The sequence below is a fragment of the Cryptomeria japonica genome, chromosome 5, assembly GCF_030272615.1.
Source record: "Cryptomeria japonica chromosome 5, Sugi_1.0, whole genome shotgun sequence".
Lineage (NCBI taxonomy): Eukaryota > Viridiplantae > Streptophyta > Pinopsida > Cupressales > Cupressaceae > Cryptomeria > Cryptomeria japonica.
The window spans coordinates 476,810,667-476,954,845 of NC_081409.1; the positions used below are offsets into that span (position 1 = coordinate 476,810,667).

General features: G+C 36.5%; 1 protein-coding gene across 2 annotated transcripts; it reads right to left on the reverse strand.

The window, feature by feature from the left end:
• Positions 1 to 3,920: 3,920 nt before the first annotated feature.
• Positions 3,921 to 99,434, reverse strand: LOC131049830 (protein C2-DOMAIN ABA-RELATED 3). Of its 2 annotated transcripts, XM_057983916.1 has the most exons (4): positions 99,293 to 99,434; positions 99,098 to 99,208; positions 44,584 to 44,679; positions 3,921 to 4,555 (listed from the first exon to the last, which is right to left on the reverse strand). In XM_057983916.1, exons 2-4 carry the CDS (start codon positions 99,206 to 99,208, stop codon positions 4,265 to 4,267), a joined length of 498 nt encoding a protein of 165 aa, XP_057839899.1. In that variant the 5' UTR covers positions 99,293 to 99,434; the 3' UTR covers positions 3,921 to 4,264. The 2 variants fall into 2 exon arrangements, with proteins under 2 accessions (XP_057839899.1, XP_057839907.1); XM_057983924.1 differs by lacking the exon at positions 44,584 to 44,679.
• Between the last annotated feature and the right edge of the window lie 44,745 nt (positions 99,435 to 144,179).

The following is a 144,179-nucleotide window of genomic DNA, read 5'->3' on the forward strand; positions in this document are numbered from 1 at the left end:
ATGACTACTTCCTGTGTTGCAGAAGTTGTTCATCTTCTTGGATACTAATTTTCTTGAAATCAGATCTCAAGTCAATCATTTCAGACTTGGTGGGTTGTTGGTGTACTCTTTTTCGAACTTCACAATCTCCTGGCAGGACGGGTTTATGGTCTCAGATGAGAAGAATGGCGAGTTGGGGTAATTGGTATCTGTGTATGGGAAGTGTTCAAGCTCTAACTAGTGGTTATTCTTATGTCCTCTCCTCTACTTATGATTGGGACAGAGTACCTTCGCTTTCTATGGTTCATCATTCTGAGGTGCTTGGAGTGGGAACTATAAGTGATTTCAAAAGTCTCCATGGTTGTATCAAAATAATTCAATTGAGGCCTAGTAGATTCATGTGGAATTATGAGAATGAGTTTGTTGAGCTCCTGCAAAGGATTGTTTTCCTCATCGCAAGGAGATTTGGAGAAGTCACCTTTACAGTCATGGCTCTGTTTGACACCTTGGGGAGATATGTTGTGGAGTTTGATTGTGAGTTGAGTTGACTTATTTTCCTATTGCCTAGGCTTGTGATAGACGGGGGCATTGTTGATATTGATTACTCTGAGCTTTATGGGCATGAGATGCTGCATGATATTGATTTCAGTCCTTAAAGGTTTTTCAGTCTAAGCATCATGCATGGTAACATTTTGGAGATACAAGGGAGGTTAGTGCAGTTGTGGTGTGATGTTTTCACTAATATGATCAGAGTGGCGCAACATCAACATGGTGGGTTCTTCCCGAGACGAACATGGGACCCTGTGATTGTACTTGTTTTGGTGTGGATCAATCTAAAATTCTCTGGAGTTGTGGTGGCATTGCTTGAGGACAAGCAATTTTGTAAAGGGCAGACGGTAATGTCCCCTTTTCCGCTCTAGTTTGTTTTGGGGATTGTTGGCCAATTCTGAGACTCGTTGATTAGTCAGAAACAGAAATTAGGGTTTCCAACTTTTGTGGAGGTTTGCGGGAGACGTTTGATGATTGACAAGTTCGAATTCTACAATTCAGATTGTGAATTCTTTCTAGGTTTTTAGAGAGCTTCGCGATGGTGTGACATGCAACTGAATCTGAAGACTTTTCCAAACTTACTATTTTTAGTAAGTGGGGGTGACGACAGCTTACTTTTCTGGGTTTTTCTGGATTTTCAAAGAGTCTCGCGATGGTGTGACATGTAAACGAATCAGAACACTTTTCCGTACTTACTACTTTTAGTAAGTTGTGATGGCTACTCAATATGTGGTTAAATTGCATTTGGACACACTTACTATTTTTAGCAGTATGCTATATTTAGTAAGTGACAATTGCTTCTTGATTTGTGCCCTAACGGAGTTTGGAGACACTATTTTTAGAGTTCTGAGTTGAGCCAATGCAACACAGGCTATTTATGGCAATCCAGCTTGGCATGATGATCCAAAGATTCACTTCTATTTTCAGCAGGCTAGTTCAAATGGCTATTTCCAACAGGTCAATTGAGCAATTTGTCTTCTAGCATTCTTGGAGCTTATTTTAGGCGATTTTTGCTTGGGGAAAAATATTTTACAAGTGATGCCTTAGAAAGAAAAATGTTAATTTTATGAAAATAATTCACTTCATTTCCTTAGATGCCATATGTTAATTTTATGAAAATAATTCACTTCATTTCCTTGGATGCCATATCTCACTTTATAAATATTTCATAGAGTATATTTGCTACCTTGAGGGGGTTGATTTGAAGAATTAAGAATTATTTTTTTACTTATGTTGGGTTGGACGTCCCTGTTGAGGTATTTTTTCATTAAAATTATATCCTAGCAATTGACTTAATATTTGTCTATATGGGGCGGCCACTAAAGGGAGAAAATACTTTGGTTCTAAATGAAATATTATTATCCCTTGGGCGATTTGTGGAAAAGGAGAAATGGAATGAAATGAGTGCAAATTATAAGAGATTTGAATGTGGATGTTTAATCCCATATTGGAGAGAAAGGAAGTTTGACTTGATGAGAAAGCTATAAATATGCACCTTGGCCCTCATTTTTAGGACCCAAGAACAATTTTATAATGAAATGTTGTTGAAATACAAAGTGATAGCTTCGGGGAACACTTACCTCCTAGCCATAGCTTGATTTCTTGCTTGCAATACAGCAACTAGTCAAGCCAGAGACTGCTCTTCATTTAGAGGACTGGATTGAAAATAATGTTGCAGATTTATGTATTAGATTTTTTATTTTTGGGAGTGTTGTAGTGTGTTTCTAGGTTGTTTTCCAGTGTAGCTAAAGTGTGTTTTCGCTCATAGCTCCTTTTGTGTGTGCCAACTCGTTCCGAGGTTTGCTAGATCAATTCCTATGCCATGGGCAATTCATCTTGTAAGATTTTGTTGAATATTTCGGAGTATGGGATTTTATATTGCAAGTCGTACTTTTCAGCTGTAAACGTTTTTGTTGGAGGTGTTTGGGGTTGTGTGTTATGTTGATTGTGTTTTGTTGGAGTCATTTCCTCAATGTTGCCTTAATCGCTTTATTCCTAGGGTCTTCGAAGTGTGTTTAGAGATAAGTTGGGTGTGTTGGGAGTGATTTAGAAGTGTTGGTGAGGATTTTCATGTTGTTGGTCTGTATTTCCAGCCTACTATTCATTCATATCAGATTCAGTTTTGGGGGGTTGAAGCTGGTTTTTCAAGTGTGAGTCTATTGGTGTAGAGTGAAGAGTCTTGGTAATAAGTTGCAGCTGTTAGTTTGAGTTTTGGCATTTGAATATCCATGATGAATCATATTGTAATGCTGGTTAGTAGTACTAACAGCAATTTATTTGAACTCTCTTAGTCCCACTGCATAAGTGGAAGAGGTTGGCCTTGCCCCCTGGTTTGGATAGTGATTCTAGTAATTTTATAATCCATGTTTGCATTGTAAAGCTGATTAGTAGTACTAACAGCTATATACTTGGATGGTTGCTCTTTGTCCCACTGCATAAGTGGAAGAGGCTAGTTTGTCGTCTTCTTATCTATTGTAACACTGTCCTCCCGCTGAATAAGCGATTGTTGATTGTAATCTCATTTTCAGTCTTGTCGTTGAATAAGCGGTTGAGTTGATTGTAATCTCATTTTCAGTCTTGTCGCTGAATAAACGGTAGAGTTGATTGCTAATTCATTTCTAGTCCTCCCGTTGCATAAGCGGTAAAGTGATTGTTCTTCAATTTCTTGCATCATCCTTGGTTGGTTTACCGCCAAGTGATTCTTCATATTCTCCATATCCTGTTGAAAAGTGGAAGGGGTTGGCTTGCCGCCCAAGCATTGTATTATTTCCAGTTATTTGAAGCTAACAATCCCCTCAACACTGTATGCTCTCACCTTCCTATATTGGGCACTTGGTGATCAAAAAGTGGAAGGGTTACAATTTCAGCATTATTATATCTTGATTTCCTAACCTTAACAGGTTCTTGTTGTGATTGTAACTGGAAATAAATTGAAAAAAATTGTGGGGATATTACATAGGAGGAGCGTGGCAACACAAAGGATGTATAAATCAGGAACAATCAGCAACAGTGGTAAGAAATTCATCACAATCCTTTTCCTTCAAATCTTATTAGCAAATCAATTTCTGGTCGTCTATGTCTGAGTACTAGTCTAAAAGTTAGATGAAACAGTTATCGAGTGGTTGCTCTGTAATTTTATCAGAACTTCAAGAGGTTGTACAGATCAAACCAAAATTCAATATTTCAAGTTGCATTACGCTTGTTATAGATAGTTCTTTTCCTCTGAAACAGTAGATCCATTTTCATCTTTTCAGTCAGATTAAGTCTTTTGCAGGGACACTCAATTTTTTTTTCTCATGACTACTTATCAGGTATGCTTGTACAGACGCTGGTTTCATCACAATACTGCAAGACTGGCATGGATACATGTGATCCTATTGAACCAGGTAAAATATCTAGGACAATTTTCTCTCATATAAAATAAACTATTAGAAATTAAACTTAGGCATAATTATCTTTGCAAATAGAATTAAAGTAAACAATCTTCAGCTTGTTAAATTCCTAAAGGTTGTTTACGTATCCCTTAGACAACCATTTGCAATTCAGTTGTGGCGTGCAACTGCAAAAGGATTTGTTCTGTGTATTTACGCATCTTATATCCCTACAACAGCATCAACACCCTGAGCTAACTAAAGTGATTAGAGTACAAAGATGGTGTTTGGCCTGTACAATAAATATATGACAGCTTGATCTATTTACTTATACGCTGCAGTTGATATAACTTGCTTTCTTGTCTTTATGTAGCTTGAGGAAGATCAATCCATCTGATCTCCACTTCTAGTTCCCCACTCTCCACATTCTGAAGCCTCAAACATAAATCCTGAATTGTCTGTCCACTAACATGCCGAATGCAACTATCTTTCCCAAGACAGTTGTCCTTGGATGCCACCAATCTGCGCAATTCAGTATCAGAGTTAACACTCTGTGGATTGTTTCTCATATTTACAGACGTGACCAGAGGTTGCAGATCAATTTCAGCATCTCCCATCTTGTCATCTTTGCTCAATGTGTCCTTATCTAGTACTTGCTGGATAAAAAAAAGTCAAATTTTCTATATCAATAAATTTATTGATTCATTGAAAAGCCAAATTACCCAGTCCAGTTATACAGCCTGGGAAAATAATATCATGTCAGGAATCTTAAAATAATTTTTTTTATACTAGCTCAAAATGGAAAAAAATCATCAGGCGTAAAACCGAGGAGACTCAGTTTTAATAATATTTGTTTTGTGTTGAGTCGAAGAAAGTTTGGAATAGTTTCACAAATAACATCATTCCCTGTGAAAACTATGAAAATAAAAATATACACAGTACGAGTGACACCAATATATTTTATAGAATGTCACAATATAATTGATTTTGATGAGTTTAAGAAAAAAATTATTTTACCATAAAAAAAAGGGGCTTAATCAAAAAAAAGAGTTCCCCTTGATCAGATTTTGTTTTGGCTCTCATCATTTAAAAAAAGAAAATTAAAAATACATCTAGCTATTTGGAGAGTTATTGGTTTGTGTCATTATACTATACAATAAAAATCATCAAGCTTACTCCATTAAGATCTGACACTATCTGATCGTTAATAACAACAATCATTTTTCTATCATCATCAATATAAATTGCCCTTCAAAAAAGACAAGTTGTGTCCATGCAAACAACCAATATTCATCCTAATTTTATGCTTCTTTTAGTTGGAAAATAACAATGGTGCTGCTTTATAGAAATACTGGGAATAAGCTATTGTCCCCACAAGTACTTCGACCACACAAATGTATGATTTATGTATTCATAATGTGAATAGATATTGACATTTTGTTGAAGTCGCAAGTAAAGCTTACAAGAGATAAATTTGTTCTATAGAAAAAATCAATTTCCTCCCAACTGAATACACAAAAGAAACACAGATGACATCCTCGACAAATTAGTACAGCTATGAAATATCCCACCCTTATCCTGCCCTGTTTTTTTCTGATTGCTGGGCTGAATTTTTTGAGTTTCTTTGTGAGCGCTTTGGTTTGGTTTTAATGAGTTTTCAATGCGTAGATGTTTTTGCCATGATATGAAGCAATTATAGAAACATTTAACATAAGAAATAACAACAAATATAGGGACTGGAATTAAAATCAGAAGTCTGATATAGTTCTGAACAGCAAAATTTTCGCATTGAATTCAATGAGTTTCAATACAATGTCATAACCGATTGTTGCCTTCAACATTATGATGCATAAAATGCCAATCAACAAGGTATGGATGCTAATTATAAATCTGATTTCTATGGCAGACCTGAAACAAGGATGAGGCTGTCCCAAATGTCTTAAATAGCTCCTTAAATCACCTCCGAAGGTTAGCGCTAGGTCTCCAAGGTAAGTGTTCAAACCCTTGCTTAACAATGCAATTCTATTAAGCCCTTGCTCAAACAAATCCAACCCCTTCTGAATTGAAGTCTGATATAAATTTTGCCAAGTTTAAAACACAAATCTGAATGTTGACAAATGCCAACAATCATATAAAACCCTTCCAAAACATAGCAGTCACCTCCAAACCCTAACCGTCCAAGCTATTATGAAAATATAACAAAGAAGCTTCCAAATCTGAAGCAATATGCTATGTTGGACGTCCCCATAAATTCTGCATATAGACAATGAATTTTGACAATGAATTCTATAAGGAATTTGACTTTGACTCTCAATTTAAAACAAATTTGCCATAAGAACTCTACTAGTTCTTATATGTTAAGGTTCTATAATGGATATGTGCATGTTTTATCCATGTTTTCACATGAATATTTAAAATTTTCCTATGTATTTTAATTTTCTCTACTTTTATATAGCCATCCCCTTTGCTGTCCCCTAGCCGTCCCCAAAATTGGCAAAAAAAATCACCGTCCCGGAAACGCGTACCCCCGTCCCCGGCCGTCCCCGTCCCGGAAACTAGGGGTAACATAGGCAATATGTCTTCCACCTGGCAATATACTTCATCCAAACCCCTAGAAAACCAAACTGAAATTGACCTAGCACTGGAGAACATCACATCTTCAAAACTTCACAAATTTCAAAAGAACTTGTTTGTCAAAACCTCCAGAGAGATTTCCAGTAGAAACCTCCAACAATTTGATAATAAAGCACAATGGCGATTATCAAAGCGCAATTGCGAATACTAGATGAATCCACACCAAAGATGGATTTGGATTTGGATTTCTGTCCAAACCACCATTTCTTGTAAATGAAAGCTAAAGCTCTCAAGCTTTTCAAAGAAAAATAAAATAAGCCAAGTATATGCAAATGAGCTCCAAATGAGCCCTTTTATAATTCTTCAAGGAAGCTTCCGACTAACCCATTTAATTTTCCCTCTCTTTTAATTTTCATATTTACTTGCAATTGGAAATAATAATAAAGTGACCCCTTATATAATTTTTAACTAGTATAAAGTCACTTTATGAATTAATTTTAATATTCACCTTATATCTCTCTATATTGGTGCCCCCTTTATGGCTTTTATTTAATCACTTTATGCGATTAATATATTTAACTCTTTTAAACCCTTATAACCCCTTCTCATAAAGTCATTTATGCCACCATCCCCCTGCGTTCCCAAACTTAGGCCCCAAGTACCCTTGTCCCCGAGACTCGTCCCCCAAAGGAAATGTGCCAAACCCCGTGGAACTATACCTTTTAGCATGTCACCATTTAAATATTTTCGTGCTCTTTCTAATGAGCTATAATACTGAGATGCCCAATAAATTATTTTAATTAAAATGGCAACCTTAGTGAAATTAATTAAATATAGCTCTAAATTACACTCAAATAGAGACAATGGTCGAAATGTATCAGAATCGAAAATTGACTGCATAGGAGTGATCTCAATAATGGAAGATGATAAACGGACCGAGCCGGGTAACTTACTAAAAATAGATGCTGCCTCCAAGAATCTTAGAGACCAAACTGGGAGCCAAAAATAACATTTGAAATAGTACAACTCCACTAAACCATCTAAGCTCACTAGTAATATCAAATTACCCCTCTAAATAGGCTAACACAAACCTAGAAAGTCAGCACCATCTGGTTTCTTTGATAATAGTCATGATGTTGAAGACCACGATGCTTGAAGCCTATCATCTCCTTTGAAAGTTTGTGCATCATTTTCATGACTTTGCTCTTGAAATCCAAAGATCAAGAGAGTGAAGCGAATGTCATCTCCACATGTGTTGTATGTGCATGACTTGACATTGGTGTAAGTAGGGCAGCTTGTAGCTAGTTGGGCGTAACTTGGGGATACACCTAAAGGTATATCGCGACAGCAAGCTTCAAAGCAATTTTACCTATTTGAATAAAATTGTGCTCAACTCATGCTACCAAGTTGAATGCCTCTTAAAGCATCATCCCAATAATGTCCTAAATCATCATACCTCTATTTGGTTTTATTACATAGATATAGAACAAAAATGCAATACCATCAAGAGCTCTAGTTTCAACAACGATTTGTTCCCATGTCCAACTAAAACACTTATCGAACATCTTTGCTTGGTCATCATAAACTGCTCAAATAAAAAGAGGCTATCACTCTAGACTCCTTGAAGCATCCTGAAATGCAAGTCCAATAGTATCCTAGTCAAGAACAAATCCAAGGGTTGGACTTTAGAACCAATCTAAGGCCTTACTCTTGAATGACTTAACCTACAAGTAACCTAAATGCTACATCATGCTCTGTAATATGATCCAATGTGAACACATTTGGCACATCTTCAACGTGCTCCTATGCTAGAACCAAAGCCATTCCCTATAGAAGAGGACATCTTTAAGGTTGAAATAGAAAGATCATTCCATTGATTTATAATTTTATTACAGGCAAACTTCCAAAGCTCCATGAAACAAAAGATTTGTTTCTCTACCTATGTCACGTTCTATCAATGTTGTTTGTACTTGTGCAAACGTAAGGCAAAAGAGAACCTATTCTTGTTCTCACGCGTGGTGGAAGTAGCACACAAGAAGATCCCACTCTTCACTGATTTCTTTCTTGGACCCTTATTAACTACACATTTTTTTGCATGCTATTTTGATAGAAAGGAGTTGCCAAGTGATTGGAGTGCTTCAAAACACCACTAAAGGCTTCACCAACACATTGAAGGAAATAAAAATTACACTACGCACAATCTCGTTGTCATATCTCGACTTTTACTTTGTGAAATATAATATTTACTGGTAAATGTGAATAATTATTTGATACTTTTATTTTGTGTAACATAATATTTAGTGGTAAACTAAGTCACAAGGTTAGAATTTGAGTTTGAGTTCGACAACAATGAAATTCGGATGAAGTTCGGCAAGGATAAAATTCAAAAAAAAATTCAATATGAAATTCGCCTAATAAATTTAAATTAAAAAATTATATAAATAATAAATCTATTAAATTGTCAAATAATTTAACAATGTTAAAAAAATTTGAAATTAAATTATACTTCAAAATAAAATAGTCAAATTAATAAAATAACATTATATTAAATTTAGAATTAATATAAATATTTTACATTTATTAAATTAAAATTATTAAAAATATACAATATTATAAGATTTGAATACATTATAATAAGTTTAAAATTTGTAACATTGATATGTTCATAGTTTTAATTTAAATTATACTTTAAAATAAAATAGTCAAATTAATAATATTAATTATATTAAATTTAGAATTAATATAAATATTTTACATTTATTAAATTAAAATTATTAAAAATAAACAATATTATAAGATTTGAATACATTATAATAAGTTTAAAATTTTGTAACATTGATATATTCAAAATTTTAATTTTAATTTACTAATATATAAATTATAATCCCCCTTTCTCCTCCGCGTTCTGAGTTGATGCTTTCAACGATTAAATGTTCGTTTGACCCTGCCCTTTTGATCTGTTCAACTTGGCAATGAATCGAGTGATGGCAAAGGTGTGCACTACACATGCCCTGGTTATTCATTTAACCGAGCTTTTGCCAACATTCCCATCATGCTCAATAACAAAATCAATGGACTCCAATACGCAAAACATTCACAACAAACCATGGTTTTGTTTGCTGAATTTTGAACTTCATACATGAAGTTCGGCGAACCCTGTGACTTAGGTGGTAAATATGAATATTTATTTGATGTGATTTAATCATGCATATTTACATTATGAATTTAACTATTAATCATAGATGCAATGATGATGCAATATATGTAATTTTGTTTTGTTATGACTTATAGATTAAGCTATTGATGACAAATCGAGTGCAAGTGTGTGCAAGTAATGTCGAAGGCGAGAACATAGTTGAAGTAGATGTGTCTAGCTTCTTGGAGAAAATAGTTGAGGTAGATGTGTCTAGCTTCTTGGTTGTAAGTGCTATGAGGGAGTCAATGCACACACCACGTAGTCATTCATATAGTTGCATTAAGTTTTGATGGTGTTGCATGATCTATAAAGTCAAAAAGTAAATTGATAAACTAATGTGTCAGTGATATATTAGTAGTTAATAAAAAATTGTATTATTTGAAAACCATATTGTTTATCTAATTAGAAATGATCAAATAAATATAAAATTTAAGTATATAAAATATACATATTTATCTTCATATATATAGATATATTATTTTATTACTAATACAGAAATTACATATTTTATTTAAAAGTTCTCCAATAATATAATTATTATTTTAAACATTTTATATATACTTTTATTAAAAAAAAAAGGAAACTTAAATAATCATCATATTTTAATCATATTAAATAAACTAAAATAATCATCATAATTTAATTATATTAAATAAACTAAAATAACAATCATATTTTAATTATATTAAATAAAATAAAATAGAATCTCTTAAAACTTAAAAAGTAAGATAAGGATACGTGCCCTAAGAGAAGACTTAATATCTCTTTTAAAAGAAAAGTCTAAGAAAGTAGAAAAGCCTACGTGGGGCTCTCATAAAGAGATTAAATTCATTTTTAAGACCAAAAAAAAGAGAATTTAGATAATAACCATTCAAAAAAATATGAGCAGTTTGCTCTGATGTGAAAAATATTATAGAAAGATATAGATTTGGGGAACGGATCTGAAGGAAGGGAGGATAATTTTTCACGCAGAATAGATTGTGGAATGTTTTGAAGGAGGAACTACTCTGCAGATTTAACTTGTCAACAATAGAGGGATCAACACATTTTATCATATAAGATTTTATTGATAAGGTATTTTCTATGATTAATTTCATCTACGAAACCAAATTTCACTTTTATTGCTAGAAACATTGAAATCTGAAAATTTATTACTGTAATTGTTTTAACTGTGTGAACATAAAATAATTTAATAATTGTGTGTAGATAATTGTAGAATTTACATGCAATTATGGATGTAACCTATAAAGACAAATGATATAAAAATAAAATAAAACATTTGTTAATTGTCAGATTTTATATATATATATATATATATCATGTTTTCAGAGATAAAATCTGATTGACAAAAGAATACATAGTTAATTTATATGTATGTATACATATAACTCATACTTAATATCTTGAAAATGTTCAAATGATTGTAACCCTCTTTCCTATGTCTGAAATTTCTTGATTTTACTATTATATAAAAGCATGCATGAATACGGTTAGGAAGCATTAAAAGAAATATAAGTGCTGAAATGAAAAGTGCATAAACAATCATGTTAACGTAATGATGTGCATAGATCTGAAAATTGTATGGAAAAGAATCAAGCATGTATTTAGAATTTGCATGTAGAATTGAATAGTTTTGTCGCATAAAAGAAATATGCATTTGCATAAATTATTACATGGATACCTGTTAGGAATGAATGCAATTGAAACATTATTGCATAAAATAAAGAATAGACATGTATGATGTGTTATTTACCATGCATGTGTGTTTGGGAAAGCATATCTTCCGAGATAGGGTGCTGAATGTGGATTTACAAAGGAAAAGAGGTTCACATTTCTATTAAATGTACTTTGGTCAAAGTCCGGGGTTCATTGGGATAGATGAACATTGCCTAGCAAAACTTAATTAATAAAGTCCTCTACCACATGTTCACATGGCACATTCGAGTTAGGAGTTTCATGTATATCAGGCTTGCACCAAGATTCCCTCCTGCTACTTATCTCCAAGTTGCTAGGCACTTCGAGAAGGGTCGGTGGTTCTTCGTGTCAAAGAGAACTACAAGGAAGCTAAGGCTTCATGGTTGGGCGGAAAAACACCTTAACTACGTTCTCATCCCTCGATCAGCAAAAGACCAAGAGGTTTAATGGCGATCAAAGGCTCTTCATTTTATATCATTGATATGTATCATGTACTATTTACTTATTGTACTTGTACTTGGGAATGGAAAGATTGATTCCATTATATGCATGTAAAATGAATCTTTGTACTCTCTTATGTAAAGGTACTAGTACTTGGATCTATATAAATACATGGACTAACGATAAGATATCGTTTAATTATACTTGAATTTTATTTCATTTTCAAATAACAAATTTTGTGCTATTAATTATATGGAGAAAATCAGTAAGGAAAATGTGATCCTTACATTTTGGTATCACAGCTCTAGGTTAAACACTAGGGCCTTGTCCACTGTGCTAAAGAGTAACTCTTGTTGTAGGACAAATTAGCTTACCACTATGGACAATAGACACACAAATCACAGTGGTTCAAGCAATGGTCTGAATGAAAGGATGGATCAAATACTTGACCCTCTGAACCAACAGGGTGCTTGCATGGAAAACTTAAGAGCAAGAGATTTATGGAATTCACGAGGGTCAAAATCAAAATCAAAATCCTAGGCATGAAGAACAAAATCAAAGAGCTGAGAACCAAAGAGAGAATAACCAGGGTAGAATCACAAATAAATTGGGAAAAGACCTCAAAAAGGTCACCCCACCCAAGTGTGACGAAGCAAAGTCATGGATTATCGAGATGGAAAAATATTTTGAATTCCACAATCTTTTTGATGAAACTAAGTCAATTTGGGCAGCTTATCAACTTACTGGTGAAGTGGCCACGTGGTGGGATAATGAGAAAGCCAAGAAGAAATTATTGCCAAGAGAGGTCACATGGGAGTGTTTCCTCCAACTCTTTAGGAAACGGTGGTTGCCCCAACTTTTTTTCAACAGGAAAATGACAGAGTTTCAAAATTTTACTCAAGGTGGTTTGATAGTCACATGGTATTCAAAAAGGTTCTCCAATCTTCTCAAATAAGTTCCTCAATACCAGCTCAATGAGCGTTTCCGTATTCAAAAGTTTATTTTGGGGTTACGACCTCATATAGGAGCAAAGGTAGACATCCACAATCCTAAGACTATGGTCAAGACAAGGGTGAAGGTAGATACAATGGGAACCAAAAAAGAGCAAACAATAACAGGAACAACTTTAACAATGAGAAGTCCAATGAGCAGAGGGCACCACAAGGTGGATGTTAGGTGTGTGGAGGCGAACACTATGCCAACACTTCCCCTCAACGAGAAGGAAGACAGAAGGGACATAATTGGCAAGAGCCACCTCAACATCAAATTCATGTTGCAGTTGATAGTAGGCAAGCTGAATTCCAGGCCTCACCCATCCAACTTTCGAGGAAACTCTATGGCCATATTGTTTCCATATTAATAGATACTAGAGCAACACAATGTTTCATAGATCCTAAAATAGTATCAAAATTACCAGTTAGACCAAGATACATGTTAAATTCTTGGTCAGTTCAATATGGAAATCGAGCAGAGAAGAGGGTAGACTTATGTCTCTTTTGCAGTGAGTTTAAAGCTTTTGAGCTTCCAGACCCAAGTAAATCTCTATGTTTCACCCTTGGGATCCTATGATATCATCTTAGGAATCAATTGGTTAACTGAGCATAAATCCATAGTCAATTGTGAAGATAAGGTGATTCATTGTCTAGATGATTATGGGAATCCCATTGAGATCCATGTTATTCAAAGACCACTTGAACTCAGACAAATCTCAGCCATGCAGCTTAAAAAGGCTCAAAGGAAGGGATGCTCAATCTATGTTGTGCAAGTTAGTGACCTCAATGTTTCAAAACCAGTATAGATGACCATCCTATCCTCAAGGAATTCTGAGATGTATTTCCAGAAGATCTCATAGAATTACCGCCAAAGAGAATTTAATTTCTCCATTGATCTTCTACCTAGAACTAAACCACAGTCCAAGGCTCCATGCTGGATGACCACCACAGAGTTATATGAGCTAAAGGTACAACTATAGGAACTCTTGAATAAAGGATTCATAAGGCCTAGTGTGTCACCATGGGGTGCTCCTGTTATTTTTGTAAAGAAAAAGGATGGTACCATGCATCTATGTATCAATTATTGGATGCTTAACAAGGTTACTATTAAAAATAGGTACCCCCTTCCGAAGATTGAAGAACTTTTTGATCAAATGAAAGGGGCTACTATCTTCTCCAAGATGGATCTCAGATTCAGGATACCATCAATTGAGAATCAAGGAGGAGGCTATTCCAAAAACAGCTTTTAGAACTCAGTATGGACACTATGGATTTACAGTGTTACCATTCGAGTTAACCAATGCACCTGCAGCATTCGTGAATCTCAAGAATAGTGTCTTTCAAGATTGTTTAGATGATTTTGTATTAATCTTTCTTGATGACATCTTGATCTATTCAAAATTTGTGGAAGAACATGATAGACACATAAAGATAGTGTTGCAGCACTTAAGAGAGCGTAAATTATTCGGTAAGCTATCCAAATGCACTTTCTATCAAGACAAGGTACAATATTTGGGTCATGTAATATCAGCAAAGGGAATTGTAGTGGACCCTCAGAAAATCAAGGCAATTGTGGATTGGCCTACACCTCAAAATGTGTCAGAAGTTCGAAGCTTTATGGGTCTTGTTGGGTATTACCAAAAATTTGTAGGAGGATTCTCTAGAATCTCAGCACCAATCACTTCACTTTAGAAGAAAGGAAAAAAGTTTGAGTGGACTAAAGAGTGTGAGCAAGCCTTCCAATTATTGAAGGAAAAGCTCACTACTACTCCCATCCTAATTATACCAAATCCAAATGGACAGTTCATTGTAATAACTAATGCTTCAGGAGACGGAATAGGTGGAGTATTAATGGAGAATGGGCAAATTGTAGCTTATGAATCTAGGAAATTGAAGCCATATGAACTCAATTACACACCTCATGATTTGGTACTAGCTGCTACTGTTCATGCATTGCAAATGTGGAGGCATTACCTATTGACTTGTGGACTCGCCACGGACTCGCGAGTCCATAGGAGCCACGAGTCGACTCGCCAAGGACTCATGAGGTGGGTCCTGGCGAGTCCATATGAAAGACTCGCGAGTCTTTCGCAAGGATTCGCGCGAGTCTTTTGCTCGGACTCGCGAGTCTTTCATATGGACTCGCGCAGCCCAGTTTTTATGCCAAATAACCAATAAAACTCATTTTTGTTTTATTTTTTCACCTCATTTGGCATTTTTGATTGGTTATAGCAGGTTTGTAGGGTTTGAAGGAGGAGAGGGAAGAAGATAAAACCAGCAAAAGAGATCTAGGTAAGGATTTTTTCTCTGTTTTTTTTTCATTTGAATCATTTCCATGTTTGAAAATCCAAAAAATCTTGAAAGACAAGGGGATATGCTGCCAAAAAAATTTCTATTTCTTTTCCTAAGTTATTTCCTCATATTTTTTTCTTTTTTTTGAATGCTATTTTTCCCAAATGATTCATTGTCATTTTTTTTGTTGATTTTCCACAAAACCCTACTGATTTTTTTTTTTTTTCATGTTAAATAAGCAATGGCAAGTTCAACTCCAAGGGCAACCCCAAGGTCAGGAAGACAAAGAGATAAAGCATGGACATATGGGATTCCAGGAAGCAAAAAGGGGGAGGTCACTTGCATCGAATGTACAAAATGGATGACGGGTGGAATCGATAGATTAAAATACCACCTTGCACAAATACCTGGATATGGTGTGGAGGGATGCACCAAATCAACTCCTGAGATTATTAGAGAAATGAAGGTCATTCTTGCTGAGAATGATATGCAAAAGGAAGAAAGGCAAAAACAAAAGAAGCCATGGCAACTGCAATGAATCCCACATTGTCCACTTCGGGTCCCATTGGTCACACTCGTGGTCGTCAGCCACTTTCATCTTTTGGTGACAATGAGGGTGAGGCTAGCGGCACTCCTGTTAGATCAGACCCTAATTTTTTTGTACCACGCAATGTTCCAGGTGCACAACCTTCACTTGAAGGTACACAATGGAATAGAGAGAAGCATGAACAAGCAAGGATAGCAGCTTCAAACTTTTGGTTTTACAATAATCTATCTTGCAATGCAACAAACAATGTGTATTGGGAAGGTTTGGTTAATGCATTAACAGTTGCGGGTAAGGGGTTTAAGGCCCCAACAGGTCATGACTTCAGTGGGCCATTGCTAGAGAAAGCTGTAAAAAATACACAAGTTGTGGTTGATGATCAGGAAAGGTATTGGAAGAGAAAAGGATGCAGCATTTTATCTGATGGATGGACAAATGGACGGAATAGGACTCTTCTCAACTTCTTGGTGGCTTCAAATGGTGCCATGGTATTCCTAAAGTCTATTGATGCTTCAAATGAAATAAAAAATGTAGAGACTCTGTGTAATCTGTTGGATTGGGTGGTTCGAGAAGTTGGAGTTGAGAATGTTGTCCAAATTATCACGAACAACGCAGTTGCATATGTATCTGCAGGTAGAATGCTTATGGAGAGGCATCCTACGATTACATGGAGTCCTTGTGTTGCACATTGCTTGGACTTGATGCTAGAGGACATTGGGAAGATTGGATGGGTGAAAAAGGTCGTTGAAGATGCAAGAAGTGTCACCAAATTCATCTAAAACCATACAGGTGCTTGCTTTGATGAGAAAAAACACAAATAGCAAGGACCTTGTGCGACCTGGAGTGACACGATTTGCTAGCCACTTCATCACTTTGCAGAGCATTCTTAGTGCCATTCCTCATCTTAAGAAGATGTTTGTGTCTGATGCGTGGTTGGGGTCTGCATACTCCAAAAGACTTGAAGCAGAGAAGATTGTGAGCATTGTTTTTGATGAAGGGTTCACCAAAAGTGGAGAGAGTTGACTATGGTAAGTAACAAACACAAAAGTAAACTTTATACAATCTTGTCTATTTGCTGATTTTATTTTTTAGGGGTTAATTTTGTACTAATTTAAAATTTGTTTTCATTTTTTTAGGTGACAGAACCTTTGGTAAGGGTTCTTTGTATGGTGGATGGAGAGGGCATGCCAATGGGTTTCATTTATGAGGTCATGGATAGGGTCAACGAGGCCATTTCACATTACTATTGTGGAAATACAAGAAAATGTGAAATCCTTTGGCGCATCATTGATCGTAGGTGGACAAACCAACTCCACCAACCGATACATGCCTTCGCCTACTTTTTGAACCCGAAATTCTACTTCTCTGATTCATTTAGGGTTGATGAGGAGGTCATGGCAGGTGTTATTGCATGCATTGATAACATGGTACCTGATCCTGAGTTGAGAGACAAGGTTCTTGATGAGTTGGAGGTGAGATTTGACATTTGCAATTGCTCTATCTTTATTTATGAATTCGGAAATGTTCATTATTGAATTTGAGTTTGACACTTTGACTATCTATTTATGAATTTGGAAATGTTCATTGTCCAAGATCTACAAGAGTGCAGTGGGGAGACTCTTCTCATTACAACTAGCAATTGATAGGAAAGGAAAACAACAACCAGGTAAAAAATTTAGTAACTTAGTTCAATATTGCAAGAAAAAAACTACAAACTTGATTGTTACATTTTTTTCTCAATTCTAATATTTCTAAATGTTTTTTGTACATTTATGGTGGGAGAATTATGGTGCTGGCACGCCTAATCTTTAAAAGATAGCCGTCTATGTTTTGTCTCAGCCATGCAATGCTTCTGGGTGTGAACGAAATTGGAGTGTATTTGAGAGCATTCACACAAAGAAGAGAAATAGATTGACACAAAAACGGCTCAATGATCTAGTCTTCGTTCGGTACAACCTTCACCTTCGAGTTAGACAGGTGGAGGGTGTTTCACATGAGGCCATTGACTTGGATGAAATTGATCCATATGGTGATTGGACCGTGAATGAAGAAAATGATGGTGACGATGTCCTCCTTACCGAAGAAGAAATTGCAGAAATAGAGAGAGGAGCAGCACAAGATGCAGAAGGAGCAAGATTGGATGAAGATGAGGACGAAGATGAGGACGAGGATGAGGACTTTGACTTTGAAGAAGAATCATCTCACCATTTAGATACCACAACACCCACTGCTACTACTTCTAGCTCAAGGCCTGAAAAATTGAGCTATATTAGGAGAAATACAAAGAGGAAGATGTAGTCTTCTCTTTGGTTTGTTCATTGTTGTTTTTCACATTTGGAGTTGGACATATCATTATATGTAATTTTGTGAACATTTATAAACTTATGCTGCTATTATACATTTTAGAGTTGAAACTACGAGTATGAATGATGAAATTTCAAATATTGCGTGTTTGTAGATCATATGACGTGTAATGTTTCAATTATGGCTCTTATGTTCTCTAAATGCATTAATTTCTTTATGCTTTTTTTGTAAAACTACGGTTTTTTTTTTGCCAAGTCTTTCACGAGTCTTTCACGAATCCGAGTCCGAGTCCAAATTTTTGGTTTGTCGAGTCTATGGCAAGTCTGAGTTTTAAAACTTTGGGGAAAACCTTTTGAGTTAAAAACAGACCATTTGGGACTTAAGTACACTTCACTCAACCCAATCTTAATGCAAAACAGAGGAGATGGCTAGAATTTCTTAGTGAGTATGACTTTGGAATTGAATATATAAAAGGGAAACAAAACAGAGTAGCCAACACCCACAGTAGGAGAAGGCATCTAGCGGTCATAACCATCACTAAATCTAGTCTAAGACAACAAGTTATTCAACAACTACCAAGGGATGAGCATTATGATAGAGTGAAGCAAGCTTTAGAGAAGGAACCTTTAGACCCTCGTTTTGAAGGGTATGTGTTGGAGTCTGATGGCTTATTAAGATACCAAGGGAGGATGTATATTCCTGATTCTAGAGATCTAAGAAAGTTAATTATTGAAGAGATACACAATACACCATATTTAGGTTGCCCTAGAGTGACCAAGATGGTTGCAGAATTGAAGTCCTTATACTTTTGGCCAAAGCTCAAGAAAGATGGATCATACCATTTGTGGCACGATGTTTGGAATGCCAGCGAGTTAAAGCTGAGCATATGCATCCAGCAAAACTTTTATTTCCGCACAACATACCAGAGTACAAATGGCAAGTAATTGGCATCAACTTCATACAAGGGTTGCCAATGTTTAAGAATAAACATGATTGCATCTTAGTAGTTCTGGATAAGTTGACAATAGTAGCACATTTTATTCCAGGATATCTCAAGGATGGATCATGGATCCTAGCCAAGAAGTTTGTTCAAGAAATTATTTGCTTGCATGGAGTGCCTGAAACCATCATATCTGATAGAGATGCACGTTTCACTTCAAGATTTTGGACAACACTGAACACAGCACTAGGAACAAAGTTGAATTTCAGCTCATCTTACCATCCTCAAACTGATGGGCAAACTGAGAGGGCGAATCAAGTGGTTTAAGATCTCCTTAGAATGTATTGTATGGACCAACAATATAAATGGGAGGAATATCTACCATTGGTGGAATTCACCTACAATATCTCTTACCATACATCCTTAGGAATGGCACCATTTGAGGTTCTTTATGGGCAGAAGTGTTGCACACCTACCAGTTGGGATAGGATAGAGGATAGGATTGTGATTGGCCTGGACATGCTTAGAGAGATGGATGATCAAATGAGACTAATCAAAGAGAGACTGAAGGAGACAGTGGATAGACAAAAGAGCTACACAGATAAACATAGATCTTTTAAACAATTCTCAATGGGAGATAAAGTTTTCTTGAGGGTTAGACCTCACAAAATTTTCATTTCTTTTGAAAAATATTCCAAGTTGGCACCGAGATATGTGGGTCCATTTGTTGTATTGGAAGTGATTAACCCAGTTGCATATAGACTAGCTTTGCCTCCTGCTCTTACTCAACTCTGCGATGTTTTCCATGTTTCTTTGCTTAAACAATATCATCCAATTATAGCTTATGTACCTGATTGGCGTGCATTGTAGGTTCACGACCCAGGGGTGGTGCTAGTGGGGCCCATCAGCATCCTTGATAGACGCAACATTAAATTGCGTAATAAGGATCATACTTAGTATAAGGTCCAATGGGACCAGTATTCTATGGGTAGTGCCACATGGGAGAGTGTCGATGAGATGGATCGCTCTTTTCGACATTTGACTATTTAGTTGGGTTCTTTGTTTGTTGTGATGCACTACTTTCTGTTTACATGCTGAGATATTTAAGTTTTATGTATAGTGATGTTATGTTGTGTGAAATACTTGTTGGGTGTGATGTTGTAGATGCATCAGTATGATACTTATGTGTTTGGTGTTTGATTAAATAAGACATCAAGACAATGTCTCTTCCTAGAGCGCAAGGATGTCATATCTTGACTTTTACTTTGTGAAATATAATATTTAGAGGTAAATGTGAATAATTCTTTGATGTGATTTCATTATGCATATTTGCGTTATGAATTTAATTATTAATCACAGATGCAATGATGATGCAATATATGTAATTTTGTTTTGTTATGATTTATGGATTAAGCTACTGATGACAAATTGAGTGCAAGTGTGTGCAGGTAATGTCAAAAGTGAGAACATAGTTGAGGTAGACGTGTCTAGCTTCTTGGATGTAAGTGGTATGAGGGAGTTGACGCACACACCACGTAGTCATTCATATAGTTGCATTAAGTTTTGATGTTGTTGCATGATCTATGAAGTCAAAAAGTTAAGTTGATAAACTTAATGGTTATGATAGTTTAATATATTGTTTAATTTTAAATGTGTCATTTATGTATTAGTGTTTAGTAAAAAATTGTATTATTTGGAAACCATATGGTTTATCAATAAAGCAATAGCTGCAAAAAATCGCGATCATACCCGATTAATCCTGAATCCTGGAGCTAGCCGATTTATTCCCCGAAAAAATCGTAATAGATGAAAAAATCGTTGACCAAGTGTTGACCCAATTTTCAAAGCTTTTTTGCATTTAAATCATGTTAAAATAATGTTAAAAACCCCAAAAATGGCAAAAAAGTGAAAAAAAACATTGTAAAAACTTGCAAAACCCTCGAAAAACGCATGAAATTACTGAATTGCTTAGAAATAGGGTTGGTCTAAGACAAAATCAGAGTCAATGTGGAATCAATGTTGAAAAAGTTTGTTATTTTGTCCATTTTCGGGGGGTTCGTCATTCCCCACACTTGTTCAAACTCACGAGCTCAACAACCCAACAAAGGTACAAAGCCCACGAGATCAATGGCCCAGTAGGGGTTTGAACCTTGGTGGCTACCTCACCAATGGAGTTTTTCTACCACAACACTAAACGTTCAAAGACATATTTCATATATGTAGATATAGATATATGATTTTTAATTTATAATTGATATAGTTAATTTTTGCTCAAACAAAGACATACAATTCATTATGTGAGCAATATATCTAAAGTGCTCCACAAAATAAATCTAAATGACAACAAACAAGCTTACATAGTTGTAATAAAAGAGCCTCCAACACACAATCATTAAAATTTGTCTCTACCTAAAATAGTAGTTGCAAGCTAGGTATTGCCAAAACCAGTGGCTTGCTAATATCTTTTACTTCAGCTAAACAAATGCCTTTTGTTGAATTCTATCACATATAAAAGACTTACCAATTGCCACCAGGGAATATAAAGCATTGCAACTATGGAATATGATTTGATAAGCTTTCTCAAATATTGAACTAACCCTAGAAAACTCCTTGCCTCAATCACAATGAAAGTCTTGGATCACTTCAAAATGGCTTCCACTTTACTAAAGTCCTAACGATTGTTGGATCTTTGTCTAATAAATTTTGATCTCAGCTACTTCATAGACTTAGCTAATCTTTGATTTCAGACTTAGACAACTATTTGGTGTATTTGGCGACTGCCCTTTTAAAAAGTTAAATGAATATTTGCCTATGTAATCAGCAATATGAAAACAACAAAAATCTATTTTCTAAAATTCATGGGTTAAACTCCTTGTCTCAATCACAATGAAAGTCTTGGATCACTTCAAAATGGCTTCCACTTTTACTAAATTCCTAGCAATAGTTGGATCTCTGTCTGATAAATTTTGATCTTAGCTACTTCATAGACTTAGCTAATACCCCTAGAAAACTCCTTGCCTCAATCACAATGAAAGTCTTGGATCACTTCAAAATGGCTTCCACTTTTACTAAATTCCACTTTTACTAAATTCCTAACAATAGTTGGATCTCAGGCTGATAAATTTTGATCTTAGCTACTTCATAGACTTAGCTAATCTTTGATCTCGGACTTAGACAACTATTTGGTGTATTTGGTGACTGCCCTTTTAAAAAGTTAAATGAATATTTGCCTATGTAATCAGCAATATGAATATAAACAACAAAATCTATTTTCTACAATTCATGGGTTACTCTATTTTATTTACTCTCTATATCTCTATGCTATGGAAATACCCTTAATTTAAAATAAATAAAAAAGTAGTTTGTGTCTATTTTTCTACAAATTTTTACGATTTTTTAAAATTCAATTTCTTACCCATTTTTTCAAAATATCTTATACTTTTGGTTTGCCGATTTTTTCCCAAAATAATTTTTGTTACTATGATAAAAAGCATTGTAATTGTGGAATATGATTTGATAAGCTTTCTAAAATATTGAATTAACCCTACAAAACTCCTTGCCTCAATCACAATGAAATTCTTGGATCACTTCAAAATGACTTTTACTTTTACTATTTGTCTGTTAACTTTTGATCTCAATTACTTCATAGACTTAGTTAATACTTAGACAACTATTTGGTGTATTTGGTGACTGCCCTCTTAAAAAGTTAACTGATTATTTGCCTAAGTAATCAGTAATATGAATATAAACAACAAAAAATTATTTTCTACAATTCATAGGTTAAACTCTATTTTATTTGCTCTTTATATCTCTATGCTATGGAAATGCCCTGGAATTATTTAAAAAATAGTTTTTGTCTCTTTTTCTACAATTTTTAATGTTTTTTTTTTAAATCCGATTTTTTGCCGATTTTTTCAAAAAATCTTATACTTTTGGTTTGCCGATTTTTTCCCTAAACGATTTTTGCTACTATGGTTTATCTAATTAGAAATGATAAAATAAATATATAATTTAAGTATATAAAATATACATATTTATCCTCATATATATAAATATATTATTTTACTACTAATACGGAAATTAAATATTTTATTTAAAAGTTTTCCAATAATATTATTATTTACAAATTAAATATTTATTATTTTAAACATCTTATAAATACTTTTATTTTGAAAAAAGCTAAAATAATCATCATATTTTATTCATATTAAATAAACTGAAATAATCATAATAATTTAATTATATTAAATAAACTAAAAAAATAATCATATTATAATTATATTGAATAAAATAAAATAGAATCTCTTAAAACTTAAAAAGTAAGATAAGGATACATGGCTTCAGGGATGACTTATCTCTTTTAAAAGATAAGTCTAAGAAAGTAGAAAAGCCTACGTGGGGCTCATAAGGAGATTAAATTCATTTTTAAGACCAAAAAAAAGAGAATTTAGTTAATAAGCATTCAGAAATATATAAAAAGCTTACTCTGAAGTGAAAATTATTACAGAATGGTATAGATTTGGGGAACAGATCGTGAAGGAAGGGAGGATATTTTTTCACGCAGAATAGATTGTGGAATGTTTTGAAGGAGGAGTCACTCTGCAGATTTAACTTGTCAACAATAGAGCGATCGACTCGTTTTATCATTTAAGATTTTATTGATAAGGTACTCTCTATGATTAATTTCATCTACGAAACCGAATCTCACTTTTATTGCTGGATACATTGAAATCTGAAAATTTATTACTGTTGTTATTGTTTTAACTGTGTGAACATAGAATACATTCATAATTGTGTGTAGATGATTGTAGAATTTACATGCAATTATGGATGTAACATATGAAGACAAATGATATAAAAATAAAATAAACATTTGTTAATTGTCAGATTATATTGAGTCAAATGAACTCAAATCAGATTAGATAAATAAATTTATCCAAAATACTAATATGTTTATATATATGTAAATATTTATATACAAATCATGTTTTCAGAGATAAAATCTGATTGGCGGAAGAATACATAGTTAATTTATATGTATGTATGTGTATGTGTACATATAACTCATACTTAATATCTTAAATATGTTCAAATGATTGTAACCCTCTTTCCTATGTCTGAAATTTCTTGATTTTACTATGTATGAATACAGTTAGGAAACATTAAAAGAAATATAGAGTTGAAATGAGAAGTGCATAAACAATCATGTTAAGGTAATGATGTGCATAGATCTGAAAATTGTATGGAAAAGAATCAAGCATCCATGTAGAATTAAATAGTTTTGTCGCATGAAAGAAATATGCATTTGCATGAGTTATTACATGGATACCTATTAGGAATGAATGCATTTGAAATGAGAAGTCTGTAGAATTAAATAGTTTTGTCGCATGAAAGAAATATGCATTTGCATGAGTTATTACATGGATACCTGTTAGGAATGAATGCATTTGAAACATTATTACATAAAATGAAGAATAGGAATGTATGATGTGTTATTTACTATGCATGTGTGTTTAGGAAAGCTTATCTTTCGAGATAGGGTGCCGAATGTGGATTTGCAGAGGATTTGAACCTTTTTTGGGGTTCATGTTTATATTAAATGTACTTTGGCCAAAGTCAAGGGTTCATTGGGATAGATGAACATTGCCTAGCAAAACTTAATTAATAAAGTCCTCTGCCACATCCTGATTGTTCACATAGCACATTCGAGTTAGGAGCTGCATGTATATCAGGCTTGCACCGAGATTCCCTCCTGCTACTTATCTCCAGGTTGTTAGGCACTTCAAGCAGGGTCAGCAGTTCTCCATGTCAAGTACTCCTCCAGGGAAGCTAAGGTTTCATGGTTGGGCAGAAAAATGCCTCAACTACATTCTCGTCCATCAATCAGTAGAAGACCAGGAGGTTAATGGCAATCAAAGGCTCTTCATTTTATATCATTGATATGTATCATGTATTATTTACTTATTGTACTTGTACTTGGTAATGGAAAGATCGATTCCATTATATGTATGTAAGATGAATCTTTTTACTCTCGTATGTAAAGGTACTAGTACCTGGATTTGTATAAATATATGGATTAATGATAAGATATCATTTAATTATACTTGAATTTTATTTCATTTTCAAATAATGAATTTTGTGCTATTAATTATATGGAGAAAATTAGTAAGGAAAATATGAGCCTTACACTAGTTTTGTAAGTGCAAGCAGCTCAAGAAAGATCACTATGTAAAGATGGCAGAGCACCCAACTTTGAGAGCAAACTATTTAGCAATAATTCAGCAATATAGTACCGATGGGAAGACCAAGTTGAGTCCCATCAAATGTGCCCAAAACTTTTGAGATTTTTAAATCAGCCCACCCTCTTTGAGAAGCCTTGTGACCAAGCAAGGGGATGATCCCAAAGGGTAAATATTGAGTCTCCTATTGAGGAGCATGAATCTTCTCAACCTACAAACAAGGTTAAGATCTTGGGGAGTCCACATGAAGAATGTGTAGTCCTACATTGATTGCCTAATCAACAAGGAGATGAGCCTACTATGTTGATCTTGGAAAACCCCAACAATAGAAACCTTCAACAAAACATTTAAATTAAGATCAAAGGAATCTCCAAAGAAGGCCAATTACTTTTCCATTCTACTCTAGTGCTAATCTACTCATATGCTAACAGTGCCAAAGAAAAGGGTTAGAAAGAGTTCCAATTTTTGAAGGAGGTAAGGATCAGAGAAACAAAATAGAAAAGAAGCTATGGACCAAAGAGAAAGTTTCAATTTGACTCTTCTTTCAATGTTCAACCTTCTATCTACATTCAAACACTTGTGTGGTCGGGGATGATTCAACATATCTTTATGGTTTAACATACAAAATGAATGCATTCAATCATATGAAATTGGAAATTAAGCAAGCACCATTCTCATGAAAACATTAAACCTACAAAATCAGAGGATCATAAGTAGGCACTAAATACAAGAACACTTCGAGCCAAGGGCACTCTCCAAGACAAGGTGTTGCAAAACAAAGACATAGATATGGTTCCATTAAACAAGTAAAAGATCATTTACAAGTGAGCTGAGCTCATATTTATATACAATGGTGCCCTTTGCAATAATTGGGGCCATATAATTTGAGAAAGAAGGAAAGAAAAGAGTGGGAGAGAAAAATATATAGAAGAGAGGAAGATCAACCTAATGATCGGCTGCAAATAATTGGAAAATAAGCACAAAAGCCTAACCTCAAGTAGTCATGCTGCTCATTATTTTCTTATTGAGAATCCCACTCACTAATGATAGTGTGCCTTTGAAATTTGAGCCACTATCTTGAAGAGGCAACTAAAAAATGTTGTACAAAGCTCATGGAATCCATAGGTTGTAAATGATTGTTGTTATGGTTGAAAATTCTTTGGCATGAGCAAATGAACTAGACTTGAGCAATGAGTGCTCAAAACTATACTAGAAAGTCACAAAAAAGTAGAAGAGACTTCGGAGTGCAAGAGTGGAATATGATGTTGAGTGTATCAAAACTATGTTAGGAGAAATCTGCTTAAAGAGTAACTTGTGTCCTTTGAAGGTGAGTGGTGGTGGAGCTTGCTTGTGTGTTGCGCCCACTTGGAAAAGTCAATCCACTTTGTTGAAATGAAAGATCAACAGTTGGGAGGGTTTACTTTGACAACAATTCTTACAACCTTCAAAATATATGTGTTGCTTGTAAGAGCCAACTTTAAGGCAAAGATGCACAAGCAAAACCACCTTTATTCAAGCCTCGTGAGCAGAACTATTTTCATTGAAAATTTAGAAAGTCCCACAGAAAGCAAAATTCAATAAGGGGTTAAATTTTATTATGAGGTGCAAAAAGTACACAACAGTGATGCTTTTCTTTTTCTTGAATATACTCATTTAAACTTTGTTTCAATTTGTAGCTCATCGTTGTTTCCTTAAGTCTTCTGCTATAGTCATTATATTGCTTTGTTTCACGAGGGTTGGACTCATTTTTTGCTTGTTCAACTATAGCTGTGACCTCAAATGATTGATTTTCTTTGTTGTTAGAGGTTTGTATCTCTTGGGATGGGAATAATACGGAAAAATATCAATGTTTAAGAAAGATCCTACACTGCAATGAGATAATTTCATGATCAAATGGAAGTTCCTATTCTATTCCTTCCCTGTCTAGCATTGATCTATCAAGAAGAAGCATGCCTAAGTCAATGTTGACACAAATTATTGCAAAACTTAGCATACCTAGATTCTTGGTGAAGTCTAATGTGATGATGAACCCTCTACTGGCAGCTCCTATCTTCCTTAGAGAACACTCTTTCCAATATTTAATCGGAAGAATTGAGAACCTAACACACACAAGGACTATGCTTAGAAGATCTTTGGTTCAGTTGAAGATAAGTTTCATTAAAAGTCTAGAATCCTATATTCATAGACCATGTTCATGCTTGAAAAGTGTCATCTCCTTCATTCTTAGAGAAGAGAAGAGCCATGAAATACCCTAGGGATTAATTAAAATATAAACTAACCCCGACAATTCCTAGTTCTCTTGAACCCATCCATATATTCAGTCTTTGATCTTGGAGTATACCCCATGTATTTGTGGGTCACTTCATGAAGAAGCCAACACCTGTTTTACAATTTATCCTTGGAAAAAAAAACTCTTGGAGCAGTTTCTAGCTAAAGATAACAACCATTTTCCTTCTTGGTGATTAAGATGACCCTTGAGATAGTCATGTAAGCATGGTATTGAAGGTAGTGCTGAAGCTTCTCCATGAAGATATGAGTTGCTTCATTGGGAATCACACATCTGAAATTGTGATTTGGGCTGCATGAGAGAAGGTTCAAAGAGGAGGCCAAAATGCTTCTAAAGGGCATGTCTTGGTGGTCAATTAGCATTGAGCTAGTTGGTTGTAATCATTAATTTATCTTGGTGTGGAGGTACGTAAGGCATATATCTTTCACCATTCCTCGGGGCTTTTTTTTGTTCATATAGCTCATAAGTTTCAATTCTAGATCTACGGTTTTATTATGATTTCTTTTAATTAGTTTTAGCTTTGAATAAAGGAAGCCATTCCTATGCTATATCTTCACAAGAGAATAAGATCTACCTGAAATGAAGGGGCTCTAGTCCCATTAACCGCTTTGTTTCCTACCAGATCAGACCTTGGGTGGACCAAATTTCAGGAGTAATACACTTTCTATATGTGATATTTTATACTATTGGATGTGTCTATGCTCATATCTCAATTAATATCAAGCTTGAAATGTGTTGGCACTATTGTTCTTCAGTCCTAGGGATAGATACTACTTAATGATAAGAGAATGACATAGCTACTTAGATGCTCATGCCCTGACCCTCAATACTCACTCGTCTCCCCTCTCAAAAACGTGTCCTCATCTTGGTGATTCATATGGGGACATCTCCAAAAATTAGAAGACTTCAAAAAAAGTTTATCTGCATCTCTATACATCTCCTACAAGCATCCCTAAAAAATAGAAGCCTCTTGTAGAGATTTCTCAAAGATATCACATAAATTACATTGAATTTTCCTAAAGTTTATATGTTGTTGACAATAGCTAAAAGAACTAATGACTAAAAGACTTGTAATTTTCTATTCTTCTGAATAAAAAATTAAAAAAAAATTGTAACAAAAAATTTTCTTATCGAGTCGCAAAGAGGAAATAGTATGAAGAAAACACATAATAAGGCATAAGATGTGTGCATGCATTGAAGTTAAATATAGTCATCTCCATGGATCCTCTACCATATTCTAAAAATAATGGTATTCCCTCCTTAGCCTCTATTTGCAATCTTTGGGTGATTATGATTTACAATTTAAATGTTTACATCTTGGTGATGATTATCAAATCTTTGCTTGTGTCAACATCTATTATATGTTTTCCAAAGTTTCAAGGACGTCAAGATGGGTTTCAAGGATGAGGGGACCATGGTCCAAATTTGAGGAGAGTGGGGAGGGGGAGATTAGTGCAAATATGATATGGTACTTGAAAAATTAGTTATAAGAAAATGTATAAAAAATAGCAATTGAAACTATTACCTAATATATATAATGCATTGAAAATGTTGAATATCATTATATTATATATTCAAATTTTCAATATGATGATTGCAGAAATATTTGGCCAATGCTTCAATGGTCTAATCTAAGACTCTAATTATAATTGCAAAAGGTCACGAAAAACTCCTCGTCGTTGGAATTTTTCTGAATAAAAAATTTTTAAAAAATTGTAACAAAAATTTCTTATAGAGTCCCAAAGAGGAAATAGTATGAAGAAAACACATAATAAGGCATAAGATGTGTGCATGCATTTGTAAAGCGGAAAATCGCGATCGAACCCTAGTTGCTCTCCCCTCTTCCAACTCCGAGGAGAGAGAAGGGAGATCACTAGGGTTGATGGTTTTCACTTAAGGGAGAGACTTTACATTCAAAAGAGGGGTTGAAACCCACAAGATCCAATCCCACACAATGCAAGATTGGATGCTAAATGAGTTTCAAGGGTTAAGACAGCAAGGCTACCCTCTTTTGTAAAGAATGTTGATAGAAGAATTAAGCTAAGAATGCATAGAAAGTGAGAAAGATTCGCTTATAAACTGAGATAGGGATATAGGATGAAGCTGCGGACCTGGAATTAGCTGTAAAATGTCGATACGGCGCTGTCCTGCAAATTTGAGCAAAAGTTGACGGGACGATGGCGCCCGGCGTGCACACGGTCCTCTGAAAAATCCGCGAAACGAAGGGGGATCTGTTCGTCTCTGCACAAGGATTCCAGATCTTCAATTTCAGCCGCGTACCTACAACCTACACACAGAAAAGCGAAGACGATTGGGGGGTTAGGGATTAGGGGTTTGCCTTTAGGTCAAACCCCGGTTTTGGAATTAACCAAGAAATGAGAAATTGCTGTAAATGTAAATGTATGTAATGTAAAACAAGTACTAATACCTTGTTGTAAGGATGTTTGTATCCTTATGTGCGAAGGTATAGATGTTGTTGTTTGTTGTATGTTGTATGTAGCATGTAGTAAGTGATCTCCTCTTCAATGGTTGAATCCTTGTCTTGAATGCAACACTTAGCCTTGAATGGAGACTTGGAATGAATGCTTGAATGCTTGAATGCTTGAGTATAGTTTCCACGCTTGTACACATATGTCCTCCTTCTATTTCCTCTACCCCAAATGGGAGAGAAAAATGGAGTTTATATAATTGTCATTTAGGGCTGATAGACTGATTTTCCCGACCTTAGGCCGACCAGGAAAGATAATTTTCCAATTTGCAAACATAAAGACCCAAAGTCCAAAAGAGACCAGGCCCAAAATAGGACCCAGGGACCAGGGCGCTGGGCGCCATGGTCCTGGGGGACCAGGGCGCTGGGCGCTCTGGTCCCACCTCCCGGGACAGCAGGGTGCAAAGGAGGTTCAGGCCAGGGTGCAAGAAAATGCAGTTTTTGGTGTCGTGAGCAAGTTTCGGGGTCTCCATTCAGGTTTAGTGTTGCGTCGCCATCGTGAAGACCCAAATGCAGTCGAAATTGCAAGTGTCGCAATTTTAGGACGCTACATTTAGCCCCCACTTTAGCGGGAGTATAGGCGTATGCTCATACTTCCGGTAAAGTACAAGGAAACAACGTTGAAAGACTTTCACCACGTCAAGGAGGCAAGATACACCAAGCCCCCAATGGACTAAGGATCTTACGACTTCGATTGACAAAGTAAAAGGGAAGATCACAAGGGAGAACCATGACTGTCAGTAGTAAGGTTCCCTCACTATGAGTCATGCAAGAAAGATATCAAAAATTTTCCAGGCAAAGCTAAGTTCGCCAAGAAATTTTTAAGTATCTTGAAAAGATATGAACGGGATGTATGCCCCCCTACGTTAAAGCGATCACACACGCCTCACCGGGGGTGATTGCTTTAAGGTAGTGATACATATAAGAATGAGAAGGGAAAGGAGCACGTTATCGCAAGGATTTAGCCCCCAAGTGTGAGATAAGCCCAAGGATAATAGACACAAAACACAAAGCACAAGGTGACTTCGCTTTCCTCGGGGTCAGTATGCTGTATGATAATTCATGTATATCATATATATGTATGCATAATTGTTCTTCATTCCCCAATCAAGGAAGGTCACCTAGAAGAAGGGAACACATGTGTCTTTTGAGTCAACATGAGAGAGATCGAGAGATCTCAATGCTTTGCATCGTCCTCAAGTAGACAACACTAAGGACAACAAATAGAAGAATGAGAATAACACATAGAAGAAGTGACAAAAGAGAGGAGGAGAGAGTCTGCTATGCTAATGAACTAGTCTAGCACGTCATCTACCCCCCGATCTTGCTGATCAATGTTTCGGGAAGGTAGGGAACACGCTAGAGGAGGAACATCCAACACAGCAGATGGAGCTATCACAAGATCCAAACAAGGGCTATGTTCATGTCCCAAGCCACAGTGTTCTTGTCTAGGAGCTAGGATAAGTGCTTTAGAAAATTCGTTAGATAGATGGTTATCAATATCAACAAGTTCATATTCACTATCAGAAGCAAGAGGAGTAACATGTTCATCATGAATAACATTTTCATCTATATCATCATCAAGATTTATAAAAATAGGATCTTTAACTCGCACCGGATCAAGACCATCATGCATCTTATGTTTAGGAGATTTCGGCTCAATCGTCGGTTGAGGAGAAAATGGAATAATGCTTGTTGAAGGTGTTTTTGGGGATTGCAAAGTTTGAAAAGCAGCTGCCTGAGCTCTAAGACGACGCTTTCGTCGGCGTTCACGTGCAGAACGATTTCGTCTAGTCTTAGTAGGAAGTTGCGAAGATTGAGGAGGAGGAATGTTCTCATCCTTATCACTTGGGTGTTTAGGTTGTCGTCTCTTAGGTTGAATAATAGGAGAAGAGGAAGGTCTCTTCTCTCCATAAGAGGAAGGAGGAGGAACTGCTCCATATAAAGGAGGAATATTTGGTTTAGGAAGGAGACCAAGTCCATCATGACGAGGAGGTATAGGTCTACTCTTGGGAAGTTTATTAGATATAGGCATAGTCACATCCATAGGGATGGGTTGGGAATCTTCTTGAGGAAAGACATTAGTTTTATCTTTCAAAGGAAGAACTTCCTTCTCAAGAATGATAGGAATGTCAAGTTTGGGTGTTCTAGGTTCGCTTAGAGATAGGATCATATCTTTTTTCCACTTTTGATAAGATTTGAAAAGATGATCACTTCGCGGTGGAAGAGATTGGAATTGTTTAGGCCAAAAGCAATCAATAGGAACACTAGAAGTTCTTTCAGCAGGTTTAAAGAGACTATGATTGACAGTAACAACTTCACCATTATGGGGAAATTTCAAACACTTGTGGATAGGAGAAGCAATAGCTTTCATGGAAGATAGCCAAGGATAGCCAAGCTTCACACGAAATTGTTCGGATGATGGAATAATAGCAAAGTCCACATCAAGAGATTTGTTATGGACCTCAATAGGTAATGTAATAGAACCAATTGCAGGAGAAGAAAATGCATCAAATAATTTCACAATCACATCTGTTTTGTCATAGATCACTTGATTCAATTGCAAAGTAAAAAGAAATTCTTCAGTAATAACATTAACCATGCAAGAAGGATCAATAAGCACTCCACGGCAAGGTGTATTCTTGACTTTTGCAACTATATATAAAGGACCATCAGGTGCCCTGATAGTTTCGCTGGAATCAAATGTGATGGAAGGTTCTTTAGGGATTTTCTGCTGCTCTACAAAGTTAATCACATTCGGAGTCATAGATACGAGATCATCAGGTGAGACAGAGGAATCAGTAGTATCAATCGCATTAGAGGTATGAGAAGGCAATGGATCAGTAAAAATCTGAAGATTTTGGTTAGGAGGAGCTACAGATGTGTTGCCTTTATCATTCACTCCAGAAACAGAGATAGTATTATTATCAATCAAATCTTGAATTTTCCCCTTTAAAGCAAAACATTTTTCAGTATCATGCCCAGGTTGACGATGAAATTGACAAAAAGATTTGTTATCAAAATAAGGTGAATTAATCTTTGCAGGATCAATTTGCCTTATAGGAGGAAGAGTAAGCACATTTTGTTCCAATAACTTATTCATAATACTATGCAATGATTCATTCAAAGGAGTAAACTTTCTTTCTCTCTTGAAAAACTTAGAAATAGGAGACACACCTGATGCTGCATTCACATTGTTGTTGATGATGTTTTCATTGAATTTAATGGACTCTCTATTCGGTTTAAACTTCCCAAATGGTTGTTGACTACTATCACCCTTATCACTCGGAGCCATAGGATGTGATTGTTCCATTTGACTCACAGTCAGTTGATAATTGTGAAGAGTTGCGCACAACTGTTGGAAAGAAGTAAACTCAGAAAACAGGAGTTTTTCTCTAATGTCTTTTTGTAAATTAGAAATAAAGATTCTTTGAATATCATTGTCAGGCACTGGAAAGGAAATTTGAGCATACAAATGCTTATATCTACCAATGAAATCAGTCACTTTTTCTTTAACACCTTGTTTACAATGCATTAAATCAATCAAAGTAACTTTAGGACTTATATTGTTTTGAAATTGTTGAATAAAAGCATTTGCAAGTTGTTCGAAAGAAGTAATAGAATAGGAAGGCAACGAGCAATACCATTGTAGGGCTTTGTCTCTTAATGTTCTAGTAAACAGTTTTGCAAGCAATCTTTGGTCATAAGCAAAATCAGTACATATTGTTTGAAAGGTCTTAACATGTGTTAGAGGATCACCCTTACCATTATAAAGCTCCAAATGCGGAATTTCAACATGTTTAGGGGGGATAGCTCGAACAATGTCAAGAGAAAGTGGGCTCGCAACGTCAAATGTGGGCACACTAAACTTAGATTGATTCATAGAGGCAATTTGTTGCTGTAAAGAAGAGACAGTTTGTGCAAGATTGTTAATGGTTGCTTCAGTCGAAGAGTTCATATTAGACGTGTTAGATTGTGATGGAGGTGTTATGTTATTGAAAGAAGGTAGAGAGTAAGGTGGTGGGACACTATGATAGTTAGTCATAGGAGATGATTGGACAGGAGGAACACTACAAGGAGGAATGGAATGGTTGAATGAATTGCCCCCTTGTGTCATGTTCATTTGTGGAGATGTAATAGGAACACTCACTGAAGGAATGAATGAAGAAGTTGGATTGAATGAAGGAAGAGGGTTAATTGAAGAAGAAGGATTGCCCCCATGACTAGTGATCATAGGAGGAATGTCTTGTGTTGAAGTAGTCATTATGTTTGATGTAAAAGTAGGTATACTTGCAATAGGAGTCGTCAAAGGAATAGAATGATTGTCTTGAGTAGGAGGTTGTGTATAACCTAAGGTTTCGGCACAACTCTTCATAGGCATCACATTTGAATCCACAATGTGTGCAATACCACGCAAAATATGAATTCCATTCTTATCACTTTGAAGCATACGTTTTAGACCCTCAATTAAAGGAAGAGCTTGACTATCACGGTATTCTTGAGACATCCATTGTCGAAAATCGTCAAATTGGTTATCCAATTTTGAAAGTTGTTCTACAGAAACCTCATGGAGAGCTTCTTCATCATTAAGAGGATTAGAGGAATTACCCATGTCCTCGTTAAAAAGACCATTCAAATTAGGTTCCATCTCCTCAGTAATTAAACCTTGGAAGGACTTAATTCTAAGGCTTCGTCTAACGGGAATAGTGTAGGTAGGGCTTATTGTTGTAAAACTCATGCACTAAAGAAAGAGAGAAGATTTTGAATTTTAAAGGTAGCAAATTTCAGTAAAACCAGCCAATCTTCCAGATTTAAGCTGTTGAATACAATCAGGACAATCTCCCGAAATTTCGGAAAAAATGTCCGGGACCGTGGCGCTCGGAGTGCACACGGTCCTCGCAACTTTTTTCGAAATTTGCAGGGATGAAAGTTATGATGATTTTACAGCTAACCTGAAAAAATTGAGTGATTTTACGATCTGTAGATAGGCCAAATTAAAGTTGCAATCTCAAAATTGAACCCTACCAAAATTGTCGAAAAATACAAAATTTGAATTTTAAAAAAGAGAGGGAAACTGAAATTTTGAATTTTATGATTTTAGAGGGAATACCAAAAGCAATGTAAGTTTTGAAATTTGAAAGTTGACTCAATTTCACGCAAAATTCAATTCTGAAAGCGGAAATCAAAGTTGTTGTAATTAAGCACTTAATTTCAAAAGTCACAAATTGCAAAAATTTGAATAAATCACTGAAATTTCGAATGAATGTTAACACACTTTTCAGATTTAGGACTGTAAGAAACACAATTTTGACACAAATTTCAATTTCAACAATTTTTGAATAATTAGAAGCCTCAATCCAAGCAATCACTAGACCAACTTTGACTGTAATTTTGAAGGTGTTATAATTGATAAAATCGGCCAAAATTCTGGATTTTAGCAGGAAAATACAGTAAGATCTCGCTCCCGAAATTTCGGAAAAAATGTCGGGGACGATGGCGCTCGTAGTGCACACGGTCCTCGCAACTTTTTTCCAAATTTTCAGGGATGAAAGATATTGTGATTTTATTGCGGAATCCAAAGTTACAGCCGATTTGGAGATGTTTTGATTAGTGAAATTATCAGTCAAAGGTTGAATCAAGAGGGTTTCAAAAATTAGGGTTTTGACACTTAACCACTTAATTTTCAAAATCAAAGCACAAATATGAATTGATAATTTGTAATAGAAGGGCAGATCTGAAACAAGCATCAACAATTAAACATTTCACAAGTTTAATTAATTAAAAAGAAAATTTAGGGTTTTTATGCAATTAACCTCTAAAATTTTGCAAAAGATCAAACATGGAAATGTAATCAAGGAATCCAATTTTCAGATCTAACTATGAATAATCAGAAAGGATGTTCACGTCGGGTTCACCAAAATGTAAAGCGGAAAATCGCGATCGAACCCTAGTTGCTCTCCCCTCTTCCAACTCCGAGGAGAGAGAAGGGAGATCACTAGGGTTGATGGTTTTCACTTAAGGGAGAGACTTTACATTCAAAAGAGGGGTTGAAACCCACAAGATCCAATCCCACACAATGCAAGATTGGATGCTAAATGAGTTTCAAGGGTTAAGACAGCAAGGCTACCCTCTTTTGTAAAGAATGTTGATAGAAGAATTAAGCTAAGAATGCATAGAAAGTGAGAAAGATTCGCTTATAAACTGAGATAGGGATATAGGATGAAGCTGCGGACCTGGAATTAGCTGTAAAATGTCGATACGGCGCTGTCCTGCAAATTTGAGCAAAAGTTGACGGGACGATGGCGCCCGGCGTGCACACGGTCCTCCGAAAAATCCGCGAAACGAAGGGGGATCTGTTCGTCTCTGCACAAGGATTCTAGATCTTCAATTTCAGCCGCGTACCTGCAACCTACACACAGAAAAGCGAAGACGATTGGGGGGTTAGGGATTAGGGGTTTGCCTTTAGGTCAAACCCCGGTTTTGGAATTAACCAAGAAATGAGAAATTGCTGTAAATGTAAATGTATGTAATGTAAAACAAGTACTAATACCTTGTTGTAAGGATGTTTGTATCCTTATGTGCGAAGGTATAGACGTTGATGTTTGTTGTATGTTGTATGTAGCATGTAGTAAGTGATCTCCTCTTCAATGGTTGAATCCTTGTCTTGAATGCAACACTTAGCCTTGAATGGAGACTTGGAATGAATGCTTGAATGCTTGAATGCTTGAGTATAGTTTCCACGCTTGTACACATATGTCCTCCTTCTATTTCCTCTACCCCAAATGGGAGAGAAAAATGGAGTTTATATACTTGTCATTTAGGGCTGATAGACTGATTTTCCCGACCTTAGGCCGACCAGGAAAGATAATTTTCCAATTTGCAAACATAAAGACCCGAAGTCCAAAAGAGACCAGGCCCAAAAGAGGACCCAGGGACCAGGGCGCTGGGCGCCATGGTCCTGGGGGACCAGGGCGCTGGGCGCCATGGTCCTGGGGGACCAGGGCGCTGGGCGCTCTGGTCCCACCTCCCGGGACAGCAGGGTGCAAAGGAGGTTCAGGCCAGAGTGCAAGAAAATGCAGTTTTTGGTGTCGTGAGCAAGTTTCGGGGTCTCCATTCAGGTTTAGTGTTGCGTCGCCATCGTGAAGACCCAAATGCAGTCGAAATTGCAAGTGTCGCAATTTTAGGACGCTACAGCATTGAAGTTAAATATAGTCATCTCCATGGATCCTCTACATGTACTAAAAATAATGGTATTCCTGTTAGAATCAGGGATCACTGAGAGGGGGGGCTGAATCAATGATCTGTCGGAAATCAAATTCACAACCTTATTCTCTATCCACCGGTTAGCAATATATAACAGTAAAGAACATAAGCAAGCAATAGATAAACCACAGATCCACAACACCGGAATTTTTATGTGGAAACCCGGAAAGGGAAAAACCACGGTGGGGCTGGAACCCACAATATTCATATACAATGGCCATGAGTACATAAATATTACATAGATGGGGAATGCACATGCATTCAGGCTCACTGCCTAGAGCTCACTGCTCAATGACAATGACCCGGAAGCCTACAACATTCAGGGAAGTCTCACTAACTTACAATTTAATTACAATGAGGAAAAACAGTTAAAGAACTCTGAAATAGCATCTAACAATGCAAGAATGAGTTCCGGTTAAGCACAAGATCTCTGACTGTACTCGCTCTGCAATATGCTCTGTTTCTGTCTCAGTCAGCTACCGGATCACCTAGGAATCAAATGCGCACCTGAAACTGCGCTCAATCGCACCAAAACGGATCTCCAAAACAGTAGTACACCGAAAACCAATCACCAATTCAATCTTATATATCCGGTCATATCAAAAATAATCTCCTCCAAGTCGGCTATCAAAAATGTAACGTGTAGCTTCAAGTCGGCTTCAATCTCTAACAAGACATAGCACCGGAACAAAGCAGTTTTCCAGCATGCTTCACCAACGTCGGCCTCATCATTTTCACCTCAAACTTAGTCACCGCAATCATCGGAAATCTTACCGGACCAAAACTGCACTAGAATAATCCTGATTTTCCGGTTAACTGGCTACCGGTTAACTCCTACTTCCGGATAAGAGGAATCACGACCACCGGATCGAATCTCCAAGAAGAGTTGCCATCAATGACAACCCTCAATCATGAATCAAGCATTGGAAATCACCAGATGAGTGTCAACTGCCAACAGTTCCCTCCTTAGCCTCTATTTGCAATCTTTGGGTGATTATGATTTACAATTTAAATGTTTATATCTTGTGATGATTATCAAATCTTTGCTTGTGTTAACATCTATAATATGTTTTACAAAGTTTCAAGGATGTCAAGATGGGTTTCAAGGATGAGGGGACCATGGCCCAAATTTGAGGAGAGTGGAGAGGGGGGGGGGGGATTAGTGCAAATATGATATGGTACTTGAAAAATTAGTTATAAGAAAATGTATAAAAAATAGCAATTGAAACTATAAACTAATATATACAATGCATTGAAAATGTTGAATATCATTATATTATATATTCAAATTTTCAATATGATGATTGCAAAAATATTTGGCCAATGCTTCAATGGTCTAATCTAAGACTCTAATTATAATTGCAAAAGGTCACGAAAAACTCCTCATCGTTGGAATTTTTGGATTATCTTGCTCAATCTTCTCCAAACAAAACCAACCAGCCCTATTTGTGTTGCATCATTATTAGTCTATGATGGCTCCTCTAGCTCTACATGTCTCTCACTTCTAGACTCTTCATGTCCATAGGCATGTTATGGTAAATTAGAAGCAAAGAATTATGTACAGACACAAGCTTATATACCCTTCTTGAGGTAGGCCTATTCCTCTTATAAGAATGGATGAAGTTTTATGTAAACTAGTTCCTCTCAATACCAAGAAACCTAGGAAACAAGAACAAAAGAAAAATAGCTAGTGTGATTGTCAATGAAAGGAGCACATGCATAGTTCACCATACTAATGGGTTCTCCTATGCCATAGTCTCCTATCTACCTTTGCCTCTTTTGGATATCTCCTAAGTGTGGCAAATTTGGTCCACACATGACGAATGGTGTTGGCATCCTCAACATTATACATCTTTTGAATTTCCTTCATGAAGCTTGCCTTCATCTCCAAATCTATCACAAGAGAAACTATGCAATCCTTTGCATGTACCACTTTGGGTTTATTGCATAGGCAACTATGTCCAAGGAACTATTGAGCTTCTCCCACATCCACTAAATGATAGGTAATTTAAGTAATAAAATGCAAGGTCAAATCTTTCACTTCTACAAAGGCATTCATTTGACCAAGCATGTTGTCAATGCACACATGCACCTCTCCAAGTTTTGGGGCATTCAAGTCCCTATATTTGATCATTGTAAAATCAAGATATATGATGGAGACAACGTATTTAGCATCAACCAAAAAATTTCATCACCTCCTTCATTCTCTTCCCCTACTCTAACTTAGAATCATGCCACCAATTTCATTACTAAGTCATGACCATTAGCTTCAAGCGCTCTTACAACTTATGCATCCTCTCCAAGAGTCTCTACTAGTTTGAGAAATTTCTACTTGGAGAAAGTCTACGATAGCGAAAACTAGAGATAGGATAGAGAAGAAAGTATGAGACATATCTAATCATTGTGAAAACTAGAGATATGATGGAGAATGTATTTAGAAACAATGCAAAAATTGTCACCCTTCACGGCCTCCTTCACCCTCTTCCCGTACTCTATCTTGGAATCATGCCACCAATTCCATTCCTTTGTCAAGATCATTAGTTACGATGGCTCCTACAACTCAAGCATACTCTCTAAGAGGATGAAGCATGAGACATAACTTGTCTACATTGGTTTGAGAAATTACTCCTTGGAGGAGGTCTAGAATAGTGTATGTGATGTGTGGTGATCATACATAAACATTTGTATATCTCTTGCATCAACAACTACCTATTTGATCCATTTTAATCCCATGTCCTTGAGGACATTATTCATGGCATGCACACAAGGAGTCATTATGTACACTACCTCAACCAAATTCCCTACTGCTCTACACACATAGGCCACATTTGTTATGACATTCACCACATTCTCATGGCTAACCTTCTCAACAACATTTCTGAGGATGTGAAATTGATGTTTTGCATCCGTACACTACCATGAACAATAAACAACCCTAAGGAAGCATGGGTCATCCATACAAATCACCATAATATTGATGAGTGGACAACACCTGATGTCTATCCACCCATCCATGACAACATTGACTCCATTGGGGACCCACATAGCCTTCATTTTCCCTATAGGAATGTTAATCTTGGAATAGTTCTTATCCAAGACTATGGTCCTCAATTTTGTCTCCCCCCACGGCACATATGAAGACATTGCTCTTACAATCTTAGCCACAAGCTCCATATAATAAAGAGACCGAGTAAAATGGAATGGAATGCCATTGGCAAAGAAGAATTTGCAAATGGCATCATCTACCTCATCTTTTATTGGAACGTTGAGCAGCTCTACCATGAGCTTGGAAGAACTCGTCACCCTAAGTTTCCCAATTATAACAGCCCCAAAATTTGTTTATTTTGTTTCGCAATAGAAAATGATAGCATAAACTTATATTTATGAGAACATACTTTCCTTATTAAACTAATAGAAAAATCAGCATACATTCATCTGCTGTTGCAACTGAACATGATAGGAATTCAAAGCCATATAACAATGCACTATATAGACAATGTTTTACAAACAACCATAATGAGAAATATCATAAAATTAGAGATAGAAATGAATGTTACAGGTCTGAAATATCAAATACCACAAGCTACAGGTCTGTTGTTCACAACTTGCTGGATAAGCCATGGCTGAATTCAGAGATCACTACTTGTTGCTCATATGAAACCCAAACCACTGTAGAAAAATTCATCCATTGTTGTAGCTGGCTTCATTCAACACCACTTGAACTCCTAAGAGATGAAGTAACACTCACCAAAGCAATCCAAACAACAAAACTCAGATTTTTTAGTGCTTGTTCTAACTGTACAGCACCTTCAAAACCCATTCAAACCCCTTGCGATCACAAAAATCACATCAGAAAACCCTTCCAATAAAATAATAACGGCAAAAACCCTATGTTTGAAAACTCCAATCTAATAGCCTAGCAAAGGCAGAACTAACCCAGGTTTATAAGCTTGTTCCAGCTCCTTTTTTAAAGTCAAAAATATGGTTCAATAGGGCATTGCTTAAAAGCCTCAGTTGCATGGCCAACATAGAGAATACCTGAACACCTCCAAAAGACCGCAAAATCTCTGCCAAAAACACCAAAAAGAAAACCCACAAACTTGCAATCAAAATACCTTGAATATTTTCATTCTTTTTGAAACCCAGATCTACAACTATGAAAGCAAATGTGTCCTAAGGTAGAAACACAGCCAAACCAGTTAAAGAGGATCTTTCACCACTGAAACTAGTGCTTTGACAAGGGTTTTTGTCCTCAATCAACTTCAAAAAAACTTCTCTGTTCACTCCAGCAGCATTCTGTTATGTGTACAAATTTTGAATGAGAGAAATGACTCAAAACTCGAATGTATAGATTTTGGAGTGAAATAGGTTCTTTAAAATTCAATATTTTATTTTCCCTCTAAAAACCCTTCAATCTGTTTTAAAAACTTAAGTCCCCACCAAATCACCTAGGTGTCCAACTATGGAACAAAAAGTACATTTTTAATATTTAAACACCAAAGTGAATAATAAAGCATCACCTTATTACTTTAGTGCAAATATTTAAATACTATCAATCAACTTACAAAAACTCGCCAAGACACTAGAAACAGAAAAGCAACCACACCAGAACACTACTGATGCAGAAAAATGATGACTCATGCCAAAACAAGTGTTGACTGTAAATAGCAATGTTCTCCAAAAGCCCAAGAAAAAAACGCAGAAAAACCCAAAAAGATCGATGCTAGATGAGCACTTACTATAAGTAGCAATGTTCTCTGAGAACTAAGAACAAACCCAAAGAAACCCAAAACATTGGTGCCAAAATGAGCACTCACTATAAATAGCGATGTTTTCTAAGGACTAAGGAGAACAAACCTAGAACATTGGTGCCAAAACAAGAACTTACTATAAATAGCAATGTTCTCCAAAGACTAAGTACAAGCCTAGAAAAACCCAAAATGTTGGTGTCAAAACAAGCACTTACTATAAATAGCAACATTCTCCAAGGACTAAGGAGAACAAATCTAGAAAAACCCAGAATGCTACAAAGAGCATTGTCACCAATTAGAGTACCAACAGAACTCTTAAGTTCCAAACTATAACTAGATACCAAGAAAACCCTAAATTGAGCTCTTCAAGAGTGCTAGAACTCTCCCATCTCACTAGGAAACCTTTTGGAAAAACCTGAAAACTCACCAATGCTCACAGAACAGTATAGCGTAAAAATGGGGACATTACATTCCTTTTAGGATCTACTACACTAGATAGGTAAAGAGGAACTTGTGTCACTACCCATGCGTATTAGGAAGTGCCATTTCGAATAGGAGGTGATACTTGTTGTGTCCATCCCCACCACCAACCGAGTTTTGTATCTCTCCCCATTGTCTCAGTGACAATTGTTTACATGTTTCAACACCCTTGATAGGGATGGGAGAAAATCCACATTAACTCTAGCAATGCTACCGTAGAACTCTAAGCTACAAAAATGGCATTTCCATAGCCATATCCCCACTCAATTAGTACAGTTGTTCATTGGCAACTTGGTAGGAAATTGTTTTAAAGGGTCCTTTACCAAAAGTACCCTTCGTAAATATTTCCAACACTTTCACTCTAATTTTGAATTCTAGGGTTAGGGTTTTGAGCCTCATGGTCACTCATGTTATCAAAACTCACAATGACACTGCAAGAAATTAAATTAATTGTTTAACTTCACTACCTAAACTTAGTGGTAAATAAAAAGGCTCAAGAAACAAGAATTCTACTTTTGATTTTTAATTCAAGTCACACAAAACATAGGCAAAGGATACATAAACATTGGCATCCTTGTTCCTTAACTTTCATCAAACAAGGATTTCACTTTTGTTTTTCTTACTTCAAATCGCATGAAACATAGAAGCAAATGATACACAAAAGATGAAATCCAAATCTAATTATTAATTAGAAATTTTGATATTTAAAAGAGAAATTAAAAAACCAAACATTAGATACTAATAGTTCAATGCTTAGAATTTAAACTTTAAAGTTTAAAAAATTAAAATTAGGAATTCTTTTTTGTTTTATTTTTGTTTTCTTACTTCAAATCACCCAATGCACGCAAGTAGAAGATACACAAAAAATAAATGAAAATCAGCTATTCATTATGCAATTTTGCAGATAAACATTTAAAAATAAATAAAGTTAAAATCTGAAATACTATATAGTTCAAAGAACGTTTAACTAGTTCTAAAACAACTATTTTAATACCCTAAATATAAAAACAGCAGTTAAACAACCCTAAACTAAACATGCAATAGCTTAATTATTTTCTAAACCCTACAAATAATTTGCAGAGACGATTCTAAGAATATATTGAATATTTAAATAGAAACCGAAAAAATAACATAGGACTTAACAATGAGAATGCAAAAACCAAATATGAATTTGTGAAGACTTGACCTTAAAGGCTTGATGAAGACAATTCAAGTCTTCCTCTTCCTCTCGCTCTTGCTCAATGCAATGATAAAGTGTTGATGGTGATTTCATTGAGAGTGGGCATGTATATTTACAGTTTTATTTTACAGTTTGGGTGTAGGTGCATTAACACGTTAGGGTTAGGGTTAGTGAATTAGACATTTTTTATGTTTTTTGAATTGACTTTTAAGTTGATCAGGTTGTGGGGGCTTCCGTCCCCGAGACAATCAAAAGACTTCTGAAGTCCTTTGGCTGCATTGGGGAAACCAGGGTGTCCCCTAGAATTCCCCAACAAGGGGGAACATCCCAAAGACATCTCCTACTTTTGCAGGGCGTCATGGAAATGTCCCCACCCTATTGGTGGCACTAGGGAGGCAGCAGCAAGAGCTTTTCCCTCCGTTTCATCCCTATGGCATTTTGAGTGTGTGCCTATGGAACATTACATCTATTTCACCACTTTAAAATATTATTTTTTGAACTTTCAAGCATTTAGTATTTTGCATTCTCAAAAGGTGCATATCCATCATATAATTATTTTTTCTAAATTTAAAGTTTTTTGTATGAATATCTTTTATCTTTGCCCTCTCCAAGTACCCATCTCCAACTTTCTTGAAAAGGGCATACTTGGATGCATCCCTATCTCCCATACCAAGAGCAGTCTCCTAGTAACTATGAAGAAAGCCTATTGGGATTGTTGTTCTAAACAACTTTCCATATCAGGACATCCAATAACTATTGACATTCCTGACAGTTGTGAAAGAATCATGGACTTTTCCTTTCCTAAGAGGTTATAAAATAAAGGACTAACATAACAATAACAATCAATTAAATTTAATAAACAAAAGAAACAAAAAATTCTAGGTTATACACGCCTCAGAGCTTGTCCTTGTGAGATATCTCAGAAATTGGAATAAAAACCCAAACTTGAATAGTTAAATTTTAAACTAAAATATGGTGCTTATTGTGATGACATGGTCAAATAAAATAAAGAACTTACCAATTTAAGTGGTGGGGTGGATTTTGGAATGGCAAGTGTCAACTCTTCATCCCAAACTGGATTGAGATTTTTCCTGACTACTCTTGTCTTAACCATCTGAAACGAGATTAATGTAGTTTGAGTTAGAGCAATTTCTTGGATAACTTTTGCTTCTCAAAATACAAGCTAACACATCAAAATTCCAAAAGACACTCAAATAATTGTCATTAAGTAACAAAGGAAGGGGGCAGTAATATAAGTGTATTCTTTTACTGACATGCTAAAGTACGGTTTGAAGTATCATGCAAATCAATAAATGCAATCATAAAGTGACAAGCTCCCAACAACTAATCTCCAAAATCTGAGCACACAAATTGTTGGAGGAAAAACTTTAATGTTACCGGTTAACGACTTTTGTTTACAATATAAAAGAGCATTTCTAAATGATCCACAAAAACCATGAATCATTTTTGGGTAAATAATACTACATTTGATCTTCCAACTTCTGCCTTAATAACAGTTCTCTCAACCTACGGGATAATGTTGTTTCCGGTTTCTATCCTGTGAAATATGCTTTTTGTGTTAAACTGGACCAAAAAACAGATGGAGGTGAATGGAATTTCCAGGCAAATTTCGACATAATACAAACCTACTTGATATGTCTTCAAAACCAAAAGATATTATCTACACATGATAATGCATTTCCCCCATGCATTAAAGAGGTAGTGGATGAGAAAATCTACCAGTTTACTGAATTAAAGAAAAATAACACCTTTCTAAATCTAAGGAGTTTTATTCCTAAAGTATACAACCAACAATCTTCAATGTCAAATGTCACCCTTATTTTCAAAAGTGACAGAAGCCATGGGGACTTCCTATGGTTCTGAGAAGTATTGTTCAAGTCACTGTGTCTTTTGAAATGTTGGTTTTCTTGTTTGAAGGAAGATCCCTGAGCTTTCTAGTGTCCTACATGAGGGGGATAATTTGGCTCCCTTTGGTTCTTCTTCATCCTACCAAGAGGAAATTATATGAGACAAGTCGAAGAATATGGATGAAATTCAGAAGATGACTGTCAGAGGAAAGCAACAGCAATCAATTCATCGACATCTGCAAGGAAATTGTTCAAAAGCAGCCAGAGGTATCCATGCATGCAAATTACAGAAGGAGAAGCTGAATGACAATATATTAGACCATCCATACAAAGCTTTAACATGCATACTTTTGGTCCCTCCACACTCAATCAAAACTCTTGTCTGAGTGAACAAAGAAGAAATGGGAACCCCAAAGGCAAATTACAAAATTGAGATCTCCATCAGAATTTATTCAACAATGACCTTTGCAAATGAGAATGATCAAGATGAAATCTTTTATGGAAGACAACAATCATTAGAAATGCAGACCTTTTCATGAGATAATACCTTCCCAAAAGAAGTGATTCTTTATGGGGGAGGATAGGTATGAGCAAATCTTCTATAGTATCTTGTTGGACTCAAAAATCCTCTTTTCTTAGGGTCCGTCTTAACACCTTTAAATGACATTAGATGTTCAGAGTATTCTACTTCTTCCACCCTAACAACACATTTGGATTGTTTTCCGCAGATTTTATTGTCTTCCAATTCATTAAAAATAGGACAATGAAACTTGTCTTTATGAGTGATCTTGTTTAGATTCTGGTAATGTGAGCACATTCTCCATTGATCATAATTTTTGTCAAGCATGAGCATAGGGGATAAATAAGAACTTTTATTGGGATGAACAATGCTTTTTGATATTAATTTAATGTCATGATTATGGTCTCCAATTAGAGGTGCAAATTTGGATTCTTGAAATACTTGTTGATGGTGTTGAAAAAACACTTTAATTTTTGGTTGATCTTGAGTGATCATATCTTGTCCTGTTATTAAAAGTAATTGTGCCCCTATATTGCTAGAACCTTTCTTGATTAATTTCTCCATCCTATGGGAACTAATGATTTGACTCGGTGGTGATGTTATTCCCATGTATCCTCAAAGCCATGGGTAAGTCTTGAAAATTGAAAGATATTGTTCCTAATTGTTTAAGCCATTGCACACCCAAAACTACATACACTCTCCTAATAGGGATAGCGAGCATTTTTGCATCTAGTTGATAATTTCTCATTGAGAGTTGTATATGATGTCATGTACCACCACAAGGTAGTTGTTTCCCATCAGCTATCATGACTTGAAAAACAAAGACTAGATACAAAAAAAATTGGGCTCATTTGCTAATAACCTTCTATCAATAAATTTATGTTGTACTGCCAGTACCATATAACACTTTCACATTTTTCTTTTTTATATTGCTGATTACTTTGTGTGCTTGTGGTGCATTTGTTCCATTCAATGCATATAGGGAGATAGTAGTGCGTTCTTTTTCCTTAGAAATCTCATTCTTAAGTTTTATATTTGGTTTTTTTTGCAGGTACCTCTCCCTCTTCTTCAACCTCATTCTTTTTCTCATTGCTAGAACACTTATGACTCCTTGACCATTTTCTATCACAATTCAAACATAGGCCTTTTCTCTTTTCTCTATCTCTTGTTGAGGAGAGCGATTACTAATTTCTCTTAGGTCAAAGAATTTCTCCATGATTTTGCTAGTAGGATTAGTCGCATTTTTGTCAATTACTCTCATGGTTTCACCTTTGGAGGTGTTTTGTTTCTAAATATATAATGCTTGTTGCATAGCTTTCCTAATTGTACAAGGTTCCAACAAATGAACATCATGTTGAATTTGGTCCTTAGGTCCATTGTTGTATAATTGTAGCCTCTGGTAAGGTGCCACCTTGGGAGTTCAAAGTGTCAATCTCAAATGCTCAACATTATATTCAGTTGTAGTTCTTAATTGTTTTAAATTTGTTAGTTGGGTAAAATAGCTTCCAATGTATGGTTGCTCAAAGAACATTGCTAATACTTTACTAAATTCTTGCCAATTGAACATTTGTCCTTGTATGTCAGTCATCTTCCATTGGTACCATTGGTAGGGTCCTAATTTGAATTATAGTAAGGCTATGTAAACCATGACATTATTTGGTATGTTGTGAAGTTTAAATTGTTGTTCTATGAGGCTTATCAATGAAATTACATTTCTACCATCAAATTTATGAATGTTTATTCTTGGTGAGTATAATTGTTTATTGAACACACCCAGATGCTAAGAGGAATGGGGGGAGTGGGGGGGAAGAGGGGGAAAGGGTGGGGTGAATCAGCATACACAAAAATTCATTCATTCATTGATCCTTAAGACATTGAATCTAGATTTACAGGAGTAAAGAATAGAACAAAGCATGCACCACACAAAGAAACCAGAATTTTTACATGGAAAACCCAATGAGGAAACCACCACAGTGAGGATCATCTCACAATATATATATAAACAATTGTTACAATATTTGTTATAGGCACACTGCCAAGGAGACTCACTACCACCTATACTTGCAGGCTAAGGCGTGCTGCCCTAAGGCAAGATACAAGGACTTGTGGACTAAAGATCACTTCTTCAGAGAAAGATACAATAACATAACTGTCACAACTTTACAATGAACAATACTGGTTGAACTGTTGTAGAAGAAGCATCTCAAATGCTGGTATTGCAGTCCTCTTTGAAGCTCAAATCTGATTCTATCGGACTGACTCTACACACTTCATAAACTTCTCTTCAAAGCAAATCCTTGCACCATATAATCACTAATCTCATAGTCACACAATTTGCAAATGATTTGTTCCTTATATATACCCTTTGCTACATCCAAAAACTTTATTAGGTCAGCTAGATAGGACCCAATAAGAAAATCGTGTGAAAAGGCATAGGTCAACCCCAAAACACAATATAACTTCACCAAAATAGGTTGCAGATCAACCTAGCACATGTCGGCCTCAACAACATAATAACGCATCATCAAAACATGTTCCAACTCAAACGGTATAGGTCCAGACCAACCATAATCACAAGAACATATCGGGTCAGCCACATATATCATAATTACATCTTAAAGACAGATCTCTGGCACAACTATCCTTCAAAACATAATGTGGACCACCAAATACGACATGTAGCCCAGCAAAAAACATCCTCCATTCATCTCCTAGGGTAACTAACCACTGGAAGTCAATATACAAGTAGTAGATCACTAAACTATGAAGCACTATGTAATCCCTATAGACTATGAAACAACAGTAAGTAATAAATCTTTCACCAATTCACCAAAGGATCTGAAAACCCTATCATAGGTCCAAGACACTATCCATATCATATTCTCAAATCGGCACTATCACAACTGTCCGTGTGGGAGAATACGAAGCATTCTTCCATATGACCTAAAATTGTACTTTTGACAAACAGAGACCGAAGGATCAAATATTCATAATGTATTTTGTAGGTGATCTAATCAGCTGAAAACTTGATATCATGCACAAAACCCATCACCAAAACAAATTCCAAATCTGCACAACAAATTGATGCAATGCCAAATGAAACTGAACACTTAGACAAATTTCCTTCATTTGTCGAATATAAACTAAACCAACATAATCACAAAGTCTTCTCCAAAGCAAGTAAACTCAACACAAGTTCCTTCAACATGAACATATGATAAACCATAAGAATCTACAACATCACATACCATTGACTCTGAATAGATATGCAATCAGTTCTGTTAAGCCTCCAGAAGTGACTACTACACCAAAGAACAACATGTCACCATATCTCCAACATACTGCCATCTAAAATACGGTCATCTGAAAGACCGCCTTCAATCATCTCATATACACATCATGTTGTCATTTGATATATCGGAAATCATAGCACATCCATTTCTATCCAAACTAAGTGGCAATACATAATGCCAGACGTCAATGTTGACATCAATGACAACATACATTGCCAACATCTATCACTCAAATCATAAAGTCTCCAAAAATCTCCCCCTTTGTCATTGATGGCAACACTATGTACATATCTGCAAAAATTTGTTCATTCTCTCACTCAAATCAGTCTCCAACAATCTCCCCCTTTGTCATTGATGGCAACACTATGTACATATCTGCAAAAATCTATATATACTCCCCCTTTGACATCAAGGACAAAGGGCAACTTATTTACATTGGTCAAAACGGAACTATATATTATCCCCCTAAGTATGTGCACATATTTCAAAATTCTCCCCCTTGAATGGAGAGTCCTCAAAACTGATACAAACAACTTCATCAAAAATGTAACCAAAAATCTACTATACCTTCACAGCACCTTTGAAAGGTAGGATACCTTTATATTATACCTTCAGAATAGCATGAGTAGTTTCCCAAGTAGCTAAGGCTGAAGAAAGAATTATGTTCTGACACTCGAATTGTAAAAATAGATCTCTTGCTACCCCAATATCATCTAACTCCATCTTTTGTTCTACTTGCACTACATCACTTAAAATTGCAGATAATGCTGCCGACCTCAAATCAACAATCTCTCTCAATAAACCAAATTATTTCTTTATCTAATTCCTTTGTTCTTGAAACAAATCCAACTACACATGTAATTGACCAATCTATAACAAGAGGGAGCCATCCACATCTTTCTCTAGGTCATATGCACCATTCATCTGAAAAACCTGCAACTCAATTGAGTCCATTTGTTCTTTTATGTTCTTTGTGGAATCCAACCATTTTAAACAGTATTTATATAGGTCTGCAACTTCATCAACACTGGTTTTAAACTTCTTTAGATTATCTTGTAGCAAGGTGAGTATGGGTACACCTATCAAAAACCTTTGCCTTCCTTTGTCATTCAATCTCCTTAATGCCTCTTATTCTACCTTTTTCTTCATATTGGCTGAATGATCTTTAAAAGAATCCATTAATAACTTCAATTTTTGCTCTAGATCCAAAGATATGTCAATGTCTACCTCCGGTAATCCATCATGGATTAACTTTACTGCATCTTCAATAAGACTAGATTTCTTCACATGAACTTGCATGTACTCTTTTCTAGCCGATGAGCTCAATAAATCACTTAGCTGAAATTTTTGAAAAGGAGAAATCGTAGACAGATCAATCTATCGCTCTTGTGTAGGAACCTTCAACAGTTGCAGAGTCACAACTAGCTCAAACTGCACTTGTGGACTTAATAGGTCTTTGAAAGAATCCATAGCATCAACACTTTGATCACTAGATGAAGCCTCTTGCTTCTTGTTTGACTCTGCGATAGCATCTTGGGCTTTCTCAACAAGTGTATCTTCTCTTCTTCACCAACCCCTGTTGTATTCTTCTTTTTTTCTCCTCCGGCATTCTTTTCCTTTTCTACTTATTTTCTTTATCTTAAATATTTCCTTTTTCTCTGGCACCAACATTTTCTTCCTTTTTCTTTACTTCAACATTCTCTATTCCAATGTTCTCCTCAGCATCAAACACATCTACAATCTTTGTGTCCTCCGAAATATTCTTCAACTTGTCTTGTATTCTCTAAAATGGGAACATTCCTCTCATTTCCTTTCTCTATCTCCTCTACATCAAGATCCTTAAGTGCAATATCATCTAAACCAGTATCCTTTTTTGTCATTGCACCTCCTTCCTTCAATTCCCTTAGAATTTTGGTAGTGAGTTCCTCAATCTCTCTTAGCACCTCATCTTTAGCATCTCTAGTCATGCTCATAAGAGTATTAACCCTCTATTTCATTCTTAGTTTGTGTGCCTTTCTTCGAGTTAATAGAGCAATATCTTCCTTAAACAAAGTATCACCGTATTGTTTGATGGCTTGTCTTTTCATCTTTGATTAAGCTCCACTACATCACTCTTTTTATTAGAACATCCACAAGGCACTTTGGAAGTTGATCTTTGACATTGCTCAAAGTATAATTATGCTTCATCATGTACATAATAATGGCTTTTCGATAACAACCTAATTGTACATAGGTATATCCGAATACGGTTCAGCAATTCTTTGCAATGCACCATGACACTCTATAGCATTAAATATAGTGTTTAGATCATAAAAATCATCCTCATCTAACTCTGAGGTAGCCTTCCTTGACTTCTTAGTTTCTCTTTTTCCTTTGTCTATCTTATTAGAACTTGCTCTATAGTTCTCTTTTCTCTTCTTCTTAGCTCAAAATCCTTCATCTACTCTTCCTCATTTTCATCACTATCATCCTCAATATTCACAATTTTTGTCTTCTCTTTTTGCCTTCTGTTTGCTTCTTCCTTACTGTGGAAGTCTTTGATTACTTTGAAATGTTAGTGCTTGTTCTTTTTCCGCTCTGAGTAGTTGCTATGAGAGATGTAGGCAATGTTGCAGAGGCAGCAACAACAGCATCTCTGCTAAATCTTTTCCATCCTGATTGTGATAGTGTAGCAGCAGGCACACCAAGTCTCTCCTTCAAATCATCTTTCATCTACTTTCTTCTTTTCAAGTTTCTCATCCACCCTTTTTCTAATCAATTTGTTTGTAATCTCATCATAAGTATCGAATCTTTCTTCATCTGGATCAACTGGCTTCTAAAGTAACAAATCAGCATAGGCGACCCATTCAAGTCCGGACAACTCATATGGCAATTTAGGGACCTAACCTATACTCGGCTCAACAACCTCTATGTAGCAATTATCCTTGTCTACCATAAAAGTAATCACTTCTTTATATGCTTCAACTACATCTCTCAGTATCTAATATCTTTGCTCATTTCATCTTGAAAATTCATGATAAAGCCCCAATGTGCAGTATTGCTTTCTTTCATATTAGGATAGTTGAGCATATGTCTCCTAATTTGAGATGCAACAAAAACATCTCTTTCCCAAACAACATTTTGTCTATTAGGCAGCTCTCTCAAGAAATAAAACATTAAAGATATGATAAGTGAACCATATTGAAAAAGGATATTTTGATTATTTTGTCTTCCTCAAGTTCTCCAAAAATTGGAGTTTCAATAACTCACACAAATCAAAGTCCTTTCTCTCTTTCACCATCTGGCAAGCAATGTGAATAGCAGTGGTAGATGGAGTACCCTCTTTGTTAGTGAAATAAATTCTGTAAGCAATCCCCATTGCTGCATACCTTACTCCAAGGTCTCTGATGTCATCAATTGTACGAGCCCAATTGTTAAACTGCACACTGGTAAGCCTAATGACTTCATCATTCTTCACAGTCTTTAGGGTTGGAACATCTCTAGTATCGCACAAACATGTAACATCTCTAATTGCCTTTTTCGTGATCATATAGGTTTTATCAAGCCACATAAATTCTGCTCAAAACAATCCATACCATCTCCTCTCCGAACCAAGGAAAATTGCTCCATACATACAATTTCTTCTCTTGCAAGACGACATATTTAGGTTTCAACATGAACCGACTAATCTAAGAAACGATAGCTAAGGTATGCACAAGATCACATTGCAATTTCTTCTTCACTCCTGAGCTCTTCAAACACTTGTATGCATGGAATGAGGTCAAGAAATGACCAAGTATGCCTTATATGCCATTTTCACCTACCCTCAAATGTTACATCCCCCTTGCGCCCTAAATATTTTGATGATGTTTATACACTGATACTTGTTGCTTAATATTGTTGAATGGTGATTCGCAATACACATGTTAATGATTGGTTCTAATCATTATAGCATATGAGTTAATTTATTATCAATGTATGCAAATGTAAATGTTATGCTAAGATTTTGGACTAAATACATGATTTTGACCTAGTGGATGCAGCAAAGTCGTCATCCTCCAAGAAGGGAGGGAAAGTATCATCAAGAATGGGAGGTAATAGAAGAAAGATCTAATGCCATCTGGAAACCTTAATCCGTAAGTGTCAGAAAGCATTTAAACTCCTTAAAAAAAGGTTAACCATGACACCAATATTAAAAGTGTCAGATCCTGATGGACATTTTATGGTGGTAATTGATGCATCAAAGAAAGCGGAGTCCTAATGCAAAATGGGCAGGTTATAGCCTATGAATCCCAAAAACTCAAAAATTATGAACGGAACTATGGACCACATGATTTGGAGCTCGCTGCAATAGTGCATGCCTTAAAAATGTGACGTCATTATTTATCAGGTAAACTTGTTGAGCTCTGATCTGATCACCAGGGGCTGAAATACATTTTCACCCAGCCCAATCTAAATGCACGACAAAGACGATGGTTGGAATTAATCTTCAACTATGACTTTGAGATTAGCTAGATCAAAGGGAAGAAAACTCAGGTGGCAAATGCCTTGAGCCGTCGACGTCACATAAATGTCGTAACTACAGTATATATAGATTTCAAGAACTGCGTGCTTCAAAAATTAGAGGGTGATAGATATTACCAGTAGGTAAAACAACCCCTCCAACTTAATCCTCCAGATCCAAGATATGAGGATTTCCAAATTGAAACTGATGGGATGTTGAGGTATCAAGGTAAAATGTATGTGCTTGATCCCCCCAAATTAAGAAACTTAGTGTGGAAAGAGGTGCACTCAACACCATACTCCGGACATCCAGGAATTACTAAACTCCTAGCTGATATTAAACCCTTGTACTTCTGGAAAGGAATGAAAAAAGATGCTGCAAGGTTTGTGGCTAGTTGTTTAGAATGCCAAAGGGTTAAAGCAGAGCATCAACACCCCGTAGGTTTGTTGCAGCCCAATGCAGTTCTCGATTGGAAATGGTAGATAATCAGTATGAACTTCGTCCAAGGATTGCCTATGTCTAGGAATAAGCATAATGCCATTTTGGTGGTGGTTGATAGACTTACCAAGGTAGCCCACTTCATACTACGAAACCTAATAAATTGGGTGCCCACTATTGCCTACAAGTTTGTACAGGAAATATTTAGATTGCATGGAGTACCTGAAAAGATTATATCAGATAGGGATGCCAAAATGACATCCACGTTCTGGCAAACCTTGTTTGCAGCCCTAAGTACTCAATTAAACATTAGCTCCACTTATCATCTAGAGACAGATGGCCAAACAGAAAGGCTCAATCAAGTGCTAGAGGATCTTCTAAGAATGTATTGCATGGACCAGCAATGCAAGTTGGAAGATTATCTTCCCTTAGTCAAGTTTGCTTATAACAACTCCTATCACTCATCTATAAAGATGGAACCATTTGAGGCACTATATGGAAGGAGTTGTAGAACTCCTATTAGCTGGGATAAGCTGGAAGATAGGATAACCTTCGGTCCAAAAATGCTCTCAGAAATGGAAGAGCAAGTAAAGCTGATCTAGAAAAAGGTTAGCAGAAGCTAACAATCGGTAGAAAAGCTATGCAAATGCAAAGCAAACTCCCAGACAATTTGAAGTGGGAGAGAAAGTACTTCTACGGGTCAAACCCCACAAAAGTGCCATTAAATTTGGAAAATCATCCACACTTGCACCTTGATATGTAGGACCATTTGAGGTCCTGGAAATCATCAACCCAATCATTTATAGAATTTGTTTACCACCAACTCTCACCCGGTTGCGTTGCATGATGTGTTTCATGTTTCTTATATTAAAAAGTACATATCTAATTTTGCACATATAATCGATTGGAACTCCTTGCGGGTACAAGACACAAGGGTGGTGATGATCGAGCCAGTCAAGGTGCTCGAGGTACATAAACGTCGCTTACGTAACAGAGAAGTCACTCAGTGCCAATGGGACCAGTACTCTGATGATAGTGCCACCTGGGAGGACTACAATGAAATCCACCAAAGATTCCCATATTTGTTTAATATTTATAACAAATGAACTTATTTTATTATGGTTGGATAAACAATGTTGAACTTCATGTTTTCTTTTATGATACTTAAAATCATCGAGGACGATCATTCGCAAGGGGAAGGATATGTTACATCTCACTTGTGCCCTAAATATTTTGATGATGTTTATACACTGATACTCGTTGCTTAATATTGTTGGATGGCGATTCGCACTACACATGTTAATGATTTGGTTCTAATCCTTATGACATATGAGTTAATTTTTATCAATGTATGCAAATGTTAATGTTATGCTAAGATTTCAAACTAACTACATGATTTTGACCTAGTGGATGCAGGAAAGTCGTCATCCTCTGAGAAGGGAGGGAAAGTACCATCAAGAACGGGAGGTAACAGAAGAAGGATCTAATACCATCTAGAAACCCTAATCTGTAAGTTAAGACGTTTGAGATGAGTAGTGTTTGGTAGCTTTAGCTCAGTGCCCATCCAGGTAAACCCTATTAGTCAGTCTAAGTGGATAGGATTGTTTTATCCTCGTCATAGGTTACGTTTTTTCCTTTTAAGTAAACTATTTATTTAAAACAATCAAACAAATAATTAAGACCTTTTTATTTTATCTCTATATGTTTCTTACGACAAAAGGAATAGCTTCATGAACACGTGTAAATATTATTAAAATATTATTTCACACACACACATGTGTGTGTGTATTCCTATTGTATGCGTACCTATATATAGATATACATATATATACTTATATATGTAAGTAAAGGCTTTTAATCTTTTCACATATAAACAATAGGTGTGGCCTTATAGACCTTGTTCCACGTTAAGTTCAAATAATATCAAGGCTTACCACTTTGGAATAAGTTTATAAGAGCAAAATAATGTAGCCATCGGCTCATAGCTCATGAAGATGATTTTAGTTGCACACTTGAAATTTTATTGAGCTTATGGTCACCGCCTTCACACAATGAAGGAACGGGAATATAGCAGCATGGTTAGAATTCAATGAAATGAAACCTAAATTACCTTGAAACGTTTTGGAAATGCATATAACTATTTTCATTTAATCATTAAGAAAGAAGTTTGGAATCCGTAAGTTATATGTGGAGAAGAGAATTATTTTAAAGACTACAGGTTTTCTTTTTAAAGAACTTTCAATAAGAATATCAATTTTCACAGTAACTTGGAGCTTATGCTTCAATGGTAATCATACTAAGCGAGCTTTGCCATAGCCGTAGTCAGCTGAGAAAGAAGTTGGACATAGCTCACCATACTGGAAAGAAGAACTCTTGCATTCCACTCAGCCAACGTCATCTCTAGGTCATGTTACCTGGTTTTTGAGCTATGTGAAAGGAATTCTTTTTTTTGTTAAGCATTACAATACAAAAAGAGATGTTTCCTTCCTCTTATTTGAAATGCATTTTACTTTGCTTTTACAAAAGTTCAATGAAGTGGACAGTAATAAAGAAACGATATATGAATTTAGAACATTATGACATAGCCAGCAAGTCACTGTCTACCTAATGAAACGTATATATATATATATATATATATATATATATGGAACTAATAAGAGTTTAAGAGTATGAATTGTCACCCTAGCTAAATAGGAATAATACTGTGGTGAAAAATGATGAGAACCTTGATCATCCAAGGCTGAAAGAACATTACGGCTTTTAGAGAAAACCATTAACATAGACAAATATACCACTGTAAAATGAAAAACTCAGAAAACCGAAATACTACTGTTGAATGCTTAGGCTCATGGTAGAAAATTGAATAGTAATGAAGGTTAAATCGGCATGAAACTCAACTGCAAATATCAGTTAATAGAGGCCAATTAACTGAGACTGCTGCAGAGTTATTAAAACCTAACTATTGTGATTAAAGATTGTTTAAATCTGATAAGGAATATGTGGCATATGGTATCAAATAATACAACATTACCATTAACCGAAGGGTATCATACCTGTGAGCTTGAGCGAGCAAGATACTAGCTCATGAGTACAGGCATGAATCCTGCATAAAAATAATCTTAGTAATTTGTCAAATGGAAGGATAAATCATAAGGGTGAATCTCACCACAAGTTTGTTTGATCAGCATGTTTAACCTGAGTCCATACATGTAAGTAAGCCCATTAAGCCTCCAAAGAGTTAGTATGCAGTTATCCTAAGAAGACAAACATGATGGCTTGGAAACCTTCATAGGTTTAATTCTAGCGGAATAGGGTGATGAAGAATGACTGCATGCATTGACATGTTGCAAACTCATAAATCCTTTGGCCAAGGTGATGCTACAAACTGTAAGCGTCAGTCAGTTCTTTTGATCCAAATATAGAACCTAGTCAGAGGTTATACTAGTTAGGAGTAGCCTATGGTGTGTGATCGACTAGGGATTGTGTAGGGTCAAGCACCAGTCTCCGATGGCATTAGAACCAACTTCTTTTACTTGCCTGCAACGGGACGGGCCTTTCCAATTGGAAGTGGCACGAGGGACTAGTAAGTTTGTGGTTGGGCGGAAAAGCACCCAGATGATACTTTCCCTCTTCCAACATTGTAAAGATCATCTAAAGTTTGGGATGAATTCCAATAAGCTATAAACACTAAACCTCTCTTAAATATTTGCTTATGTTGTACTATGTTATGTTTATGCAATTGATCTTATGCAAATGTTTTATATCTTTTCTAGTTTAATTTCCTTCTTTCTATTTAAAAAAAAACAGGGTTATGGTCAGTAGTATTTCATTTAAGGACTTGAAGAGCCCTTGAAAGGTTGGATTAAAACTTTTGATCCACCCACCTCAACTGAAGCAATCAAGAAATCAAGGAGTATGGAGTTGGCTGCTCCTAAAACTAAATTTCAGTCCAAGCCTTTTCCTTTCCAAAAGGATAAAAAGAAGTTTTCAAATCAGACCAAGAAATTTCCCTCTCGGATGGAAGATGAGCTACGCCAAGAGCTCCAAAGGAAAAATTTGTGCTTTTCTTGCAGTGAACCTTGGGCCCCGGAACATAAGTGTCATGGGAAAGGCAATTTACATCAAATGGAGTCCTATTCAGCTGATGGATCAGATTCAGAAATCTCCGAACAGCAAACTGAAATTGAGGACAGCGAGTATGAAGAGGCTCCTAAAGAGCCTGAAAGTGAACAAGATGATAGAGGTAAGGTTGCTCAACTCTCGAGCCTTCACAAGAATGAGTCCTTTAGAGTTAGGGGAGTGTTGGGAGAGCACCGTGTCATAGCTCTTATTGATACGGGAGCAACTCGTAACTTCATTGATGAAAGAATTGTTGCTAAGAGAGGGCTAGTGACCGAAGAAGTTGAAGGATTCAAAGTCATGGTAGCTGATGGCTCCACCATATCATGCAATCGAATGATTTCCAACATGTCTTTGAAGTTGGGAAATCATGAGATTCGAGATGACTTCTTTGTGGTGCGCATAGGAGGGACTGATGATGCAGTCCTTGGCATTCAGTGGCTAAGATCTCTTGGTGAGATCACTCTAAATGTGCAAACCATGGAATTGAAATTCATGTCCGATGGGAAGAGGGTAGTGTTGCGAGGAATGTCTAATGGTGGTCTCAGAATTGTATCACTGGAGAGGATGGAGCGGCACTGAAGAGGATGGAGCGGCTGATCCACCATGATCAAGTGGAATGGGCAGCAGAGTGTTTGATAATGCCATCAAGTCCACTTGAAGACAAGGGAAGCTACTCTGCAGACATTCAAGCATTAATCACAAAAAAGAGTAAGGTTTTTGGGAATCTACCTCTTGGTAGACCTCCAAAGTGCATGATTATGCTATCTAATTCACTTGAAGAGAAAAGAAGTTATCCCGATGACATTCAAGCTTTGATTACAAAAAGGAGTAAGGTGTTTGAAAATCCACCTCCTGGTAGACCTCCCGAGCGAGGTACTGAACACATCATTGAGTTAGAAGAAGGAACTAAGCCTTTTATAACTACTCCTTCTCGGTACCCAAAGAAGCAGAAGGATGAGATTGAGAAGCTATTAAGGAGCTTCTTGACATGGGATACATTAGGCCAAGCAAGAGCCCTTTTGCTTCGGTTGTAGTTTTGGTTAAGAAGAAGGATGGGACCATGCGCATGTGCGTGGATTACCGAGCACTCAATCAGAAAACCATCAAAAATTGGTACCCTATTTCGAGGATAGATGAGCTCATTGATGAGCTACATGGTGTTGTGTTCTTCTCAAAGATTGACCTCAGATTAGGCTACCATCAAATCAGAATGAGGGCATCAGATGTTGAGAAGACTGCTTTTCGATGCCACTTTGGGCATTTTGAATTTTTAGTCATGCCTTTTGGTTTGACCAATGCTCCTGCCACATTCCAGTCTTGCATGAATAAGATCTTCCAGAAGCAGTTAAGGAAGTTTGTGCTCATATTTTTTGATGACATCCTCATCTTCAGCAAGTCTTGGAAGGAGCACTTGCAACACTTGGATGAAGTGCTCAGTATACTGGAATCCGAATCCTTGTTTGCTAACGAGTCCAAATGTGAATTTGGGATGAAAGAACTACTCTATCTTGGTCACATTATCAGTGCAGAGGGTGTGAAGGTTGATCCTGAAAAGATAAGGGCTATCATTGATTGGCCTCCACCTGAAAACATAGCACATTTGAAGGGATTTTTGGGTCTATGTGGTTTCTATCGGAGGTTTGTGAAGGGTTACTCTCAGTTGGCTGCCCCCCTCATGGATCTCACTAGAAAAGGAGCCTTTGAATGGTCAGAAAAGGCACAAGCGGTGTTTGATCAGTTTAAGGAGATTATGAGCTCGTGCCCTGTTTTGGTTTTAACGGATTTCACCAAGCCCTTCGAGCTACAATGTGATGCATCAGGAGATGGTGTTGGTGCAGTTCTCATGCAAGACAAGCATCCTATTGCCTTTGAAAGCAAGAAGTTGAGAGGAGCTGGAAGGTTATATTACACATATGACAAAGAAATGCTTGCCATAATGCATGCTCTTGTGAAGTTTAGGCAGTATCTCATGGAGAGTAAGTTTGTTGTTAAGACTGATCATAACAGTCTTAAGCACTTCATGCACCAGAGGGACTTGAATGACACCAAATGGGTGAGTAAGCTACAGGCTTACGACTTTGACATTGAGTGTGTCAAGGGGAGGAATATCATTGTGGCCGATGCTTTGTCTCGAAGACCCTACTTGAGCTCTTTGTGTGAGCTTACTGCAAATTGGAGGGACTTGTTGCTTGCTGATTATGCCAAAAATCAGTTTGCAACCAGCATCATTGAGGGTACTTTTCATGATGAAAAGTACAAATTGGTTGGTGAGTTGATTTTATACAAGGGAAGGATCTTCATTGTGCCTGAATCTAAGCTCAAGGAGAAGATTTTGCAGACCTTCCATGACATTCCTCTTGCTGGTCACCAAGGTTATTTCAAGACATACAGGTAGGATCCGAGAAAGATTTTCTTGGAAAGGATTGAAAAATGATGTCTTGAGCTACATCAAGGAGTGTCATACATGCCAAAAGAACAAGGATGAGAATACTTTACTGGCTGGTTTGTTACAACCTTTGCCCATTCCCAGTCAGAAATGGGAAAGTATATCCATTTATTTCATCACAAGGTTGCCACGGGCCATGGGGAAGGATTGTATATATGTTGTGGTGGACATATTGACCAAGTTTGCTCACTTTTTTGCCATCACCAGCTCATTTACAGCAGCTCAAGTTGCTGATGTGTTCTTTCCAGAGGTGTTCAGATTGCATGGATTGTCGAAGAACATTGTAAGTGATGGGGACAGCAAGTTCCTAAGTACCTTTTGGTAGGAGATCTTCGGATTATGTGGTACTGTGCTCACTCCAAGCACAAGTTATCACGCACAGACTGATGGGCAAACTGAAATTGTGAATAAGTGGTTGGAAGGCTATCTCAAAAATTATGTCTAGAAGCAGCAGAACGCTTGAGTGAGATGGCTTCACCTAGGGGAGTGTTGTTACAACTCCTATCACATGTCCATCAGAATGTCACCATTCATGGCACTATATGGTTATGAAGCTCCTAGCTTCGCTGATTTGATATTTGGTGATAGCAAAACCGCTCAAGCGAAGGATATGATGCAGCAGAGTCAGGATATTTTAAAGTCTTTGAGGGACAATCTCCAGCATGCACAGAATCAGCAGAAGTTGTATGCTGATCAGCAGCAGATTAAGCGCACCTTTTGTTAAGTTTATGGTGCTCGATTTTCCACGGGCAATGACTCAATCATTGTTGCCCTCCCAACCATAGATGATAAATGCTTATCATCTCCCCCAAGCACTGCTTATACTCCATAAATCAGATTGTGTTATATCTTCTTGAGAGAGAAAGATGCATTCTTCCTTTATACCAATTAGAGGTGCCTCTTCACCAAGGGACACCACTCTTCCAAGATGGCCCCAATAATTATATATTATCACAAATATTATATTATTACAATAAATATAATTATATTATATTATCACAATATAATATAATTGTCACAATAATAATATAATAATTATATTATCAATATAATTACTATATTATCAATAATTATCAATATAATTATTATATCACAATAATTATATTATCACAACCTTTATGTTGTCTATGTCGGCCTGAAGGAATCACTCCCTCTTAGCCGATTAGGCCGATTAGGCCACTTACATATTTGTCTTCCTCAAGCTGGAATTTATGACCAACGTTGTCAATCTTCAACACTCCCTCTCAGCTAGGGAGGATACTTCCAGCTACACAAGACATATCACCTCATCGTGATGACAACCACACAATGACTATACTCATGAGCAAGAAGAAAGCTTATCACCTCATTGTGATATCACATCACCTCGTCGTGATGTTTGACCACAATGGCTACATACATATGTGGAAAGGAAAGATATCACCTCACGTGATATCAACCATTATGGCTTATCCATAGATATCACTTCACGTAATATCCATCATTATGGTTTATTCATAGATATCACCTCACGTGATATCAACCATTATGGCATATCCATAGACATCACCTCATGTGATATCCACCATTATGGTTTATCCATAGATATCACCTCACGTGATATCAACCATTATTGTGAGATCGTCACCTCACAATGATATTCACCATGGCTCATCCAGAGGTTAAACACACAAGTACAAAAAGAAAAATCATCACAGACTCTCTCACGTGATGTTGTCATGGCATCACACACGACATCCTCCATGAACAATATCAGAGGGTGGAGATAAGGGCTTTCACCTCAAGTCTCTCTCAAAGAGAAATGCATTAAGGTACAATATAGTAGATTAATGATGTTCAGACTCTATCTCAACTAGGGCTTCATTCTCCACCATACCAAGCTTGTCTCGAAAGTACACAAACTTTTATCCTAGAGAGAGGCTTGGTGATTATGTCTGTTGTCTGTTCATCAGTGCTAATGTATCTCAACTGAATAGCATTCCTTTCCACCATGTCTCTAACATAGTGATACTTGATCTCCACATGTTTTGACCTATCATGAAATGCAAGGTTGGAGTCTGCATCACTCCAAGCTCACCAAGTATCATGAAACTCCATCCCATGAATCATAGTCCTCCGACTGCTATAATTTCTTGATCACTAGAGAAACCATCTTGACATGGTCTACTCCCTCTAAACCAATATGACCAAGATCCTTGGAGTCAACTGAAGCAGATCCTTAAGTTGCTCCCTCTGTAGCTGAAAAAGTCAAGCTCCCTCTGAAGCTCTAAGTACATGCATCAACCTCTTGACCTCCGCGTCCAAGGTTGCCTCCGATGAATTTGCCAAACTCCCTCTAAATGTTAATTCCTCCTCTTCGAAGAAACTTCTTCAGCAACCAACTCAATCTCATTGCAGCAATTATCAAGGTCTTCCTTCCTTGAATGCAATCTCCATCCTGAAAGCATTTAGAGAGATTAATAATGGTCCAAGACTATCTCGAAGGGAAATATCAATGCTGGAATCATACATGGTTTGCTTTAGCATGAATTAATAACTATACGAAAAATTCATGAACATTATTCAACCATGAAAACTTATCTCTTATTTGATGGATCTCAATGGCTGAACTGTGTGTTACTCCGTCAGTACTTCCTTGACCACAAGAATGGGAACTAGTGCACTTGAGAGCCCATTCAATAAATCTTTGTACCTTTGCAGCAGCCTCAACACCTCATCACCATTGCACTTTTGAAGGCGCTCTTGCAACTTTTGGGCCATGAGGGTGACTACGTCTGCCAAGCTCATCGTACAATTCCGGCAAGCTACAAGCTTCTGTTGGGTACTTAAAAACCAGATAGAATCCAGAGCGATATACAAGGCATCATTCAACCTCAGGGTGTCTGCTAAAGGAACTTGACTTTCTGTAAGAGCCCAATCATATGAACATACGACACTCTCAACAATCGGCCTAGCATGGCTTTATCTTGCCAGAAAGACTTAAGAACATTTGGTGGTGATTCATATATGTATCGCCCTCTTGAACTGAACAATGTCTACTTTGTTCTTGCAGTCTCACTCTTTCAGAAAATGAGCGGCTCGATGTGCTATAATCATGCTCCATCTCTCCAAAACGTAAACCTCCATCACGAAAGCGTCCTTTTGTTGGCTATTGAGTAAGAATTTGAAAAGGTCCACGGCCACGAGAATGGATCTTGACATTCACCATATGCTTTAAATGTTGGTAATATGTAGGACCTAGAAAAGTCATCGCACTCAACTTTCTACCAGTGTGTCCATTATACATTGTCTCAAAACCTCTCATCTGGTATCCATATTTATGAAGTGCCTTGTTGATGTTGTCAATAGTGACATCAGTGAAAGGTGTTGCATCTCCTTCTTTGCACAATTCGCACTACACCATCAAATCATCGGGGTTGTACGGCATTTTACACTTGCAGTATACGACCACCTTGTCGAGAGTAAAAGCGTCGGTGGCGGCCTTGTACTTGAAGCAACAGAAATAATCTTCCGCGCCCACGCTGTCAAGTTTTGTGTAATTCTTGAAAGAATGAACGACCCTTCGATGGTGTCAACAACCTGCGTATCATAATGGTCGGACAAGAAGAGCTCCTTCACACCGTGAAATGGCCGTCGATCACCGATAGATTCCTCCGGCCTGAAATACCATCGCACACGAACCCTAACATGACCGTTGCTATGCGCTTTGCTTTCAATCTTCTCCACTTGCGCTACGTATGGGGTGTTATCCGGATTCTGAGCGCGCATGAGCATGGTATCTCCCACTTCGACGAACTTGCCATTTCCCTTGATAGTCCAATAATCCAAAACTTCCTTTTTAGCCTTCGTCATTGTTGCGATTCGGACGTGGGACCTCAAAAAGAAAAAACAATATAATGAAGTTCTCCAGCTAATTCTACGTGTAGTTGTTTCAAGTGAGTAGATATGCTACTACGTGATTTCCATGCTACGGCGACCAGGCTGAATTCTTGTCTGATGTCTATATCAAGATGGTCAATTTCCTTTAATGATTGATTCTTTGTTCTCTTCCGTTAGATGTTGCTACTGTATCAGGGCCTTTCCCGGGTTTCGTACCCGCTTTGATACCATGTTAAGTTTATGGTGCTCGATTTTCCACGAGCAATGACTCAATCATTGTTGCCCTCCCAACCATAGATGATAAATGCTTATCATCTCCCCCGAGCACTACTTATACTCCATAAATCAGATTGTGTGTTATATCTCTTGAGAGAGGAAGATGCATTTTTCCTTTATACCAATCAGAGGTGCCTCTTCACCAAGGGACACCACTCTTCCAAAATGGCCACAATAATTATATATTATCACAAATATTATAGTATTACAATAAATATAATTATATTATATTATCACAATATAATATAATTATTCCAATATTATCACAATAATAATATAATAATTATATTATCAATATAATTACTATATTATCAATAATTATCAATATAATTATTATATCACAATAATTATATTATTGTTAATATTATTTCAGGATTGCTCCTAGGCGGCATTTTGGTCAAGTGGCAGCGACTTCTTTTGATTTTCCGCCCGTTTTCCCGTTCGTCAGCATGCATGCCAAGTGGTGTCTCGGCATTGTCCTGAGTTGCTCGCTTTTCTCGCTCAAAGTTGAGAGAACGCGGAGCTGCCGCGTGGCTCAAGTCTTTTCCTCGGTGTATGCTTCTCGGCCCCACCATCCATTGTGTAAAGGTGGTGACACTTGGTGTCCCCGAGTTGCACGATCCGGTTCTCTTTTCGCGCTCGACTTCGGGTCTCCCCCGAGTCACCGCGTGTCTTCCATGGTGGTTCGTGAACCAGAATGCGGTTTGCATCGTGATTTTCATGTTGGGCAGGTGCAGGGGTCGCCATGACGCGATTGGGATAACAACTTCGAAGGCCATTTCGCTGGGCAACGTCCGCAGAGTGCCACACTAGGAGTTTCCTGTCAGAAGCGGTTGCTAGGATGTGGCTAATGCTGCGTACTGTTGGTTAAGAGTCGGGGGCTCTATATATGCTTTCTTTTTCCTGCTTTTAGGGGGTTCAGACTTTAGAGAGATTTTTAGACTTTGGCTCATTGAAGAGGCCTTTATGTTAATTAAATTTGGTGAATGATAGACATGTCAGATTGTGCCTATGGCCTTTGTGATTGTTTTATTTGAAGCTTAATATACTAACTTCTGTGCTGTTTTCAAATTCGCTAACTTCTATGATATTTGCTGAGAGACACCACGGATTAAACTATGTTTTGAGACTTGTTATCTATTGGATGAATAGTGAATGATATTTTATGTCGAATGAGTTTTTATTGAATTACTCTCTCAAATGGTTTTGAACATGTAGGTTGTTGAATGAGCTTTAAAGCCGCATGTATATGGGTTTTATATGCTGTTAATGCTTTTCCAAAATATTTTGGCGTATCACCTAAGTAGTATAGATCGTTTGTTTTAAGTTTTCTTCTTCCCCTTTTCTCCCCCCAATTGTATGAAGAGTCAGCTTCTCAAACCCGGAGGTCATTCAGTGAGTTTCGCACAAAAGGTCCCCCATCACTGAATTTCCCATAAGGCTGTTAGCGTTTAAGGCAAAATTAATAGTCAACAATTATTACAACCTTTATGTTCTTTATGTCGGCCTGAAGGAATCACTCCCTCTTAGCCGATTAGGCCGATTAGACCACTTACATATTTGTCTTCCTAAGGCGGGAAGTGATGACCAACGCTGTCGATCTTCAACACCTTTGAGGTGGGTGACATGGTTTACTTGAGGCTCCAACCTTACAGACAATCTACTCTCAAGAAGAGTGGAGTTGAGAAATTGAAGCCACGTTTCTACGGGCCTTTCAGGGTCAACAAGAGAATTGGTGAAGTGGCGTATGAGTTGGAACTTTCGGCGAGAAGCAGGATTCATAATGTATTTCATGTGTCTCGCCTTAAGAAGGCTCTTGGACATAATGTTGTAGCTTCAGCAGAGTTGCCTCCACTTGATGAGGAGGGAGAGTTGGTTTTGATTCCCGAAGCTATTATTGACTTCAAGGAGCGTTCTTTGAGAAGAAGGGTGATCAAGGAATACTTGATTAAATGGAAGAACTTACCTGTTGAAGATGCTACTTGGGAAAATGAGGAGATTCTATAGCATCCGGGTTTGTGATTGCTTGTGGACAAGCAATCTTGGGGAGGAAGGATTGTAATGTCCCCTTCTCAGTAAGGAGTAATCAGTGGTCCATTGGCCTATTCTGGAGACCCGTAGGCTGATTGGAATGAGGAATTAGGGTTTCCTATTTTTGTGGAGCTTTGCGTGATCCAATTGATGCTTATCTGGCAGGGCTTCTGCAATTCCGATTGAGGATTCCTTCTGGGTTTTTCAAGAGCTTCACGGTGGTATAACATGCATTTTGTTCCGGAGTGATTTCTGAACTTACTATTTTTAGTAAGTTGGTGGCAGCTGACTGGATTTTGAGGTTTTTCTGGGTTTTTCGAGCTCTCTCACAAGGTTCGACGAGCATGTCTTTCGGAGATGTTTTCAAGACTTACTATTTTTAGTAAGTATCAGTTCAGGCAAAGCTATTTGTGGCAGTCTTGAGCAGAGTTCCAATCCAGTCCAGAATTAGTATTTTCTACGCTCCAGTTCACATGGTTGATTTGGCAGTGATCAGTGGGCAATTTATAATTGATTAATTAAATATTATCACTTTATTCTAAAGTTTAATATTTAATTATTTCACTGATTGTTTTTGGAGGAACGACTTAGGAAGGAAATATAATATCATTTATCCTAAGTTATGTTTTATTTCCCAAGTCAGAAAAAGGGCATCCAAATTGAATATATTTCATGTATCTAATATTCTAATGTTGCAAGTGTGGACCTTGGGAAATGTGCGACTAGGCTTACCTAGGAAAGTGGACGCCATGTTTGGAAGGGACATGAAATGAAATGAAGTGAATTTCAAATGAGCTTGGGCGCCATTTGCATTTGAATTTCAGATGGAGAAATCTATAAATACAAGGATGGGCTCCTCATTTGATCATCTTGGAGAAATTATATCGTTATGCTGCCGAAATGGTGAGTGAACTTGAGCTTCAGAGTTGTGGCTCCAAAGTTTTGCCAGTTTCTTACTTGAGACATAGTACCTAGTTGAGTGGTGGAACGTTGGTGAAGTTTTCAGTGTGCATTTTCAGATTTTCAGTGTATGGTGTGGTTTTCAATGTTGCTGGTTTGGTGTGGCTAAGGCGAAGATTTGATCATATCTCCCTACCTGTGCGACCCATCATTCTGGGTATTGACTTGATGGAAGCATATCAGGAAGATGATCATTCTCCTGTTTTGGCATGTGTTTTGGTGTTCAATCTAATTTTTGGTTGCAAGTCGATTTTTTGATGCTGGTCGTACCATTCTTTGGCTGCCTAGGGTTGCGTGCAAGTTGTTGGTGGTGTTCGCAATGCAAGTTTGAGGTTCTTGTTGCCTCGTCTGCATCTTAGCTTTCATTTGCTTATATTCTTGTGTCATTTAGTGAATTTTTAGGCGAGTTATGAGCATAACAGTGATTTTGGTAGTGGTTGTTTTCTGCATGTTATGCGTATAGTAGAATTGTTTTTTTCAGTTTAGTGATCAATGGTGTGTTATTTCTCTATGGGTGTGTTTGAGTTTGCTAAGTGTGTTAAGCTTGGAAGTATTCATCAATATTGGATAGTATAATCTCTCTATTCTATGCATTGTATCTCTTTATTGTAAGGCTGGATAGTAGTACTAACAGCCATTTCTGTATTGTAAAGCAAACTCCCGCTGAAAAGTGGAAGAGGTCGGCTTGCCGCCTACATTTGGCTCTGTAATACTGTCCTCCCATTGTATAAGCGGTAGAGTTGATTTTGTAATTTCTTTGTTGTCCTCCCGCTGAATAAGTGGTGGAGTTGATAGTGAATTTCAATTCTAGTCCTCCCGCTGCATAAGCGGTAGAGTGATTGTTCTTCAGTTTCTTGCATCATCCTTGGCTGGTTTACCACCAAGAGATTTTAATATTCTCCATATCCCGCTAAAAAGTGGAAGGGGTTGGCTTGCCGCCCATTATTGTAATAAGCATTTTCAGAAGTTTGCATCTAACGATCCCCTACCGCCATATGCTCTTACCCTCCCAGCTTGGGCTCTCGGTGATCAAAAGTTGTAGGGTTCCTTTCAGCTGGTTTAGATTTCATTATTCTAACCCTAACGGGTGTTGGTGTGCTTGTAAAACTGTTAAAAATCAAAAAAAAATTGTTGGGGATACTACAGAAACCCATTGTCTGTTGGAGATATCACTCAGGTGTCTCACTTTGTGCTCCAAATTCATACTGTTAGTTATCCAATCCAATTGTAAGTTTTGTGGCTACAATTGAATATTTTCCTGTTGTTAATCATCTGAAAATTTAAAGGCAATATCCATATGTAATTTTCAAGTCTTTGTTCTAAATTGTTATTATATGATTTACATTGGAATTGTTGCAATTTATTGAATGAATAGAAATCAGTTGCATGCAAATTGTTTGTTAGAATTTTTGTGATTCATTTGGTAAAAAATCTAGAACAAATATCCATAGGGGGATATTTCAGTGGTATCAGAGCTCGTTTTCCTGCCAGCCTGTGAGGTCTCATGAATGATAGATGAGACAAATTTGCAGAAAGTTAGTTAACAAATTTAGTAGTGTATCTACATGGAGATTTTATATTTTCAGATTTGAGAAATGAGAACTATTTATGCTATCGCTGGGTCAATAGTGGAGAATTGTTATTGTGGCTTCGTGGCATCTATATTTCGATTATTATTGTAAGTCGTAAGTTTAAAGATCTAGCCGCAGTCTAATGTTGAGATATTCAAATGTCAAATATTCTCATATGATGGCCGTAACTTGTCTTTGCGATTGAGAATGTTTGTGAAGTCGTGGCTCTAATATATCTTGCGGGTGACTCTATTGTACCTAATGTTTGGTACTACATATTATTCAAGCCATCTTCATATCGAGGAGTATGAATTTTAAAGGAATCGGTGATATATATTAATAATCACAGGGTGTATCTTCGGCACAGCTACGGAATGGTGTGAGTGGAGCTTGGTCTTTGTCGACGGATTACCTTGGCATTGGAAGAGATTATCGCTAGTCCTCTGCGAGATTCAATCCACTACCACAAATTAGGAAGAGTCGATTGCACTGGTGCCAGCATCATCCTCTATAGACGCAGCCTTCAGGAGTCGAAATGAGGGAAGCTCTATGCATAGAAATGAGCTGACAAATATTGGTGGTATATAAGGAGCTTGAATTGCTCACTTGATTAAGAAGTTACAGGCATCTTGCACAAACTATCTAGTGTGACCTTTTGGGTGAACTCTGAGTCGGAATATTAATAAATTGGTCTATCAATTTCAAGTATTCTGGGTAATAGTTTATTTAGAATTCTATTCTAAATGACAAGTTAATGTATTTGACTGCGGTAAATATCAAGAGACTCTTTGCCATGAGTTAGAAGGGACGTTTTTTCAAGAACATAACCGTTTTTTCCAAGATTGGGCTTACCTGTGACACGTGGAAAAAAAAGGATTGGGTTTTGGTCCAATGTGTTGTACTTACTTCATGGTTCAAGAATGCAGTGTGACGGCAGTTTTGAGGATCTGCAAACTTGAGTATTTTGTCCATTTTTCCTGGCTCAAAGTCGGTGCTAGTAGCGATGTGGCTATTTTATTATTGGCGAGAAGTATATGAACCATGGTTTTTTATTATCGCAAGATTTCTAAATTACCTTGGGGATCGACTTATATTCAAAAAAAATAAAAGCTCCGTATAAGCCGACAACATTCATGCCGTGGAAGCCAAATACCACACTATTTTGGGTTGTCGCCTCATCAATGCATTTCTAAGGATCTCTAGAGTTTCTATATTCAATGCTTTGGGGGTCATAGTAAACTAGAAGTTGGTTGGATTACTATTCACATATTGAAGGCATCCGCTACGAGTGTGAGGATCTTTTTGGTTGGATATTGAAGGAATCGATTGATAAACTATAGTTGGTGTAGAGTAATATTAGGGACGGGATATAATGATAGAGCCCCAGCTGTAATTACGATTCAATGTGGAGAAGGATGCCAAGGCTGTGAAGGTGTGAACTGGAAGAGTATTGTTTGCAAACCTCTCCAAATATTGAGGGAATCGATTAGTGAGTCAAAGAGATATAGACCGCCGAGGTCTCACAGACAGTCACAGTTTATCCTCAAACTGTTGCATAAGAGGGATATAGAATTGGCTGGTGAGTTTGATGTCAACCTCAAGCCAGGCATGAGGGTTATACAATTGGCAGAGGACGTTACAGTGTTACTGTTTGTAAAGTAAAGGCTGTGTGAGCAGACTGGGCAGTGTATGATGGATCTAATAATAGAAGTGATGTTGGATTATATCTGCAATAAAATATACAGGTGCTGAAAATTTATTGAAAATCTTGTGGACTGTTAATGTTGTGAATGTAAACGTCTAGCTACAGTTGGAGACATATCCTTGTTCTTTCATTGCATATATTTGTAATGTAGTGCATAGCAAGGCAATATCTGCAAACTATTGTTTCATTATCAATCCATAAAGAATCTATCAATTCTATGTTTGAACAAGTACAAGATATCCCTGTCTTAGTAGTGTGAACAGTGTTTGATGAAATTTCTTAAGTTGAGAAAGTGAAAAATTAGTGCACAACAGGGTAGATTAAGCAAGGGCTCTTACAGAGAGACGGAGTTGTTGAATCATCATTCATAGCTACTGTTCAGTTCCTTTCTTCCCAGGTAGTGATACCTATTAGTGGATATTGTTGATAGCCTTGGTGAAGCTAAATGATTTAGTGTTGGATTCATTCTTGTTGGAGACTGATTGAGAATTGGGTGCCGGAATTTAGACAAATATCCAGTTATCGAAGGGTGTTGAATACCTCCAAATTGGCATATTTCTTCCAATACTGAGTAGTGTTATCAAAATGAAGCAATAGAAGACAAGAAACCTTCTAGGTGTTGAAAAATTGGTGGCCAAATAGGGGAGGATCTTACATATGTTTTGTTTGAGTATTTTCCTGAGCATCATATAATGACTGAATAGTGTGCCACAGAATTTGTGAAATTCACAAGGTTTATCTCAGAAAACAAAATGAAGACAATGGCAGATCAGAAAAGTGATTTTTTCTCAAAAGAATTTAATGACACATTTAATGGTGAACAGCTAAGGGACTTGCAGAAAGAAAAGGAAATAGGAAATGAGCTCTATGTGCCTGGATTACAATTGGAGTCCATGAAATTCCTTGATGGTGTCCTCTTTAAGTTGGAAGAATTAGATTCATATTTGTCCAAAGTAGACCAGTCAGATTGGAGGCTCTTGAACTGGTCTTTGCAGCCTTCAATGCTTGCTTTGGTCAAGCACGAGTTTATGGAACATCCATATGAAGAGGTGAGACTCACAGTTGCTTCTTGTCACAGTGAGATCATAAGGATAACAGCTCCTATAGCACCATATAATGATGACATACTGAAGAAGGTCCTACAACTGATTTTGAAGGGTCTACATGGGTTGCATGATGTCAAAGCCCCTACTTTTGGTAAGAGGGCTAAAAGTTTAGAAATTATGGCAAGGACTAGATCATTCATCCTTATGTTGGATCTTCAATGTGAGGAGATGATTCTTCAAATGTTTCATTGCTGAAATTAGGAAATGTCATCTAGATAAGGTGAAGACAAATATGTTCGACATCATGCCCATGATCCTAGATGGAAATGATGATGTTTGTAAGTAGTTGCGGTCTGATTTGTTAGACATTTGGAGAAGAGAACTGCATGTTTCAACTGCAGCCTACGATCTTACAAGAAGTTTGGTTGAACAAAAAATTGAGAAATTGAAGGAAGTATTGACTAAAGAGGAGCTTAGTTCATTGGGTTTTCAGATTTCAGGATCTCCAAAAAAAGCAGGAACCAAATGAGAAGAGAGCAGATTTGCTTCACATGTCATGAGGCTTGGACACTTGATCACGTTTGTAGAAATAATAAGGAAAGAAATTTATCACAACAAAGTGGAGATGAGGACAAAGTTATAGATGAGGAGGGAATCATGACTCACAAGGAGCAGGATAAAACTACAGATTTGAATACACCTGATACTGTGCATGATAAGAGAGGGATAATGACTTCCAATCAGCTAAGGTTGATATTAAGGAGGACGAGTCAATCACTACAGGTGAGTGGTATTCAAAACTCCTAATTGGTGATTTGCAAATTACTATTGATAAAACTAGTGGAGAACTCCTTTGGTGACTACATATAAAATCATAATGTTGTTCCATTACTACTTCATGAAGAGTGCATGAAATCATCTAGAGAATCAATTAAGTATGATAGTGATAATGCTTCCACAATTGAGAACAAATTAGGAAATTTAATGTGTGACAGCCCATGCTCCTTAGAGGAATTTGAATTTAAGGCTTTAGCATTGCAAGATTTGAAGGACAAATTTTTAGTCACAGAGGAGAAGATCTCACAAATACATTGAAGATCTTATTTGGAAAACTCAAATTGATGAGAGGCAAAAAGGAACTGCATGTGGAGTTACCAATGCTCAACTGCACACAATCAAAGAAGTATTTGAAAAGATGAAATCAGATTACTTGCAGCTATTAATAGATACGGATTTGGCTACCATATTTGCAGAAGACAGGGAAAGAGAGCTGGATGAGCTTTGTCTACAGCTGAGTATGACTCAATACTCATTCTACAAGGCTAAAAATCGGACTTCTATTGCAGCCACTCACAAGGTCGATGGGTTCAATCCTAAAACCGAGGAGATCATACAGATTGTTGAAGGAATCAATACCCTTTGTCATAATGAAAGTAAGCATAATATTTCCACCTTTCTCTATTCTGATGAAGCACATTATATTAATGAAGATCAGAATGACCAGCAAGAAGACCCATTCATGAATTTTGGTGACCAATTTTTCTATGATGCCTCAATATGCCACAATGAATTAGCCGTTACAACGGATTCTAGAGGCAGATTTCAGAATTGTCTTTGTCATGGAACAAAAATGATTAATAATCTCCCTATGTTGGAAGAAGTTGGGCATGAGGAGATTCTCAAGCAAGACAAAGATAGAGAGGACTATGTTAGTTCAAACAGCAGTTTGCTGATTGGTATTGTTAAACATAAGGAGATTGATATGCTCTATGTAAGTAATCTTGGTAAGAAGCGCCACTTGCTTCAAGAAATAATTGCTATGAATGAAGCTGTAATTATGAATCCTTTTCCTTCAATAGTTTTTTCAGTGAAGTTGGGAGCTGATAGCATAAGGGTGAGTGCTCAATATAGTCATTTTCGTATTTGGGAAGTGAGCATGGACAAGTTGTTACCAGCAGATGACAAGAAATGCATTCCTGAAGTTGTTAAAAATCAGATTTGCAATTTTAATAGTGTTGATACCATTTGTTGCAACAGGCTTGCAAACTGATTATGTGATAATAGGCTTCAAGACTTTAGTTTTGAGTCTTTACAGAGTAGAGCAGTGCAAGCATGATGGGTATGCGTCCAGTAGATGTGAGCATCAGCCTCTACAAAAAAAAGGGAGTACTCATTGAAAAATAAATTGAATGAATGATTCGATAATTCGATGATTACATTGAACGATATACACACGTATATATAGAGGTTACAAGACGATGTTCTATAATTAGAACATAACGTTGAAGTAAAGATTAAAGAGCTAAATGCTAAATTAGGCGTGAAAGCTAAATTAAGCGTGAAAGCCAAATTAAGCTTAAAAGCTAAATAAAGCTTAAAAGCTAATTAACTAAAAAGCTAAATGAGTCGACAACTAAAAATAGAAGATGACCATTATAGAAGATATTAAAATTATTTTAACACTCATCAGCGTGATTGCATTGTGAGGAGTATATATCATTTCACTTTCAGCCTACAAATTGATGAGTTGTGTATGTTTAGGATGCCAAATGGGAAGAGATTGAATGAGTGGTATAAAAAGAATCATATTTCGTCATGGTATGAGATGTCCACTTCTTTGGAGGGAGGATTCGCAGCTTGCGGGATTGTCAGTTTATATATTTTAGATGGTTGTTATGCTGGGTTACAGAGAGGAGAAATAAAGAATGAGTTGACTTCTCCAGGTAATGAGGGCAATAGATTTCAGACTTGGCCATGGGATCCTGGAAACATATGCAGTTTGGTTTGCTCTTTGTGGATTGTTCAGCGGTTAGCAAAATTGGACAAGGATGCCGAGTTCAATTGTATCATGCAGATACATCACAAGAATGTTGAAACATTTTTCAGATTTGTTTGGGATCCTGGTATTGCTTGAGGACAAGCAATTTCCAAGGAAGGAGGACTGTAATGTCTTCTTTTTGGGACATTAGAAAATCAATTAATAATTAAGTTTAAGTTGTCAAAACATAATTTATTAAAGCAGATTAAAGTGACTTTTATGTCAACATCAAATTATAAAACAAAGTCACTTTATTATTAAAGGGGGATTCCAAGAGACAGACAAAGGTTATGCAAAGAGTCACAGGGATGTGCTTTTTAAGAGCATGGAGAGGCTCATTTTGGGATGCTTGGTTTATGCTTGGTTATTGTTCTCTCTTGGAGAGTTCTGGGAAGCTTTGGCTTTCAGCAGGTTTGAGGACGGAAACCCTCGAGTTGGGAGGCAATGGACGGAAACCCATTGTTTGTTAGAGATATCACTTAGGTGTCTCACTTTGTGCTCCAAATTCATATTGCTGGTTATCCAATCCGACTGTAAGTTTTGTGGCTATGGATATTTTCCTGTTGTTAATCATCTGAAAATTTAAAGGCAAATCCATATGTAATTTTCAGGTCTTTGTTCTAAACTGTTATTATATGATTTACATTGGAATTGTTGCAAGTTATTGAATGAATAGAAATCAGTTGCAAGTTATTGAATGAATAGAAATCGGTTGCATCCAAATTGTTTGTTAGAATTTCTACTAGTTCGATCCTCTTAATCTGCCTTCTCAATGCTGTAAAAATGCAAAAATTTCGCATAAAAACAATTGTGTTATGCAAATTTGTGTTTTTGATCGGATGTCGTTTTGTATGGAGAATAGTCGTCTCCACCCTGGGGTACAGATCCATTGCATGCATTACTTTCCTCATTCGTTCCATCCGATTTCTTTGCCCATTGTTCCTTCATCTTCTTTTCTTGCTCAACATCAATCTTCTTCTGTGAGACAAAAAACCTAACATTCTTGCCTCTACAAAATCTAGCAATGTGTCCAAGTTTATTGCAATTGTAACATGTAGGACCACTTTGCGAACCATTTCCATTCCTCCTTGTACCAAATCTACATTCAACAGCTTTATGTCCCAAATTGTTGCATGTATAACAATAACCATTGAAAGATTGAACATTGTTTTATTTCATGAAACCATTCCTCATCGTCCTACTTATGCAATCATTAGCTTTATGACCATATTTGTTGCAAGAAAAGCACTAACCACTAAATGGTTGAGGTCTTGAAGACCTATATGAGTTTTGCTTCATCTTGTTTCTACATTTTACAACTTTATGTCCAAATTTATTACAAGAGAAACAATTTCCATTAAAGAATTGAGAATACTAGTTTGAGCAACTTGATTAGGTGCTATCCTTCTGAAGTTCTTTTTACCCCTGACTTCGGTGAAGTTACTCATGTCACCTTTTGTCTTCTTGGATTCATCTTGCACCTTCTCCTTCCCTTCATCAGTCTTAGATTAATATCCTTGTTCAAAGCCAAGACCACCCTTATCCTTAGGCGTTTTCTACACTAAGCACTTCACTGAGAATTTCACTACTACCTTTGATTTTCAATTCCTTCTCAATTTGTTCTTTTGCATCCTTCAACTCCTTTCTTAAGGCGACAATTTCTTCCTCAAGCTTTGTGTATTCGGTAGACTTGTTGTGTAGTTCGGATTCAAGGCTATTAGTAGTCTTCTTCCCTTCTTCAATTTAAATCTTTAGATTGATGATATCATCCTTTGCCTTCTTAAGCTCATCATCACATGTCTCGTTTCCTTCCTTGCTTTCATTGTTTTCTGCAATCTGAATCTTTAGCCTAACAATCAGCCATTCTGCTTTTGTAAGCTTGTCCTGATATTTTCTACATTTAGTTCTAACATCGCACAAATCATTAAGAGAAAATTTGAGTTCTCCTTCGAGATCTATTTCTCCATTAGTAGGATCAACATCCCATCCTTCAAGCTCCATGGCATCAAAATCTGTATCCAAACCAAACTTCTTATTCAGGCCTGCTTTGGACCCCATGTGTTCAAATGCAAGATCTACCTCAGTTGTTAAATTGTAGCTTCAGGAACCTTTCTCTGATACCAATTGTTGAATACACCCCAGATGTTGGGGGGGCTGAATCAGCATACACAAAAATTCATTCATTCATTCATTCATTCATTCATTCTTAAGACATTGAATTCAGACTTGTAGAAGTAAAGAACAAAACAAAGCACACACCACGGAAAGACACCAAAATTTTTATGTGCAAAAACCCGATGCCACAATGAGGATCAACTCACAATATATATAAACAACTCTTACAATATATGTTTTAGGCACACTGCCACCTGGACTTGCAAGCTAAGGCGCACTACCCTAGGGCAAGATACAAGGACTTGCAAACTAAAGACCACTTCTTCAAGGCAAGATACAATAACATAACTATCACAACTTCACAATGAACAATACTGGTTGAATTGCTATAGAAGAAGCATCTCAAATGCTAGTATTGCAATCCTCTTTGAAGCTCAAATTTGATTCTATCATACTGACTTTGCGCACTTCATATACTTATCTTCAAAGCAGACCCTTCCACAATATAATCACTAATCTCACAATTACACAATTCACAAATGATTTGTTCTTTATATATACCCTTTGCTCCAAAAACTTCTATTAGGTTGGCCAAATAGGACCCAATAAGTGAAACATGTGACAAGAAATAGGCCAGCCCCAAAACACAATATAACTTCACCAAATAGGTTGCAGATCAACCCAACACATGTCAGCCTCAACAACATAATACACATCATCAAAACGTATTCCAACTCAAAAGGAATAGGTTCGGGCCAATCGTAATCATAGGAACATACCAGTTCACCCAAATATATCATAATTGCATCTTAAAAGACAGATCTTTGGCACAACTATCCTTCAAAACAAAATGCGGGCCACTAAAAAGGACATGAGGCCCAACAACAAACATCCTCCATTCATCTCCCAAGGTAACTGACCACTAGAAGTCAATATACAAGTAGTAGATCATTAAACTGTCAAGCACTCTGTAACACCTATAGACTGTGAAACAACCATAAGTAATAAATCTTTCAGAAACTCACCAAAGGACTCGAAAACCCTGTCATAGGTCCAAGACACTATCCATATCACGTTCGCAAATCCGCACTATCACAACTATCCATGCATGAGAATGTGGAGCATTCTTCCATATGACATGAAATTGTACTTCTGACAAATTGAGACCGAAGGATCAAACATTCATAACTTATTCTGTAGGTGATCAAATCAGCTGAAAACTTGATATCATGCACAAAACCAGTCACCAAAAAACAAATTCCAAATCCGCACAACAAACTGATGCAATGCGGAGCAAATTACTAACCCGCAAACACAAGTAAAATCACTACCTCAACAATCAAACAAATTTTCCTTCAATTGTCGAATGAAACTGAACTAACACAACCACAAAATCTTCTCCAAAGCAAGTAAACTCAACACAAGTATCTTCAACATAAACATATGATAATCCATAAGAATCTACTACATCACATACCATTGACTCCACACAAATATGTAATCAACTATTAAGCCCTGGAAGTGACTACTGCACCAAAGAACAACCTATCGCCATATCTCCAACATACTACCATCTAAAATACTATCATCTAAAAGACCACCTTCCATCATCTCATATACACATCATTCTGTCATTCGATATATCGGAAATCATAGCACATCCATTTATGTCCAAACTAAGTGACAATACATATTGCCTGATATTAGTATTGAATGACAATATACATTGCCAACATCTCTCAATCAGATCAACAAGTCTCCAACATTGTTGACCTGAAAAGGTTCTCCTAGCTGTACCCACCTTGCTGGTTTTGTTGGGACTTTAATTCTAATAACAATTCCTTCTTAAACCTATCTAAACCCCCATTTAAGGATTTTACAAATGGGTCAAACAATTTATCTTTAATGAAATGTATCATTGTTTCATGTCCTTGTGGAATTATTTCCTCAAGTTTAGGTAGTGGAAATAAAATGATTCCTTAGATTTTGTATGTGTAGAAAGGTCCTCTAATCCTAAAGATGACATGACTTTAATTATGTTTTTATTCTAAGATTTATTAAGGTAGTAAAGTATTTGGTATGAAAGAATTTGATATTTATGTTTGGACCAAACTTTGAGCACTAAACTTTGACAAGATCATCATTTGGAAGCCTAAATTCCCTATTTGGTCCTTTCTTTGATGCCTAAACATTTTGGAGATTTTTGAGGTACTAATTATGTCAACTTTTAGTCCTTGTAATCAAAGTCTAGGGGAGTCCTATAATTTGTAGCACCTTGAACGATAACATCTAGATATGATTTGAAAATGTAATGTCCCCTTTTGGGAATTTCCTTTATTTTATCCTAAAACAACCATTCCAACTTAAGGTGAGAAGTGTAATACAAAATACCCAAACTGAAGACATTTTATTATGATATTTAACTTAAAATTTTAAGAATAGTTCAAAGGATAGGACTTATCTTGATAACTTTCTCTGATCTGTATACTTGATATTCATATATCTCAATGTTATACCATACAGCTGCTTAACTGAACCCTCAGATTAGAGTCATAATAAGATAGACTCTTCACAACTTATGCCATAGTTCTCTTCTCAAATTTTGCTATAATCACCTTCTCAAATTTTGCTATAATCACCTTCTCAAATTGGTCATAAGCCTACCAGAAAAAACTCTTCTCAATCTGCAATCATTCCTTCTCGAATCTGATATAAGTCTGATCACAAATCTGTCACAATATAATTACAATCTCTCTCTATCACTCTTAACATTCTATTACCTGCATCCTCATATTTGTTCGCAGGTCTGATGTGATCTTCTTAGATACCTCTTCCCTCTCAATCGATTCTTGCCTTATGAATAAATGTCTTCCACATACCCCTTCACGAGAGGTAGTATCTCTTGAAAGAGATATCCTTTCTAATGGACACAACCTTTGGCCAATTCTTGTAAACAATTCTTATTAACTTAATAAAAGTCGTGCCTTTCATCTCATGTCTATTATATGAATCGCTGGCTTTAATCAATGATTCTTAACAAATCTTTAAGCACTGCCTTTACAAACATAAGCGCTATCACTAACATGACCAACTTCTGCCTTGAATTCTTTAATGAATGTATAACTACTATTTTATGGGTCGCAGCAACTTTGACTCTAATCACTGTTTTATATTATTAGGAAAGTTGGTCATTATCGCAGGTTTAGTGTTTATTTACACTAACTATTAGTTTTCCTCATCACTGTTATTATACATCGTTGTCTTTAATAATTGTATTAATACCTCGTGGACGAATCATATCTCATCAGAATCCCAATCTTATCTTTGGCGCTGCTTTATTTGTGTGATACTGATACAAATTGTTAATTTTATATGGTGGCTGATATTAATCATATAATGCGTTGCTTTTAATATTACTTATATATCCATATATTGCTGTCTATGATCGCTGTCCATGTTTTGTTGTTGAACGCTGTCATGGGAGTCTATAAAGTGATTGTCTTTGTATTATTTCTATTTCTTAATGAAAATGGAACAATACGAAAATAGCTTCAAAACCTCTAATGGTGGAGTTGAACACTCCCGATAATTAGCTGCCTCCGTATTTGCAATGATTGTCTAAGTTTTTTCTTTGCCGATTATCTATATAAAGTCGTACACATTTAATTGTTGTTTGTTCTTAGTTTATGATTAATGTGAATTATTTCCAAGTCCATTCCTTCAAACAAGTCGCTGCTTTAGATTGCTGAATAGTTGTCAAACCAAGAGCCTTCCTTGTTGTCGACTGTGGGTCTCTCTTCTTTTCGACATAGCAAAGAGTTAGAGATCTTCCACTAGGACTATGAAGTCATAGTGGGATGGTGTGGCAGAGAATGTTGCATCTAGCACAATCATTTCTGTTTTTTAAGATTGTGGTGGAGTTAGTATTTATATTTATATGTTGTCTTCGTAGCTATAATCTTCATCATTCATAGAGACATTTAACAAGACTATCTTTATTGTTTTCTTTTTCATATATTTACTTTTGGGTAATGAATATATCTCTGTCCCTTAATAATTGTTGCTCATTCAGTCACAACTAAATTGTATTTCTCCCCTCTTCACTTCTGCTTGATATTCATCATTAATAGACTTGGTCATTCTTAATACATCGTCATCAAACCATTTGGTTTCAATTGCATCAACTTCATTATAAAGATAATACAAGGAGCTTTCTCAATATCAACAATACTTGATGAGGTCCAGTTTGGGAACATCACAGAAAGTAACATTGTTGACCTTCTTGATTGTAAGAAGCCACCCACATTGCTAGAAATTTTTTGCACTTTTCCTTTCCACCTCCCAGTGGTTTAGTATTCGAGCATAATGTCAAACAGTTTGCCTAAAGGTGAATATGGAAGGTTTCTGTTGTAGTTCTGAATATTGCCGTGATTACAATGACTTCTTTTAACATCCACATTACTTAAAATTCCATTTAAGCAATAACAAAATGGTGCAAGTGTTGTTTAACTGATCATAATATTTTTTCATTGAACTTCCTTACCAAACAAGAATATAAAAGACCAAGTCTGCTGTTCTGATAATACAATACAATTGCAGAAATATAAACCTGATCTAAAAGACAATTAAACAGGGGCCAATACAAGCACAGTAACTTCTGACCTGTTACTAGTGAGATTCCTTAAGTTTCGATAATAGAATAATAGATGCCTAGTAACTGATCTTCCACATAGAGAATGGGCTTCCAACTATAGCAGATGGATAAGCAACCCCTTACACCAAGAAAAGGCTTCCCCTGGACATTCAACATTGGCACCCAAGTAATTATTTGCAGACAACCCCTGATTTTGCTCAGCATAGAAAATCAAAACCTGTAGAAGATGAAGCAATGCCAGTATAGGCTCACTCGACTCCCCTCCAGCTCCACCAAGTGTCCATAAAGAAAAGGCGTCTAACAGAATGGAAGTTTAGCGCACTGTGATGGGTGATCTTTTGCAGTTGATGTCGGTATCATGGGGAGCTCCCAATACTTGCTTTATGTTTGTAATGAGAGTTTATTGACATCTTTCGTTCTATTGACAAGGGATGTTTATCTTCATGCTTTTGAAGAAGTTGACAACCTATTGTTATGGAGGACTCTTGGAGTCTTCAGTTAAGTTGCTAGTTATGATTTATCGGTTTACACGGATCATACTTGGTTATAAGGATGTGGTCAGCTTATTGCCGTGCTTAATTGAGCTATGGTTATGAGATGATCACAACATCATAATGAGTTCCTAGATTCTATGTTGGTTTTGCAATGGAAGCTTTGACAATGGTTTGTAGTATTCTACTAGATGAGTGTTGTGATGATTTTGCCTTATGAGCTTCTGTTTACCATAGCATTGAAATTGAAGTTTGGTGGGGCATGAGATGATTGATTGGACACCTATATCACATTTGGGTGAGGCTAGATCTCTGCTTTTGGACATTATGTGTTAAATGATGACTCACAAAATGAGGTTTCAACAAAAAGACCAAGAAGCCTACACCTACAGCTGGAAGTGAGTTCAACATGAACAAATTTAGGAAATTATTGTGCTTCATTAGCAAAACAATCTCATACCCCACTTTTGGTCCAATCAGCAGAGAATGATCTGATAGGTAATGACCACCTAGATTTCAAATGAATTATTTGTTTGTGTCTCTTCTTCTCATGTGTTTTGAGTCTTGAGCTTGAGCTGTTGATGTTAGTTCTAAGGACTTGTTTTGAGAAGTAGATGCATGGTTATAGTTGTAGTTATCTCCTTATGTTTGATCTTGAGCAACAATTTCAGTTTCGAAGTGACTATGTTTTGAAGAGTACTAGAGATGGTTAGTGGCTTTGGTCATATTCCCTTGTAGGAATGGCTGTTTGATCTTCCTTTGCTTTAAGAGGCTTACATCTATTGCTGCTATGATTGGCATTGGATTGGATTGTTAGATGCTGACTGCTTTTTTGTTTGGGAAATTAGGAGATCTTGCTTATCTCAGATTGAACATATGTTGGTGTTGGCAGAAGGACATGGTTTGATTTGCAAGTTTTCTCTCTATGGTTTGTTGTGTATCCCAGAGGATTGGTTCATTTCATGTTGGATTTGAGACTTGTGCAAAGCAGATCATTTACTCTAATTGTACTTCATTGAGCTCTTTACATTTCGTCTTATATGTGATGTGAAGGACATAAGCTATGGTGATAAGGGGAGAATTTTGTAGCAGTTTTGTTTGCAAGATTGCAGATTGGAGTGTGTTCTTTGACACTATGTGATAGAGGGTTAAGACACATCCTCCATGCGAGTGTCATTGGTGGTTTCTTTAGATGTTTTGGTCATTTTTCAGACTCAACACTGCCCACGCAGAGAAAGTCCTAAGGAGGTGTGTGTCATCAGACTATGGTACAAAGGTCTTCAAGATTTTTGCATGTCAATGTGTCCGTTACTGTTGGAGACAAACTTTGTACAGGACAGTGAATATACAAGGACTTGTAATTATGGATTCAGTTGGTTATGTTGATAGCAGAAGGTGTACCTGTGATGTGTGTACCCTATTTTTGAGGTATGGTTAGTTGGATGGGTTAGCGATGTCATGCTCCCGATTTGATACCCCATAATCAGCGAATCACATTCCTTAATCAGCAGATCCAAATAATGAAATTGTCTTACAAAGTAAGACTTCGCAATTTCATAAATCGAGCTTTATTATTTAATCACCTAACTTATTTTATTGGGCTTGCTAGATATTAAACAAGTATCCAGACTTCCTCCCAAGAGGTGCAATGAGCTTGTTCATAAACTATTAATTTGTTAACAGGGATTAAGTGAAGCAGTTCAGATGTGGTCAAACATGGCATCTCTAACCAAAGGTGGAATATGAAGAGGCAGCGGTCAGTTATATGAAGGTGTCTCTTCACAACCAGCATGACTGTAGAGAAAGGGCATGATTCTCCAGCGTAGAAGAAGAGGTATAAGAGATCATTCTAACATCCAAGAAAAACAGTCAAAGGAATGAGATTTGGCATTCTATAAGATATTGAAATACACAGCAGTTTGACTGAATACTATAGTTTGGTATGAGATTTCTGTGTATGACATGGTAAATACTGTAGATAGCATATTATTTGTATCTACTAACTACTGATTAATGATTTGCTGTTCCTTATCTCTAATTATTATGTGTAAAACACATGCATAATACTGGATTTCTTTATATGTTCTGCATGATTATTAAAGTCAGCCATGGTAGAGGAAATGAGGGATTACATGAGGGGTACGACGATGGGGTACTCTTCTAGGTACGTTACCTCATGGTGGTGACCAAATGGTCCCATGAGGCCAAGGAGGTACAAAGGGTACTGCCTTTGGGCTCAGAAGAGATGGGCTTCCAGGGCACCCTGTTGTGAATACACATCATCCCTCTATCATGCTGAATTAACACACCAAGAAGTCCAATCATAGGAAGTGGGAGATAGATGGCAAGATGAGGGGGAACAGTTGTGGGACACCTCACTAGGTACACCATCTCATATGGATGGCACGGGCCACATGAGGCAAAGAGGGATAGTATATCCGCTCTTGGGCCTAGGGTAGAGGATCCAAGACACCCTATTGAAGTCACCTTATCCTAGCTCTCCTATTGTTGAGCTTCCTCAAACATACTTAAGATATCTTATGATTAAATTGATATGTCTGCTATATGCTTAATGTTTCTTAATTAAGAAGAACTGTTTTATGAATTATTGTTGTAAATGGTTCCTAACCTGTTTTGCAGGTTTTCAATCAGGTGAAAGATATTTCTAATCCTGCTCTTGCTCATTGAGTAATTGTGATTTAAGGCTAAATTAGGGCATTCCCAAATAGGGGACATTACAAGCAACATGTTGTAAGTGCTATTTCAGCTATTGTTGAGTATTTCGCAGATACATGGTCCTATTCTAGAGGAGATGGACTTCGATGTATGTGTTTGGGTTGAAACACAACTTTTGGAGTGTGAACTTGGCTTTGGTTTCCTATCTTTCATGTTTGGGCATGATGGAGGATGAGAGTGTTGTAGTCAAGATAGTTCTCATCACTTAAATAGATGTTGCGGATGCTTGATTCAGCTTGTGAGCACATAGAAATCAGTTGATGCAACATGGTTATACCCCTCAGTAGTTAGTTCACCATAATTAGTGTTATGTTTTTCTCTTGGAAGTTATATGACAAGTGGGAGAACGTTGAGATTAGGTGTGCCATACACCTTGCAAGTCCTAATGGTTGGATTATTTGATTACGTATTATTTTATGTGTCCTCATGAAACAAGACATCCCACTTTATGCCTAGCCATTATGACATGCATAATTCATTTTTAGTTTGGTATTTATGTGTGTAAATGTATTTGTAAAAGAATATCTTGTCATGAAGCATCTGTAAAAGCATCTATGACAAAGATATGGTGGAAGAGATATTATGATGCATATGAGCATGATTAAGAAAGAGATTACAAAGTGGATTAGAAATCTTGAGCCACTTATGACACATGTTAAGACATGTCATAGAGCATCTTTTTAAATGTGATAAATGACAACTAATAGTGTGTGTGTCATATGGATTTTTACCATGGTACTTTGGGACCTCATTCAGGCCCATGGTAATATCTTACGGTGACTTTTTGGGCCTCAATAAGTCTAAATATTAAGAGATTGAGATGGAAACATTAGGGAGGAGTTTTTCCAAATTTATGCTACTGAATTTTTGCCAAAGGAAGAGGTTGTTGATCTCCAAGAAGGCAAGAAATTGATATTGTACTGAAATAAGTTCAAGAAGGCAAGAAATTGATATTGTACTGAAATAAGTTCATTGTTGGTGAATAATACATTGGTTCAGTGCTTTGGAGGCTGGGTTTTCTCCGAAAGGATTTTCCTAAGGTATATTTTAGTGTCATTCTCTTTCTTCTTGTTGATTTATCTTCTATCTCTATCATTCTTTCTTTTATAAATGTTGTGTACATGCTAGAATTCTTCTGAAATTCTTGCAGATCTGAATAATGTGTTATTCTTCTCAAAAGAATAAAGTGGAAATTGCCTGCAACGCTTAATAATTATGAAGATCTAATTTGGTTGATAACGATTTTGTGGGTACTTTTCCTAACGCATTTAGTGTAGAGATCCCATGTGCCTTACCTCCTTTTTGATTGATTGTAACACTTCATAGGAGAGTATCTCCTATTATAATTAAGTTATTAACATGTAAGATTTGAGGGGAAACATTGTCTCAAGTTTTAGGAAGTTCTAACTGGTTACCTTTTAGTCAATTAGGGTGATGAAGAAAGAAGGGATGACATATGCAGCTCCTTATACAGTCTAAGAATTGTTGTTTAAACCCAAATTGCACCAAAATCTTAAGTAAACTCCAATCACATCTATTAAATCTTTTTACATATCTAGTTTAATAAAGATTCTTGGCCCTTTTTTCTTGTTTGGTGGATTGCATATAGAACAAAGGTTGATTGCATTTCTAAAATGATTTTATGAATTAGGATCTTCTTGATGTGTTTTTTAGGCACCATCGAACACAAAATAAAATACCAAGGTATCTTATCCTCTCTTGAGCAAAGTCCTCCCAAATGCTAAACCATGTGATCCAATGGAAGACTCCAAGGTTCCTAATGTTGGGTCACGACTTGTGGATAAGCACAGTTGGTTGATGTGATTGTTGGTAATCCAAGGGGACTTACATTGAATACTTGAATGCTTGAATTGCTGGAACTTAGATTATCAGATATTGCAATCTTGTGATGCTTTCTTTCCTAAACTAACTTGAATTGAAAAAAAAGGACAAAAAGGGAAAGGATTTAGGAATTCTATTCTAAGGCCTAGAATGCAAGACAAGGGTGAATGATTCGATGGAATCCTACTGGGCAAGGTCTCACCATCAAGTTGAACAATCTGACACAAGCTCGGTGCAATCATTTAAGGTATAGTTCAAAGATGTTCAAATCATTACCATCAAACATTGATTACCATTCAAGTTAATGCATAAACAATGGATGTATAGCATTGAAGTTAAGCTCATATAATTTCAATTGACCACGTGTTGTGACCATTTCACACATCGCCCCATCGCAAATGGGGACCCCCTCTTTTTGCTTGTTTTTCGCTTGTTTTCGCTTTCGTTTTTAGGGTTTTGTTAGTCAGTTAGTTGTCTGGATTTAGGGCTAAGCCTTAGGGTTTTAAATTTTGCCTTTTCAAGCCAAAATCCAGTCATTTTTGAGAGCTTTTGAGCTTTCTTTTCTAGAATGCAAATTTTGAATGCAATGATTTCGCCAAAATGGTCTAATTTTCAATTGGAATGTTCATGCAGAGCTTAAACTTGTCTAAGTGTTGACCGTCAATATGAATTGTTGTCTGATTGAATATTTTGACCAAATTTTGACTTTTTTGAAGTTTGATCCTGGGCATTGGAATTGATTTGTTTTCGCCTCGTGAAGTGTTAAAATGTGAAAAATCTTGTTATTTTGGCCTGTAGGAGCAAAATCGCTCCTGTCCCTCAGTGAAGGACGGGAGCTCAATTTCAAATATCTCATCATCCTTGCAGAGTCCAGACAAATTTTACGTTTGAAGTGATAGAGAACGACAAGATCTTTCATTTGAATATAAATTGAAGATTTTTATGAGCACAAACATGTCTCCAGGAAGAAAATCGCCCCTGTCCCTCAGTGAAGGACCGGAGCTACAATTCAAATTTCGCCTTGTCCTTGCAAGATTTTGAGAACTTAATGATTTGAGGACGTCCGAAGGAAGATACTTTGCCAAATGAATATAATTTGAGATGCAAAAAACGAAGGAAAATGACCTATATTGACTAAATCGCTCCTGTCCCTCTCCAAGGGACCAGGGCGAAGTACCTTGTAGCTCTCGTCCCTCTCCTAGGGACCAGAGCGATTTCCTTCATTTTGCAAAATCCAGACAAGGGTCGAGGCAAGTTTACGTTCAAAAACGAAGGAGAACATGAGATGAATGCATTGAATATAAATTGAAGATTTTTGGGACGTCCATACCAGTGCTAAATGCCTAGTTCGCTCCTGTCCCTCAGGAAGGGACCAGGGCGATTTTTGATATAATTGCTTTTTTTGCAAAATTACAAACAATGTCAAGGCTTGGGCGGATAGAGGGAAGAAGGACGAATCCGTTGAATATAAACTTAGAGCATGGCAAAGTGAGATGAAGGCCACAAAGGGAGGATCGCTCCTGTCCCTCTCCAAGGAACCAGGGCAATACAATGGTGATGATACGTCCCTCCAAAGTTCAAGGTCGTCCCTCCAAGGTTCAAGGCCGATCCAAGCCAGGACGAAGGGTGGCGAGGACATTTCAAGGCATTTCCATCAAGCGCAACGTTGCAAAGGTCATCACATGGAAGGATTTGCACTCTAAAGACCTAGATCGCTCCTGTCCCTCTCCAAGGGACCAGAGCGATATCTACATAATGGCGTAAATTTCAAAAGGCAAACAAGTTTCAAGTTACCAAGAGGGTCGAAAGGACATCATTCCACGCAATGAAGATAATTGCAAGTTGGTACAAACAAGAACAAGCATGTTATGATGAACTTCGCTCCTGTCCCTCAGGAAGGGACTAGAGCGATATTGATATATTAGATTAATCCATGCAAGATTTACGTAAAGACAAAGATACACAAGGTTACATATGCTCCAGGACATCGTTTGAAGATAATTTGCAAGAGTTTTAAACGTCCAAACATTGCTAATCAAGGTAAAAGTCTCCCATCGCTCCTGTCCTTTGGACAAGGACCAAGGCGATACTATTAAAACACTCCCGTTCCTTCAAAGATCAAGGCGAGGCGAGGTTAGGAAGTGCGAAGGACAACGTTTGAAGGACATTGCAAAGGAGATCGAAGTTTAAAAGTCGCCAAGATCAAGGAGAAATAATGGATCGCTCCTGTCCCTCTCCAAGGGACAAGGGCGATGGTCCCTTTAATGTATCCAAACACATAATGAAAGCCAATGGAAATAAGCGCAAAGGATCGTACCAAAATGAAGAATTTCAAGCAAAAACATGGAGATCGCTCCTGTCCCTCTCCAAGGGACCAGAGCGATGAGGTACGTCCTTTTATTTTCATATCTTTGGCGCCAAATTTAAACAATTCGAATTTCATTAAATGCTTAATCGATTTAAAAATTGAAAATCTTATTTTTTATTGGCATTTAATATGGCGTTAACATTTATTAATTATTTTTGCCTTATTTAAAAATCGAAATTTGCAATTTAAAAAACGCAAGGCATTAATAAGTAATTATTTAATTAATAAAAAAAATCGATTTGAGCGCTCATATATGGAGGTCGGCCTTGTTATGTCATTGCAAATCATTTAAAAAATGGTTTTATTTTTATTAAGTCAGCCTAAGGGGTAAAGGATGCAAGCGCTATATAAGGGGGGTAGAATTATCATTTTCTACATCATTATTTTACCTTCCTTCATGCAAGTTGACAAGAGGCGAATATAGTGCGAGTTTCATTTATCCAAGGTGGCGTAGACATTCCCAAGGTGGTGTGAGGCGTGCGAAGTGTGTTTGAAGAGGTGCGAATTGCATTAAAGATCAAAGGTGGTGCGAATTCGAAGACCACACCAAGAGCGAATTTGAAGATCCATTTGAGACCACGTCCAAGGTGATAATTGAAGATCACATTCTCTCCAGAGGTGGCGAAATCAAATTTGAGGGGATCATATTGAAGATTATCTTTATACCTCAATTTTGCCTAGGCAAATTTTGTTTTTGCATTCTAGAGTTAGCTCTCTATCGAGGTATGGCGATTTAATTATTATTGTTTTATTCATTCATCGTCATATTTCAAATTTTGAATTTTAAATCTCTTAGTTCAATCATTGTATTTTAGGAAATGATAACTCTAGGGACTTATCATGAGGTTTCCTAAAATCTATCTCTCTTATCTACGTTATTTATTGCAAAATCTATTTCTTATAATGAAATGTTGTGTAGGTATGGCGACCCCAAAGGCGGGAGCATCCACCAGTCGCTCGGCTCTCATGAAAGAAGATCAGAAGACCGAAGAAGTGGAGACCAAGATCGTGTCCAAGTGGAGCAACATTGGAGATACAAACTTGGGAAACTTTAGCACGAAGAAATTCTGAGAGGTCCCTTACATCGGCAAGCCATCACCTGTCGCCCGGAGAATAATAGAGAGTGGCATTATCAAGGCGGCCGGTTTTCCTCCTGCTATTCAGTGCCACGAGTTGATGATCGAGTGTGCCCGTCATTACAATCCACAGTCCAGGACAATTGTGTCCAATGAGGGAAACACTTTGGCGTACCTTTCAGAGGAGGCCATAAGTGAAGCCTTCCATCTTCCAGAGCACAGGGACATGATATACAAGAGCATTGAAGGAGCCAGATCAGTGTACGATGATGATCCAGATGCTTGTCTAAGCATAATCAACAAGAACTGGCTACTCAAGAGTCGTCCCCGTCTGAGCAAAGTACCGAACACACCACACCGGATTGATTTCCAAGAGGAGTACAGAGATTTGATTACCATGCTCAACAGAGTTACAGGAGCACCTCATGCCTTCTATTTTGAGAAATGGATGTTTTATTTCATCCAGGTGATTGTTCAAGGAAAGGGTACAATACATTGGGCTAGGATAATTAGCCATTGCTTAGACGTACAGTTGAGAAGACTCAGGGCTACTAAGTCCTTCCACATGAGTTCATATGTCATCTATGCCTTAATCAGAAGCGTTGAGTACGCAAGACTACCTCACAGAGGAGTGATTGGAAGAGGACCCGGCGAGGTCAGAGTTTGTGAATCCTATACCCACTTGCATCATCCACCAGGGAAGAACTACAAGTTAATCAATGATACTTTCACGATGAACATCACCAGGACGCTGCAAGGAGGGATTCACAACAGATTATCTCAGGATGCCCAGGAGTTAATCAAGAGGTACGGTGCTTGGTTCATTCAATTTCCCAAGTTCACTTACATTAGAGTGTATGGATGTCCTTTACCCCCATACATGTTGCCGAGATACCCGACAGACAGAATTGTGTTACTTGAAGTAACAAGGCAGTTGGCAGCATATGTGAAGGCATTCAGACACAGACATCAGAATGGAGTTCAGGTACCTATTATTTTGGGTAATTCAGTTGAGGTATGTCCCAATGTTTCAGCCATGGATGACGCAGAGAGGGAGTTAGCCTTGTATCCTTTTTCATCTTTTGCTTGGAGGAATAGTTTTGACCCTCATGGACATTTAGAGGAGACAGTCGGTAGAAGATTTAGACATGAGTCCCAAATTGAAGATTTTATGATGAATCTCCTAGATGATCTTGAAGTGAAACGTAAGATACATTCTAGATTGCCTTTGGATTTTATCAGGAAATGTAAGATTTACAGAGTAGCCGACCAAGCTCAGGACAACGGCAGGCACATCCAATCTTCATATGATAGAGAGAGCAAAACAATAAGTTTGAATTGGAATGAGCCCGAGGCCGTGGATTTAGATGATTTGATGGCACCAGTCTTGTCTTGTACTCGCAGATGGGTAGACGTTCAGCATCAAAAGTTGAGAGAACAAGGCATAGCTATGTCTTTTACTTTGGAAGAAAAGCCAGCCGAAGGTGGAGCCAGTGTTAGTGAAGGCAATCCTAATCCTAGGAATTCAGGTGAAGGTAACCTTCGATGTGCCAGTGAGGGCAATCTCCATTCGAGAGGTTCAAAGAGAAAGGAAAGATCAGAAAAGAAAGAGCCTTCCAAGAAAAAGCAAGGTGCTAACAAAGATCAAACACCAGGTACTTCTTCCAGGCCAGAGGATAGAACAGTTCGAGTGGAAGAATCCATGGAATCGATGGTACAGAATGATAGACAGGAAGAGGAACAGGCACAGCATGTTTCATCCGATGGATCTCTCCAAGACTATGATTTAGATAATGATAACGAAATAACATCTCCTCCCAGACAAGAAGAAATAGTACATAAAGAAATTCAAGTTCAAGAGACAAGATCAAATATCCCAGATTGGTTGAAGGAAAGATTGACTAAGGTGATCGTAATTGAGGATGAAGACAGTGCAATTGATTTAGAGAGCCTCGTGGGACGTTCACATATGACAACAGAGAAGAAGAAGGCTATAAAGATGTCCAAGATGATTCGAGATGAGACTGGATCTAGAAAACTGCAGATAGCTACACCGGCGGCAGACAAATATGAGGGTGAGATCCTAGCAGAGGACTATCATATACAGACTATTGAGTTAGGACCATCCACAGCAGAGCAGACTTTAGATGATGCCACCGACACATTTGAGGCATTGAAGGATAAATTTAGAGAAGAAGTAGAAAAGAATAGAAAGCTTGAGAAAGAGGTCGGTGCATGGAGGACATATTTCAGTCACATCAATGAACCTTTGGGACGTCAGGATCCAGTTAGATCACCATTGCAGGCATTGCCCCTTCAATCAATCAATGAAGCAGAAAGATTCAGGAATATGGTCCAGCGTACATGTAATTGGATGGATAGATCTCACACGGTGGCCATTGAGTTTATTACAAGGATGTCGAAGATCACCCACCAGGCTATCCAAGTTCTTGAGATAATCCACAGATTGATGGCAACAGTAGCTGCATTTGCCCATACCAAGGACGTTGTCATCCCTGTCTTGAAAGTTATAAGACATACATCTAGAAGAATTTTAGCACAAGAGAGGATCTTAGAAGGTGATTCTCACAGTTTGTTTCAGTGGTCAACCTTACTCCATATAAAGAGTGTTCTCTTTGAGGACATCAGTGTTAGATGTGGTCAAGTTGAGGAGGTGATCAATCCGATCCAGGACAGAGTATTTGAGGTACTTCGTACCATTCTTGGCAGAGGGATCGAGGTCGAGACAGATGTGGATTTACAAGAATTTGAGGATAGAATCAAGATCATCTTTCGCAAGGACGCAGATGTTACAGATGAGCAGTATGATCAAATGTATGCCACCATGCTCCTGATTGATAGAACAAAGGAACTTGAACCTACTTGGGACACAGCTCTTCTAGATGCATTTGATCAGGTTATCCACTTAGAAGAGAGTATCAAGAATCTTCCCGAGATTCCAATCACAGAAATCGAAGGAATCGTGACAAAATTCATTGCATATGCTAAGAAGGAAAATTGGAAAGGGAATAAGATTCTAGATGAAAGGTTGTTACAGATGACATGACATCTTATTTCTCATTGGTTGATACCTCCTAGATTTTTGTGCCAAATTTAATATTTGGCTATGTATTTAATATTGTTCAGTAAAAAGGAGGTCATTTGTAACAAACCCTAATTAGGGTCTAGGTGTCATGATCTTGTCCGTTGATTTACTTTCAATCTGGACCTTTCATTGTAATTGGGGATGCTATTTATACCCCCATTTTTCATTTTATTTGGAGTCAGTTAATAGAGAATAGAGTTAAGAGTGAAATAGAGAGATTAGAATTGTAAGCAATTTTATTTTGTAGCAAGATTGAGTCTTGAAGAGAGAAATTCAAGCAATTGTTGTATATGATGACTTGGAAATCAATAAAATATTGAAGTTATGGTGTTTTGTTGCAAGTTTCTTAAGTTATCTTCATGGTTGTTGGATGTACTTGAATCACGCTCAATCAAAGTAGTTTGTTAATTTGAAAGGCTAAGTGTGAGGTTTGATATTTGGTAGGATTCACAATCCAAACCACTAGCTTCTTGCTGATTGTAGGAACGCCTTGCGTGGTCGACTGGAAAACACTTTGAGTCCTTAACCTTCAAGCATTTTCGCATCTAGGATATGTACCTTCGTAGTAGTGTCCTTGGTCTTTGATGCATTGAACACCATTATTACCTTAGAAGATCGCACTAATTTCAGTTAAGTTGTTATCTTATGGCAAAATTGAAATTGGTTGAGTCTTGCCAAATCTCATTCATGCTAAGTCGTTCATAGGGTTAGGCTAGATTAGACTTTCTTAAACCCTGTCCTTTTTCCATTTTTTTTGAAAGTTCTTTTTAGATTAGTGAAATCTTCGAACCATTGAATCCGTAAGAAGCCTTGAAGGAAACAGCAAATCACATCATACCACTAAAAGCTTGTCCACACGTGGAGACCCCACTAAAAGAACCTTGGAGTCCATCTAACTGATCCTTTTTGCAGATCTTCAGCAGTTAGAGACTATTTTCTCAAGAGAGGATAAGATGCCTGTCGGTATTTTATTCTGTGTATGATTGTGTACAAAATACACGTCAACACCACGCAAGGCATACTTACAATCAGCAAGAGACTAGTGGTATGAACTAAATGGATTCCGCACAAATGCATTCAACAAATTCCTCTATTCAATCTAATCAACATGAAAGCAAATGAGAAGTAGAAACCATGTGACTTGTTGAGATAACGCATTTCACCATGACTTCAATGAAAAGAGTATCTCCATTTACAAGTCTTAGCAACGATTCCTCCTCCTATTCTAATCTAACTTCTTCTATTAACCTCTTATTTTCTATTAACCATTGACTATTAACTTTTACAAATGAGAAGTTTGAGCCCTTTATAGAGAGCTCATTACAATTCAAAGGCTCAGATCAATTTGAGATCAACAACCGAGATTATAAGATGAAAACCCTAATTAGGGTTTGTTACAACAAACTCTTCTTAGCCAATGAAATAATTACAATATTTGGACACATGTCTTCTCTTGAATATTTGACCAATAGAGATAGTGGGCGTAGGTACATTGGAGTTTGTGCCCCCATGGATGAGCTTGGTTCCTTGAATCCGAACATGCTGATGTAGGACCTTCTGATTGATGGAATGGACTAGGATGACACCTCAGTTTGCTTGTACTTGGTAGATCAACATGAAATGCTTGAGCAATATCTCTTGATACTCAACAGTATTCACTCGCTCAATGTGGTGATGATGATGGGAAGCATCGTTATGGTCAAGTCATTCCTCCATCTTTGCTTGCTTATCTTGCCTTGAGATAATTGCACGATCTCTCCTTTACACCCCTTTGACCTCTTCATGAAAGTTATTGAATATCTCGAAATCCTTCTTGTGTAGTCACCTTCCTTGATACCCTTGTGCTTGCCGATGAAGTTTTCCCCTTCAAGTTGCATGGTGGTGTGGGTCTTGCAATCCTCCTCTTATTCTTTCAAGGTGTTGCTTTGCAATTTGCATCATCATCCTCTCACATCTGCAAACCAAAACAAATATGGTATCAAACACACATGATATATAACTTTTACACACCCTCTTAATTTGATATGATCTCTGATTTTTTTGTGTTGCAGGTCTGATAGGTGCATTTATAGGGGAGGTTGCTCCTTTCCATTGGCAAAGGAAGTGAGTTCGCTTCCTTCCAATGGCAAAGGAAGTGAGCAAAATTGCACATACTTAGTCGAATTTTGAGGTGTTAGTTAAAAAAAATCAAATTTATTGCTCAGACAAAGGCATCACATCATGATTCAAGACGTTTTGGACCCCAAGAAGGCAGATGAGGGAAGTTCACTCCCTTCCATTGGCAAAGGAAGTGAACGAAGTAGCCATGCATCTTTCTCTTTGAAACTTTTTTGTCAATTCGTCCTTCTTCATCAAGTAGAGCCTTAAGGTTTTAGTCTCCATGTGTAAAGATTCATCGAATTATCATCCAAGGATGCCTAGGAAGCCATTTTGCTCTGCTCCCTTCCATTGGCAAGGGAAGTCACTTTGCTCCCTTCCAATAATGACAAAGGAAGTGAGCGAAGTTTGTACTTTCAACACTTATTCCATCAATTCAATCCTTCTAATGAGCAAAGATGAGGTTCCACGCAAGGTAAAGCATTAGAAATGTCTAAGATCTTGTTCTCCATCAATCAAGTTCATTAAATCATCTTCAAATATGCAAGAGGAATCAAATCCCTCTCTTCCATTGGCAATGGAAGTGAGCGAACTTCCTGCCAGTGGCAAAGGAGGTGACATCACTCCCTTCCATTGGCAAAGGAAGTGAGCGATGTTGCATATACTTAGCCAAATCTTAAGGTTGCTGGTCAAAATCAACTTAGTTGCTCAAACAAAGGCATCATCTCATGACTCAAGATGTTTTGGACCCCATGGAAGGCAGATGAGGGATGTTCGTTCCCTTCCATTGGCAAAGGAAGTGAGTGTACTTCCTGCCAACAGCAAAGGAAGTGCAGTTTGCTCCAATCAAGGGCCAATGGAAATTTTCACATACTTAGTCAAATTTTGCCCTATGCAACCTGCCTTTCAACAAAGTGCAATTAACCCTCTTGACTTGACACCTCATCTCACATCACTTAATTTCACATCTCACAGGAAGGGCAAAGGCAGGCAGTCAATGCCAAGGAAGGGCAAAGGAAGTTACTGTTAATGCCTTCGTCATTCATTTCATTCCTAGCCTTGTAAGCAAAAGATGAGTCATCCATTCCAAAAGCCTTGATTCTGTCTTCATTCCATCCAAAAGAGAGAGACGTAACTTGATTTCCTCCTGGCCTCTTGACCAACTATACTACTTCAACGATAAGGCTAATAGCAAAAGACTCTACAACTACCAGCGGCTAAGCTAAGACAACTAACCTAGAAAGCGAAAAAGTGGGGGTCCCCATTTGCGATGGGGCGATGTGTGAAAACATCACGACGGGTCTTAGTTGAGCTGCTATTAGTTTGGAGATGATTTTATAGACTATATTTCAAAGAGCTATTGATTTGTATTGCTCCACTTTTGATACCTATACAATTTTTGGAATCAGGATTAGCCCTCTAGCATTGACTTGGGTAATCGTTGTCTTGTTTCTTGGGATTATTCAGCCATTTGTGTCAGATCTTCTTTGACTGTTTACCAAAGAACTTGGTAAAATACAACTGAACATCCATCTAAACCGAGGCTTTATCTAGATTGAATGAAAAAAACATAGGCTTGAGTTCTTCCTGGTCGGTTGTTCTTAGAAGGCTATCACTATTTACTTTTGAGATGAGTCCGTGGACTTGTTGGAGCAGGATATCCTTAGGTTTATCTGAAATAGCCCTCTTTCTATCATGACTTACGCGTAATAAAGCGTCTTGTTGCAAGGGTTGTGATTTCTTGAAAATCAATGAGAATCATAGCATTTTCAAGGGACTATTTCCACATGAATGTTGATGTGTCACCTATTCATTACTGACTTGTGAAAGAAGGCTGTGTCGTTATTTACCCAATCTACTTTTTCTCTTTGCTTCCACTACTAACTCTCTTTTATGTGTTATTGCCAATTTAGCTATTGCTTCTTGCTCTTTCATTGCCAAACATTTGTCATGAAGTTGATTCAAAACCTGACTTTGTATTGCTGCCAACTTATCTTAAGGTTTTTGGGACTAGATGTTGACCAATTCTTTTTTATTCCATTCTTGTATTTAGTCTCAGATGTTCCTTCGTTTTGGAAGATCTGTACACGGTTATCTTTGCTGCACAAAAAGTAAAAACGTCCTCAACGACATGAAAGGAGTTTCCAAGAATTCTTGTTTGAACAATATGGCTTTAAAGTATTTATAAAAAACCCAATCAAAAAAAGATATGTATACAAAACATGCAGCGAAAATATGAAAGAGTAATAGTGAATTTTATTTTTGTTTTTCAAATATCTACCATGCACCTAACCTTAGGCTTCTCTCATTACGTGCAAAAGGTTTGACTGCTAAAATTTAAAAGGATACAAAATAGAAACCATAGCACAGTAGAACATGGTATGTTTCCTCAGAATCCACAAGCATGTGGGTAAGATGAGTACCATCATACATGTATGATATAGCCAAAATAAAATAAGTATCTAAGAGCACATTTATAAATTATATTTCGAATTTCTTGATATTTGTGATGTTGAAACACGGGACTGTTTCTCCAAATCATTTGTTGCAGCAAAACAGGTGTTAAGCTTTACTCTCGTGTGGTTGTGTAAATGCTTCAATCTTGCAGGTGGAGAAACTCGTTATAAATCTTGTAGTTTAAATTAATCTGTTCACAGCAAGGAATGTAAGCTTAGTCACATTTACTGTTCCAAAAGGCGGCCACAAGTTCCATCGTCCCAAAAGCCCCAATTGCAGACAGGCACAAACACAGGCTTCCTTGACTCGTTATACGGAGGAGTCCTTGAATAAGGGTCCGCGTATCGTCCAGAGTGAACCTCCTTATATGGCGAATCATTAAAAAAACCCGCACATAACATGGAAATAGAGCACCTTCTATAATCACTACGGTTGATTGTTCATCCACATTGTCCTTTACGGGCCTATGCCTGAGCCGGTAGAGTAAACCCTCTTGACAGAGATGAGTCAGTTGGATTTTTGTCGTCCGCAGGGCTGAGGAGACTCCACCCTATGCTTCGATGTAATCCCCGCAGTTATTGAGATATTTGGAGTCTGGTGACCGCTTTGTGTCTCATGCTGGGAATCCCTCAGCAACTGAATTGAACTTAGATGCCGAAATTAGCATGCGGTTAGTATTTCGGTTTTGAGCCTCAACGGGTCAAAAAAATCAAATTGTTTCCTTTTCCTTTGACCCTCGCGACTATTATTTAAAATTTTCTGGAAGTAACAATAATAATGGCAGGACCAATGATAATATTCTACGCATGTAACTCACGAAAAATATTACGAGTCCCGTTGTCTGATAAGCTCGATTTCATATAATTGAAGGATTTCTTTAGTTGGGAAAACAAGGCAGAATTTCGTTCATTCAGTAGGCTAAACGATTGTGAATAGCAGGAGAAACTATGAGTCTACTGCACTTCCGTTCTAAAGTTCACAGTCTAGCGAAACAACGAGCATCATTAAAGACTAGTAGCAAAGCTCGTAAACTATCGTCGGTAATAGCATGATAATTCAAAGTTCATAATAATGTTTATAACATTGGTCTACGATGAGAAAGAAGAAACAGTGGAGTTGTGAGTGATAGCTCACTTGATTTCCGAGGGTGAGCACAACATAGGGATCACTGCTCTTCAAGTCTCGAATGGCCAAGTTTGTCGCCTTTACCACACGGACTTTCAGAAGCCCTAACATGTTCTCCATCTGCAAATATACATTCAATTAAATTACCAAACACCAATCCTCGCCCAAATTTAAACTAAGGAAAAAATAACAAACATGTCAGACCGATTGTCTGGCCTCAAACTCCACAGCACAAGAACTCGTCTGTTTTGCTAGAACTAGAACTAGAACTAGAACTAGAATGATGCAAAAGCGGCACTTTGGATGCAGCAAAAACAAACGTGCTCGCTATTTCTGTTCCACTGATTATATATCAATGATAAGTAATATTTTTAATAATTCTAAAATTTTGTGATATTTTATTAAAGTTTAATTTCAGAGTTTTTTTTTTTGTTTTTTTTTTGTTAATACTTGTTATACATTTTCAATTAAATGAATAGTTTTACTGCATTTAAATTTTAACATTTGGTTATATTGTTTGTTTTTTAATCGATTGTTGTATTGGACTTTATTCTATGTGTTGCTTTTATTTTATGAAACCAACAAGTATATCATTATGAAAAAAAAAAAAAAATTGTTCACTAGAATTGAATGAACTCAAATATTGGAGGACTTATTATAATAATTGCCTACATGGCTTATGTTGCGTGGATTTTATCCACGTTTTCATAAAATGTTGTAGTTAAATATTTCTATTTCTATGGGTTTCTTTGTTGGTGTCACTATGGCATCCCTTTGATTAGCAATCATTTCTATATATCAAAGATAATGCTTATCTCCCTAAGACCCAGTTGAATAAAGTTATACTGGACACAAGTAAAGTAGCATTATGTTGACAATCAATTTAGAGTTTTTAAGTTTACAGGAGTGAAAATAATAGAGCAAGGCCAAGTCTCTTACATGGCAAGTTGGTGTGTTTCAAAATAATTACAATATTTTAAGTGAAACATTTTATGAACAATAAATAAGAAACTTGTAAATCTATGTGTAAGTCTAAGTAAAGTAAAAACTATTTATCGGCATAGTGTCTCTTGAATGTGCTAGGGAACTAGAAACATTCATCATTAATTTTATATAAGGAGAGCATTACAAATTTTCATATCCGACAAAATTTTACAGTACCTATAGAAGCTTTATGTCAAGCTCAATATTTAGAGGAAGAAGAAGTACTTGATAAATTAATTTTTTGTATGTGTCATTTTCTTCATAAAGAGCTAGCTATGTTTGAAGTGGATCTTTTGATAGGGCTTTTAAGCTTGCAATAGCTATAGAAAATAAGTTATGAATTAAAAAGGGAATGCAACGAGGTATCTTTAAAACCTCTAGTAATTCTAGTGTCCAACCACAACTTTCAAATAACTCGTCCTTCTCTACCACTAGTAGTAGGAAATAATTATGTAGCTATCACAAATGTTGGGGTAATTCCATTAAGGAGTCTACCCTCACCCTAATTATGGAGATTGATAATCCTATAGACCCTCACCCTACCCTTGTTCTCATGACTAAGAACTATATTTTAAGGATTCTCAAGAGTCTATTTTCACATAGAACTATCAAAACAAGAATCCAATGGCTCTTTTCATCATTGATAGTGGAAAAAAAAAAACTAGTTAGTGAAAAGTTGGTCACAGCTCTTCAAATCCCCACATGTGATCTTCAACTATACCATTCAAATTATTTACAAGAACATGAGCCTTGTAACTCAATAAAAAAGGTTTGTGTAGTGACCTTAGTGTTATTGGTACTTTTAAAGATGCAATTGAATATTATGTAACACCATTAGATTGTTTGTATCTCCTTCTTGGATGACCATTCCAAAATGATCATAGTGCAACTTATCATGGATGAATAAACACCTCGTACATCAAAAAATATGGCAAGATGTTTCAATTACTTCTACTTCCAATGTTAAATTATATTTTGTTTCAATTTATCCCATTGTTAAACAAGTCAACCTATCAAAATACTTAAGACTATGTATCATTTGCCAAGCTAAGGAGAATAATCAAGATAAGCTGCCACCCCTTTCTATGAGAATTTTAGTGGAGAATTACCTCTCACAAATTGAAAGCGCAAAAGTAAAGAAGCAAATTTCAAAAAACTTATAAAAGAAGGGAAGATATAACCTAGACCTCTCTTTTTGCCCTATAGCCTTTATTATTTCCAAAAAGGATAAATAATGGATAATGGTCATTGACTATATAGCTTTAAATGAAGTCGTTGTAAAGAGTAGATATCTTTTTCCAACGATTAATGACCTTTTGGAACACTATAAGGGGGTTTAATTTTTCACAAAGATGGATCTTGTTTCAAGTATCATTAGGTGTGAAAATTTAATAATAGTTGTTGGAAAACTACTTTTAAACTATGATTCCTTTAGGAATAAGTGATTCTCTTGCCACATTTGTGTCGCTTACTAATGAAATTTTCTTAGCTCACCTAGGAAAGTTCATTATTATGAATTTATATGATATTCTTGTGTTCGATAACTCTTTAGAAGATAATAGTCAACATGTTCACACTACATTAGATCTTCTATGGCAACACCAGCTTCAAGCTAAGATGAAAAAATCCTTCATTTGTCAACATTATCAAATGCCTAATTTTTATTATTGATAAAATTGGAGTGTGTGAAGATCCTATCAAAGTGAAATTTATCAAAGATTGGTCTATCCTTATTGTGTTGAAAATATAAATAGTTTCCCATGGGAAATAAATCACTACAAAAAATTCATTTAAACATTTTCCTATATTGCTTGACCACTACACCTATTATCCACCCAAAAGAATTTTTCATAATCTATAGTAATAGAGCCAACATTCCAACAACTTAAGAAGGTACTTTTATTAGATTCAATATATATTCTTCCAAGACTTTATAAATATTTGAGATTGAGACAAGTGCTTCCATATATGCTAAATTGGTTGTTTAAACAAGGAGGACATCTTGTAACCTATCATCCTAAAGGTATGTATGCAACCAAGTGCAATTACAACACTTATGATAAGAAGTTATATGCCTTATTCCAACCCTTGTAATATTATAGTTACTTCATTTTTGGTAAGGAAATCATTTTTCATACTAATAATCGACCCCTTATGTTTTGAATTCATCGTTTGAAATTCAAGAACAATGTCATTTGAAATGTGCCTCATATATTCAATAAATTTTATGATTTATTAAGCCAAGTCCCCCAACCAAAAGCATTACATATCCTATATGTTAGATTTGATAGATCTATGAGAATAAGAAATATTTGTCTTCTTCAAATGAATGATTTTGAATAGTTATGCATGCTTTGTAAAATCACTTTAGACCAACCAAACTCATTGGTTATAAAAGTTGAATCAATTGTATATTCCTACTAATTTTATCTAGTTGGTGTTGATTAAGGAGGTTCACTTTTCTTCTTGTGAGGAGCACTTTAATATCACCAAAAATCTATAGTATTTATAGAAATACTTCTATTGGCCCTTCATGAGGAAGCAAGTGAAAAATTTGATTCATCAATGCTCTCTTTGTAGCAAAGCTAAGTCTACTAATCATAAAGGCTTATTTCAAACTCTATATATTCTCTCTCAAGCTTGGTAGTCTATATATGGATTTTTATCAATGGGTTGCCTACTAATTTTAGACAACATGAGTGTATCTTTGTGGTGGTCTATCAACTTTTCAAAATTGCCATCTTCATCCCTTACAAGAAAACTATCGATGCTCCTAAGGCTATTGAATTATTTTTTTATTAATATATTGTGTCAGTTTGGTTTCATATTTCTAATTTTTTATTCTTATTCGATATTTTTTAGTCAATTTTAGAAATCGCTTTGGAAGTTATTGCAATGTCAACCTCAACATTATATAGCTTTTCATCCACAAATAGATGGCTATATTGAAGTGATTAATTTAACTTTAGTTTATCCTCTCAAGATCTATTAAAATTATATAATAAATGATAGGATTTATCCCCAAATGTAGTTTATATTATGATGCAAACTTTAAACCTTTTCTTATTTGTATAAACCTAAAATTTATCCCTGAGTGTGAATTTAGAAGAGATATGATTCTTATCATGAATTTATTTATACTTATCAAGATTCTTATAAGTGTCAATGCTTCATACTTCTTAGGCTAAGTATAAGGAAATTCACGATAAGAAACACATCTCTTCTAATTTTATAATTGCAGATAAATTCTAGGTTTATATAAATAAGAAAAGTTTTAAAATTTGCATCATAATCTCAATCCTATGATATACAAGAGTTAGACCACTATCCAATAGATAGGAGATAATACCTTCGAAATTGATCTCTCATCCTAGAGCATGGAATTCATGGTGTGGTTAATATTAATCATTTAATTTGATATAAGTCGCCTCATTTACAAGAAGTTCCTTCCTCTCATATCATGTATAATAATATATATTCTTAGCATAATATGGATGTAGATATTATTTTTGAGGTTCACATATGTTCTACTAGGAGCAAGACTATCACTACATACTTCATTCATCATAAGGATACCTTGTCAAACCAAGCCAATTGAATCTCACAAACATCTTTTAAGAAATATTTTCCCCATCTTAAGGAGAAAGTGGGACACCTTCTTCTAACATAAGGAGGAATTGATAAGGCTTAGCCCCTTCATAGCCTCTTCCTTAGAGTTATAAATTGATTAGTTAGTATAATAAAATGTAATACTCTTTAGATATAATCTTTATTAGTACTATAGAACAATATTATGTATTGATATTTCTAGAAGCTTCTTTCTATTTATTTAAAAGACTTATCATTAAGATGTTTTGTGATGGTTTTTGTTGAGAAAATATTTCTCTAATTTCAGTCTTGTGTGCTCACATCAAAGGGAGAATCTAATGAGCTAACCCTCTTCATGAGGAAGGAGAGTCCCATGAGTGATAACTATATTATTTTGTTGAGTTGCAATCACACCAATTTTCTCACTTCCTTCACAAGGAATGAGTGTTTGATGGAAACATATGGAATTTATATAAACTATTGGAATTGAAGTGTCAGGACATTATCTCATGAATTTTTGAAGAGTTGTCATTGTAACTATCCTAATTTGGCTAGGTGAGTCACTTGATTGAAATTTTTTATCTCATTCTATTAAAGTATATGAAAGGTATTGTGTTACTGATATTTACACATCCTTATCACATATTTGTCATCTTTATATCCTCATTTGACCTTGTGTGTTTTGTGTCATGTTCTTAACCTTTTTCCTACCCATGTTACCTACTATCCATATAATTCACTCTTCTATATGTTTTGCTAATCCTTGTTTATGGTTCCTAAGTGGTGCTCTATATTTAATTGTTAGCTCCATCACATGTCCTAGGATTACCCTTTATGTTCATGTATTGTCAAACCCTTATTTTGAATCCCTAGGTTTGTTTTTCATGTGAGTATTACTTTTTTCCTTCCCAAAGCATGCCTAGATGAGAAAATTTTCTACCAAGATAGTCATAATTGTATAGCCATCTTGTAATTGATATTCTTTAAAAGATTGAGCTTCAACCCAAATAGAGATAATTTGCTATGTTTGGACCAACCAAGTTGGCCTTGAATTTTCATCATCTTGATAAATCCTTCATTTTTTTTATCATTCAATGTCATACCTAATCATAACTAATGGGCATCTCTCCAAAATCTTTCATATTATTTATTTGTCGGTATAGGTCATCAAGGTTTTCTATTTTTTCCAAAGTTTCAAAACTATCAAGTAGTATGAAAATTAATTGTGTGAGCTTCAAGATCCACCCATAAGAATATTTTTATAATTCTTATATAATCAACCTATAGACACATAAATTTGTCCACATGACTTGAACTTTATCCCATTCTAGCCAATTAAATAAATATGTATTATTTATTTAATTAATCCTTTATCTTTTTCCTTCACCCAGATAATTAAATAAATTTACATTTATTTAATTAAGTTTAACATTTACCTTTATCCCTTACCTTTTAATTAAATAAATTTGTATGTATTTAACTATGCCTAACCTTTTCCTACAAATCCTCCTCTTAATCCATGTCATTTAGCCTAATTAATCTAGGCCTAATCATCATTATTATTTCTTCTAATTTTAAATTCCTCCACTCATTCTCTCTCCTCATGTCACATCGTCCTAACTCATCCACTTGCATCCTAATCCTCCATTATTCCACCTAATCACTCTCACTAATCACTTGCACATTCCTAATCGTCATGATTAGGGATGAGTCAACTCTTTGCCACAAATGGCTTTAGCATATCATCCTCCAACCTTAAATGCTATCTACTTTTGACTATCGAAGGAATGTCAATTCCCTTGCATCTCCCCATGCCCTCTCTTCCCAAGGAATTTTATATTCCTCTCCTCTCTTCCCAAAGTACTTGGGGAACTCTTCCCCATGTACTTGAGAAGTGTGGACACAATGAATGCCTGTATGGAAAATCTCTTAGATCTCCCACTTGTCCTCTCAAATCATCTCCCACTCACTATCAATCCTAGACCTCCATTCCTATTTGATCTTGGCCATCCATTTTGGGCCTCTCCGATCTATAAATTGGAGTCCCCTCTCCTCTCAAAATATTCATATTTCTATATAGTCGTGTTGCTCATTTGAATTCAAGAATCATCCATAGCATCCATATAATGCCCAAATATTGACACACATAATCCTCCATCCATCACATTATCCAAATCCCATCACTTGTTGTGTAGTGGAGAGCAATCCACATTCCCCCAATCAAAAGGAGCAAATAAAGTGGACATCAAGGGTGCATTTCCACTTCATGTTCCATCGAAGGAGGTGAAGAAAGAAGGTCAAACAAAGTTATTTTGTATTCTTTAATGCTTTGTTTTGTTTATTTAATATTGAATGCATTTCATTTTGGCTAACCCAGATTTCCTCACGCTCATTTTAGCATGACCGATGGGACCCCAAGTCTCTTAATTTAACATTTTTCTTTTTGTGAGTCCTCTTGTGAAGGTTCAGACAGGTCTCGATTCACCATCTCCGCCTCGCATCAACATTTGCAGCTGCATTTTGACATCTCCGCTAGAAAATCGACATCTTCGCTCTTCATTTTTTATAATTAATAGTTTTTTTTGGTAGGTTTTGAGTTTCATCGTCTGTGCCTATAGATCGACGTCTATGACTCTATTTCAACATTTGCACATAGTTGTTTTGACATCTCTGCCTTAACACTTTTTCTATGTAGAGTTCTGATTTTTAGCAATAAATAAGTAAAATCATAAAATAGTATAAAAATCACAAAAAAGCCTTTACAATTATAGTTTTTTGTTTCTAATTTGTAAATTTAGCCTTCTATATGTTTGTTTTTAACTTGTAGTAGAATTTGGATTTTTAGGACTAACTGTTTTTTTGTAGTGGCTAAAACGACATATGCACTTATGCACTCATGTCTGCGTTTTGCCATTAATGTCTGTATTTCACCGACTCTGATTTAGTCAATTTTATATAAGGTTTTGCTAATCATTTAGTGTTTTTGTAGCCTTTTCTCGATTTTGAAAGACTAAGAATCCAAAGACTACTAATTCTTGGTTCAAGTTCGAATGTTGAATGCTCATTTTTATCACTAAGTGTATGCTAGGAATTTTTATTTTATGCATTAGTAATTAGATAGTTTGTTTGTTGTATTTGAGCGAGATAATAGGTATATGCTCTCCCCTTCAAAATCTTGGGTGATAAAAAAACTAGACCTATCCCCTTTTTTTGACATAGTTTATAACCCTTAGAAGGCCAACCTTCCAATACATTAGGCGGGTGAGAGGGAATGACCCAAGTGGTACTCTTTCGGTCTGCTATACAAATATTTGTGAGGGTGACGAAATTCATTCTCACCTAGTGTAGATGTGTTATACCGACAAATGTCTCCTCTAGTTTCCATTTGACACATTAAACCCTTGTTCAAAGGATTGGGAGGCCTCTTAATTGACCGAACTATTACATGTATAACCACCAGCATTTCCCTAGAAGTTGACTAAACACCTATTGTTGTAGAGGCCAAAATCCTATTTGCTTGTTGGTGCAGGAAGTCGAACCTCTAAAGCCACCCCACATCATACTATTCATTGTCGAGATAGATGTCCCCCAGTTCATAAGATCTCTAAATATTTGGGGTATGAGATTCTAGTATGCCCAAGAAGTGTGTGTCATGTAAGGGGAAGCTAGTGCTACCAAATCTCTTTCTATCCTCTTTGTCTAAGTATATGGAGAAATCCAAGTGGGGACTCAACAAGTAGAATCCTCTTTCCAACCTAGGTAGTGCATGCTTTTGCATATTTTCAATTCTACATACCAGTGAATTTTGCAAAATCAGGCTAATCTAGGCCCTCCATTTTATGCTTTCTTCAAGAATATCCTTGGTCAACACTTATTCATGCTTAATATCTCTTTCCAAGACAAACATTTCCTTGTTTGCCCAAAAATTCGACCAAAATTTATCAAATCTTTTATGCTCGTTTTTATCACTAAGTGTATGCTAGGAATTTTTATTTTATGCATTAGTAATTAGATAGTTTGTTTGTTGTATTTGAGCGAGATAATAGGTATATGCTCTCCCCTTCAAAATCTTGGGTGATAAAAAAACTAGACCTATCCCCTTTTCTTGACATAGTTTATAACCCTTAGAAGGTCAACCTTCCAATACATTAGGCGGGTGAGAGGGAACGACCCAAGTGGTACTCTTTCGGTCCACTATACAAATATTTGTGAGGGTGACGAAATTCATTCTCACCTAGTGCAGATGTGTTATATCGACAAATGTCTCCTCTAGTTTCCATTTGACACATTAAACCCTTGTTCAAAGGATTGGGAGGCCTCTTAATTGACTGAACTATTGCATGTATAACCACCAGCATTTCCCTAAAAGTTGACTACACACCTATTGTTGTAGAGGCCAAAATCTTATTTGCTTGGTGCAGGAAGTCGAACCTCTAAAGCCACCCCACATCATTCTATACATTGTCAAGATAGATGTCCCCCATTTCATAAGATCTCTAAATATTTGGGGTATGAGATTCTAGTATGCCCAAGAAGTGTGTGCCATGTAAGGGGAAGCCAGTGCTACCAAATCTCTTTCTATCCTCTTTGTCTAAGTATATGGAGAAATCCAAGTGGGGACTCAACAAGTAGAATCCTCTTTCCAGCCTAGGTAGTGCATGCTTTTGCATGTTTTCAATTCCGCATACCAGTGAGTTTTGCAAAATCGGGCTAATCTAGGCCCTCCATTTTACGCTTTCTTCAAGAATATCCTTGGTCAACATTTATTCATGCTTGATATCTCTTTCCAAGACAAACATTTCCATGTTTGCCCAAAAATTCGACCAAAATTCATCAAATCTTACCTTGTCACTACCAGACTGCATTTCACTGTCTGTGCTTGAGAATTGTTGTCTTTGTCTCTATCTTACCATCTACATTTTTCTGAGAATCACCGTCTACATCTAAGAATTGTTGCCTCTGCCTCTATTTTTCCATCTCCACCTAAAGTAAATTTCCAGTCAGTTTACATGCATGCACCATAACCAAAGGTCCCTCAAGCGTCCTGCTAGTTCCCAAAAATAGGTTTACACTGCTACAAGGCAAAAACCAAGTTCATTCCTCAAAATACCTATGGAAAGCCACTTCCAACCATCAATATCCTTCAAACTTGGACCAACTACGACAAGCATCTGCAAATCCTTCTACACTTTGGACTCTGCAAAACCCGAGAGGGTAATCCCTCTAGTGAATTTCTTGATCTCTGCACCACACTCAAAGATTCACTAAAACAAAGCAGACGATCTCCTAAGTTATATCAACAATAGGGAGAATGCTCAAGGTTGGAAAATACTTCAGTGATCCTCAACCTAACTGGAGCATGACATGGGTGGGACAACTCGAACATACATAAAACATGGAAATATGTCTTGATTTTAAATGATTTATGACAAAAAATAAATCAAATAGATGAGAAATTGATAACCTAACGACACCTGCTAGCAAATACCAGTGCCTTATCCATTGGGCTTTAAGTCTCTAATATATTACCGAAACTTCACATAAATTTATCTAACAGTTGATTTGACCTTAAACAATACTACCTTACAGTACCGTTTTGTTTGCAATTTCTTACCCGGACTACTTATCAAATCCTAGTACAAGCATTATCTCTATGTAATTTCATTCAAGCATTTTAATTAAATCCTTGGATTAAAGCATAGAATGGAAAACTGCATACATCATAGCAATGCAACAAGTAAATGAAACCCTTGATTCCATTAACTCGAAAGAAAATAAAGTCACACATAGGAGAGTAAGGATTTGAAATTGTATCTGTACTAATTTCAAAATCCATCTTCTATCAAATAACAGAGTACATTTCATTTACATAATAACCCACTTGAAATCTAAAACTGGTAGCCTATCTTGTATTTTTCTCCGCAAAATGACCTTACAATTTTTGCTATTTACTCATGACTTCCCAAAACTAGAACCTAATCCTGCAGACCGGACCTACTTAAAGAGACCCTATTTAGAGATTTTGGAGCCTCTTCTTATGGCCTTGATTTCCCTTTTATAGAAAATAAGGGAGAAACAAGCTTTAGGCCTAAGGACACATGTCACCAGAAAAATTAACCCAAGGAGGCCATACGCAATTCTGTTACAAAATATGCCTTATCCATAAGTTGGTACCCGGGATGAAGTGGAATCAAAATCTTCAACTGATTATTGGTAGAAACAAAAAATGCTTGAGTCGTGTTGTTATCACCTTGACACCTTCAGATGGACTTTGAGATGCACATTTTGTTTTCAACAACATTTCCCTTTTTAGAAAGGAAACCAATTCCTAGCAAGAAGTAAAATCACCCCCAAACTAGAGGAATATCTCCAACCTTTATGTCTCAGATCAGAGGAAGTGGAAAGATGAGCTTAAGGGAACACATAATTTGTTGAGAAGGCATTGCAACTTCCATGTCTTTGCAGAGACGACTTGCTACCACTCCTTACTTGAATAAATCTTTCTTTCAGTTCCCTGCAGGCTCCTTCCTCAAACACTCTGCCAGCTATTGGCAGAGTAAGAGCAGATAATGTGTCATGGGTGACTTTTTCTGATAAGAAAAGGCTTTCATGCTCCCTCTGACAATCCTCCAAACTTTCACAACCCCTCTGATAATGAGCAACCTCATACCAGAGAAAAAACATCCATCCAGTGTCAAAAAATATGCAGCAACTCCATGCACAATCCTGTTCAAACACCATCTTCTTCGCTGATGAAAACCGCTCTCAGAAAATGAAGAAGTTTGTATCCTTTTCTACCCATTAATCACCACCCTACTAGATTAATAATCGAAGTTCAAATTCAAAAATGGTAGTGCTCACTCATGTGAAGAATCATCATCCCGATATTTTCTACTCATCCTGCCAGCTATGAATTCCAGAAACCATGCCTATAAAACCCAAGTCACTGTCACCTCTAGGCCATCAATCTGCTGCCTCCTGCATAGGCTCACCTTACGCGAATGTTTTTTTTCTGATCTTATTCCTCCTTGAGTGTATTGTTTATGCTTCAGAACCCTTGTGAACAAGCAATCTCTGAGTTCATCGGGGAACCCGTGATACTTCATATCCAACTGAGAAGTTATCCCAATCCCCTTATGCCTCTGAAATAGTCATCCCTTCTTGTCAAATCAACCTTGACCCAATAGAAACCTTCCACAAGGTCCCTCAGGGATGAGTCGACATTAAAAAATTCCAACTTGTCGCTATCTATTCCAAGTTGACAAGCATGTATTATGTTCATTCTATCTTTCCTACGCGATCGACAACCAATACCTTTAATGACCCTTTTAAAAATCAGTTTGAAACTCCATTGTAGATCTTTCCCAGCCTGGCAAATCAAGCACTCACTAATGGTCAATATTTCATTGACCTTCCATCGTAGCTTGTGGACCCATTAAACTTGTGACGTAACGGTGCCATATCATCTCTTAGCCTAACACTGTCAGTGGCCCCACCATTGGTCTTCTTAGTCAGCCCAGGACACCTGGCATCAGCTCGTGATGCCGCGGTCCATAACCTTCTTGCATCTTCTTTCACGGGGCCATGAGAAACGCTATATCTGTTCTCTCTTTACCTTGCAGTCACGGTGTCCACCAACCTTTGTGAATTATACATCGAGCACTTTTGTGCTATAGATTAAAACATCCTCGTCCATTATAAACATGTGCAAATAGAAGACCTTTAGTAACTTAGACCTTACCTATTGGGGAACGGTAATATGAAATGTTTGAAAAGTCAAACCGCTAGCTTGTCCTGCCCGCTCAGAACGCGTGGCATCATCTCATGGTGTCGCGGTCTTTATTTTCCTTGCACTTTCATCTACGGGGAAGCGCAGACCGTCAAATCTATCATGCCTTTATCCACCGACCGAAATGTTTAAGATTTTAGACTTAGGAAAAATATAAGGGGCCCAACTGAAAACAAGTTAAGCGCCTAGGAAATAGAATGGCCCCGCCAGTGGTAACCGACCCTTGGCTTAAGTGGAAAAGGTAATGATGGAAAATAAAAAGCTTAGGGTTTTTCTTTTCCAAGACTTTATCAGAAATCATAACCCCTAAAACCCTAAACCTTGAACCTTGACAGAGGGCAAAATAAATCCAGAATGATAAATATTTCGACTCAAATATGAAAATTTTGTTCAGTCATTTTTAGGACTATCAATGGCTCTAGTTGGGGACATTCATTTCACAGGAATGAAAAGAGAATCCTGAATCTTTGGTGAAGCAGACCACTTTGCAGAGCAGACCAAAAAGAAGTTACCTGGACAAGGCAACTTCAACAAAAAGGAAACTACACAAAAATGAAACCTAACTAATGCTCATGGATAATAACAACTTTAAGGAAAGTAGGGCTTCAAGAATTGTCCATGAGCAAGCAATTCAAGAGAGAAAAGGGAACTACTCCATTGGGCATAAAGTAAAAAAAATTTACTCTACCTCAAGATGCTTGTGGCCTGCAGGTCAAACCACATGTGATTGCCCTAGGCCATCTGAAAAATCAATCAATGTTTCCCTCAGTCAAATATGTAGTTATGATCGCATTGCATATTAAACAATCTAGAGATATTACCGTCATATACCTGTTCATAGCCAACAAGCTCTTCATCCTTCAACATGTCATAAAAACCCTTTACCTTAGTACACCCTTCACTGATCTGAACCTTATCACTAGGCATTGCTTGAAATAAATAATACCCATGCTCAGTGTCTAAAATAAAAATATGTTGATAACAACGTTTATCAAGTTTCATGATAGCCCCATCAAGCTGAAAAGGGAAGTGAAACACTTCATACTCTGTTTTGCAACTGACATCATGAAAATTGGTCTCTTCATTTGTTTGCACCTCCATAATATATTCATCATTGAAGCATTCTCACAAACATAATACAAATTCATTACAAATGTCAAAGGAAATTCTCTCATATGTTGGTCCATCCAACATAACAATTGGTTTACAAATATCTATATCTAAACAATCAACATTTGAAAACCATTCTAATTCACTTATATTTCCCATTGACATAGTCATTGATTCTTGATCACTATTTTGTATACTCAGATCACTGTATGATGAAAAAGAATCATTACTGACCTTCTCAACAAAACTATCCTCATGCACAACAATATATTCCAATTCTGGTTTTAAAATGTCACGTGGAGCACTAAGGCAACAATCTTCTTCATCCACTTCACAGCCTTGGATAATATCAATGAACTCCACCCTCTCATATTCAATGTCAGCATTTGTAACTGTATATGGTGAAAATGGATAACAACAATGTTGAAAGACTAAATGAATTCAACCACAAAACCCTAGCCTAACAACAACAAAGATCCACCATAACATATGAAGATTACCTAAGATAATGCAAATCAAATGAGATCACAAAGATTATACCATCACATGTCCAATAGGGTTTGCATCTCCATTGATCTTGCTTGATATATTTGCTCTCAGATTTTATATGTGCACAAGAGCTCAACAAAGAATGGAAATGTGGTTGCAAGTAGGATCGTATATGAAAGTGCAAAGCGTAGTGTAGTCAATTGATCAAGTAATCCGTTAGTTAGGGTTGATAATGAAGGAAACATCTCCTTATATAGAAGACACTATATGAAATAGAGGGATAAGATTGAGAGGTGTAAAAGATAAATGGTCGGCTATGATTAAAGGGTAGGTAATGAAATAATAAAATAATGAGAGGGTGGGTAGTGTATGAATTAAGAGATGAATGACATGTGTCATGGGTAGAAAAGGTTAATGAATTAATTAAATAAATAAAGATTCATTTAATTAATAGAAGAAGTGGGATAAAGTAACTAAATAAATAAAATATTTATTTAATTTAGGAAAAGGGTAATTTAAATAAATAAATGTATTTATTTAAATGAGAAATAAGGCTAGAAGAGGATAAATGAATTAATTAAATAAATAAAGATTTATTTAATTAATAGAAGAATTAGGCTAAAATAATTAAATAAGTAAATATATTTATTTAATTAGACTAGACAATTTTAGGTGTCTACATTTTGCCCCTCTTTGAGACAATGCAGCCTGTCGTGTTGTTTCAAAGAAGATAAGATAAACTGATACGAAGTTGCCCCAAGATGGGAATGATATTCCCCCTCGAGAGATTGGATGAAAATGTTTGGAAAGATCGCAGACAATCTCTCACTAAGAAAGAAAGGCTAGAATGGACTGACCGGATAGAATAGAGTAACAGAGTCACGGGATAAAGAAGTTTGACTTGGGAAACGAGGGCTAGGGCTAGGGCTAGGGTAGTCTATAAGATAGACCACGAGGGGAAAACATCCTCATTGTCATCCACACATCTAAGAGATCAGAGTGCAGAGAGAGAATAGAGCAGCAACAGTCAGCAGCGATGGCATTGGTGCATAGATTCAATCGTGTTCGTTGATTTCAGAGGCTAGCAGATGCAGGAGAGCTGGTGAGTACCACAAAACCTCCTTGTCCCATCAGGCATGCCAAAATGTATATGGTGAAAATGGATAACAACAATGTTGAAAGACTAAATGAATTCAACCACAAAACCCTAGCCTAACAACAACAAAGATCCACCATAACATATGAAGATTACCTAAAACAATGCAAATAAAATGAAATCACAAAGATTATACCATCACATGTCCAATAGGGTTTGGATCTCCATTGATCTTGCTTGATATATTTGCTCTCAGATTTTATATGTGCACAAGAGCTCAACAAAGAACGGAAATGTGGTTGCAAGTAGGATCGCATATGAAAGTGCAAAGCGTAGTGTAGTCAATTGATCAAGTAATCTGTTAGTTAGGGTTGATAATGAAGGAAGCATCTCCTTATATAGAAGACACTATATGAAATAGAGGGATACGATTGAGAGGTGTAAAAGATAAATGGTCGGCTATGATTAAAGGGTAGGTAAAGAAATAATAAAATAATGAGAGGGTAGGTAGTGTATGAATTAAGAGATGAATGACATGTGTCATGGGTAGAAAAGGTTAATGAATTAATTAAATAAATAAAGATTCATTTAATTAATAGAAGAAGTGGGATAAAGTAATTATATAAATAAAATATTTATTTAATTTAGGAAAAGGGTAATTTAAATAAATAAATGTATTTATTTAAATGAGAAATAAGGCTAGAAGAGGATAAATGAATTAATTAAATAAATAAAGATTTGTTTAATTAATAGAAGAATTAGGCTAAAATAATTAAATAAATAAATATATTTATTTAATTAGACTGGACAATTTTAGGTGTCTACAGTAACATCAGAAAGAAAATCACCCTCACATTCACTAGTCACAAATGTTTCCAAATCAGATTTAAAGAAATCATCAAAATTATCAGGATAACAGGTTTCATCACAACCTATTTCATCTTCTTCACTTCCCCATTCTTCATATGAAGCAAACTTCTCACACAAACCAAACTCATTATATGGTTGATCCATATATTAGTCTGATGTAATCTATGTATTATCCATAGACTTCTAAATCATTTCATGCACAACTGTTTGTAATGGAACAATTGGTATGTAACTATTGAAAACATTATTTTCAAGGATACATACCTCAACTAACTCTTCATGCACACTACTTTGGATGAATCCATATGACCTAGACACAAGTTGCAACATACTTTCCTTATTTGAACACACCACACAAATTTCTATCTCAAGAGCATTATCAACCAAAAACGGTGGCACCTCATCATCCAAATTTTCATTATCACATATAATTATTTTTGAGAGACTAAATTAATATCATTAAAAAATTGCATACTTGAATCTTCTTCATTAGATGTTCAACTTTCCAATTCTTCATACACACTCTTGAATTTATCTGAAACACAAGATTGTGGATGAATATCTTGTGGGATCTCCTTGCTAGAACAACTACTGTTGTTGTCATATGGTGTAGCAACTAAAATTATCTCCATCTCTGTATCAACTGTATCACATAATTTCTCACTAACCTTCTCTTCACTGACATGAGGAATAACCACTGTCTGAGACAAGTTCTCTTCCCTCATATTTTTGTTTAAATCATAGGTCACAACATGGTTAGTGTGGTCTGTAGGGATACAAATGTTTAAACAATGGTCTTTACCTCTTGATTCACACCTTTCTTTGACATCTAATATCTTAGGACACTCTTGCAAATAAGTAACCCCTTGGGATTCCATATTTCAAGTTGTTCTCAATGTCCATTGTTGTCCTATAAGATTGCTACATGATTTTAGGATCTTTGTGTCTCAACAAATAGCCCATTTCCTCATCAAATGTAGCTAGGTAAACAACTAAACACACTACATCATTTGGCCTATAGCTGCTAGGAATGTCAGCCAATGTTTTTGCAAATCTGAGATTGAAAACAAGGACTAACTCATCTTCTTCCTTTTGAATATATAAATCTTTTTATAACTGAACTTGGATCAACTCTTTCGCCAAATTGTTCCATGAATGTTGCCTTTAGTTCATCCCATGAAGAGATATAACATGCTGGTAAATAAGGAAACCAATCTTTGGCATCTTCTTTCAAAGATTGAACAAAAAGCTTCATGAAAACACTTTCCTAACCTATGTCAAAATCTCCCATCAATTCAGTAAACTCCTGCAGATGTTTTTCAGCAGACTCAAAATCTGAACCATTGAACTTTGGAATCTCTTTCCTAATCTTAGGCAGTATAACATTTGGGGACTCATGTACATGGCTGAAAACAAGAGCTAAATACCTCTGAACACTAAAACCTCTTCTATTGCATGACTGTGACAACCCATAAGATGTGATCGCATAGGAACTCATATGTGGGTGCAAAGATTCAAACACCCTTGACATTTATTTATTACAATTCCTTTGAAACACAAGATCTCAAAACTTTACAATATGCATTTTTAAAATAAAATGTTGAGATCTTCACACTTGAAACATAAATCCCACAATATACTTCTTTTAAATAATGCAATGACAAAATCCGGAAGTATGGTGAAACTGATTTTTACCTTTTCCCTAATTCAGTGCTGAAATCACTTGAAGGGAACACTAAAAATCTTTAGACAATTTTTTTGAAAAATACCCGGACTTTGCAGCAGTTGCTATCTTCTTTAACCACTAGTAAAAATATGGCCAATAAATGACTATGTGACCAAAAAATTTAGTCACGAGACCAAATTTTAGCAATTTTTTCAAAAAAGCAATGAATGAGTAAATAAATGACTAATTTGGTCATCGGGTGGGATCACACAAATAAAAATGACTAAATAAATGACTAATTCGATAGATGATAGATAAATTCTAAATAAATGACTAGATAATTGTCTGGCTCTTCTCTTAAAGAAGGTACTTGTGGAAATGATATAAAAAATTGATCCTAATATTTTTGTTTGTAAATTATTTATCATTTAAATATTATTTATTATTTATAAATAATAATATTTTTTTTAGCAGATGTATTATATTATTTTTTTTATTTCTATTAAAAATATAATAAGAATAAAATTAATATAACATGACACAACATGTTCAATAACAGTGATCATAATTAATACCATCTTGATAAAATTGTAGGACATATGACTCAAATTTGAGGTGAAAGATTGACATAAACAAATTGTAGAAATAGGACATGATGGTGATTTTTAAAGAACCAAAATCCCAATTTTTTAAAATAGATTTATAGAGTTCAATAACACATCAATCGCATATAAGATTTGAATACTACAAGTAGATTCTAGCTACAAAGTATAATAATTATATTAACAAATCACAATCTGTCATGCCCAAACTTTTTGGGCAAAAACACAACAAGAAATTTTTTTTTGAAGGCATAATAACAAGTGATTACGTAAAGTTGTGATGAACTTGTCCACTAAGTTCCACCAGGAGAAACACAAACGCTAACTAGATTGAATTATTCACAAATGGTGACTGGATTAAATTAATTACAAGCGAGGGGTATCATGAGCGTACGTAACTAAGCGGGGTAAAACCCACCCCTAGGTTAATTTGCCAATGTCCCTTGATAGGGGTAGTCCTTTAGGATTAACTAGAGAGACCATCCCTAAATAGGTTTAATCAATTGATTAACGTTTATACGTTTTATTAATAACTCTAATACCCTTAGGTTTTATCTATTAATCATCCACATTAATTTTCTAAATCTCACTAAGGGATGTATAAATTAAATTTAATATTGTAATTTATACATTACTGACAATAATAAATTCGTTAATATTCAACCCTTTTATTTGACCATATTAATACTAATATTCATTGGCTAGACCCCTATAATTAAATCGTCACGATAATTTTTCTCTAGGACAAGACCAATAATTACTTCATAATTAAACTATTAATCAATCATGTGATTCACCCTTTATAAACTTTCACTAAACTCCCATTTTAAATTAAGTCACTTAAATAAATCGCCCACCAATTAATTAACCCCTTAAAAATTAAACTCCCTTTTTAATACACAACCACACTTAAATAATAATATTCCCCTAACGTTTAAATAATCATTTTTCAAAAATAAAGTTCCCTCTTAAATAAAGAACACATTGAATCACTATAAAATTTCTTTATCTAAATGAGACTTTTCCCTCCGAATAACTTAATTTAAATTTTAAACCCCTTTTTAATATTAGATTCCTTTTTAAAACTCTATTTAGGGTTTTCCCACCCTTTTATTTTACGATAGATGAAACTTATCTAACTATTCCCTCTTCTATTTTTCTTTTAAGCTAACCCTAAATTTTAATGTTATATTATTTTTAACCCTTTTAGGGTTTCCCACATTTTAATCTCAAGAGATTTTTTCATTTCATCACATACTCTAATATCCTTTCCCCTAATTTGAATTAGGGTTCATTCTTATCGATTGCAGGGAGGGAAGCCATGGTTGTCGTGTTTCCCACGTAGTCGACAACGGAAAGCCCGTACTCAGGCGGCGGTGTGTATTTCTCCCATGAAGGAGAGGAGGGCGTGAGGGAAGGTGCGATGATGGCGGCGAAAAAGGGTGGCGGCGGAGGGAAGTTGAGCCCCCCGTCACTGGTGGTCCGCGAACCACCGGAGGTCGCGACAACCACCGGAGGTCACGACCCACTTATTGGGTTGCAGCACACTATGTGTGCCGCTCCCTACGGGGTGGGGTGGAGCGTATGCTACAACAACATTGATTTATTTAACCATATATGCTAGAAAATAAATACATGTTTATTATATGAAGTTTTAATATGACTTTCAAAATCAACAGGTATTAAATGTCCTAATGCAGGGTTAACTGATGTTCTTTTATTTACATAAAGGTTTGTATCTATATATATTTGTCCTGCACAATAAATGATTTATAGAATGAAGTTATTTTCTATATTTTATTTCTTAAATAGAAACAACAAGTAAAGTGTGATGACCAAGAATGTATTTGAATATATTTCTCTAACAACAACTTTAGTTTTATACCAATTTTCTATAAATCTTGTGCAAGTTAGGAAATATCAGAGAAAACTATAAAACCAGATTTTTGTTTCATCATTCAAATAAGATATTAATTTGTATGAATTTATCATATGTTCTATATATTAATAGAAATATTTGGTTTTGTTTTCTTTATGCAAATCTATGAAGGCTCATGTGAATAGGCAAGGTCCATTGCCACAAAATTGATGGAAGTTGTAGATCATCCAACAAACTATATTTCTAATCTTTGAATTACCATTGAAGAGTTGATGTATTTATACCTTAGGTGATTGACTGACAACCAATTTTTTTTATAGAAATGACACTTGAGACCAATTAGAATATGGTCATATGAGACTTTAGACACAAATGATCGTTGCCCTCATATTGTAATAACTCTTAGAAAACCTATTATAGTTCATTCTTCACTATTTAGAAAACTGTGAGCAATTTTTTTTTCATGTATAACTTGTGATTATTATGTACTCGTATAAAGTCTTTGCTAATGCATACAATATACATTTGGTGTATCTTCTCATTATTCTAGATCTCTTTTTTCTTGCTTTCTATTTATAAATTATTTAGTTATGCAATTGGTATTTTTATGTTGTTGTTATTATCGTGTGCTCATATATCACTGTAACAACAATCAATGACTAAATTAATGACTAAATATATGAATAAATAAATGACTGCCATGATTAAATATATGACTAAATTAGTGACTATCATGACTAAATAAATGACCACATAACAACAATCAATGACTAAATTAGTGACTAAATATATGACCAAATCGATGACCAAATCAATGTTGGCATATGTTCAGAGTATGATGACATGATGATATTGTATGTTGTCATTGATGTCAATATGCTGAAGAGTGAACCGGTATATTGAAGTAAGCAACTTGCAAGAGAACCGGTATGATGTTGTGAACCGATATATGTGAAAAAGTGAAGTGGTATGTCTATCCAAGTGAACCGGTATGTTGGAATGTGAACTGGTATATGGAATGTTTTGTATCAAGGTTTCATATGGTATGACTATCGGTTGGTAGTCTTAGCTTTAGGGTTTCCGATTGAAGTATCCCAAACCTATGTGATTCAACTGATGACATTGTGTGATGAGTTTGCATTGTAATGAAGAACAGATTGTGTTGCCACGTCAGCCTTGTGCACATGAAGGATCTTGCATGAAGGAGATTGATCCTATCTACCTCGGGAATGTGCAAACTCTCTATAAACAATGGAGAACGTGTGATGGGTTATCAGCCTCCAAGAAGCAGTGAAGAATGAACGTTGGATAACGTCTTGAGATCTATTCAACACTGTTGTAATCAATGCAATATGTTCAACGGTTAGGATTGAACCGAGTGAATTGCTTAACCTAAATGTTTAGGGCTTAGGGTTTATGCTATCGACCTATTTGTTTCCTATAAGGTCGATGTTGTTTTTCGTGTTGAAGTTGCTGGCAAATGTTGTGTGTGTATCTAAGTGCAAAGATACATGATTCTTGCCAGACCAGATAAGAGAATAGATACCCGCAGAGTGTGATTGCAGAAGGAAGGAACTAAAGCGGATCTGCATTGGCATTGAAGTGTTGTTACCAGATCATTGTAATACATGTTGACCTCTAACCACTTCAACAGTTGGAAAATCCCTTAACAGGGTAGCTTTAACCGACTTGCTGTAAATCCTTTAACAGGGTGACTCGAAATCATTGAGTTCTTAAAATCCTCTAACAAGGTAACCTTTAAAAGGGTTTAACCCTTAACCAGGTATTTTAGCCATCCCTTAACCGGGTGATCCCTAGCTGGATCGGTTCCTAACAAAACCTATTGTAAAGTCTTTAACCGGACTAGGCTCCTAACAGAGCGGACTTCAAAAGGGTTCAAAGAACAGCTTGTGGGTATTCATCCCCACCGTGGTTTTTCCCAATTGGGTTTCCATGTGAAAAATATGTGTGTTATTTGTGATGCTTTTCATGTGATGCTTTGTTATTCTCTGTCAAGCGATAAAGCATGTTGACCAGTAAGTCTTTACATTTCTATTGATGTATTACTAGTGTATGCATATGGGTGAAATGGAAATAAGATGTTAGATTGTGTGGAAAGCTACTAGTTACCAGTTTATGTCTTTCACATTCTTATTATGTTTAATCGGTAGTAATTTGGTTTAGACCGGTGTTATTGCATGCTAGTCAAGTGCGGTGCTTTCACTCAAACCGGTTCAAGGAAAAGTGTTTTTGTCAATACTGATTCACCCCCCCCCTCTCAGTACCAGTTTGGTACTAACTGTTCATCATTGACTCATCAATTGGTATCAGAGCATCTTCTAGGTCCTTTGTGTTGTACGCTTAACCGCTTGAGGTAAAGATCCTACTCTAATGATGAAGAGGGAAGGTCCAAAGTTCAACATAGACAACTTTAAAATATGGAAGGATAGAATGAAGATATACATAAGAAGCATGGGTGCTCAACACTAGAGCTATGTTGAGAATGCTTATGTTATCCCTACTGGTACTCTCACCGATGATCAAAAGAGAGAGATTCAGGAGAATGGGCAAGTCATGGAAGCCATAATCATCAGTTTATCTGACATTGAGTTTATTGATGTTCAGGATAAAGAGAATCTCAAAGAAGTATGGGATGCCCTTTAGAATATCTATGGCGGTGATGAGCATGTGAAATAAGCTAAGGAAGAAAGCCTTGGGGGAAAGTTTGAATACATGTGGATGGGTGAAGGAGAGACCATTCGACAATATGGAATAAGAATCAAAACTGTTGTTTGAGATATCAAGAGTGCAGGTGGTAAAATGGAAGATTCCATTGTTGTTAGCAAAGTTTTGAGATCCTTATTACTGGTCTATGCAATAAGGGTTGTTGCTATCCAGGAGTTGAGGTCTGTAGACAAGACAAAGGTATCCTTGGACTCCATCATTGCAAAGTTAATAGCTTATGAGCTAAATAATTATGATGGCAGTATTCAGAAGACTAAATCAGCCTTCAGAGCATCAGTTGCACCATCTAGAAAAGGCAAAGAAGCTAGTACTAGTGGTGAACCAAGACAAAGTAGAGAAATGGATGATGAGGAGATCCTGATGGAATTTGAAGCTCTTCTTGCCAAAAGTCTTCCCAAGGGAATCGATAAATACATAGGTAAGCTTCCTTTGAAATGCTTTTCTTGTAACTGGATAGGACACATTGTTGTAAACTGCCCTAATGGTGATAACAAGGACAAACCAGAGAGGTTCAAGAAGTTCAAAGGAGGAAACTGGAGAAACTATTTTGTAGCAGTTGATGAAGGTGTCACTGATGAGGAATCAGAAGATGAAGAAAGTGAAGATATTGTGTTTGTAGCAGTCAAGGAAGATGTGTCAGACAAGAAGGCTCTTGTCTCCCGCTTTGATAATTCCAATGAGTGGATTATTGACAATGGCTATTCTCACCATATGACTGGCAACTAGAGTAAGTTTCTATCTCTGGAAGAGTATGATGGTGGTGTGGTTTGTTTTGGTAATGGTGCATCATGTATGGTAAAAGGCAGAGGGTCCATCTCTCTGAATGGAAGAAGCAGTGCTGACAATGTGTATTGGGTAGAAGGTCTCAGACACAACCTTTTGAGTGTTGCTCAACTGATTGATAATGGACTCACTTTGGAATTCAGAATGGAGTGTGCAAAATCAAAGGAAAGAATGGTGAACTGATGGCTACCGGTATGCAGACCAAAGGTAACCTATTTAAGCTAAATACTAATGTCAGTACATGTCTAATGGCTAAGTTTGAGGATAGCTGGATATGGCATAGGAGACTCTGCCATGTAAACTTTGATAATATTGTGAAGGCCAGTAAGATCAAGGCAATTAGAGGATTGTCTATGCTAAGCAAACTGGAAAATCCTTTGTGCAGAGAGTGTCAACTGGGGAAAATGTCTTCCTCAACCTTCAAAGGTAAATATTTCACTGCAGACAATTTACTTGATCTTTTGCATACTGATTTGTGTGGTCCTATGAAAACTAGGAGTGTGCAGGGAGATAGGTATTTTAAGATTCTTACTAATGATTTCTCAAGAATGATGTGGGTCACATTCTTGAAGGACAAATTTGAAGCTTTTGGAAAGTTCAAAGCCTTCAGAGCACTGGTTGAAAAAGAAAGCGGTAAGAGGATTAAGTGCTTAAGAACTGATCAAGGAGGAGAATTAATTTAAGGTGAATTCAACAAATACTATGAAGAGAATGCCATCAAGAGGCAACTGTCTGCCCGCCAGACTCCACAACAGAATGGCCTAGAAGAGAGGAACAACTGGACTGTGGTTGAAGCAGCTAGAACTATGTTGATCCAAGGGAAGGTTGCTCACACCTTTTGGAGAGAAGCGGTGAGCACTGCAGTCTACACAATGAACTGGGTACTCATAAAAAAGGGTAATGGTAAAACACCTTATGAGTATTGGACCGGTAAGACACCAGTGGTAAGATACTTTAGAGTGTTTGGTAGCAAATATTATATCAAGAGGAGTGAACATCAGAGCAATTTTGATGCTAAATGTGATGAGGGAATATTCCTAGGGTATTCCACAAAGAGCAAAGCTCTCAAATGTTTCAACAATAGGACTCAAAGAATTGTTGAAAGCATCAATATTACAGTTGATGAAACCTCTGAGAAATCTGAGGAAACTGGCAGTGAGCAAGTAGGAGATGAACCGGTAGTAACCTTCTAGGAACTGGCTGCAAAACAACCTAGCACTAGTAACAATGCTCCTACACCAGTAGATGCTGATACTGATGAAGATGAGTATGAAGAAGAAAAGCAAGAGGAAACAACTAAGATCATTTCTAGGTATGTAAAGCTGAATCATGACCCAAAGCAGATCATAGGAGATAAGGATGCAGGAATTCTTACAAGAAGAAAGGTCAGAGAAAACTCTTGCATGTTCTTTGAATTTGAGCCTAATACATTCAAAGAGGCACATAAAGATGAAGACTGGATCAAGGCAATGGAAGAGGAACTTGACCAGATAGAAAAGAATGGTACATGGTCTCTGGTACCCAGACCAGAGCATAAAAATATCATTGGCACCAAATGGGTTTTTAAAAAATAAGTTGAATGAAGATGGCTCAGTGGTTAGAAACAAAGCCAGACTAGTGTGTAAAGGATATGCCCAAGAAGAAGGAGAAGACTATGGAGAAACCTTTGCTCTAGTAGCCAAATTGGAAGGAGTTCATATGCTTCTTGCATATGTAGCATTCAAGGGATTCAAAGTATATCAAATGGATGTAAAATCTACATTCCTGAATGGAATACTAGAAGAGGAGGTGTATATAGAGCAACCAAATGGGTTTTCCCTATCAAAAGACAATGACATGGTGTGTAGGCTACATAAGGCCTTGTATGGACTAAAGCTTGCACCTAGAGCATGGTATGAAAGCTTGCACTCCCATCTTGTGAAGATTGGATTCAAGAGAACAAGTGAGGATAGTAATATCTACCTGAAGTCAGAAGGAGATCATATTCTAATCTGTGAGGTATTTGTTGATGACATAATTTTTGGAGGAGATGACAAGATGAGTCATGATTTTGCAGATGAGATGAAAAAGGAATTTGAGATGTCACTTATAGGGGAGATTAAGTTCTTCATTGGACTATAGATTCAACAAATGAAAGATGGAATCTTTATCACTCAGTCCAAGTATGGCAAAGAGGTGTTGAAGACTTTTGGCATGGAAGACAACAAACCGGTTAGTACACCAATGGTGACCAGTTGTAAATTATCAAAAGAGGATGACTCAGGGTTGGTAAATAAGAAGGAATACCGATTAATGATTGGTAAATTGCACTATGTAGTACATAGAAGACCGGACATTGCACATGCAGTGGGCATTACTGCACGGTTCCAGTAAAGCCCAAGAGAATCCCACTTGGTATCAGTCAAGCAGATTCTGAGATATATGAAGGGAACTATTGACTATGGATTATGGTATCCATATAGTAATGATTTCAACCTGAAAGTGTTTACAGATGCTGACTAGGCTGGTAATGTGGACGACCGGAATAGCACAACCAGTGGTACATTCTTTCTTGGTGGAAGACTAGTCTCATGGATGAGTAAGAACCGAAGATGTATCTCTCAGTCTACAGTAGAAGCGGAGTATGTTGCAGCATTTATGAACTACACCCAGACAATTTGGATGAAGCATGTATTAAATGGCTTCAAAGTTCCTATATCTGAACTGGTAAGCATATTTTGTGACAACACAAGTGTGATTAACATCTCCAAGAATCCGGTTTTACATTCTAGAACCAAGCACTTCGAGCTTAAGTATCATTTCTTAAGGGAAAAGGTTCAGAACAAAGAAGTTGTACTGGAACATGTTTCCAGTAAGGAGCAGTTAGCAGACATATTCACCAAGCCTCTACCGAAGGCTACCTTTACCTATTTGAGAGGTGAATTAGGGGTGCTGCCCCTTCAAGAGGTGAACTAAAGGTGTGTTCTCCACATCAGTCAGGACTTACATTGATATATCTTTTTTAGTATTGGTGTGTTGAAGGATGCTACTCCTTAGGGGGAGCAGCATAGTAGAACACAGATGTTTATGCCTTCACTTTGGCATTGCTATCAAAGGGGGAGAAGATGTGAAGCAGAGAGATATCTTTGTATATTGTCATCAATGCCAAAGGGGGAGATTGTTGGCATATGTGTAGAGTATGATGACATGATGATATTGTATGTTGTCATTGATGTCAATATGCCGTAGAGTGAATCGGTATATTGAAGTAAGCAACTTGCAAGAGAACCGATATGATGTTGTGAACCAGTATATGTGAAAAAGTGAACCGGTATGTCTGTCTAAGTGAACCGGTATGTTGGAATGTGAACTGGTATATGGAATGTTTTGTATCAAGGTTTCATCTGGTATGACTAACGGTTGGTAGTCTTAGCTTCAGGGTTTCTGGTTGAAGTATCCCAAGCCTATGTGATTCAACCGATGATATCATGTGATGAGTTTGCATTATAATGAAGAACAGATTGTGTTGCCACGTCAGCCTTGTGCGCGTGAAGGATCTTGCATGAAAGAGATTGATCCTATCTACCTCGGGAATGTGCGAAGTCTCTGTAAATGGTGGAGAACGCATGATGGGTTATCAGCCTCCAAGAAGCGGTGAAGAACAAACATTGGAGAACGTCTTGAGATCTATTCAAGACTGTTGTAATCAATGCAATATGTTCAATGGTTAGGATTGAACTGACTGAATTAATTAACCTAAATGTTTAGGGCTTAGGGTTTATGCTATCGACCTATCTGTTTCCTATAAGGTCAATGTTTTTCATGTTGAATTTGTTGGCAAATGTTGTGTGTGTATCTAAGTGTAGAGATATGTGATTCTTGTCAGACCAGATAAGAGAATAGATACCTGCAGAGTGTGATTGCAGAAGGAAGGAACTAAAGCGGATCTGCATTGGCATTGAAGTGTTGTTACAAGATCATTATAATACATGTTGACCTCTAACTACTTCAACACTTGGAAAATCCCTTAACAGGGTAGCTTTAACCAACTTGCTGTAAATCCTTTAACAGGGTGGCTCAAAATCATTAAGTTCTTAAAATCCTCTAACAAGGTAACCTTTAACATGGTTTAACCCTTAACCGAGTATTTTAGCCATCCCTTAATCGGGTGATCCCTAGCAAGATTAGTTCCTAACATAACCTATTGTAAAGTCTTTAACCAGACTAGGCTCCTAACGGAGTGGACTTCAAAAGGGTTCAAAGAACAGCTTGTGGGTATTCATCCCCACCATGGTTTTTCCCAGTTGGGTTTCCACATGAAAAATATGTGTGTTATGTGTGATGCTTTTCATGTGATACTTTGTTATTCTCTATCAAGCAGTAAAGCATGTTGACCAGTAAGTCTTTACATTTCTGTTGATGTATTACTAGTGTATGCATATGGGTGAAATGGAAATAAGATGTTAGATTGTGTGGAAAGCTACTAGTTACCAGTTTATGTCTTTCACATTCTTATTGTGTTTAACAGGTAGTAATCTGGTTTAGACCGATGTTATTGCATGCCAGTCAAGTGTGGTGCTTTCAGTGAAACCGGTTCAAGGAAAAGTGTTTTTCAGTACTGATTCACCTCCCCCCTCTTAGTACCGGTTTGGTACTACCCGTTCATCATTGATTCATCATTCAATGACCAAATCAATGACCAAATTGACCAATCAAAATAACCAGTGGTCACACGACCAAATTGATTTATGACTGGAAACAAACTACCAGTGGTCACGTGATCAAATTTAATCATTTATCTACATTTTTTGGTAGTTTATTTAGTCATATATTATTGTTTTTGTACTAGAGAACTGGGGATTTGAAAAATCACCTTCAATTCTCTAAATCTTTAACACTGATCTTTGACAGAGTCGCCACCTCCTTGCAGAGGACAAATATTTGAACAACTGGAATTTCTTCACGTCAGATTTGTTTCACAACCAGCACTGCAACACCTCCTTATCATCATATGGTATCATATTGATTCCATCCTCAACTTGTCAGGGTACTTAATCATAAGAGCTCAAACCCGCTTTATCTCGTCTACAAATTCTTTGGTTCTTCCCAGTCCTTCTTCAAAAAATGCACACTGGTGCAGAGATCTCAGATTCACCACTCACAACTTGTGATGTATTATGAAATAATCTTGAAAAATGGATAGATCTAGACATAACTTACATTGAAAGATGAATTACAACAGATTCTCCGGCAACATTTATGAGAATTGACTCAAACTGACAAGGGATAGATTAAGAAACTCATCACTCTACGAGGCAAAAGGTTTGGGTCCTATGACACGGGAGAAAAGCTTAACCATCAAATCATAGAAAGACATGGAAAAATCTATGAAACAAACAACTCAATTCTTTTCCAAAGATTCCAGACAACTAATTCCACAGTAGTGTCGCTATTTTTGTTGGTTCCCAAAAATGGGTTTACATTGATACAAGGCAAAGACCAAGTTTATTCCTCAAAATACCTATGGAAAGCCACTTCCAACCGTCAATATCCTTTAGACTTGGACCAACTATGACAAGCATCTGCAAATCCTTCTACACTTTGGACTCTGCAAAACGTGGGAGGGTAATCCCTTTAGTGAATTTCTTGATCTCTGCACCACACTCAAAGATTCACTAAAACAAAGCAGATGATCTCATAAGTTGGATCAACAATAGGGAGAATGCTCAAGGTTGGAAAATCCTTTAGTGATCCTCAACCTAACTTGAGCATGAGATGGGTGGGACAACTCAAACTTACATAAAACTTGGAAATATATGTTGATTTTAAATAATTTATGACAAATAATAAATTAAATAGATGAGACCTACCAATAAATTAAATAGATGAGAAATTGATAACCTAACGACACCCGCTAGAAAATACCAGTGCCTTATCCATTGGGCTTTGAGTCTTTGAAATATTACTGAAACTTGACAAAAATTTATCTAACAACTAATTTGACCTTAAACGATATTTCCTTACAATACCGTTTTGTTTGCAATTTCTTACACAGACTACTTATCAAATCCTAGTACAAGCATTATCTCTCTATAATTTCATTCAAGCATTTTAATTAAACCCTTGGATTAAAGCATAGAATACAAAACTACATACATCATAGCAATGCAACAAGTAAATGAAACCCTTGATTCCATTAACTAGAAAGAAAATAAAGTGACACATAGGAGAGTAAGGATTTGAAATTGTATCTGTATTAATTTGAAAAGCCATCTTCTATCAGATAACATAGTACATTTCATTTACATAATAACCCACTTGAAATCTGAAACTCGTATCTTGTTTTTTTCTCTGCAAAATGACCTTACAATTTTTGCTATTTACTCATGACTTCCCAAAATTGGAACCTAATCCTGCAAACTGGACCTACCTAAAGAGACCCTATTTAGAGATTTTGGAGCCTCTTCTTATGGCCTAGATTTCCCTTTTATAGAAAACAAGGGAGAAATAATCTTTAGGCCTAAGGACACATGTCATCAGAAAAATTAAGCCGAGGCCATACACAATTTTGTTACAGAATATCCCTTATTCGTAAGTTGGTACCCAGGATGAAGTGGAATCAAAATCTTCAACTAATTATTGGTAGAAACAAAAAATGCGTGAGTTGTGCCGTTATCACCCTGACACCTTCAGATGAACTTTGAGATGCACATTCTGTTTTACACAACATTTCCCTTCTTATAAAGGAAACCAAATCCTGGCAAGAAGTAAAATCACCCCCAATCTAGAGGAAGATCTCCAACCTTTATGTCTCGGATCAGAGGAAGTGGAAAGAGGAGCTTAAGGGAACACATAATATGTTGAGAAGGCATTGCAACTTCCATGTCTTTGTAGAGACGACTGGGTACCACTCCTTACTCGAATAAATCTTTCTTTCAGTTCCCTATGGGCTCCTTCCTCAAACACTTTGCTAGCTATTGGTAGAGTAAGAGCAGATAATGTGTCATGCGTGGATTTTTCTGATAAGAAAAGGCTTTCATGCTCCCTCTAACAATCCTCCAAACTTTCACAACCCCTCTGATAATGAGCAACCTCATACCAGAGAAAAAACATCCATCCAGTGTCAAAAAATATGTAGCAACTCCATGCACAATCTTGTTCAAACACCATCTTCTTCCCTGATGAAAAACTGTTAGAGTATTCGGGTATTTACTTGATTAATTAAACATTCTTTGTTTAATTATTTAAGTTCCCTTTATCTCTTTTACACTTAAGCTAACTTTAGGTGCATATAATTAATTGTTTTAATTAATTATTATGTGCAAACCTAGGTTTTCCCTTTTTAGGGTTTCTTGACCTATTAAAGGTTGAGTTCTTTCTTTTCATTGTAAGAATCACATTACATATTTTTGTGAATATTGAGCTCTCTCTTTTTGAGCATATTCTCTGTGTTTTTATGTTCTTCAGATTTTGCTTCATTGCTTCTCCTTGTAACAGGTTATTTGGCTTGCAGAAGATCTTCAGGCTCATGTGATGTTGTATTTTCTCAACTCCTATATGGTATCAGAGCGGTGATCTGCAGCTACCTGTTCTTGTTTTGAGAATTTTTGCTTTGGAAGTAGATCTGGGGTTTCAGAAATTTTTTATGTACATAGGGTTTGAGCTTTCTTTCTGAGCACTTTGGGCCTAAACGGACCTCACCATTGTGCTCAGAAGGCCCGAAAAGCCCTATGGTCATATAAAATTTGACCTATTTTGGTTCCTGAGCCTCTGGGAGCATTTTTTTTCTCAGATCCAGGCCGTACGACCTTGGCACGCAGATCGAGAAAAAAAATTCAAAAAAATTAAAAATTTGCCTTTTTACGGCATGCAGGCCGAAATTTTCTTTTAAAAAAAAAAGTCTTTCAAAAAAGTGAAAAAAAAAGGAGGGGTTTGTTTCTTTTTAAGAAAAAAAAAAAAAAATTTGGCACATTTTTTTGGGTACCGCAGGGTACCGGACTGACAGGCTTGTCAAACCTATCAGTCCGGCCCCTCCATCCTTCTCCGGCCGCCGCCGGCCAGGTCTTCGACTCTCGCCGGCCGCTGCATGCTCCCCGGCCATCGGCCGCTGCACTGCCCGCCGCTCCTCTTCCCAGCCGCCGACAGTTCTTACTTTCCTGGCTTTTTTTGCCGGCCGGCCACCGCTCCGCCATCGAGCCACCGCCCTGCCACCGGAGCTCCGCCCGGCCGCCATCGGTGCGCCACCCACTGGCCACCGGACCACCAACAAGCAACCAGACCCCCTTTTTTGGCTTTTTCAAGGGGGGTTTAGTTTTTTGGCCCTATCTTGGGCATACGAAGTCATTTTTTCAAAAACGAATAGGCGTCGGAAAGCTGGTTCCGAGGCCGACCTTATGGTGTTGGTAATTTTTTCCAATTTTGTTGTTTGACTATGTTTTTTAACAGTTAAAGTGAGGTCTCTTTTTTGCACTCCGGGAGACGTAGAATGAGCATCCGAACTCCGTTTTTCAAAAGCTTTATATTTTTGGAAAGCTTGTGTTGTGTAATTTCCAGAAAAATGGGTTTTATTTCCAGCTTCTACTCCATGCATATTTTATTTAGTTTTTTGCTTTTCAGCACTCTGGTGGATATCGTGGTTGTTTCAGGTCCTGGGATCTCTTTTCTGAGTAGGGTGTCTCTGTTTTGATTCTCGTTTCTATTTCCAGTCTTCTTATCATTGTAGCTTGTAATTATGCAAACGCACTGAGATAAAGTGCCATCATGCATTGTTTACTTGGAATCTTGCATATCTTGTGTCTCGTTGTACATGCACTATTGATCAAGTGCCATGAGGGGGTTGATGTTTTCCTTTGTTTGCCATCTTCCTTTGTCAAGTGAGTGTTCCTTCCATGACATTCACCTCATGATGATGTGTCTTAGCACCTTTGATGTTCTTGGTTCTTCATCATGCAGTTGTTTTTGGTTGTCCTTTTCAGTGTTCCTGTCTCTCTCCCACTTCCGCATTATGGGGAGGTTTATCCTGTTGGTTCTAATGCTTCCGTGGTTCGATTGATCAGCTCTTCAGGCTTTGGTTTCTCATGCCATCTGTATCTTCGATTTCAGTTGTTTTGCCTTGTTTGCCTCTTGATTCGAGTAGTGTCATTTGAGGGCACTCATGCAGATTACAGTCTTCTCTACCTGGTCATGTTCTAGTTCAGTGGATGTTCTTCAGATCAGCAGTTATTCTTTGATAGAGTTTGCATGTTCTTCATGCTTCAGTGGTGTTCTTTTATCTGTTTTTGGAGAGGAGTTTTTTTCCCACTAGGTTTTCTCCTTTATCTCCGTTTCATAGAGATTTCATTGTATTTGGGTACCTGATCAGGCCTTGTTGCCGGGACCCATCTTTATTGCTTTCAGTAGCTATTCTAGGTTTTAGCTTCTCCCTAAGTCTAGCTTAAGGGGGGGTGTTAGAGTATTCGGGTATTTACTTGATTAATTAAACATTGTTTGTTTAATTATTTAAGTTCCCTTTATCTCTTTTACACTTAAGCTAACTTTAGGTGCATATAATTAATTGTTTTAATTAATTATTATGTGCAAACCTAGGTTTTCCCTTTTTTGGGTTTCTTGACCTATTAAAGGTTGAGTTCTTTCTTTTCATTGTAAGAATCACATTACATATTTTTGTGAATATTGAGCTCTCTCTTTTTGAGCATATTCTCTGTGTTTGTATGTTCTTTAGATTTTGCTTCATTGCTTCTCCTTGTAACAGGTTATTCGGCTTGCAGAAGATCTTCAGGCTCATGTGGTCTTGTATTTTCTCAACTCCTATAAAAACTGCTCTCAGAAAATGAAGAAGTTTATATCCTTTTCTACCCATTAATCACCACCATACTAGATTAATAATCGAAGTTCAAATTAAAAAATGGCAGTGCTCACTCATGTGAAGAATCATCATCCCGATATTTTCTACTCATCCTGTCAGCTATGAATTCCAGAAACCATACCTATCAAACCCAGGTCACTGTCACCTCTAGGCCATCAATCTACTGCCTCCTGCATAGGCTCACTTTACGCTAACGATTTTGTTCTGATCTTATTCCTCCTTGAGTGTACAATTTGTGCTTCAGAATCCTTGTGAACAAGCAATCTTTGATTTCATCGGGGAACCCATGATACTTCATATCAAACTAAGAAGTTATCCCAATCCCCTTATGCCTCTAAAATAGTCATTCCTTATTGTCAAATCAACCTTGATCCAATAAAAACATTCCACAAGGTCCCTCGGGGATGAGTCGACATTCATAAATTCCAACTTGTCGCTATCTGTTCCAAGTCAACAAGCATGTATTATGTTCATTCTATCTTTCCCACGCGGTCGACAACCAATACCTTTAATGACCCTTTTAAAAATCAGTTTGAAACTCCATCGTAGATCTTTCCCAGCTTGGCAAATCAAGCAATCACTAATGGTCAATATTGCATTGACCTTCCATCGTAGCTTATGGACCCATTAATCCTGTGACGTAACAGTGCCATATCATCTCTTAGCCTAACACTATCAGCAGCCCCACCGTTGGTCTTCTTGGTCAGCCCGGGACACGTGGCATCATCTCGTGATTCCGTGGTCCATAAACTTCTTGCATCTTCTTTCATGGGGTCATAAGGAACGTTGGATCTGTTCTCTCTTTACCTTGCAGTCACGATGTCCGCCAACCTTTGTGAATTATACATTAAGCACTTTTCTACTATAGATTAAAATATCCTCGTCCATTATAAACACATGCAAATAGAAGACCTTTAGTAACTCAGACCTTACCTTTTGGGGAACGGTAATATGAACTGTTTGAAAAGTCAAACCGCTAGCTTGTCCTGCCCGCTTTGGACGTCTGGCATCATCTCGTGGTGTCACGGTCTTTATTTTCCCTGCACTTTCATCTGTGTTGAAGCGCAAACCGTCAGATCTATCATGCCTTTATCCACTGACTGAAATGTTTAAGATTTTAGACTTAGGAAAAATATAAGGGGCCCAACTGAAAATAAGTTAAGCGCCTAGGAAATACAATGGCCCCGCCAACGGTAATCGACCCTTGGCTTAAGTGGGAAAGGTAATGATGGAAAATAATAGGCTTAGGGTTTTTCTTTTTAAAGACTTTATTAGAAATCATAACCCCTAAAACCTTAAATCTTGACAGAGGGCAAAATAAATCCAGAATGATAAATATTTCGACTCAAATATGAAAATTTTGTTCAGTCATTTTTATGACTATCAGTGGCTCTAGTTGGGGACATTCATTTCACCAGAATGAAAATAGAATCCAGAATCTTTGGTGAAGCAGACCACTTTGTAGAGCAGACCAAAAAGAAGTTACCTGGACAAGGCAACTTCAACAGAAAGGAAACTACACAAAAATGAAACCTAACTAATGCTCATGGATAATAACAACTAAAAGGAAAGTAGGGCTTCAAGAATTGTCCATGAGAAAACAATTCAAGAGAGAAAAGGTAACTACTCCATTGGGCATAGAGTTAGAAAAAATTACTCTACCCCAAGATGCTTGTGGCCTATAGGTCAAACCACATGTGATGGACCTAGGCCATCTGAAAAATCAATCAATGTTTCCCTCAGTCAAATATGTAGTTATGATTGTATTGCATCTTGAACAATCTAGAGATATTACTATCATATACCTGTTCATGACCAACAAGCTCTTCATCCTTCAACATATCATAAAAACCTTTACCTCAGTACACCCTTCACTGATCTGAACCTTATCACCAGGAATTGATTGAAATAAACAATGCCCATGCTCAATGTGTAAAATAAAAATATGTTGATAACAATATTTATCAAGTTTCATTATAGCCCCATCAAGCTAAAAAGGGAAGTGAAACACTTCATACCCTATTATGCAACCGACATCATGAAAATTGGTCTCTTCATTTGTTTGCACCTCCATAATATATTCATCATTGAAGCATTCTCGCAAACATAATACAAATTCATTACAAATGTCAAAGGAAATTCTCTCATATGCTGGTCCATCCAACATAACAATTGATTTACAAAAATCTATATCTAAACAATCAACATTTGAAAACCATTCTAATTCACTTCTATTTCCCATTGACATAGTCATTGATTCTTGATCACTATTTTGTATACTTGGATCACTGTATGATGAAAAAGAATCATTACTGACCTTCTCAACAAAACTATCCTTATGCACAACAAAATATTCCAATTCTAGTTTTAAAATGTCATGTGGAGCACTAAGGCAACAATATTCTTCATCCACTTCACAGCCTTGGATAATATCAATGAACTCCACACTCTCATATTCAATGTTAGCATTTGTACATCAGAAAGAAAATTATCCTCACATTCACTAGTCACAAATGTTTCCAAATCAGATTTAAAGAAATCATCAAAATTATCAGGATAACAGGTTTCATCACAACCTATTTCATCTTCTTCACTTCCCCATTCTTCATATGAAGCAAACTTCTCACACAAAGCAAACTCATTATATGGTTGATCCATATATTTGTTTGATATAATCTATGTATTATCCATAGACTTCTGAATCATTTCATGAAAAACTGTAATGATAGAAAATAACAGGCTTAGGGTTTTTCTTTTACAAGACTTAATCAGAAATCATAACCCCTAAAACTCTAAACCTTGAACCTTGACAGAGGGAAAAATAAATCCAGAAAGACAAATCTTTCGACTGAAATATGAAAATTTTGTTCAGTCATTTTTAGGACTATCACATCCCAAAATGTCAATTTATTGAGCCAAGTCAAGAAAAAGAAGCCTATTCTCAAGCAAACCCTAAATAGTTGAAACTTCTTGTACAAAAATCAAAAGCTCTTGTTGAAGTACCATGTTTTCCTACACCATTTCCATGACTACCTACACAATTTCAACAACGAATTTGACCAGGAACCATTGAGAACCCCTGCTTTTAATCAAAGGTTTGGATTATCCCAATCAATCAATAGGAGTAGTTGGGTTTCATTATCTCTCCTTCCTTAACTAGAGATCACATATTGAGTGTCTTCCATATTGGAAATTGACACTCATTTGGGTTATAGGTGTTGACATTGTTGGCAACACACTTTATGGGAGATCTGATAATCAAGGTAGCCAACATTCAGGGAACAGATAGACATGTAATCGATAAACTTGGAACCGTTATTCTAAGGTTGACATAGGAGATTGATCTGGAAAGCATGGAAGTGGCAACAATCATATTGTTTCATGTTTATATTTTGTTTGGGTTGACATGTGTCTTATCATTTGTAATATGGTTGTAAGCCGACATAAGTCATTTGTGTTTTTTCATGTAATTGGGTATATGAGTCAGTCTGGGTTAGGTAATTTTGAGGATATGACAGATAAGAGATGCGATAGTTTATGTGATGGTATATGAGCAAGTCTTGATCGATAGAATGGAAATGTAATGATCTGCAATCGGTCTTGATTATTTGTCTAGAGTTTTGGGAAGTGATCTAAGCTACGGGTAAGGAAGGTTATAGTAAAACTAGTACAAACAGTGCTTTAATTGGAACTCATCCAACATAGCAGATGCTCATTTTGAGTTTAGGTTTTGTTTGTAATCCAGTACTTTGGATTTGTAGTCAGTGAGGCTCCTTTTGTGATGAGAAGTGTGCCTTCCTGCATGTGTAGGCCCCTCTTGTCATATTTATTCAGTTGGCCAGTGGATAGATATTGTGGGTCTCCAATCCCACCGTGGTTTTTCCTCTTTGAGGTTTTCCATGTATAAATCTATGTGTTATGGTGTTGATTCATGTGGTTGCATTATTATTACTTGTTGTTACTTTCTTTTATGCATACCGGTTATTAAGTAGATTTGTTAATAAGGTTAAAAATATTATATCCAACAAAACACTGATTCACCCCCCCCTCTCAGTATTCTTCGATTCCAACAATTGGTATTAGAGCTTGGTGCCTCGGAATAAGTCTAACAACTTGAGGAAGATACTGTATCCAAAATCCATGGAGATGAGTCTACAAAAGGAACTTGAAGTAGCACTTGAAGACTATGATGCTGAAAGGTTGAAGAACTTGAAGCTACAAGATGAGTTGATTTCTACAAAGGAATTCATCCTTACCCTGCAGGAAAGGTTATCATTTGCTCAAGCTAAAAGAAAGGAAATTTTACAAAATATGGACGATGAAGAGAAGAATTCCCTTAAGGAATTATGTCAGAAGTTGAGTCAAGAGAATAATGTCATGAAGAATGAGATGCAAGCCATGACCACAAGGATGTCTAAGGAAATTGAAGACTAGAAGAAGAATGTAGAAAATATTTCTATATCTCTGAAAGACAGATCTGAGGAATGCATTAGGCTGGCGCATGATAATGATGTGTTGAGACCTGAGTTGGTGCAATCATAGAATAATGAGCAAGAGTTGCAAATAATGGTGATAGTCCTAAGAAGTGACTTGGATCCTACAAATGAATACAAAGAAAAATTTAGGGTTAGTTCTGCCAGGCTTGATGAATTACTGAAGGATCAAAGAGACATTGGAGATACTATAGGTCTTGGATTTGAGCATGGAGAAAGCTTCGGTACTGCAAATCAGGGGAATCTAACAGACAACCGGAATCTGAAATTACTGGTAAGTCAACCCAATGCACACAAATTTAATGGTAGATGCTTTGTTTGTAATAAGTTTGGTCATAGAGCAAGTCAATGCAGGAATATAGCAAATCAAAATCTTAATGTGGTTCCCAATCAGTGTTCAAATTATAAGAAGTATGGTCATAGGACAAAAGATTGTAGAATGAATGTGAGATATCATGCATGTGGAAAGTTTGGACATATGGCTAATCAATGTAGGTCAAAGAACGGTTAAGGACTCAACAAGGCAATTCAGAAGAACAATGTTGCTTGCTCTGCATGCAAAAAAATATGACACATTGCTAAATATTGCAGAAGCAAGAATACACTAGAAGGGAATGACACATCTAATGAGAAGGGAAAGCAAAAGGTTGATGAAATCTAGCAAGTTCATGCTAAACAATGGGTTAGGAAATCTGATGATCAACCAATAGAGGCAAATTCACCGGTTACTCAACCGACAGAGCATAATGTTTCTACATAGGCAGGAAACACATTTGGTAACTAAGGCATTAGCCTTAGGGGGAGGCAAATGAATGACAAATTCTGCATTACCCCCGGTAGAAGCCAGAAAGCTTGTTTCAGATCTTGGTGAAGTCAGTTTGGAGGACAACCAACACTGAGATAATGGATTTTGTATCCGGTATCATATGCCAGCATGCATTAATGTCAATAAGGGATTAGGGTTTCGTAAGATAAAAGCATAAGTTGCTTCATTTCTAATCACACAACACTCAGAGCGAAGTAGAGAGAGTTTAAGGCGATCAAGGCGATTAAGAGCATTTTTCAGCGATTTCCAGTATTTTCTGAGCAGATTTTCACCATCTTAGGTTGAGAGGTATTTTCTCTATTTTTCATGCTACTTTTCTGAATCATGATGGCTTTTGGATCTTCTCCCGCTTTGACAGATGCAGCTACCCCTATTATGGTGGACATTAAGGATTGTCCACGTCCAGAATTTAAGCAATGCCCTCAAATTGCAAAGGTCGATGACTCAATAGGCGCATTTTCTAGGGTTCCTGACGAAGTTATTTATGTGGAAGATGTGAGAGCATATATTCATTGCACTATGGAGGATCTGGGATCATCAAAGATTAAATCAATGTCCTTGTCTACTTTTCTAAACAAGGATGGAGTGATCAAACCAGAATTTCAAATTCTGAAGGATTAGGGTTTCACTGATATTCTAGAGATACCCAAGTTCGAGGATGAGATGATTCAGTATGTGTCGAGCCGAGTCCATGGTGAGTTCATGTGGCTTGACCGATCCTACAAAATCACCAAGGAGGCGATTCGTGCTATCACTGGTTTACCCCAGGTTGGACAAACACCAGGCAAGAGGAAGATTCTGAACAATGAGGTGAGCAAGCTAACAGGTGCCACCTTTGACAACTGGTCGATGCGGATTAGCACCATCAGGAATAAAGATGTTCAATTTGTAAGCATGATAATTAGATACAAGGTAACTCAATCAAACTGGTTGAACTCTGTTTCTAGTTCTTGTATCTACTGTGCAAAGAAGATGGTAAAGGAAAATGTGAAATATGATCTTTGTTAGTGGATGTCTGATGAGTTGATTTCAAATTTGGGAGATTAAGGGAAAATTGAAAGGTACATTCCGGTATGGGAATCTCACTATTTGTTTAATGCTTTTCTTTTTGTAAGAGATACCGGGATCTGGTAAGAGGAAATGGGCCTTTGATATACTGGTAGGAAAACATATTAAGGATGTCTTGAAGAATTTGGGATAGGACATAGACTCCATTATGTGGGGTTATTTCAAAGTATTTCAGAATGAAATGAAGAAGAGGGAAATGATACCTAAGCATATAGTTGACAAATACTCTATCGACATATGCTTCATGGTGAAAAAAGATGAAAAATTAATGGAGGTAGTGCAACCTAGAACTATTTGGGTTACTGAAATGGGCTATGAGGTTGATGCACAGATCTTGGATCTCTATGCCAAGATGCTTATAGATGCCCTAGTTGATGAGAAAGAGAAAATTTTTGGTATTGCAAAGCAGAAGGAATCTAAAGTAAAGATAGGTTTCAGTAAGAAGAAAAGGGAAGGACAAATAAAGAAGGTTGGACAAGCTATCCAGAAGATGTCTTCTAAGATCAAACAAATCATTGGTTTGGTAGAGACATCTCCTCCGGTAGCTTTACAAGCTTCTTTGGAAGTAGGAACCAACAAGGGTATATCGAAGAGGAAGAAATTGGAGACCTTTATTGCTCCTGTTGAATCTGGTTTTGAGACTGAGGAAGAAACCCCGAAGATTCCTAAGATCTACATGAGGATTCAGAGGAAAAATCCCAAGGAAGGGTTGTTGCAGTAAACCAAAGTCACTCCTCTGATAGCACAGAAGAAAATTTTGAAGGAAAGGAAACCTATTGAGAAAAGGAAACCGACCAAGGAGTTTGCTCCCACCCCCAATAAGAAGAAGAAATTAGATTTAGATATTGCTCTTGAATCTGGTAAAAGTGTTAAGGTTATTGCTCATCTTTTTGTTGCTGACCTAATTGATCAGATCACAATAGATGGTATTTTGAATAACATACAACACTATTATAGTGATATGGATGATAAGGAACAAAAGGAGATTGAAGAATCAATTTTGTTATACTTAGACATATATAAGAAAGCCTTACTTGAGATTGAAAAACAAATACCGACAGATTTATATAAGTTAGATGCTAGGAGGTTATCGGCTATTGAGGAGGATAAGCATATTAAGGTTCAGGAATTGTTAACTGTTTGTGGTGCTATAACTGATGATGAGATGTAACAATATCTAGAGTTTGCAAACAAAACAATTTTCCGAAGTAGACACCAACATGTAAGTCTTATGGTAGGGAGAGTAAATGAAATTGTGAAGGAAACACACAAGGCTTGGGTTAAATTCTTTGTGGATAAACCAAGTTTCTTTACATCACCAGATATTCCACCTAAGTATGATATTCTTGACATATCGGTTGATGCTAAAGGTAAAGGTATACTAGGTGGAAATCTACCATTTTTGGAACAAAAAACAACTGAGGATATTCCTTCAGCAGTAACACTTGTATAGGGTGTAGAGATCAACATACCGATAGAAGACAATCCTCCTCCAGTAATTAATGTTGATACAATTGAAATTTATGAGGTAGAGGCTACAGAAATAACTGCACTAAGTGGCAAAGCCATCAACGTTGAGGAGATAAAGGATAAAATCGATCAAAAGGAAGAAGAGGATGATCAGACTGAGGTCAGGGTACCAACACCTTCACCGGCTATTGGTCCCTCATTGTTGGTAATTGACTCATCTAGTCAAGAAGATTTTGGTCGTTTTGGGAATAAGAACATTTAGTAGCTGAGAAATTTTGAATTAATGTTTGTTGCAGCTCAGAAATTAAAGAAGGAAGGTTTAGAAGATAAATAGGTTATTGAGAAAGCTATTCCAATTTTGTAATAACTTGCACCAGAATGCAAGATTGATCAGGTAGCTAGTCCATCTGATAAGTTAAAAGGTTTGACTGAGCACATTGCAAAAGAGTATAAAACTCTTCAACAAGTGTCAAACCGACAGTTGGGTCAGTGCAAGAAGATGAGTCCACTTTTTGGCCAAAAAGTGGAAGTGTTTTCCCTGTTTTTCAGATTTTGTCTCACTTGAGCTTAAATTTTGAAACACTTAGAGATTGAATCTTGAAAAAAGTCAGTAATATAAAAGATAGCTCTCTGAGTGTACTTTTCAAATATGTAATTTATTTTAATACCCACATAATAAAAAATAACTTTTTGAATGAAGTTCTAAAAACTATGTTTTAAAAATGCCTGTTTCAGGACCATACCATGCATGTGTACGACCCACACTTTTTGACACAATTAAAATTATTTTCTCAAACCGTTTTGGGAAATGGTTTGTAACACACTGAAGATTGATGAGCATATTTTTCTGTATTTTTTTTTCAAATATATTTTTTTTAATTAATTTTTTAATGACCGTAATTATCTTTTTAAAAATTTGACATGTACGACCCACATAATTTGACGTAAACTTAGTATTTTTTGAATTTTTTTTTTTTAAATTGAAAAGAATTTTGTGTAGATTGATGACATATAATTTTTTTTTCAAAATTCATTAAAATAAATAAGTTATTAAATTAAGAAAATTAGTTAATATTTCAAATTTATGACCCTGATTTAGTATAAATTAAATGAAAAATAGTTAAAATAATCAATTTTTAAATTAATTTACATATTTAGAATCTAGACAGTATAATCTGAAATGGGTTTCAATTTCGTATAAAAATTCTTTGATTAGAGGCACGTAAACTATTTCATTTCATCATATTTGTGCTTTCATTCATGGAGCTTTGAATTTGCAGGTTCATGTCTCAGGTGTGGCCATCCCAGGCCTATCCCGAGCCTAATCCCGAGGCAAGTGGCGGGTTGTGAATTCAAATTTTACATAACAGGCCCAACGGGCCCGTTTCATTTTCTGCCCGTTGGATTTAACAACGGGCCCCCGTTGTTTAAATAACGGGGACCCGTTATTAAAATAACCGTTGCTGTAAAAAAAAAACAGATTGCATCGATTTACTACACTATCATTGAAATCCGTACTGACAAAGATTTTTTACATCATTTGGCAGTACTTTTTAATATTTTTTATGCGATTTTTTGAAGACAAGTTTGTAAAAATGGGTTCTAAGCAACATCAAAAGAAAAAAAAGAGGACAATGACAGTGGAAGAAATTCAAGCACAAAGAGAGAAGGAGGCAAAACGTCAAAGAGATCGAAGATCACAACAACGGCAATTGAATAACACTTTTGAAGCATCTAGTTCAGTGCCCGTTGTAGATGAGACCATTGAAGACATCATGATGGATGCAAGAAATATAGAACCACACACGGGTATGACTGTTGATGCAAATGTTGATGTGGATGCGAATCCTGGTATGTTTTTAAATCCTGATGACTATGATGCCAATCAAATTGCTGATTTAAATGAAGCTGGATATAAATTTCATACACCAATACGAAAAGAAATAAAAATTGAAAATATTACACCACCATCTCTAAAAGAAAATGAATGTAATTTGTTTACTATTGATAGCAATGTGCTAGATAATCTTAATGGGTTAGTTTCTTGGAGACAAATCAGAACACATGCAAACAGATTATATAAACAATTTTTCTATAATAAAAAGTTAGGATTCCAATGTCAATTAATGCTACAATTAATAAAAATGTTAAAAATGCGTAAAGTCATGAAAAAAATAGGTATTTATGCAAAACCAAAAAGAAAAGATGAATCATATAAGCAAGTTGTATCTACTGTTGCCAGTGCCATCGATTCTATAGGAAAAACAAGTCGATCTAAAGATAAGAATGCAGCACGTAGAGTTATAACGACTGCTATAGTTGACAAAATGATTGTTAATAAAAGAATGTTAAGTGATATAAGTGGCTATTTGAACTTACATCGTAGAACCTTGTCAAGAGCGGCCAAAAGAAGAGACACAATTGAAATTGATCCACTAAACCATTGTTGGAGTTTTAGTGGTAGACTTCAAAGGTCGGACATGAAATTAAATGATGAAACTAAACAATTAATTTCAAAATTTTGGCATGATAACACTAGAGTTTCATCAAATGTTAGAGATGTTTTAAAGTTAAGGGTGGGATCAAAAATTCGTGATCCTCATCCAAAACATCTTCTTGACATGACTCAAACTGAATTCTTTAAAAAATTTAGTGATGAATCTGTGTTAATGAATTTACGAATTAGTCAAAGATCATTTGAAAAATGCAAACCCTGGTATGTTAAAATCAATAAACAAAGAATATCTTGTTGTTGTAAAACTCATGTCCAGTTTCGTTACTATTATGATGTTTTTCGATATATTCGTTGTATGTTGCATGGTAATGATCTTGTGCAGGATTGTGGTGTTTATGTTCCACCTGAAACTATAAAAGATTTTATTGGAAGTTTATTTTGTAAACCACCTAATGAACAATTATTTCTTTCCAGTTCATGCATTTATGGTCTTTGCAATTTATGTGGGAACTATTCTTCGATAGGTGAATGTTTGCATGAACATGTTTCATCTGAGTTTGGACAAAAAATGGTTGATGTTAGGAGATTTAAAAATATAGAATACCCTCTAAAGGATGGAAAGATGGGGAAACGTTTAGAATTGATTACAGAACATAATAGTGTGAATGCATTTATTAGTGAGTTTAAAACTCATATTGTTCCAAAATATGTGAAACATTCCCAACATGCCCGATGGCTTGATGGACAGTTTCGCATATGCAAGAACACATTTCCAATTGGAACAATAGTATCAGTTGTGGATTTTGCAGAAAATTATACTCTAAAACCACAAGAGGAAACTCAATCAAAATACTACAACTCAGTGCAAGTGGCCATATTTGTGCACATTATATATAGACATGACCATGACAGTACAGAAGATAACAGAAAATTTTTGAGGGAGTATCATTTCTATGTTAGTGATAATCGATTACACTCTTCAGAGTTTGTCCAACATTGTTTCGAGGTATTTTATGATAATCTTAAGGAAAGAGAAATTGACATGAAACAACATATGATATGGTCAGATAACTGCACTGGACAATTCAAAAATGCAAGAATGTTTTATTGGCTATGCAAAGTTCACAAGATAACCAATGTCCAACATTTATGGAGTTTTTTTGAAGCGGGACATGGTAAGGGGGAACATGATGGAGCCGGTGCCTGTATAAAAAGAGCTCTTGCTAGAGAACAATTGAAATTCGAGGATGCAGTGAAATTCAGAGATGCTCGTGCAGTTGTAGATTGGTGCAATTCAAAGTTGTCAAAAGGATCAACTGAAAACTTTGCAATTC

Excerpts from the sequence above, each read along its gene's own strand:
- LOC131049830 (XM_057983916.1), bottom strand. The coding sequence starts at position 99,208 with ATGGAGAACATGTTAGGGCTTCTGAAAGTCCGTGTGGTAAAGGCGACA. Across the intron at positions 44,680-99,097 it reads TGCTCACCCTCGGAAATCAA|ATGGTTAAGACAAGAGTAGT; the intron begins GTGAGCTATCAC and ends ATCTCGTTTCAG. Across the intron at positions 4,556-44,583 it reads CCACCCCACCACTTAAATTG|CAAGTACTAGATAAGGACAC; the intron begins GTAAGTTCTTTA and ends TTTTTTATCCAG.